Source organism: Lissotriton helveticus, chromosome 1_2 (assembly GCF_964261635.1).
Source record: "Lissotriton helveticus chromosome 1_2, aLisHel1.1, whole genome shotgun sequence".
Lineage (NCBI taxonomy): Eukaryota > Metazoa > Chordata > Amphibia > Caudata > Salamandridae > Lissotriton > Lissotriton helveticus.
In genome coordinates, this window is record NC_136058.1 from 56,497,835 (window position 1) to 56,642,013 (window position 144,179).

Genomic DNA, 144,179 nt, shown 5'->3' on the forward strand with positions numbered 1-144,179 from the left:
CAAATGCAAGAACATAAACATAAATTTGCAATAATCGAGTCAAACACCAGGGTAAAATTCAGCGAGGGTGATTTCAAAGTGAAAACCTTGCAAACTACGTTCATCTCTTTAATTTGCCATTTTACTACAATATCTTAATCTATAATAAGTAGGAAAGAATTTGTGTGTAATAAACCAAATGTACAATTATACCTATGGTAACATTACTGCCCAAGTCTGAGTTTTTGAAGTCAGAATCAAGTATAACATGCAGGATTTAATTTCCAGGTCCAAGTTTATGGTAATTTTCTGGGCATTTTCCTCTTTCTGACACCGGTCATTCGAATTGAAGAGGGCAATCATGGGTGTTGGTATTTCTGTAAAACTAATATTTCATTTTAAAAACATAAGGCCTTAATCACAAAGGTAAACTTCACTTTTGTGTCAGTTTACGATGTTTAGCAATACTGAAGTGTAGTTCTCTGCTTGCATAATCTTCCATGCTTCATTATACATTACATAGATACCGGCGTATATAAAACATTTATGACGCGTTTTTGTAGGTCCTTGTAAGAAGTGCCTCAGGTCAGTGACATCTTTAAATACAGATAAGTGGTGTTTTACTTCCTTCAGTGTAGACTTGTGTAGCCACCCAAGGCACAGTTTCCCTACACTAAATGATGTTACTATCCCTGGATGCTGTCTTTGAACATATCTTGGATCTGGCCTAGTGTATGTGAACTCTTGTGTCTTATTCAGGAATCTATCTTGACAGTTTTTTGTGTCTGTGGGCCAGATTAACCATTTTTTCCAATCAGGATCTGTTCTGTTGTGAAGCAAAATAGTATGTACGTCGACCACCTGAGGTACTGGGTTTTTAAGAACCGGCACAGAACCGGTAACCCAGCGGTGCCAGGGGATCAACACCCAGAGACCTCGGGTTCTCCTGAGTCAGACCTACAGAAACTCGGAGTCTTCTAGGTGAAGTCAAAGATTAGTTTATTGGCTGCAACCAAGGTGACAGGGTCCTCGAAGTACAATTCGAGTATATTCAGGAGACTGCACACTTTCACGAAGTTAGGCTTCTCTTCTTATACACAATATTCAGCCTTGGGCAAAACATTCCTTGGATTCGTGGTATTTCATTTATGGTTACTGATTACAAAAAGAAAAGCAGAGTCATGATGACATGTACATATTTCACGTCGTGCGGCCCATAACAAATCATCCGGCAAGGCCCAACATTTCATCAGATATCGCTGGACCCCTAATAAAAACGGTCACCTCCCCATCATAAAGCAAGTGAAGAAAAGGAGTGGAGAAAGATGTGAGCGAGATATGGCAGGTGTGCGTGCTGAAATGGTTTTATGGCTGGTTGGGCCTAGATGCTATCTTGCTCGGCCACTGGGAGGGAACTGACCTAACGAGTCCGGCCTGGGGCAATGGTTCTAACTTGTACTGGGGTCAGGAAGAAGTCGATTAAGGAGTATGTGTCCTTGTGGAATCAAATTCAACTGGATTAAGGCCTATGTAAGGGGCAACATGCAGCTAAGGGTTTAGAAGGTAAATGACGATTTCGAGGTGAAATCGTCACTCGAATATGCCGAAAATACATGTACTTGATGTACTCGTCATTCTCGGTCTTTTGATACCAAATTCGTCCTATTTCGACGAAGTTTTTATTCTCGGGTCCAGAACTATTAAGAATCTAGATTTTTCAGAACCACAGACCCTCCTTTTGCCCTAACATAGGCAATTAATCTATCCTTATGTTAATCTGAGTCCAGATCTATATTCCTAAAGTCATTGAGATGTTGCTGCAACATCATTCTAGTGCTGAGCTCATGTCTTGACACAGGCTTCCTTACACATGATGTAACACAGAGGCCACATATTGCAGGAGCACACTGTATGCATAGACAGAACAGGAAAAGAATGGCTAAGACCATCCCAATGACCATCAGAATTTTCCATCCCCAGGCAGATATTAGTTCCCAGAACCATCCCATTAACGACCAATCTCCTTTATCCACATGAATAGATTCGGAAATCTTATGTAGTTTGGAGATGGCCCTGTACACTGTCGGAGCATTATCTGGAAAAAATGCAACAACTGGACTGGATCAATTTGCATACTCCACCTCGGTCCGCAAGTATTACATCCAAAGCGACCCGGTTCTGAAGGGTCATCAGTCGATCCGACTGGAGCTCAGCAGTCAGGTTACTAAGGGCACCAGCAGTTTCAATCATGGTGGATTCAACTACCCTTGTCAATTGCCTTATGTTTCTGCTGTTAGCCATGGCTCCCCAGAACGGCAGAACACCCATTGCAAAGTCACCAAATTCTTGACCTGCAGTGTCTTCTTTACTCAAAACACCTCTAACTACCCTTGTCCGATGGTAATCCGCCGCTGCTGTGTAGGTGGGAGGTAACAGGAATGAAACAAAACATGAGCCCGAGAAGTCAGGGGGCAACCATGTATAGGCTCTATCATGGCAGATGAAATAAGTACCCTTAGCGGCTAAAAAGGCAGGGGAAGTCTGAGATCCAAAAACATACGTTTCTGTACAGACACTCTTCCCTAGCTGAGCTCTGGGATTCCTGCCAATACCTTGCAGACACAGGTGACCTTGATGGGGTACGATCCAGATAGGGGACGATCTTTTGGCTTGCTGTTTCTCACTTAATGTAGTGCCATATCCGGTCACATTCCAACCTACATATGCAAGTATCTCATCGTCCGGGGTATCTTCGTAAGAAGTTACTTCCTTGATCATGTCAACTATACCCTTGACTAGGGCGCTAGTCTTGAGGTTGTCTTTTACAGAACGTAGGGGTTGGATTTCTCGTGCATATATGAACATTGTCCTATATGCCCATACTGACCCATTGCGACTAAATGGCAGGACCAAATAGGGGATACCTCTATCCGCGGTGTGGGGCATGAGACCACACACCCAACAGTTGGTTGTGTTCATTACAAGTTGGTGTTGGTGTAATAACTGAACGAAGGAGTTATTAATGAACTCTAATCTCCTATTTGATTCGTGGTCAGGCAAAGGGTGGAAAGAATGAGAGGAAACAGTAGGGGGAGGTATGGGTGATGTAGTGGGCGCAAATGTCACGTGAAAAGAGAATAAAACATAGCTTATCAAAAAGACCATTACGCTAAATAGCATAAAAATACACATTATTACAAAAATTCTCTTCCTTATTGTTTTCAAAAGTCTCTGCTTAAAGTTCATTTGTTTGGCAGTTCTCTCCACATCAGGAAACTCCATCCTCTCTAAGGTGCTGCCCGTGGCGGTAGGTTGTTTCTGCTAAAGGATGCTTCCGTCAGTCTAGGGTGGCTCCCTTGGACCAACTGGAACCAGCGACCTATCGTCGTCAGCTGCACCCAAAAGTCTTTAATCAACCGCAACCCTAGCAGCGGAACCCGGATGGCGGTTCAAGAAAAACAAAAATAAGCAAGTTACCTAGATGGGAGAATCTGCACTTTCAAAAATAGTATTTGGGGAAAAACACATAACTTTTTATTAGTCCACAGGTTTTTCTCTCGGATCATAAAATAAATCACTTTTACTTTAGTCTGTTTTTCTTGGTCGCAAATTGTAGCGTCTTTTCCCGGGTACTGTCTGGTCCAGAAATAGTAGTTCAGGTTCCACAGAGTTCAATTGTTCTGGTGGTGGCACAGTTTCTTGGAAAATGTTCTCACTCTTACAATCACGTTTAGCTTCTTTTACACGTTCATCAGTTGTGCGCTCTGAGTCAGTGCCTCCTTTCCGGACCCATTGGTCATGTGGCAGAGGGAAGGGTATCTTCTTACAATGGATCCCGTGGACCCAATTGGTCTTCCCCTCCACCCTAACGGTCGACCTTGTAGACAGGAGGACGAGATGAGGCCCGGTCCATCTGGGCTGGTCGTTTCTTGTCCTCTGGAAGTTTCGGACAAGCACCCAGGAACCGGGGTCAATGGAGTGACCCGGTGTCTCAGAGACCGGAGGCAAGGTGTTGTGAACCTGTTGATATAAAACACGCAATTTAGCCGTCAATTCATACAAATAGTCAAGCAAAATGGGGTGTTGCAGCTCGCTAAACTTCGTGGGCCTAGGCACTCCCCATATGTTGGCTGGCCGACCAAAGATTACTTCATAGGGGCTGAGTTTCATTCGCGAATGCACAGTCATTCTGGTGGATAGGAGTGCCAAGGGTAGAGCGTCAGGCCATTTAAGACCTGTGCTCGCTTGGATTTTGGCCAATTTAAGTTTAAGCGTGCCATTGTAACATTCCACTAATCCAGCTGATTGGGGGTGATTTGCAGCGTGGAACTTCTGCCTAATGCCTAGCCCTTCACACACTCTTTTCATCACACAACCCACAAATTCACTTCCGTTGTCGGACCAAACCATTCTAGGCATTCCGAACCTGGGGAAGAACTCTTTCACAAGGGCTTTCGCTGTGGACAAGGCAGTATTGTCCCTTAGGGGATAGGCTTCTACCCATCTTGAGAAGGCACAAACAACCACGAGCACGTATTTTAAGTTGTTGCACCTCTCCGTATGTATGAAATCTAGCTGCAAAACCTCGAACGGATACGTAGGAGGTGCAAAATGACCAGCTGGAGTTGGGGTTCCCCTACCAGGATTGTGCTTCAGACATACCATGCAATTCTTGACAACATTCTCTGCACACTTGGGAATCCCTGAATTCTTCCACACTGGGGCCAACAACTCGCAAATCCCTTTCGCGCTGATATGGGCCATCCCATGAGCCATTGTAACCACTGCAAGCACGTACGCATCGGGTAACAACCATCTCTGTTGTTCTGTCGATTCAATCCAACACCCATTTGCATCCATTCTCCCTGTACTTTCTCTCCACATGCTTAACTCTTTCTCCGTGGCCTCAGTTTGGATGGACTTCACACTTTCTATCGTGTCTTCACATATTCCAACATTACCAGTCCATCTTTCTGGGCTCGCAACATACATTCGGCTCATCATATTCTTTGCAGTGTCCTTAGCAGTTTCATCAGCGAATGCATTTCCACGACCAACATCATCAGTTACTTTCTTGTGTGCACTACATTTCACAATCGCTACTTTCAGGGGCAACGTTAGTGATTCGAGAAGCTCATTCACCAACTGACCATGCTGAATCTTGGCTCCATGCGAAGTCAGGAACCCACGTTCTCTCCACAATCGTCCAAAACTGTGAGCCACTCCAAAAGCATACTGGCTGTCGGTATAGACAGTCACTTTCATTCCTTTAGATAACACACATGCTCTCGTCAGTGCCACGAGTTCAGCGGCTTGAGCTGAACCATGTGGTATTCGCGCAGTTTCAATGATTGTGTGCAAAGTTGTGACAGCATATGCTGTAGTCACGTTACCATTTGGGAGTTTAAAGCAGGAACCATCCACCCACAATGTACCATCACATTCAGCAAGAGGAGTGTCGAATAAATCAACTCTCCCTTTCGTCTCTTCCTCTGTTCTGAGGAAACAATCGTGCTGTTCTGAAGCATCCGATTCCTCTGTAATTGGTAACAATGTGGCTATGTTCAAGGTACTGCACCTTTTTATGTGCACGTAGCTTGCTAGTAGCGTCAATTCATAACTGGACAGTCGAGCACTAGTTAAGTGCTGTGTCTTGGTCCTATTTAACAATGTGTCTACTGCATGCGGGACCATCACGATTAGTGTATTATTCATTACTAGACCTGCAGACTGTCGAATAGAAACAGCTGCTGCTGCTGTGGCTCTTAAACAACTTGGCAATGCTCGTGCTACCGGATCCAAAGTTGACGAAAAATAGGCGCATGGCCGCTGTCTATCTCCGTATAACTGAGTCAGCACAGACAATGCACAGCCCTCCTTCTCGTGGACATATAATGTGAAAGGCTTACTGTAGTTGGGGTTGCCTAACACAGGGGCCGAACATAATGCTGTGCGTAATTCGAGAAAACTTTTCTGACACTCATCAGACCAAGGAATGGGATTGGGTGTATTTGTACACGTTAGTGCCAATAAGGGTTTGGCTAATAACGAAAAATTTGGAATCCACTGTCTACAGTACGATGTAATGCCCAAGAAAGCGCGTACTTCCCTCTGCGTTCTTGGCACATTCAATTTCGCTATTGCCTGAATTCTTTCATGGGTCAGTTTCCTTCCCTCCTTCGATAAGAGATGACCTAAGTAGGTCACTTCTTGTCGGCAATATTGAAGCTTGGAAAGTGACACCTTGTGATGCAGATCACATAGATGACGCAGTAATGTCAACGTGGCCATTTTACATATTTTCTCAGTATCCGCAGCGATGAGCAAATCGTCCACGTACTGTACGAGAGTGGCACCTTTGGGCAAAACCATTGTGTCAAGCTGACTTTTCAGAGCTTGACTGTATATTGAGGGGCTTTCACAGTAGCCTTGAGGAGCGCGTTTAAAGCGGAAGCTGCGACCTCCTAAACTAAAGGAAAAAATATCCCTGCTTTCCTCAGCAATCGGGATACTGAAGAAAGCATTCTTCAGATCAATCACCGAAAACCAGGATGCAGATGCTGGAATCATAGTCAATAATGTTGTAATGTCGGGGACAACTGGGAATTGTGGCACCACTATCTTATTTACTTCCCTAAGATCAATCACGAATCTATACACAGGTGGCTGAGAAGGGTCCATTCGTTTTAAAACAGGCAGAACAGGACTATTGCAAACATTGCCTCGTGTTTCTTCAATTACGTCTTTTTCAATCAACTCGTAAACAATCGCTAGCAAAGCTTTTTCGCCCTCATTGGATATCCTGTATTGGGGAATTCGTGGCATTTTGACATTCGGCTTCAATGTTACAACATACGGTGGAATTTCTAAAAGACCTACATCATTCGGACCAGTAGCCCAAAGAATATCTGGTAGAAGTGCCAATTCTGCTGGAAGTGTATTTCTCGACAAATACATGGGAGAAACCACTTTCTTACCTAAAGTAAGTTGTACTCCTGAGGGAGAACAGTACAAAGTCGCATACAATCTTTTTAGCAAATCTAATCCTAGCAAATTTTCACCACAACCTGTTGTCAAAATAAGGGGTGCTTCGAATTCACAAGGACCAACAGAAAGAGATAAAGGGTCAGAAATTGGATTTCTAACCGGGGCGCCAGAAAAACCTACGGAAACGTTCATTTCGCCAGACAAAGGTGCGCCAGGGAGTTTGGAGTGCATAATAGAACTCTTTGTAGCACCAGTATCCAACAGAAAAGGTTCTGACACACCCGATGTGATCACCTCAACGTAAGGTCCACTCTGATCTACTGGAACTGAAACAACTCCCTCTCCTTGTCTTAGGCTGTCCTAGCAATCATTACTCTCCCACTGCTCATTTTCTGTGTAATACTCGTCAACGTAGTATTGAGCTGTCCTGTCAGATACGTTATTTTGCTGGTCAAACCTGTTCATAGAGTTTTGTGGTGGGAGGGGACGTGTGTCCTGAGGGGCGTTTCCACGCCCTCTACCTCTAGGCGCTTGCTGACTACCACGACCTCTTACGCCAGAAATTCCATTTGCACGTTGTGGTAGGGCAGGACAGTCATATTTGTAATGACCCTCTTGTTTGCAGTATAAACACTGATTGGGACCTACGCGGTTTTGATTGTAATCGAATCTTTGCAAGTTTCTCTGAGGCTGCTGAAAAGTGTTCTGGTAGTGATTCGGACCATTATTATTTTTATTACCACCACCACGTGGCGGATAGGCTTGCTGTAGCAAAACCTTCGTTTTGAGTTCTCTAGTTTTCTTCTCTACTTTATCTTTCTCATCTTTGTCTCTATTCTCGTAGTACTGGGCGGTAGCTAATATCTGGGCTGAAGATGAGACTGCCCAAGAACTTTCCGAATCTTTTAATTTCCTACACAAATCTGGAAGTAGATTGTGCACAAATTTATCGACAAACAATCTCTGCCCACCTTCTGTGGTCATATCTTGACCGCTGTGGTCAATGAATGTTTCTTCAAATCTGGTGAAGAAATCTGAAACAGTTTCTTCTTTCTTTTGCTTGCATGCAGATAACTTATCCCAATTTACGCGTATTGCAGGCATTATCGTTTTCATGTAATCTACTATTCTACCAGGTAGTTCCGCTATCAAAGGCTCAGGCTTGGCACCACCAACTTGTCGTGCGTCTGCAGTAGTAATATTAGCCCACGTGTCACCTAATTCCTGGTCATGATCTACATGACGAATTTTTCCCCATAACGGCTGTGGAACAACGTTCCCGAATAACATATCGATATCGGCCAAATTCATTATACATGACCCAGCAGTTTGCGACAATTCTTTATAGTACCCTGCAGGATTTTTACGCGGATCTGGTAGTGTTTGTTTGAGTGCTAAAACTTCAGCTCGCTTCCATGGGACATGTACCCATACGCGGTGAAAGTGCGGCAGGACAGGTGGGACAGCTGTCGCGTCACCCTCTCTCCATTGTGGGGGAACTTCTCTCATAGGGTATTGTCGTGCCTTTTTCCTACTAGATGCACTAGATTCCGGTGGTGACCCAGAACTGCTTCCCTTACTTCGATATGAAAATAGCATCTCAACTGCTTTTTCCACATCGGGACCTACAATCATACCCTCTCCAAATTTAAATCGTACACGACACATCTCTTGTGGGATGCATTCTTGATCATTGTCTTCTAAATCTTCGCCAAGAAAGACGCACATCTGTTCGAACACATATCTCTGTGTCGCTGCTTCCCATTGGTGGAAGACTTCCATGACAGACTGTACATCATATTTTGCAGTGTCCAGGACCCATTTCCGAGCTAAACTATTCAGGGAATCTCTCTCTTGATAATCAGGCAGTTGACTTCGCAACTGTCTTCTTCCTATGTTAGGGGTCGTAGCAGGCGACCCGAAAGGAGGTAAAAGAAGATTAGTAACAGTGCTGGCCATTTTCTGCCGAAGGGAAGGTGAAACTGAAGGACAAGCAGATGAAAAAACGGGGTGAGGTAAGGCGGGGGTAGAGATGGCAGAAGAGGTATCAGGAATAAAGGATGTGGTACTAGGCAAAATCATAGAGGGGGCATTAGGAGATGTAGAAAACACTGTAGGCAAAATCGTAGAAAACACAGGTGAAACAGAAGTGGTCGGTGGGCCTGGAGGAGGCTGCACCGAAGAAGTAGGAGCCGGCTGAAGAGCAGCTGGTGGGTGCTGTGGAAGAGCCGGAGGCGCAGCTTGTGCAACTAAAGGTTGCGGGGGTGCTGTGGCATTCTGCGCATAGGGGGGTGGCGAAGTTAATAATTGCGACATTAATTGGTCTTTTTCACGCTCTTTTGCTGTCCCTTGCTGAAGAGACGGCAAAACTGGATAACATTTATCTATTGCCATTTTACGTTGCCTGTGCAACTGCTCATTTATCTGCTCTTCCTCATTATCTTTAAACTGCACGGCAGCTTGCATTACTGAAAGTCCCCCTTCTTTCTTATTTTTCTTAGCTAATTTGATTTCTTTTTGTTTGGCTTCTTTGCGCCATAAGCGGAAAGAGTCAAACATCGCCGGCCGGGCTTTCTTTTTGAAGAGTTTAACTTCAAGGTTGTCTAAGATTTCAGAATCAAAGCTACCATATTGGGGCCATTTTAAAACACCATCTTTCCTAGTGTATTTAATCCATACCTCGTTGTAAACGATGGGGCCTACCCCATGTTTAGCGTATAGTTCGTAAGTCGGAGTTCCAACTGGAGGAACCGGACATGAGTCCTCCAATCGGGAGTCCCTATTGTTACTACCAAGACAAAACCAATTCCCGAGTCTAAGACTAGGCATCCTCGCTCTCTAGTCTAGTTCCAAAACTTCAAAGGATTTATCGATTACGATATTTCTCGTGAAAACACGAGTCCTTCGGTTATGGTGCTTGCAAGAACCAATAAAAACCTTATGTATCTCCAAGATACCACAAAGTAAGTCCAACTAAGGACTGGGAGACGCTCCACTTATACTTAACTGAAAATATCGATGGCTTCACCAGAAGACTCGTCTCAGCGTTTCGCTCTACCGAAAATTTCAAGGGTCCAACATCAGGGCGATAGCCAGGGCAGCAGTCCTTGTAGCCGTCGGGAAGCGGGGAACCTCGCAGTAAAGACCTTCGGACCACGTCGACATGCAGGGGTCGATGAGGTGGTGGGCCCTCCTCCGGAATTTTCACACGAAGCTCCTCACGATCTTCAGGCTGATTGGTACCACTGGAATCGCCCCAAACGCTGGGCGCCAACTGAGGTACTGGGTTTTTAAGAACCGGCACAGAACCGGTAACCCAGCGGTGCCAGGGGATCAACACCCAGAGACCTCGGGTTCTCCTGAGTCAGACCTACAGAAACTCGGAGTCTTCTAGGTGAAGTCAAAGATTAGTTTATTGGCTGCAACCAAGGTGACAGGGTCCTCGAAGTACAATTCGAGTATATTCAGGAGACTGCACACTTTCACGAAGTTAGGCTTCTCTTCTTATACACAATATTCAGCCTTGGGCAAAACATTCCTTGGATTCGTGGTATTTCATTTATGGTTACTGATTACAAAAAGAAAAGCAGAGTCATGATGACATGTACATATTTCACGTCGTGCGGCCCATAACAAATCATCCGGCAAGGCCCAACATTTCATCAGATATCGCTGGACCCCTAATAAAAACGGTCACCACCTCCCCATCATAAAGCAAGTGAAGAAAAGGAGTGGAGAAAGATGTGAGCGAGATATGGCAGGTGTGCGTGCTGAAATGGTTTTATGGCTGGTTGGGCCTAGATGCTATCTTGCTCGGCCACTGGGAGGGAACTGACCTAACGAGTTCGGCCTGGGGCAATGGTTCTAACTTGTACTGGGGTCAGGAAGAAGTTGATTAAGGAGTATGTGTCCTTGTGGAATCAAATTCAACTGGATTAAGGCCTATGTAAGGGGCAACATGCAGCTAAGGGTTTAGAAGGTAAATGACGATTTCAAGGTTAAATCGTCACTCGAATATGCCGAAAATACATGTACTTGATGTACTCGTCATTCTCGGTCTTTTGATACCAAATTCGTCCTATTTCGACAAAGTTTTTATTCTCGGGTCCAGAACTATTAAGAATCTAGATTTTTCAGAACCACACACCCCCTCTGAAGTGTTATTACTATCAGGTGTAGGTATAGGTATGGACGGTTTGCTTAAATCCTTTATCTTGGCTAAGCCAAACAATATGTCTGCTGGACAGTGTCATTCAAAAACATTATTTGCTCTGGGATGATGCAGGCTCTAAATAAAGGTTCTAATCCCTGCACCTGCCAGTCATTTGTGCCCCAGACAGTTTTTGTCTCAATGGTGTCTCTCCAAAAGTCAAAACCTAATGTGGACAACTGAGCATAAAAGGCCGCAAAATAAATGTGCTTTGTATTTGTCAACATACTTTTCATTCCAGTACTATTAACATTTTTTAAGTAAAATGATTCTGGATTTGAAACATTATACCCTGAAAAGTATGGAAATTAGCCATAAAATGTTTTTGCGCTACCCTTTAGTGGCATAGGACAATGTTCCCATTGGTTATAAGTTAATACATTTCTAGGATTAGCAGATTTATGCAAGAAATGATGACCATAGTGATTAAAACAATACATTTGTTCATAATCTGATGAACCTTCTAAGTATTCATGATCTGTAAACTTTGCAGACATTTCTAAGTCTGACATCATATTATTAACAGTCTTGGAGTTCCAATCATTAAAAAAGGTACTAGATGAAACAAAGTCACTCAAGGAAATCTTGAATTGGTGTAGAATCTTCAACAGCTCTGCCGGACCAAGAATATCATATTCAGTTCTGTCCCAAGCTATACCACCTGGTATAGGAACGGCTGTGATGTTCACTGATGAGAAGTCTCTTTGTTCACGATGAGATGATTTTGTGGCTTGAAGAGTAGGTTGATGTTCTTACTTGCTGTGTCCTTTTTAACATATCTTCCATTTATCAGTATACCCAAAGTAAATACAAGAGTCAACCAAAGTAGAAGAAAAAGTACAACCAACACAATCCAAAGTTCAATCCATGGTGAAACCAGATAAGTCTTTTCCAGTTGATGAAAAAGTTCTGTTGCTTGTTCTTTGAAAGTTCTTTTTATTGGCGTTGTTTCAGGTTCGCTGGGATCCTCAGAAAATGTATCAAAGTTAATTAAATAGCCAGAGGCAGTTCTGTCAATTGTAGCGATTGCATCAGGATTTTTGGGTCTCAAGAGGTACAAGTTCCATGGCTTTATTGCATAGTCCTTCTTTTCGCACTGCAGATTCTACAAAGGTGATGAGTCTCTCAGTTTGAACCATTAGGATAGTTGCCAGATTCGGGCGTCTGATACATCTTTGGAGTCCACTTGGCCTACTACTTATGATCGGCCACATGATGTGGTTTGACCAGGTCGATGGACACAAACCTGTTCTCTTTTTTACCAGCAAGGGGCAGCAGTAATACTGTTCTTGATCCGTGGATGGCTAGGACAGGTACTGGTTGTCTGTAAGAAGGCACAAATTCCTTCTTATCCGCGATCTTTTCTCTGACTAGATCCCCAATCTTTGGAATTCAGACAGGCCCTGCTGGGATGGATGGTTTCTCTTCAGTGGTTGTTGGCTTCAGGAGTACGTTAGTTTGTCTGGATCTTATTTCATTTAAGTCCTGCAAAACAGCCAAACGATCTTTGATATCAAAGGTTTTTTTTTCCACCACTGAAGTGAAACAATCGAGGTCCTGCACAATCTTTCTAGTTCCAAAAAGGATTTCATATGGAGTGATACCGCATAGAGAACTTCTTGGCAGGTTGTTAAGACTACGTTGGACACTTATTAGATGTTTGACCCACCCGTCACCCAAGCCTAGTACCCTAGCTGTTATAAATTGCTTTATGTCACGCTTTTTTCTCTCCACTGCTGAATTTCCCTCAGGACGGAATGAAATAGAATACCGCAAGACAACGCCCATGTTGGCCATGGCCCCTTTGTAAGCTCGAGAGCTAAACGCAGGACCCTGGTCAGAATGTAGTGTGCCGACAGCATATGTGTCTATAAAGACTCGCAAATCTTTCATAACAGTTTGAGCGTCAGCCGAGCGCTGAGGCCACATCCAAATGAATCTTGAGCATGAATCCACTGCGACCATGATATATTTATAGTTACCATCGCTCTTTAAGGGACCGCAGGGATCCAGGTAAACACCAGCTAATGGTTTGTCTGAAATCAATAGGGGCGTCTGAGCAGGATGTTTCACTGTAGACACTTTCATCTTTTGGCAGATTTCACATTCCAAACCATGGTTTCTGGTTTGCTTTCTCATGCGCGGCCACCAGTATCCCTGTTTTTATAACGATACTGAAGCGGAAACACCTGCATGTGCAGATGCGAGCCCTTCATGCACTGCTAAGATCAGTCCTAATCTATGTTCGATGTTTGGAATTACTCTATCCCCCACTCCAGGGATTCGAGCAAACGTAACATTATTTGCATCAGTTATGTATGAGTATTTGAGTGGAAAGTATCTTGGTAATGTTTTACCACTGCCTTTGCTTGAAGCATTGACAGCTTGCATTATTTCGCAATCTATTTTAATTTTTGAATGAGTGATTGCAGCTACGGAAGCCGTTTTCACAGTTGCCTTCGGGGCTTCATCAGTCAATGAATTCCCTGCAACTTGAACGCCATCACGTTGATGACTCAGTGTATGTATCATGTGAGCCTTTTGTAGTTCTTGTCGTAACTGAACTACTCGTTCCCAAAGCAACTGATGCTTGATTGTGCCACCTTTTGCATCTTTGTAACCGTTTTTAATCCAGTTCTGCAAGTATTCATTGTAAAATTGAATGTAATAATATGAACCTCACACTATTAGTGTGGGGAATTCGCGATCAGTATTTTCAAGCGCCATCTTGAATGCTTGTAGTTCAGCTCGCTGAGCTGTACAATCTCCTAAAGCAGTGTTTCCCAAACTGGGGTCCGACCCCCAGGGGTCCCTGACACATTCCCAGGGGGTCCTCAGGCAGTCCTCAGGCAGCAGTTTGATGTAAAGTGCTCTGACATCCTACAATAGTATGAGAGATGCTAACTCGTAACTGTCGTAACTGAACTACTTGTTCCCAAAGCAACTGATGCTTTGCTTGATTGTGCCACCTTTTGCATCTTTGTAACCATTTTCAATCCAGTTCTGCAAGTATTCATTGTAAGATTGAACGCAATACTATGAATCACACACTATTAGTGTGGGGAATTCGCGATCAGTATTTTCAAGCACCATCTTGAATGCTTGTAGTTCAGCTCGCTGAGCTTTACAATCTCCTAGAGCAGTGTTTCCTAAACTGGGGTCTGACCCTCAGGGGTCCCTGACACATTCCCAGGGGGTCCTCAGGCAGCAGTTTTAAAAGCACTCCAAAATTCGTTGTCGAATTAGCTGTTTTTGAGTAACAATAAAAGTGTCAAGTTAACACTAGTGATTAGTGTACCTGCTGGAGAGAGATGAGAGTTTTGTCCAGTGGCAGGTTTGACTTATCTAATGTAGCACAGAGGGTTAATATGCCTGCTCCAAAGAACGTGTACCATGCATTCTAAAAAACTGTATTTTATGTGCATAGGTCAGTGCATTACTTCTTTTGTCACCTAGATTCTTTTGTTACTCTTCAGCTCATAAGAGACAATCATAATCTAGCACAGTGACCTATAAACTGCCATCAAAGAGCTACTTACACACTGCATGATACAACTTAGTAACCTATGTTTTTCCCAGTCTTTCTTTATCCTGATGCAGCTAAAGGGGTTTATTTGGGTGGAAATACATTTTTATTGTTAAAGTCAATGCTAACCACTGTGTTAGGTTTCGAATCCTGAGTTTGTGGTCTTCCAGACCCAGCACTCTTGCCTACCAGTATGAATCACATGTGAATCCTACACCTTGAAGTCCCCTTTGCCTTATGTAAAATTTTCGCTACATTGATTTACAAGTAAGATTCATTGTCTCTATATGTGTTTGATGTAAAGTGCTCTGACATCCTACAATTGTATGAGAGATGCTATAAAACAAATGAAATACATGTGACAGATGTGCTATGGACAAATGAGAGGCACTGTTGAAGGGTGATAACAAGGGAATCATTGAAAAACCCCAACAAAGATTGTTGTATCCTGGTGCATAGTAAGGTCATCATTTACTATTCTTTAACCGATTGGCCGCGGCGGTAATTCCGCCACGGCGCTGGGGGGAGGGGGGCAGCGCAGCGCCGACATTCTGGTGATGGAACGACTCCGGAGTGGTTCCGTCACGTCATAAGCACAGCCCACCCGTGGCTGGTGACGTAGTGGTTCCGTCACCAGCATAGAAGGGGTTAAAAGCTAACACAATTCAATATATAATGATAAATGTGTTGGAGAATGCACCATTGTATCCTAATTTGTCTTGGCGGGAGATCCTCCCAAAGCCCCCTTTGTAGTGGTCAGCCTCACTCACTACACTTGGTGTGCACTGTATGGAGACTGGTCTGAAAACATTTACCAGGGCTGCTTTGGGTTTCCACTCTGGCCCTGGCAGTAGTAGGAGCCTTGGAAAGCGAAATAAAAGTAACCATTTAAAAGGTATTCACAGAGCTGCAGCACCAACCTTCCCATTAAAAATTTCAGTTTTTTGCTAACTCTTTCAATATAAAATACTAAAATCCCTAGTAATTTGTTTTGTGTGCACGTGTGTTTAGTTTTTTCAAATTACTCTTTTAATGTTTGAAATTTAAATCATACAAATTGCTGGGGGGTCCCCGGCTTCCACTGGTGAGTCAATGGGGGTCCTCAGGAGTCAAAAGTTTGGGAACCACTGTCCTAGAGATTGAGTTTTAGTGACCATTGGTCGTAATTTGCCATCTCTCCAGCGACTTTTAACAATAGCGCACGCAGCACTATAAGTTTGTTTACCCCCAATAGCGGGCTGTGCTTATCCATCAGTTTAAATGATAGATTCATACTGTTCTAGAGCAGAATTTCAGTAGGCAGCGAACATTTTTGTTCATATTGTAAAAATTCTTGTGTTTTCAAATAAGGGTCAATAACGTATTCAACATCTGTTGCAGCAAGAGAATTAACCCATTGTATCCATCTCGAATATAAAGCTTTTGTATTTGGAATGCTCGCTTTCGTCACTGCCTCTAAAGCAGGAACAGGATTAACGACCATTATGTGCTTACCCTGTGCGAGGGCTCTCTCTTTTGCTACTGCAGTTTGAACTGCTGTCAGAATTTTTGCTGTAGAAGTGAATTTCATTTCTGCTTCTGTGTACAAGTGTGATTTGTAAGCTATTGGTACTTTTTTTTTCTCCTTCATTAAAGGTTAAGTACGTGAATCAGCATCTTTCTGGGATGATTCAGATCACTAAGTTGCGCACGTTTAAGCGTGTTTGCAATTGTTGTGTTGCCAACATGTCCGTTTGGCCTGAATGCAAAATTTCTGTGTGTTTTTGAGTCCAATTAACTGGTTTGAAATCTGGTTTGATTATTTCATAGAGAGGTTTAACCCTTTCTGCGTAATTTAGAATGTAAGTTCTTCTGAAATTTAGGAAACCTAGAATCACTGTAAGTTTTTCAGCGTTTTTGGAGGTTGGAGCAGCGCACATTTCTCTAGAAAGTTTGCTGCCAGGCTTTTGCCTTCACTTGATAACTCATATCCTAAGAAAAGGACGTTTAAATGGGCAATTCTCATTTTCTTGAAATTGAATTTATACCCTTCAGAGGCGAACCCCAATACAATGGTGTTCACTCTGTTCAAGTGCCTATTCAAGTCATCGTCTGTTAGATAGATGTCATCGACATATGATAATGCCCCATCATCATATGTTTGTACTAACTCTGTTACTGTCGCTGAAAATAACCCTGGACTATTCTTGAATCCCTGGGGGAGACAACAGAATTGACGCTGTGTCCCCATGATTGAGAAAGCGGTCAAATACCTACTTTCATGTGCAATGTTTTGGCAGAAGAAACCGTTAGAAATATCTAATGTTGTTTTATATTTTTTACGCACAATGTTATTCATTAGTGCTGCACCGTGTGCATTTTGTACTGCAAAGGTTTTGCAGCAAGAGTTTAAATGTCTGTAATCTGAAACTAGACGATTTGTATTGTCTGGTTTGGAGACAGGAAACAAAGGATTGTTCATGGATGAGGTGCATGTTTCAATCACCCCTTGATATTCAAGTTGATCTAATATCTCCCTGACTTGTTTTTTAGCTTCTTGCTTAACTGGGTACTGCCTTTGCGAAGTTGGTTGAGTTTTTAACTGGATTTTATGTTGAGGAGAATTCTCATCCCATCCTACATGATTTTTATATAATGCAGGAGCCTGGGCTACTGCCTATTCCCTGGCATAGGTATTTTTTTTATGAATTGGAATATGATTGGAGAAAGCTGGCATACTTATATTTTCACCATGTGGGCACTCCCTGACAATTTCAGGTGGCCAGTCTTGTTCAGCTAAAAGAATGTCATAACCCTGAGAGAGCTTCTCCCGAAAGAGTGCTCTTATTTTTCTAGTTATGTCCCCCTCCATCCGGAGTTTTACTTCATATAATTTATGTAGGACACTAACCCTGGTATCTGCAGTTTCAACTTGGATGTACTCATTCAAGTCCACTGTCTCCAGATGATCCTTCAAGTTCTTGCGAGCTATGGTGACTTCTGCTGCGCTGTCCAACATCGTTTGAGCCCATTCCCCGTTCTTGAGTTGTGTCCTCAAGATCCTCGGCATGTCTGATTTTTAGACCTGCTACCTTCTTTTTGGTGAATTGAGTTTTCTTATTTTTTGGATCGTGTTGATCGTCTTTGGACTTTAGGCGTTCTTCTTTTTGTTCTGATCGTCCTCTTCTTTCCAATTTCTGTGAGGAAGTCTGAAAGGTACAAGAGGAACGTGTATCTGTATCTTGATATCTATCAGGTTTTCTCAAATTATCCCTATTCCTCAGGTTGTACCTCCTTTCAGAGGGTTCCTTTTGAGGAGACCTACCTCGTGATTGAGAACGCTTCTCTTTAGAAGTTTGTTTAGTGTTCTCCCACTTCTTTTTGGGAGGATTAGGAGTGTTTTTAATAAAGACCTTTTCAGGACTTTCAGTCAGGTGGGGTTTCACTGGTTTACCACCCAAACTGTCTCTTCCTAGTTCTTCATAGGACTTTTCAATTATTCTGGCCAGTTCATATGGTTTCTCAGTTACCTCAAATTCTCTTAAATTTTGGCGGATCACTATGGATGCTACTTCACCTTTAATATTAGCTAATATTATTGGTGATACCTGTTTGAAATCTTTCAGTAATTTCATATCTAATTCTAAAACAGGCTCTGTCCCGTATTCATTTTGAATCTGTTTCAGGACGTCTGGTATTACCGCCATAGACGGAACACCATCTGTTTTAGTGTAGATTGCAGCAAAGACTGTACCTCAAGTGTCGCAGTCCTCCAGGTGTGGTGCGATTCCCATTGGTAAACAGATTGTTAGAATCCTGTGTTTCTCATGAGGGGTAGTATCAGGAAATACTGCCTCCATTTGAGTCATTTTTAAGCTATCCAGAATGGAATGTGTTCCCGTTTTGCAGGTAATTTACTAATGATTGATTATATAGTCTGTGGTGTAATTTTATTTGTGTTCCCCTGGTAAGGGGTGTGTTGTGGAATCCGTATTGCTGTTTGGACAGTAAAGGTCCGCATAACATATTGAACCAATTTTCTGTGGATTTTAATTAGCTCTTTTATTTGAACTAATAGTTCTGCATCTGTCATATTTTCATATAAGATTACATACATAAAGAACATTGACTAAAAATACTCAACTGGTGCTTCTAAATACGCCTTCCCCAATGTACCTAACCTAAGTCTAGTACACGGGAAGAAGTAAGTATTGTGTAGCATAGGTTTAGTTGTTTTTTGCCAAGAATCTACAAAAGGTTTCTCTACGTTCTATTCAGCTCTATACATTTGTTTAGAATGAAGGAGGTCAGGTATCTCTGTCTCAGGACTCGATTTCCCAACACCCGGCAAGGGGAGCTTGGAAACACTGGAGCTGGTTTCTCGGCGAGGGAGAGGCAGTCTCTTGATCAGTGCGTCAGCTGGAGGGTCGGCTTCCTTCGGCACTTGCTGTAGCGAACTGTGTCGGGCAAGTAGATAGTCGAACTGCTCCGAACCGCCGTAGTTTGCCATAGCAAGTAAAGGTATATTTATACCTTGAAGGTGTTTAGGAATGTCATCGTTTGACGTAAAGTCGGGCATAATGACGTCAGGAAAGAACTCCTAGGGAATAGTTGTTCTTTTCAAAGTACATGAGTTCTTGGACAAATCAATATTCAAGCATGGGGAAATTCCTTAATTGCTTAAGCCGATTTTCCAAGAAATCGTTGTGAAGTTTGGTACGGGTGGAAGTAGCCATGCCTGTATTTGGTCTGCATGGGCTATGTCTAAATAAGGGATTGATTTTTGTGCCTATATAAGGGCATGAATCGGGAAAATTCACTCGGAGCTCTAAACGCCACACAACAATACACAAGGCAATTTTTTCAAGTAGTACCTTTACAACTGCCTATCTTTTTAAATGCAGAATCTCCACCCCAAGCGCGATGACTCCACAGTCGTAAAGATACTATTCATAAAATTGCTTTGTGAATTGAAAAACAATATATTTTCTCGTATCTGTAAGGTCTAGTTTTGTCCCTTGTGAGACTGGTTGTTTCTGTTTAGAGTTTGAATTGAACAAGTTATGTCTCTGAAGTGAAATACGCAGAAAGGTCTGCCAGAGCAGATTATGGAGCTAAAAAATGTTGCACCATCAAGGCAAAATATGGGGAGCGGGGGACAAAGTCTCATGCCAAGCTTTAATGCCAGGAAAAAATAGATTCACTTTGTTCCTAAAGATGCCTCCGTTAGAGGGTGCTCCCGCGACCCACTGCTCGCCGGCCGCCGTGTTTTCCTAAATTATTATCCAATACTGTGAGAAAAAGTTCTTTTCGCATCATGTATTACCCCTGAATGTAACATGGTGCCATAGAAATGAGTCTTTCTGCATCCCATACTCTGATTCTTGTGGCTCAAAATGCCACCATAATTTTCACGCATCTGAATGCAAAGTGTGGTGTTACTGACATACATGTTTGTGTTTTTAGGTTGGTTCGTGTTGTCATAACATTTGTGCAGCAGACTACACTGGTGAATGAAATCACTTCCTCGCATAAATCATTATTAAACAGAATCTTTAGTGTATTACAGCAGTTTGTTTGTTTTTCCAGGGTTCAAGCATAAATTATAAAAAATCCTAAACGCGTTAAACATTATTATGTGTGAATACTGGGGCATATTATTAAATAACGGCGTTAACATTATCGCCGCTTTAGCGGAAGAAAAACTGCTGCTAAACCGTTGATGGGCTTGATAATATGCCCTTGTGAATTCCCATAGAAGCCCATGTTCTGGTGTGAACATGGGCTTCTATGGGAATTCTCTGCGGCGTATTATCAAGTCCATTATCGCCACTTTAGTGGCAGTTTTCTGATGCTAAAGCAGCAATAATGTTAATGCTGTTTCTCGATAATATGCCCCATTGTCTTTTCATATCTATAACAGAATAAATATAAACACTCAAAGGAAGGGCCAAAAGGTTGTCTGGGCAAGCTATTATGGAAGTTACATTTGTGAGTTTTTTTGGCTACACGTGCCTCAAAAATATAATAAATAAAATATGCCATCACCTAAACTTGACAGCCATATGATTGCCAAACAATGATTAAATTCAGATACATATCCATCGCCCATACCTTCAATAGAACTGTTTACACACGTTCTAGAAGGCAGGTGCACTTACAAAATAAATAGAAACTCTTTTTGATGCACATTAAAGGAAAATATAATTATTATTACTATTATTACTTTTGTCCTGTGTATATGGGACTGTATTTCCACTCGGGACACCCTGCATTTTTCTTTTATTTTATTTTCCTTTGCTGGCTAGCAAACATTTTAAACAAGCATGATCTGCTGTTTTATTTACAGTCACTGTCTGATGTGAACATCTGTTTTTATCTGGCTTGTGTTTTTTTTATATATATAAGAATTATGTTGGTTTTTTTTACCACATGATTTTTGCGAGACAGTCAAATCTGCCTATAAGCCAGACCTATAATTGTCAACATATTTCATACTAGAGACAAAACATGATGATTTGATGTGATTGGTAGCGGCTTTCATCAGAATAATACTGTGTTATATGATAGTACGCCATATTTTTCTCTTGCTTTCCAAAGAAGACATTTCACAAAAATACCTGGAAATTGATGCAGCCATTCTTTTCAGGATGCAAGGCCATCACGGTGTACTGGATAAAATGTGCCACTGAGGACACGCGAAAGGTGAGTCTCAGCGTCATGGATGAGTTAGAAGTCTGATTACAGGTTGTCCCTTTGAAGGTCGGAAAGCGAACCGTACAAGATATGTTTTCTAAAATGAAGTTAATCTTTTTCTTATCCCGGATAAAGAACAAAACAGCGAGTCTTTGACCTTGCAATGCTCACATTCTTTGTTTTAAAGGGCGAGCTTCAATTCATCAATCTGAGCCAAATGTATAATAATTTGGTTATTATTGTAAACATATTAAATCAGCCAAAACTCTGTTTTGAATACAAACGCATCTGTTCCAGCTGAAAGTACATATGAAACTGAAGCTTACACACAGATTATGGCAAAATGATGCACTGGATTAATGTTCCTTTATTGGCATGTTTTTATTGTCAACAATTGCAAAACAAGCCGTCAAACAGGTCAGATTGTGCAATGGAATCTTGTTGACGTTTAGTCATGACATGTGTAAAGACTCATACGTTTATACTGTATTACTTGCCATATTTCACTCTAAGTTTTCTCTAAGAGGTAGGAGCCGATACTGCATTGTGCAACGTGGCAGGCAAGACGCAATTATAGCAATACTTGCCTGCGCGTTTATCTCAAACCGTCCAAGGCAAAATAGTTTGTTTGAAATATTATCTACTTGAATGTACGTGATATTCTGAGTTCGAGGTTTTTCAATGCACTCTTTAAGGACCTGGTTACTAAGGCTGGTTCGTTAAGTTGTAAACGGTCCATTCTTTCGCATCTTCTAGCAGCCTAGGGGACGTTTACAGAGAAGCAGGAGGGAACATGCTTTTGGTGATTCTGATTATATTGAGGCCAGAAGCCACCATAGCAGCTTTAAGGCAGATTTTAGAACACTTTTTCTTAAAAGAACAGTGTATTTTATTATTTATCGAGAGGCTGAAAACATACTAAAACCGATCTATCTGGGGATCGGCTTATCCCCTGGATCTCTCCCACCGAGGGTGTCAGTCACAGAGATTCGAGGTGAGGGCTAACATATCCATCCCCTGCAAGTGACAGCCAGCTGCTTCAGGGATCAGTGCATGTGTAGTGGTCCAAGCTGCCAACCAGAGATTTACTAGTTCAGATTGATGGGGCCAGAACTAGGAATCACTTAGTAGGCCTCATCTGCCTGTGCTGTTCACTTTTACCCCTGCCCATCACACTTCTTTTGCATACCCCAAGGTCACGCCCAACACACATGCAAATACAGTGCGGCTGGCAGTGAAAGGCCTACATTATTTCACCAACCGCCATGTGGCTTATCTTCAAAGCATTATACTGCATGGCTCTAGTTTATAAGCACGGGGAATGAAAAGGAGATGTCAGAATGCAACACGCTCTTGATACCTGTGAACACGCCAACTCATGGTGCCCACTGGGAATGTGGTACTCAGATTGAGATATGGTCATGCTGCTAGCAGGCTTGTCTCTGTTCTGGGGGTGAGTGAATATGAATATGTGCGTATGTTAGTATGCGCAGGTGTCTGTGTATGTGAGTGTCTGTACCTGCACAAGTGTGCGTTGAATATGAGCTTCTGTGTGTGCCTGTGCCTGGGAATATGTGCGTCTGTTTGTGTGTGTTTGTGTGTGTGTGCGCGCACAGGTGTGTGTGTGTGTGTGCTTAGAACAGTTTTGTTTAATGCCAAGGTCAAAAAGGGGTCAACTAGTGTTTTCTAACAAATAACTGGCCGTACTTCACAAAGAAAATTCTCACTTAGTGTCAGTGTCAAGAGGTTGTATCTACTTTAAATATATTTGAAACACTCCCAAGCTAGAATCTTTGTCTAACAGTTGGGAAAGTATTGGACTTCAGAAGGGTAAAATGTTCCATTCCCACTCAAGTTTATGCAACAGTAGGAAAAGTGTTGGACTTCAAAGGGGTAAAATATACTATTCCCATTCCAGTCTGTGCAACTGTAGGAAAACTGTTGGACTTTTGAGGGGTAAAATTTACTATTCCCACCCTAATCTATGCTACAGTAGGGAAAGTGTTGGCCTCTAGAGAGGTAAGCTTTTCTATTCCCACTCCAATTTCTGCAACAGTTTGCAGAGCGTTGGACTTCAGAGGGATTCATTTTACTAATCCCCCTCTAATCTGTGCAATAGTAGGGAAAGTGATGGACTTCAGGGGAGTAAATTTACTATTCCCACTCCAGTCTGTGCAACAGTAGGGAAAAGGTTGGACTTTGGAGAGGTAACATTTAGTTTTCCCACTTCAGCGTAAGCAACAGTAGGGACAGTACTTCATTTCAAACACATAATATATATGTAGCACAGCCCTATTAATTTATAATAAATAAAGGTCACTTAATAATTATCAAAAAAAGATATATATAAAAATAAAAACCAATTACAATTATTATAATAATTAACTATCAATTAAACAAATTGCCCATTATTTATTACTTAATTAACTTACCACACTATACCCCCACACACCTCACAAACCACATTTAAAATATATTTAAAATGAATAAATGTAACAGAATTAACACCATTAATTACATATTAATTATTGCATTTATAATAACATATTAACAGCTACTTAATAATTAGTTAATATATAACACAAACAATATAATTATTATGCATTTTACATAATTAATAATCAATTAAATAATTATTAAAACATAGGTAATTAATTGTTAATTATGTCAATCAATACAAACTTTATTGAGTAGATTACTTAAAACCAAGACAATATAACACATTAAAAAGGCATATTAGGCTTAGAAAAAAGAAGAATTATGGGTCCGTGCAGTGGCTATCACTTAGTGCCCAAATGTAACATTCAAGGTGTGAGACAGTTTAAATTTAAGATGTTTGAATATTTAAAAACTGTTATAAGAAATCTAGTTTCAATTTTTTAAACAAGAAGTAAAAAAGATTTTTTTTTGTTAAATCAACCGCAAAGTAAAGTAAATGCATGACAGATGTTAAAACTCAAAGGAAAGGAGGTCAAACATTACTATGCTTAATGTCCAAAATGCAAAAACTAAAATGTGTCAATTCACAAGCATCTCTTTGCTTAGTTGTGTGTTTTTAAGAAGGTCCTGCACGGCTTTAAAAAATGTGCCTATTCTTGCCAATTCCAGGGGAACCATGGTACTAAAAATCCAGTTCATCGCGTTTTTGCATGTTCTTATACCATGGGTTAAAAAGAGTGGCTTTAATAATGTTCGCCGGGGATCGAGCAACATCGGACAACTGCAGAGTAGGCTGTAAAAAGGTTTCAGATTTGTAGCCACAAAGTCTGCACTTCACTATCTTGGAAAGCATAGGCCAGTTGGGGTTGAAGTCTTTAATGTGTAAAAAAAAGTCCAATTGGTCGCACACTGCTTGTCCTATCAGCGTGTTGCCCCAAAGCATTGTGGTCCATGAAGTAAGCATCAGCGGGTGTGCCTCTGCCAGGGTCTTGAGCACAAAATCACTGTCACGTTGGCCATCCCTGGACACGTGTTTCGAGGTTGTTACCTCTCGTCAGCTGGGAATAGGCATATATGTAGGGGTGCTGCGTAGGCTGCCAAAAAATATCCTCAGGTCCGGTACCACTCGTGGCACGCAGGTGCGAAACCCGGGCTCGTCAGCCCAACCAGCTCAAGGGAACTTGAATACAAAAAAAGTCCAATTGGTCGCACACTGCTTGTCCTATCAGCGTGTTGCCTCAAAGCATTGTGGTCCATGAAGTAAGCATCAGCGGGTGCGCCTCTGCCAGGGTCTTGAGCAAAAAATCACTATCGCGTTGGCCATCCCTGGACACGTGTTTCGAGGTTGTTACCTCTCGTCAGCAGGGAATAGGCATATATGTAGGGGTGCTGCGTAGGCTGCCAAAAAATATCCTCAGGTCCGGTACCACTCGTGGCACGCAGGTGCGTAACCCGGGCTCGTCAGCCCCACCAGCTAAAGGGAGCTTGAATACAAAAAAATAGTCCAATTGGTCACACACTGCTTGTCCTATCAGTGTGTTGCCCCAAAGCATTGTGGTCCATGAAGTAAGCCTCAGCGGGTGCGCCTCTGCCAAGGTCTTGAGCAAAAAATCACTGTTGCGTTGGCCATCCCTGGACACGTGTTTCGAGGTTGTTACCTCTCGTCAGCAGGGAATAGGCATATATGTAGGGGTGCTGCTTAGGCTGCCAAAAACTATCCTCAGGTCCGGTACCACTCGTGGCACGCAGGTGCATAACCCGGGCTCGTCAGCCCCACTAGCTCAAGGGAGCTTGAATACAAAAATAAATAGTCTAATTGGTCGCACACTGCTTATCCTATCAGCGTGTTGCCCCAAAGCATTGTGGTCCATGAAGTAAGCATCAGCGGGTGCCCCTCTCCCAGGGTCTTGAGCAAAAAATCACTGTCGCGTTGGCCATCCCTGGACACGTGTTTCGAGGTTGTTACCTCTCGTCAGCAGGGAATAGGCATATATGTAGGGGTGCTCCGTAGGCTGCCAAAAAATATCCTCATGCCGGGTACCACTCGTGGCACGCAGGTGCGTAACCCGGGCTCGTCAGCCCCACTAGCTCAAGGGAGCTTGAATACAAAAAAAAAGTCCAATTGGTCGCACACTGCTTGACCTATCAGCGTGTTGCCCCAAAGCATTGTGGTCCATGAAGTAAGCATCAGCGGGTGCGCCTCTGCCAGGGTCTTGAGCAAAAAATCACTGTCGCGTTGGCCATCCCTGGACATGTGTTTCGAGGTTGTTACCTCTCGCCAGCTGGGAATAGGCATATATGTAGGGGTGCTGCGTAGGCTGCCAAAAAATATCCTCAGGTCCGGTACCACTCGTGGCACGCAGGAGCATAACCCGGGCTCGTCAGCCCCACCAGCTCAAGGGAGCTTGAATACAAAAAAAAGTCCAATTGGTCGCACACTGCTTGTCCTATCAACTTGTTGCCCCAAAGCATTGTGATCCATGAGATAAGCATCAGCGGGTGCGCCTCTGCCAGGGTCTTGAGCAAAAAATCACTGTCGCGTTGGCCATCCCTGGACACGTGTTTCGAGGTTGTTACCTCTCGTCAGCAGGGAATAGGCATATATGTAGGGGTGCTGCGTAGGCTGCCAAAAAACTATCCTCAGGTCCGGTACCACTCGTGGCACGCAGGTGCGTAACCCGGCTCGTCAGCCCCACCTGCTCAAGGGAGCTTGAAGACAAAAAAAAGTCCAATTGGTCGCACACTGCTTGTCCTATCAGCGTGTTGCCCCAAAGCATTGTGGTCCATGAAGTAAGCATCAGCGGGTGCGCCTCTGCCAGGGTCTTGAGCAAAAAATCACTGTCGCGTTGGCCATCCCTGGACACGTGTTTCGAGGTTTTTACCTCTCGTCAGCAGGGAATAGGCATATATGTAGGGGTGCTGCATAGGCTGCCAAAAAATATCCTCAGGTCCGGTACCACTCATGGCACGCAGGTGCGTAACCCGGGCTCGTCAGCCCCACCAGCTCAAGGGAGCTTGAATACAAAAAAAAGTCCAATTGGACGCACACTGCTTGTCCTATCAGCGTGTTGCCCCAAAGCATTGTGGTCCATGAAGTATGCATCAGTGGGCGCGCCTCTGCCAGGGTCTTGAGCAAAAAATCACTGTCGCGTTGGCCATCCCTGGACACGTGTTTCGAGGTTTTTACCTCTCGTCAGCAGGGAATAGGCATATATGTAGGGGTGCTGCGTAGGCTGCCAAAAAATATCCTCAGGTCCGGTACCACTCGTGGCACGCAGGTGCGTAACCCAGGCTCGTCAGCCCGACCAGCTCAAGGGAGCTTGAATACTAAAAAAAAAAGTCCAATTGGTCGCACACTGCTTGTCCTATCAGCGTGTTGCCCCAAAGCATTGTGGTCCATGAAGTAAGCATCAGCGGGTGCGCCTCTGCCAGGGTATTGAGCAAAAAATCACTGTCGCGTTGGCCATCCCTGGACACGTGTTTCTAGGTTGTTACCTCTCGTCAGCAGGGAATAGGCATATATGTAGGTGTGCTACGTAGGCTGCCAAAAAATATCCTCAGATCCGGTACCACTGGTGGCACGCAGGTGCGTAACCCGGGCTTGTCAGCCTCACCAGCTCAAGGGAGCTTGAATACAAAAAAAAGTCCAATTGGTCGCACACTGCTTATCCTATCAGCGTGTTGCCCCAAAGCATTGTGGTCCATGAAGTAAGCATCAGCGGGTGCGCCTCTGCCAGGGTCTTGAGCAAAAAATCACTGTCGCGTTGGCCATCCCTGGACACGTGTTTCTAGGTTGTTACCTCTCGTCAGCAGGGAATAGGCATATATGTAGGTGTGCTGCGTAGGCTGCCAAAAAATATCCTCAGGTCCAGTACCACTCGTGGCACGTAGGTGCGTAACCCGGGCTCGTCAGCCCCACTTGCTCAAGAGAGCTTAAATACAAAAAAAAAAGTCCAATTGGTCGCACACTGCTTGTCCTATCAGCGTGTTGCCCCAAAGCATTGTGGTCCATGATGTAAGCATCATCGGGTGCTCCTCTGCCAGGGTCTTGAGCAAAAAATCACTGTCAAGCTCCCTTGAACTGGTGGGGCTGACGAGCCCGGGTTACGCACCTGCGTGCCACGAGTGGTACCGGACATGAGGATATTGTTTGGCAGCCTACGCAGGACCCCAACATATATTTTACCTCTTTTTTATTTTTATATTTTATTCCCTGCTGATGAGAGGTAACAACCTCGAAACACGTGTCCAGGGATGGCCAACGCGACAGTGATTTTTTTGCTCAAGACCCTGGCAGAGGCGCACCCGCTGATGCTTACTTCGTGGACCACAATGCTTTGGGGCAACACGCTGATAGGACAAGCAGTGTGCGCCCAATTGGATTTTCTTTTATATTCAAGCTCCCTTGAGCTGGTGGGGCTGACGAGCCCGGGTTACGCACCTGCGTGCCACAAGTAGTACTGGACCTGGGGATATTTTTTGGCAGCCTACACAGCACCCCTACATATATGCCTATTCCCTGCTGACGAGAGGTAACAACCTCGAAACACGTGTCCAGGGATGGCCAACGCGACAGTGATTTTTTGCTCAAGAACCTGGCAGAGGCGCACCCGCTGATGCTTACTTCATGGACCACAATGCTTTGGGGCAACACGCTGATAGCACAAGCAGTGTGCGACCAATTGGATTTTCTTTTATATTCAAGCTCCCTTGAGCTGGTGGGGCTGATGAGCCCGGGTTACGCACCTGCGTGCCACGAGTGGTACCGGACCTGAGGATATTTTTTGGCAGCCTACGGAGCACCCCTACATATATGCCTATTCCCTGCTGACGAGAGGTAAAAACCTCAAAACACATGTCCAGGGATGGCCAACGCGACAGTGATTTTTTGCTCAAGACCCTGGCAGAGGCGCACCCGCTGATGCTTCATTCATGGACCACAATGCTTTGGGGCAACACGCTGATAGGACAAGCAGTGTGGGACCAATTGGATTTTCTTTTATATTCAAGCTCCCTTGAGCTGGTGGGGCTGACGAGCCCGGGTTACGCACCTGCGTGCCACGAGTGGTACCGGACCTGAGGATATTTTTGTGCAGCCTACGCAGCACCCCTACATATATGCCTATTCCCTGCTGATGAGAGGTAACAACCTCGAAACACGTGTCCAGGGATGGCCAATGTGACAGTGATTTTTTGCTCAAGACCCTGGCAGAGGCGCACCCGCTGATGCTTACTTCATGACCACAATACTTTGGGGCAACACGCTGATAGGACAACCAGTGTGTGACCAATTGGATTTTCTTTAATGTGTAACGCCAACATCCTTACTGCCAGAATTTTGGTCAGGCAAGCTTTTCCAATTGTGCAATTGAGATATGATTGGGCCTGAAGGCCAACTTGATGTCGTTATTGTATGAAAGTGCCAGTGCCCTTTGTGTCGAGGTGGACCTAATGTTTTTTAAGTCCGCAGACTTCGAGAAGAATTTGATCTGTTTTTTCCATATGCTTTTGACTGCAGTATGCGTAAGTAGTGGGGTGTTCAAGACGGTCTAGTCGATGAGAAGAGTGTCTGCCGCCGTTGTTAGGTAAGTGGACCACGGGTTAATATTGATCTTGAACATGTTTTGCAGAGTAAATTTCAGAGTGCCTGGCATCGCCCTGATTCATCTGTGGAAGTACTTTAGAAAAGACCCCATACTGGACAATGCGATACCCTCCAGGCCAAATTCAAGTCTCACCAAGGATCCTCTAATATAATACTGCAATTTGAACACTCTTTTATAGACTTTTAGGTGTAGTTTTTAGATGGTTTTAGTGAGTTGGCCTGGGAAGGCCACACTGCCATAGGTAAGTGCAGATGGTAATACGGCCCTAAGCACTTTTCTTATTGGGGCTGAGGTGGGACTTTCAAGGGCTGTATGTAATTGGCAGAGTCTAGTTGTTATCAGTGCCGCCTTATCCTTTAGGTGGCACTTGTATGCTGCAGGTGCGCAGCTTGCTGAGGCCAATGTACCCAAGTAGTTGTAAGATTTGGCTCCTGAGATTTTTAGATGGCTCAAAGACCAGTTGCTACTTGAGTGTTTTTTCTTCCTTCCAAAGGATAACCCCTTTGTTTTGGAGGTGTTTACTATCATGTTGTTTGCTTTGTTATATTGGTGCAGAGAAGTTAATGCTCTCACCTATTTTTGAATTGTCTAATGCAACTATGTCGTCCGCATACTGCAATATTGTGTTCTTAGTTTTGCCAATTTTTGGAGGGATTAGGTTTGCATTGTTGAGAGCCCTGGAAATGTCCGCCGTGTATAGATTAAACAACATGGGTGCAAGGACACTCCCTTGCTTTAGCCCTTGGTTGGTGGGGATCTTCCTGGTCAACACAGTATCTTATAGCTTGACTCTCACCCAATTTGATGAATATAATGAAATAATGGCGTTAAGCAGACTGCTTGGAATTCCCCACACCTGGAGTTTTCTCCATAAGTTACCTCTGTCCACCTGGTCAAATGCTGACGAATAGTCCACACAGCATGCATAAAGGACTGAGGATTTCTATCTGATTGCCTGGTGGGCAAGATAAGATAGGGTAATTATGTTGTCCAGTGTGGAGGAGTTGGGTCGAAAGCCTGTATGGCAGAAAGGAATCATTTCATTTGTTCTTGCCCAAGTCTCCAACTCATTTAGAAGTGTTGCTGCGTAGATATTGACCTTAATATCCAATAGGGCTATTAGATGGTAGTTAATAGGATTCTGTCTCTCCCCCTTTTTAAGTATTGGGTGCAATATTGAACCTCTCCAACTGTCGGACACTTGATGAAACTTGGCATGGGTGGTGAACAATGGGGAGAGTTTTGCAGGCCATAGAGCTAAATCTTCTTGAAATAGTTGAGCCGGGAGACCATTTGGGCCAGGTGCACCTGATGCTCTTATTTTACGTAGTGCTTTTTGAATGCTGTTGTTTGTATATATGGAGACACAGTGTTTTGTGTCATCAGTGGAGTCTGGACGTTCAAACGGGAAGATTATAGGATGATCGACTACGTATAGTTTTTTTACGTGCGAGGACCACATGGCTTCATTGATGGGGTTGCTCCTTGCAACTTCCTGTTGTGTTTTTACTTTGATATGTCTCCATAAATCGATGTGGTTATGCTTGCTAATTGTTCATTATTTATTACTCAAATGACTTCCTGCCCTTAACCTTACAAAACCAGCAGCCCACACATAATAGACACCACAAAAATATAATTGTTACACAATTCACATAATTAATAATCAAGTACATATTTAATAATAAAGTAATCATTAATTAATAAATATTATACTTAATCAACTTCCCACCCCACACCCCTACAAACACAGAACCCTGCTACTACAATATAAATTACTATTAGCAATTAATAAAAATGTATATATCACTTAAAATTGCAAACTACATTTAATAATATTAATAACAATTATGCATACAATAATAACACATGCAATTAATGTACAAACTGACACACATAAAGGTGATTAAAAGACGATAATGATATTAACAAGAATGACATTCGCGAAAATGATACTACTAACCCCAAAAATTGATATTCTTGACAACAATATTTCTTGATCACGATATTGTGTTATAAAAATAATTTTTTCCGATATTTCTGCAACTCGATATTTCAAACTCAATATTTTGTCCAAATACCAGGGTTTCTGTCATATATAAGCTAGACTAGAAAGCAGATCATTCTCTAATGATTTCATGTGGAAATCTAAGTAGGATATTATGCTCTTAGTGGATTACCAGTGTTATTGATTTAGATTTGCTTTGTTTCAGTTGATTGGAAGACAAAAAGTCAGCTGGCATTTTCTCTCTGCTCACATTGTTGCATTTTTCAATGAAGGGCTTTTTCAGCCTGGTGTGTGAGTATGGTATTTAGGAAAAAAACGATTTGCAGGTAACATTTTCAAGTTTGAAGCCATGAAGATAGAGCCTACGGAAGCAAGAAGTTTCTGATTCTAGTGACATCCTCCTCTCCAGTAACTTTTTTTACGTGCAAAGGCAGCATCTCCCATGAGTAGGCCCCACTAGCTCCCTAGAGGGTTTCTGAATAGGGTACTGATTCCACGCTGAAATCCAGGTAATCTCTAAGGTTACTTAATATTTGATTTATTCCAGTAGCTTATATTTGAAAGTATCCATCCTCCAAGTTCTGTTCCTCAGACCAGGAGTCACAACTCCAGCTACAGATTAATCAGGGTATGATCTAATATACACATCTAATCCCAATCATACAGCTATGGATTGTAGCCAGTCAAAAACAGAACTTTAGCTTTATATTTTGTAAGACACAGGTATATCAAAACATCATTTAACACTGGTACCAAAAATTAGCTATCTGACTAGTTGACTGAGCGGACATGATGTGCTTGATACCCAACTTCACCCAAATTCAGCATTGCAACCGGGATGTGAAACACTTATAAAATGTTGAGCTTCGTTAGGTATGGCTTTAGCCAAGTCCTTTTGATTTCTAAAAAATCTATGTACAATATACTTTTTTAAAGAGGCTTTCAGCCAGCTTTCTTCATCTATTGGTCTGTTGGTGTGTTATTCACTGTTTGCTTCCACCATCTACAGCGTACAGCATTGGGCAAGGGATCAGCTCACTCCAGCCACTTTCCTTCAGAAAGGTTTTAAAAACGCACTTGTATGCAAAAACGTGCTGATCTACCCGGTGCCCGCCATAAAAAAATCAGTCTAAAGCGCTGCGAGGCCTCCGGGTAGTTACGCGCTATATAAGTGCAATTTTCATTTCATTTCATTCCATAGCTTCATTTTGAGTGACTGCATTTTGCTCTTTTCACAAGGAGCACATGTGCACACAAGCTAGCAAAACAAACAATTCCAGCTGGCAAAGAGAGAGAGACTCGGCAGCACGATATCAGGCTGCTTTCATTTCATAGCCTGCCGCCTTTTTAACGTTGAAGCCAAACAGCAGCACGTTTTCGCCCCAAATGGCTGTGCACCTCGAGCCAAACAAAAAATAAAACAAAAGGAGAGCCAGCAGGAAAGGCAGCGAAATCTCCGGCTGCTGTGAAAATTACTAGGGAAGGAACGCGTTCTTCATCCAGAAGCGCGACCTCTCTCTGAGTTCAGAAAGGGTTACGTTTCAGGCAGCGGCCTTCATGGTATACCTAGGGTATATGTTTTTTGATCATTAGGAGGCAACTACGGCTGATGGTTCCTGCTTTACCTGACTACCTGACTCAAGGTGTGCGTAAATATATTGATTTACATACAAAAAAGGTATAAGTACAATTAAAATAGCCCTATGCTTTCAGTATGTATTTGATTTGCCACTGTTATTGTGGTCTGCACTGCACCTTCTCCCCCTCCAATGACGATACTGGTAGCACAGCATCAGGAAGCCCTTGTTTGTGCTGCCACTGAGAAGGAGGGAGCGGGACCAGGACTGTGAGTCCCAGGCTCCCTTTCGTCATCACCACCAACGCCAGCATCCCATGCCTGGAGGTGCTACAAGATCTCCGGTGGGCTCCCACAGCGCGGGAAGCCCTTGTTTGTGCCGCAACTGCCGCAACTGAGAAGGAGGGAGCAGAGACCAGGATTGCAGATCCCAGTATCCCTTGTGCTATCACTGATTCCAGCATTACTCACCTGGAGGCGCTACAATATCTCCAGTGGGCTCCTGCAGCGCGGGAAGCCCTTGTTTGTGCCTCCACTGCCACCACTGAGAAGGATGGAGCGGGACCAGGACTGCGAGTCTCAGGCTCCCTCGTGCCATCACCAACGCCAGCATCCCACTCCTGGAGGCACTGCAAGATATCCGGTGGACTCCTGCAGCGCAGAATGTGCACGGGCATGCCCGTCTGCGCCCGTCTGAGACCGGATGAGGCTGGGCTGAGCTACCCCTCTTTAAAGTGGCTTCGGAAACTGGTGACAATACTGGTGAGTGATTTATCTACCCCCTGATAAAACCTACAGGTATCCCCTGCAATTGACATTATTTCAGTCCATTCCTGAGTTGCCATTATGGGAAAACGCACCATGGTACCACCAGCATGCTCAATAACTGTGAGCATTAACAGCATACTTGAGAGGGCTGTTAAGATTATCTGGTGCAAAATTGAACTCACAGAATTGTTTTGTCCCTGGGCATTGAGAGGCAGGCGGACATTTCAAAATTTTGAGGCACACTAACTGATCATACCCAAGATCACCCTCGCCTCATCCCCAGGGAACTGGAACTTATAAATCCCCAATTGCAAGCAGGAGCACAAGCGGGCCAGACATAATTGAGCTGAGTCACAACCTGAAATTGATACTGCTATACCTGTGGCAACCCCTGTTGCTAAACGGAAGAGGAAGATCGGGAAATCTATTTGTACCAAAAGGAAGCAGCCCACCCGTACCGCCCCCGCCTCCACCCGAACCTGCCTCACCGCTTGGATTCAACCATTGTTAAGTACTGGCACTCCCAAAATCCCTGACTTTCCAGTTATAACACAGAACACGAAACTGAGTTTCTCAATCAGCACACAGACTGAGGTAACACTATATCTAGAGAATCTTGGGGACATTGTTGCCAATATTGCTGCTACGTTGGTGACTAAACAAATTAACAAACTCCTAGACAAAAAGTTTGCTTCATTACAGGACTGTATAGATAATTTGGCTTTACTCATAGGGGGTTGGTCAACCAGCGGGGAATGCACAAATGTCAGTCACTGAAGGGGGAGGAGTTAGTGAAAGTGCAACAACGAGCATACCAAACCATGAAACCCAACCCCCAACTGTCAGAGCCATTGCCCCTGTAAGTAATATACGCATGACACACAGTCAAACTAGGTGTTATTCCCAATTGCCTTCTAACAGGTATGGCATTGCACCCATTGCTGAATCTGTCACTACTTCACACACTCATTCCATTTGGGTATAGTGCTAATGGATCAAACAGATCCAATGGAGCAGACCAGAACTTATTGCCAGGCAGTGTGAGAAGTAATGCCTTAGCTGGAACCCCCGATAGCAAATCAAGATGTCTTGAGCTTGTCACCTGCTGCCTGCCCTTATGTGCTGGTGCTGGCAGGGTTAACAACCCTAAAGTGGGATCAGCATGAGTCATGGGTCCATTTAGGCAATAAATGTGCATATTGGCAATCGAGGCATAGGAGGTTTCATGTATCTGAAATGAAGGACATTATCATGGCACGTAGAGTTGGGTGGGTTGGCGCATCTACAAAGAACATTGAAGGGGACTGTATTGTAATCAATTTTCGTAGACCATCTTTGGTGAGACATCTATTAAGGGCATGCAAGCCCACAACATCTAATAGCACTAATATATGTGCACTACTTTTTGGTTACTTTTACAAACCAAACCACGGGCCTGCTTCAATGAGACCCTCCTAACCCCCCACCTCTAATGGGTTCCAGGCCTTGTCTGGATTGGATATTCAAGACTGACTATTGCCCCTTGTGGAAGCCCCTGACCTCCCTGATGGAGTACCCCACCCCACCCCTGCAACTAAGGTCACTAGCCCTCACACACCAATGAAGGGTTTAGCCAGCCCAGATCTAAGCGTCCTAAGCAGGAATATAGTGGGGTTGCAATCTAAGATTCATCAACCCGACTGGTTACAATTTATCAGAGAGCAGGATATTCTTCTATTTCAAGAAACATGGGCTACCCAAGACTTATTTATCGAGGGGTTTGAATGTCATAATATCCTAGCAATATCCCCCAAGTATGGTCAACCATTTGGGGGATTATCAATTTGGGTTAACATCACTGCAGGTGGCAGCATCAAAACCATATGTACAAACAATAACAATAAGCTATATTGTTTAACAGGGGGGTTTCCTTTTTCCTAATTAATTTCTATAATAATGATTTTCATTCCTTACCAAATAGGAACTGTATAAATGTACTCAATTTTATTGCGTCCATCCAAAAACCCAAAGACTGTTTTAAGTTAACTGGACTCTGCCTAGGGGGTGATTTTAACGCCAAGCTACCCCAACCAAGGCCAAGTAAACAGCTACATAGCAGGGGACAAATATGCAACAGGGGTACAGAGTTAATGGATCATTTGAACAAAAAAAAATTTTAAAAATATATTTTATTGAGTTTTTTATACATATAAACATACATTTTCGTACTTGCCGTACATTGTAAAAGTGATGCATTGACATTACAATGAGCATAATTTTAGATGTTTCCATCATTGAAACTAAGCATTGCGTACAGTAATGGCATGTACACCCTGATATAAATACAGGCAATTGCATTCTTGGTCTCTGTGTGTTTACCGTCACCTCTGTATGCAAATAACAATCATATCCGATATATGCTTACAGTTATCAACTATTGTGGTTGTTCAAGTGTATCGACTGTCTTGTATGTGCTCTTTATTTGAATGTTCTGTGTCGGAGCATTACGTGGTGTAGTCTCCCACTTGTTATCTATAAGTAGCTTTGATACTAGAAGATATTATATAATTTTTCGTTAAAAACCATTAACTAGAAAGAGAAAAGGAAAAAATAATAATAAAAAGAACACAAAGTAAAAATGGAGATGTTGCGGAGAGTGCCATTTATGACTAGCCTCTGCTAAGCTATATTTCACACACTTTGTTTTGCTGCGTTCTATGGTATGTATTTGCCAGGGTGGGAGTTGGAGTGAATGTTGTTGAGGCCTGTGTTGCAGAGTAGTTCATAGATGAGTAGTTGCTGTTGATATACTAATGGGTGAGCTGCTTTATGTTGACATGTATGGGAGAGAGGGTTGCACTATGTAAGAACGTCAGCAGTATCACCCGTTGGCTGTGAGGGCATTGTATGTGTTGCCTCAGCAGGGTGTGTGAGTATGGTGAGAATTGCGTCCCAAGATTGCGCTATTGGGTATTTGCGGAGCCCCACTGCCTCCTCCCTGTGTAAATTGGTGCTCTCTGCTTGTGCCCATATTGCTAAGGATTTTGTCCAGCTGGTTACCGTTGAGGGATCACTGTGTTTCCACCTTCTTGTAATTAGTCGTTTTGCTGTTATTACGCCTAAGTCTCTAAACCGAGAGACCACTTTATTGTTCTTGCTATGCTGATATACCCATAGGATACAGATCTCCCAGGTGCAGGGTGTTTGGGTTTTAGTGCATCTTGTGAGTGTCTCCACAACTGTACCCCAGTATGGTTGAAGAAGGGCACAGGACCACAGCATGTGTAGGAGGTCAGTGTTGTGTAATTTACACCACCGGCGTGTGGAAGTGTTAATATTGAAGTATTTATTTATTTATTTTATCCGGTGCGAGATATGCTCTGTGTACTATGTACGTTTGTATGAGTTTGAATTTGGAACTCTGTGGTATATACGTGGAGCTAGCAAGTATGTAATCCCATTCCTTGTCCATCCAGGGTTTCCCCTGTCTTCCGTCCATCACGCTCGAAGGCTCGACAGTGGCTTCAATGTATATAGAAGCATGGCTTCTACCAGCCAGTGTATCACATGTGAGCCTTCCCCCATTACATGCAAATATTAGATTAATAGGTGCATTGGTGGTTCGGTTGCTATATCTCCCCATGCTAATGTCAAATTCCATGTTATGGCTGTATGTAGGAGGAATTGACCTGCTGGGATGCCACTGTCTGCTGTCAAAGTATCAAAAGTTAGGAGAATGCATCACTTGAACAATCATAACCTAACTAATGTCATAGAAATTGCTGCTATTATAAAAGATAATGCTCCCCCAGAACCGACATTTAGAGGGAGGGGCTGTTCATCCACAATTGATTATGTTTATATCTCTCCTGTTTAAGAAATCAGCCTGCTGAAAGCTGAAACTATGGCCACAACTGTTGGGGACCACAATCCAATTCAATTAGTATTAGGATTATCCCCAGCCCCAATATGTAACATAGAATGTGGTGCCAGGAATTTATCAGCATCAACAGATAGCCTTAGATTGGTATGGCGGGGCATTAATAATACTGACCTATTTATCACAGTGGTCAGGGAAGACCTGAGCCTCATTAATCTCTGTTTGGAGGCCCAGGATCCACACCCGAGGCAATTATTGACTTCATTAAACTTCGTGGAGCTATTAAATCCCTGTTGTCCCAACCTATTGGCAAAGTACAACGAGAACCTAGATGGTTAAATTTTTCGTGCTCAGCTGCCAACAGGCAGCTACATAAGGCCTTGTTATACAGCCCAAGGAGCAACTCATTTGTCAAGTCTTCAAGGCTGACGTACATGTGGACCATCGCTAATAGGAAGGAAGAATTATTAAGTGAGCACTGGGATGCGCTTGTTAATGCTGCCAGCTTAAAAAATCTGAATATATTCTGGACTGCTGTTAAAGATCTAAGAACAATGGGGCAGTCATTAAACTCCATGAGCTGCAACATAACGAGTGCAACCTGGGAAAGTCAGGTTTCCGTAAATGTACTCAGTGCCTGCAGCAGAACGTGACCCTTTTAACCATAGGGCACCATCTGGGGTTCCAATATCGATACCAGAGGTCGAGGAGGCCATACGTCAGAGTGTGGGCAATAAAGTCCCTGGCCCTGATGGGCTGCCATTGACCAAATATTGATCAAACATAAACCCGACTTTTGGGCTTCACTGCTGCTAAATGTTTTCAACAATTTAAATAACGCCCCACTGCCAAATTTCATGGACCACCAGCATCATTGTCCTAACTTTTAAAAAGGGTGATTGCTCGTAACGTAGCTGTTATGGGTCGATCTCCTTAATAGAAAACTCCCATTACATTTTAGGCAGAGTTTTACATAATACAATTTACATTTTGACAGAGGATATTCACATTTTAGAACAATGCCAACTAGCTTTTAGGAGTAAAATTGGCACAAATGAGCAGTGCTCAAACCTTAATCTGATTATTGGGAAGTATACTATTGCACAGCACTCGCCACTTTATCTAGCTTTTATGGACCTGACTTCAGCCTTTGACTTTGTTAACAGGTCTCGCCTATGGTCCATTCTCCTAGCTTACGGCTTGGATGAGGCCCTTGTTCACTTTCTGGCGTACCTGAAAGCGTGGGTCAGAATCGGTGGTGGGGGTGAGGTGTCCAATGATATCAGTGTTGGTAGAGGGGTTAGGCAAGGTTCCTAGCTCCCCTCCTTTTCATAATTTATAGAGATAACTTGCATAAATCACTGATCACACTCACCAATGACGTCCCCAGAATTAAAGGTAAAATCCTCCCGGTGTTTTTATACGCAGATGATGCTGTTTTAATTGCTCATACACCAAATGCTTTCTCACTGCTCCATCAGGATTCAAGCAAGCCGGGCCGAAGAGGCTGAAATGCCAGAAACCGGTCCCCGGTAGCTTGTCTCCTTTCTGGTGAAGAATTGGCTTGGTAGTTTGGTCTGCCCTGTTCCCATGATGCACTGGGCCAGGGACAGACTAATTTGCATATAGCCAGGTTCTGAGCTGGGATGGGGCAGTGAGATAAATAACGGTGATGGATCAAGCCCTGATCTTTGGACTGGGTAAGAGTGGTCTGCTTAATTCAGACACTCTGTTCATCACCACCCCCTTTTCTGTATCGTTTTTGGCCACTATAGGTGTGGCAGGGTATACTCAGACATGAGTCCCTTTCTCACTGCTCCATCAGGATTCAAGCAAGCCGGGCCGAAGAGGCTGAAATGCCAGAAACCGGTCCACGGTAGCTTGTCTCCTTTCTGGTGAATAATTGGCTCTGTAGTTTGGTCTGCCCTGTTCCCATGATGCACTGGGCCAGGGACAGACTAATTTGCATATAGCCAGGTTCTGAGCTGGGATGGGGCAGTGAGATAAATAACGGTGATGGATCAAGCCCTGATCTTTGGACTGGGTAAGAGTGGTCTGCTTAATTCAGACACTCTGTTCATCACCACCCCCTTTTCTGTATCGTTTTTGGCCACTATAGGTGTGGCAGGGTATACTCAGACATGAGTCCCTTTCTCACTGCTCCATCAGGATTCAAGCAAGCCGGGCCGAAGAGGCTGAAATGCCAGAAACCGGTCCCCCGGTAGCTTGTCTCCTTTCTGGTGAAGAATTGGCTTGGTAGTTTGGTCTGCCCTGTTCCCATGATGCACTGGGCCAGGGACAGACTAATTTGCATATAGCCAGGTTCTGAGTTGGGATGGGGCAGTGAGATAAATAACGGTGATGGATCAAGCCCTGATCTTTGGACTGGGTAAGAGTGGTCTGCTTAATTCAGACACTCTGTTCATCACCACCCCCTTTTCTGTATCGTTTTTGGCCACTATAGGTGTGGCAGGGTATACTCAGACATGAGTCCCTTTCTCACTGCTCCATCAGGATTCAAGCAAGCCGGGCCGAAGAGGCTGAAATGCCAGAAACCGGTCCCCGGTAGCTTGTCTCCTTTCTGGTGAAGAATTGGCTTGGTAGTTTGGTCTGCCCTGTTCCCATGATGCACTGGGCCAGGGACAGACTAATTTGCATATAGCCAGGTTCTGAGCTGGGATGGGGCAGTGAGATAAATAACGGTGATGGATCAAGCCCTGATCTTTGGACTGGGTAAGAGTGGTCTGCTTAATTCAGACACTCTGTTCATCACCACCCCCTTTTCTGTATCGTTTTTGGCCACTATAGGTGTGGCAGGGTATACTCAGACATAAGTCCCTTTCTCACTGCTCCATCAGGATTCAAGCAAGCCGGGCCGAAGAGGCTGAAATGCCAGAAACCGGTCCCCGGTAGCTTGTCTCCTTTCTGGTGAAGAATTGGCTTGGTAGTTTGGTCTGCCCTGTTCCCATGATGCACTGGGCCAGGGACAGACTAATTTGCATATAGCCAGGTTCTGAGCTGGGATGGGGCAGTGAGATAAATAACGGTGATGGATCAAGCCCTGATCTTTGGACTGGGTAAGAGTGGTCTGCTTAATTCAGACAATCTGTTCATCACCACCCCCTTTTCTCTATCGTTTTTGGCCACTATAGGTGTGGCAGGGTATACTCAGACATGAGTCCCTTTCTCACTGCTCCATCAGGATTCAAGCAAGCCGGGCCGAAGAGGCTGAAATGCCAGAAACCGGTCCCCGGTAGCTTGTCTCCTTTCTGGTGAAGAATTGGCTTGGTAGTTTGGTCTGCCCTGTTCCCATGATGCACTGGGCCAGGGACAGACTAATTTGCATATAGCCAGGTTCTGAGCTGGGATGGGGCAGTGAGATAAATAACGGTGATGGATCAAGCCCTGATCTTTGGACTGGGTAAGAGTGGTCTGCTTAATTCAGACACTCTGTTCATCACCACCCCCTTTTCTGTATCGTTTTTGGCCACTATAGGTGTGGCAGGGTATAATCAGACATGAGTCCCTTTCTCACTGCTCCATCAGGATTCAAGCAAGCCGGGCCGAAGAGGCTGAAATGCCAGAAACCGGTCCCCGGTAGCTTGTCTCCTTTCTGGTGAAGAATTGGCTTGGTAGTTTGGTCTGCCCTGTTCCCATGATGCACTGGGCCAGGGACAGACTAATTTGCATATAGCCAGGTTCTGAGCTGGGATGGGGCAGTGAGATAAATAACGGTGATGGATCAAGCCCTGATCTTTGGACTGGGTAAGAGTGGTCTGCTTAATTCAGACACTCTGTTCATCACCACCCCCTTTTCTGAATCGTTTTTGGACACTATAGGTGTGGCAGGGTATACTCAGACATGAGTCCCTTTCTCACTGCTCCATCAGGATTCAAGCAAGCCGGGCCGAAGAGGCTGAAATGCCAGAAACCGGTCCCCGGTAGCTTGTCTCCTTTCTGGTGAAGAATTGGCTTGGTAGTTTGGTCTGCCCTGTTCCCATGATGCACTGGGCCAGGGACAGACTAATTTGCATATAGCCAGGTTCTGAGCTGGGATGGGGCAGTGAGATAAATAACGGTGATGGATCAAGCCCTGATCTTTGGACTGGGTAAGAGTGGTCTGCTTAATTCAGACACTCTGTTCATCACCACCCCCTTTTCTGAATCGTTTTTGGCCACTATAGGTGTGGCAGGGTATACTCAGACATGAGTCCCTTGCTCACTGCTCCATCAGGATTCAAGCAAGCCGGGCCGAAGAGGCTGAAATGCCAGAAACCGGTCCCCGGTAGCTTGTATCCTTTCTGGTGAAGAATTGGCTTGGTAGTTTGGTCTGCCCTGTTCCCATGATGCACTGGGCCAGGGACAGACTAATTTGCATATAGCCAGGTTCTGAGCTGGGATGGGGCAGTGAGCTAAATAACGGTGATGGATCAAGCCCTGATCTTTGGACTGGGTAAGAGTGGTCTGCTTAATTCAGACACTCTGTCCATCACCACCCCCTTTTCTGAATCGTTTTTGGCCACTATATGTGTGGCAGGGTATACTCAGACATGAGTCCCTTGCTCACTGCTCCATCAGGATTCAAGCAAGCCGGGCCGAAGAGGCTGAAATGCCAGAAACCGGTCCCCGGTAGCTTGTCTCCTTTCTGGTGAAGAATTGGCTTGGTAGTTTGGTCTGCCCTGTTCCCATGATGCACTGGGCCAGGGACAGACTAATTTGCATATAGCCAGGTTCTGAGCTGGGATGGGGCAGTGAGATAAATAACGGTGATGGATCAAGCCCTGATCTTTGGACTGGGTAAGAGTGGTCTGCTTAATTCAGACACTCTGTTCATCACCACCCCCTTTTCTGTGACGTACATGTGGACCATCGCTAATAGGAAGGAAGAATTATTAAGTGAGCACTGGGATGCGCTTGTTAATGCTGCCAGCTTAAAAAATCTGAATATATTCTGGACTGCTGTTAAAGATCTAAGAACAATGGGGCAGTCATTAAACTCCATGAGCTGCAACATAACGAGTGCAACCTGGGAAAGTCAGGTTTCCGTAAATGTACTCAGTGCCTGCAGCAGAACGTGACCCTTTTAACCATAGGGCACCATCTGGGGTTCCAATATCGATACCAGAGGTCGAGGAGGCCATACGTCAGAGTGTGGGCAATAAAGTCCCTGGCCCTGATGGGCTGCCATTGACCAAATATTGATCAAACATAAACCCGACTTTTGGGCTTCACTGCTGCTAAATGTTTTCAACAATTTAAATAACGCCCCACTGCCAAATTTCATGGACCACCAGCATCATTGTCCTAACTTTTAAAAAGGGTGATTGCTCGTAACGTAGCTGTTATGGGTCGATCTCCTTAATAGAAAACTCCCATTACATTTTAGGCAGAGTTTTACATAATACAATTTACATTTTGACAGAGGATATTCACATTTTAGAACAATGCCAACTAGCTTTTAGGAGTAAAATTGGCACAAATGATCAGTACTCAAACCTTAATCTGATTATTGGGAAGTATACTATTGCACAGCACTCGCCACTTTATCTAGCTTTTATGGACCTGACTTCAGCCTTTGACTTTGTTAACAGGTCTCGCCTATGGTCCATTCTCCTAGCTTACGGCTTGGATGAGGCCCTTGTTCACTTTCTGGCGTACCTGAAAGCGTGGGTCAGAATCGGTGGTGGGGGTGAGGTGTCCAATGATATCAGTGTTGGTAGAGGGGTTAGGCAAGGTTCCTAGCTCCCCTCCTTTTCATAATTTATAGAGATAACTTGCATAAATCACTGATCACACTCACCAATGACGTCCCCAGAATTAAAGGTAAAATCCTCCCGGTGTTTTTATACGCAGATGATGCTGTTTTAATTGCTCATACACCAAATGCACTACGCACTTTAGTACGAGGAGTCACAGATTTATGACTGGTTTAGACTGATGCACTAATTATGGTAAATCATTTATAATGTCTTGTGGGCCAAGGAAATAGCCCCTAAACTCTATTTCTGTGGGAGACCAAAAATGAACTTGCACTGCCACTTTTCCCTACCTAGGGATGGTCTTCTCTGTGAATTGTACCTGGTCTGAACACATTGTCTATTGTAAATACAAGTTCTCGAAAGCCTCTAACTCAGTCCTTAGCCTCCCCTGTCCTAAAATATATGGGGCACTTCCAGCAATTTTAAAGATTTTTCGGTCACAGTGCATACCAGTAGCCACTTATGGTGCAGAGGTTTGAGGTATTGCTAAAAGTTTTAGTGTCCAATTAGAGGAAAATAGATTTTGTAGAAAACTCTTCACTCTTCAGTACATATGTCACAGTGAACTAAAATTATGATATATTGAAGATTTTATAAGGTACTCCCAGCATTGTTTTGGCTAGCCATAATGAAAAACCCTGAAGCATCCCTCAGGAGGAACATAATAGATGATTGTATTTGCGAAGAGAAAGGGATGGACATTCTATGGCTTGCTGGGGTCATTATGAGTTTGGAAAGTGTTAATTTTAGAGGATTGTTTTCTAACCCAAACACAGTTGCATCAGTCGATAAAAAAGCCCTATGGTCAGCACTGTACTCGCTTTATAGTGTGGAAAAGTTAGAGAGGGAATCAAAGAAACAAACTGTTTCTAAATGTATACCCATTTAGTAAAACAAATTTTTTTTACCTAGCTACATCGTATTACCAATGTTGCATTGGGAGAGAGCTCTTCTCTTTCATCTAAGAGCTGGGAATATAAAATATTAGCTCTGTTTCCCCCTTGTATATAACGCAAAACTTGATTCCGTCCCATGTCCATGTGATGGACATAGCGGACAAACACTTTTACATTTTCTATTCTTCTGTAAATAATACATGAAATATGCACAATGGCTGCTAATACCATTTAAAAAAAATTGTCACCTATCAAGTTAACTGATGCCCTCAGCTGCATACTCAAATTGGAAAATTATTAATTGATCCTGCGCGTTGGTACTTTCATAGGTCCCCTCAAATCTATGTGTGACCCGTGAAGTATACTTGTATTTTGCTATTTATAATATGTATTTTGATCACATCACTGTAATTGTTTTTATTACATAGCTCATCTGTTTACTGCTTGCTATATTATGAATTTAATATGTTATTTAACCGTTCTATTGTGATCTTATTCCTTGTATATACCCTACTTTTATAGATACGTTGTTATCCGAATAAAGGGGTCGATTAGGATGGCGGACGGAAATGGGTACTGTCCGCCATGGTGGGGGAAATTTTACTCCCGCCTGCGCCGCGGAGATTCCGCGGTTGGGATTAGGATAATCATGTCACGAAACTCCGACCGCGGCGGACGGATCATAACCAACACCGTCCGCGGTGGACGGAACACATCCAACTCCGTCCGCGGCGGACGGAGTCCAATGAACAACCACTGCCGCGGACGGAAATGACCGCGGAAAATAACACATGTACCGCCATACCTGTGAATACTCCGTGGCCGCAATTAGGATAAATCCGCCCGTACCACGGAAGGCACAGCCATCCACGTCCGCGGCGGAAAGAATGCAATGATAACCACAGCATCACTGCGGAAGGCCAACACGCACAACATCCCTAGCGGCAAACAAATGTTAGAAAGTGTACCGCAAGTCCAAAGCAAACATACGAACATTGTCAACGCCCCCCCCAACACCAAGCACAAGCCACCATGACACGTCCCAATTATCTAATAATGCACACTAGTCAACACGCCCACCTACCACCTGACTGCCAACAACCATTGAGACACGACTATAAAATGACACCCACACGCTATCACAATCCTTTGCATCACAGCATTGCTGCCAGCAAGAGGCCCAATTAGAGATACTGCAAACTCACATAGAAGACACACAACCACCACCCTACCACACCCACCACACAAACACCCACCACACAAATCCTACACATCACACACCACACACCTGCACCCCCCAACTCACTCAACTCACACACTGAGCACCACACACCATGGCACCCAAAAAAAAAAACAAATTCACGGAGACAGAGTTGAGGGTAATGGTAGATGAAATAATCCGTGTTGAGCCCCACATCTTCGGGGCCCAAGTCCAGCAGACGTCCGTGGCGCAAAAGAACCACATGTGGGACAGGATCGTCACTCGGGTGAATGCGTCGGGGACTGTGCCGAGGATGAAGCATGACATTCAGAGGCGGTGGCATGACCTGAAGACCAGGGTCAAGGGCATCCAAGCTAAAAACTTTGCTAGAGCCAATCATACTGGCGGTGGCACACCCCCGGAGCCCATACCCTACACCAATTGGGAGGAGAAGGTGCTGGTGATACTACACCCAGAGAGCCTAGACGGACTTGACGAAGGAGAAGAGACTGGTGAGTACAAACCAAGCACCACGATCAGCACGACATGGTCAGGCTCACACAACTGAGAAGAAACATCTCCTACGCCCCAACCCATGCACGTTTGACACCAACTCACTAACATGTCCATGGCTCCCAACAGGCCCCCATGTTCACGGGGAGGGTCGTGGTGGTGGAGGGTGTGTGGGGCATGTGAGAGGCCCAAACTACAACTCCCAACAGGCCCCCATGTTCACGGGGAGGGTGGTGGTGGTGGAGGGTGTGTGGGGCGTGTGAGAGGCCCAAACTACAACTCCCAACAGGCCCCCATGTTCACGGGGAGGGTGGTGGTGGTGGAGGGTGTGTGGGGCGTGTGAGAGGCCCAAACTACAACTCCCAACAGGCCCCCATGTTCACGGGGAGGGTGGTGGTGGTGGTGGTGGAGGGTGTGTGGGGCGTGTGAGAGGCCCAAACTACAACTCCCAACAGGCCCCCAGGTTCACGGGGAGGGTGGTGGTGGTGGAGGGTGTGTGGGGCGTGTGAGAGGCCCAAACTACAACTCCCAACAGGCCCCCATGTTCACGGGGAGGGTGGTGGTGGTGGAGGGTGTGTGGGGCGTGTGAGAGGCCCAAACTACAACTCCCAACAGGCCCCCATGTTCACGGGGAGGGTGGTGGTGGTGGTGGTGGAGGGTGTGTGGGGCGTGTGAGAGGCCCAAACTACAACTCCCAACAGGCCCCCATGTTCACGGGGAGGGTGGTGGTGGTGGTGGTGGAGGGTGTGTGGGGCGTGTGAGAGGCCCAAACTACAACTCCCAACAGGCCCCCATGTTCACGGGGAGGGTGGTGGTGGTGGTGGTGGAGGGTGTGTGGGGCGTGTGAGAGGCCCAAACTACAACTCCCAACAGGCCCCCATGTTCACGGGGAGGGTGGTGGTGGTGGTGGTGGAGGGTGTGTGGGGCGTGTGAGAGGCCCAAACTACAACTCCCAACAGGCCCCCATGTTCACGGGGAGGGTGGTGGTGGTGGTGGTGGAGGGTGTGTGGGGCGTGTGAGAGGCCCAAACTACAACTCCCAACAGGCCCCCATGTTCACAGGGAGGGTGGTGGAGGGTGGGGTGTGTGCGACAGGAAACAGAAATGTCTACAAATCTATATAACCATGTAATGTCCACATTACTGACCAGCTCCATCTTGTCCCTCAGGTGATCGTCAACTGACTGGGGAAACCAGTACCCGGCCGCCAGCCTCGCCTCCCACACCTACAGGACTCTCTGGTGACGAGGACACAGGCAGCTCCGGTGCGGAGGATGGAGCGGGACCAAGCACGCAGCCAGGGCCATCTGGCTCACAGGGACTCCCGGGACTGACCAACGTCGCATGTGTGACTCCAGCGACACCTGTCTCTGTGATCTGCACAGTCCCCACCACCACCAGTACCACCAGTACCACCAGTACCACCAGTACCACCACTACCACCAGCACCACGACTCCTGCCGGTGCCACCAAGCATAACCCAGCGCACGACGCTGGTCCATCGGCCTCACACACAGGCAGGGTGAGTGGGCCACAAACACAGGCAACGGGACATCAGCCAATCAGGCGAGCCACACAACGCCGTGCAGAGGAAGGACAGCTACCCCATCCAGTGGCACAGTCCCTACAAGCCCTTGCCAGGTGCCAGGCGTCATACGACCTGTCCCAGGCAAACGCAGATCGTGCACACCAGGACTCAGTGGACAACACCAACGTCCAGCGCGAAATCTGTGGCATCCTTGGCCAGATGTTGCAGATCATGGGCCAGCAGGCAACGATGTGGAGGGAATGGGTTGGCCGGAACAACCCCCCCCCCTCCACCAAGTGTCGTAGCGCCACCGCCACCGTCGCCTCCACCGCCACCTCCTCCTCCCCCGCCACCGTCACCTCCGCCTCCACCGCCGCCACCACCACCTGTGCCCCTGGCGACGGATGTGGCCCATCAACAACCTGCCCTCCCAGCTGACTCTGTTCCACCTCAGAGACGGAGGGGCCGGCCGAGGCAGGAAGTGGCTGAGAGCAGTGTTGGAGCGCCATCCACACGCTCCAAGAGGGGACGACCATGACAATGTCACTGCCTGTGCCAGACATTCACCCAGCTAAGTATCCTGTCCCACAGACAATCATTCCCACTGGTCTGCTGGGCTACCCTGACACCCCCCAATGTGGTGTCAGCACGGACATTTCATCTGCCATTACCTTCAACTCCAACTCCCTCCACCCCACTTACTTGTAAATATTCACCAGCACAGAAGCACAACCTGTAAATAAATTGCTCTTACTCACACAATGATGTTTTGCCTCCATGTTTATTCACATGATTGCCTTCAGAAACAGACGTAAACAGGTTCAGGGATCACAGTCGTACATGATCATGGCGCTGCGGGAGTGACCTAGAGAAAATCAGAGACAGCAAACACACGTCAGGAAACAGATTCACACACATCACAACACAATGCACAGCAACATTACACAAACGACAACCATCACAAAAGCATGGGATGAGAGCACACACATCATGGAGACTTGTATGTCCAAAGACATGAAGACACACATATGCAACCATCACAAACAACACACAGCTGATTAACCCCACATCCACACAACACCAGCAAACATACATGAGGCATTGTCAACCGCCACTAGAGGTAGTTACTCACATTCAAGGGAAGTAGCGATCTATGAGCTGGCGCCTCTGGTCCACACCTTCCTCCTCACCACTATCCTCATCAGTCGACATGGGTGGGATGGGAGGCCGAGGAACTCCTTCGTCTTCAGGGTCCAACAGCAGTTCAATGTCATTGCGTACTGCCAGGTTGTGGAGCATGCAGCAGGCAATCACGATCCTGCATACTTTTCCTGGTGAGTAAGGGAGGGCCCCTCCGGTCTTATCGAGGCACCTAAACCTAGACTTTAGCAGTCCAAAAGTACGTTCGATGACTCTCCGTGTCCTTCCATGTGCTTCATTGTACCGCATTTCACCCGCTGTTCTCGGATTACGTAGGGGACTGAGGAGCCAGGGCCGGTTTGGGTAAGCCGAGTCGCCTATGTAGGGGGATGACAGAGACAAACATCACAACAAGATATGGTGGGTACCCCATGCAACACAGAGATCACAAGAGTCCCCACTGCACACTCACCAACAAGCCACGCTTGACCGGGTCGCAGATTAGCCATGAGTCGTGGGACATTGCTGCTCCGCATGATGTGGGCGTCATGTGCGGATCCAGGAAATCTTGCACACACATGGGAGATGATGTTGTTTGCCAGGCACACCACCTGCACGTTCAGCGAATGGAAGTGTTTGCGATTCCTGAACACTTGTTCCCGTGCCCGTGGTGGAATGATAGCGATGTGTGTGCCATCAATTGAGCCCACAACGTGAGGTATGTGGCCCAGTGCATAGAAATCAGCTTTGACAGCTGCCAACTCTTTCGGCCGTGGGAAATGTATGTAGTCATTCTTGTACAGCATCATAGCTGTCAAGACATCCCGAAGAACCGTGCTGAACATGGCCTGTGACATCCCCCCGGCATGTCCAACTGTGTACTGAAATGTGCCAGTAGCGAAGAAATGTAGTACCGCCATGACCTTTGCAGTGGGTGTAATCGACCCAGGATACGTCCTACGTGGCTGCAGATGAGGAGACAATTGAGCCACAAGCTCCAGCAACCGACGTCGATCCAGCCGGAATTTCCGAATCACCTCCTCGTCAACCATATCCTCCAGCACAGTGTATGGCCGATGCACATTTGGAGCCCTCCTGTGTGGGAGAGAGATGTAACTTAGGTCAACTTACAAACGACGCATACGTGTACAACTCCATCACATGTGAACCTTACTGACACAACTTCAGTCTTCACCCTAATGTTTAGTAGCCACATCACAGACACACATGCAACTGCATGCACACAAACGTATATTATACACACGCCATGTCATCAAGCACAAATGCCAACACCAATAATGATGTGCATACGGTAATTACATGCATGGTGACACAACGTACAAAACACATACACAGAATGCATGTGTACCACCACCACTGTAGTCACCTCGCCAGAACAAGACACTGACAACAGATGCATAATTTGGCCACACAGCCGTGATGTACTGTGTAGTTGTGAAGATGTAAGAACGTCTGTAGGGTCACACCCGACGTCAACACGTACAAATGCACATCTGTTGCCCATTGTGTGCCGACCGATGGGCATTGTATGGACACACATGCTATATTGTATGACATAGGACCTTTCCCCATCACTCTCACATCCCTCATGACGCAACTGCACACAACACATCACGGTGCAGCGTCTGACAAGATAACATAATTGGCGCCGCCATGGCGGTGCTCAACTTCCGCTACTTCCCAAGGGCCATACGCGGCCAGTGCCCCTCTTCCCATTGGCTGCATGTGCAGGGACCGTCACGGGCACACATCGGCAACCGCACGTGCAAGCCTCAGGCACGGATGCTTCAGTTGCAACAATGTTCTATCACTGGCGCCTCCATGGCGGTGCACGTACTCAGCGGGGGAGGTGCAGGCCTATACACCCCGTAGATGTACTCAATGGACATGCCAGTTCATGACCCCCCTTACAGTCACCTTGCATCATCCACCGTACACCGGCAGGAGCGGCCGGGACTAGGACGGCCGTGCCCGGCCATGAACACAACCGCCGTGCCCGGCCATGAACACAACCGCCGTGCCCGGCCATGAACACAGCCGCCGTGCCCGGCCATGAACACAACCGCCGTGCCAGGCCATGAACACAACCGCCGTGCCCGGCCATGAACACAACCGCCGTGCCAGGCCATGAACACAACCGCCGTGCCCGGCCATGAACACAACCGCCGTGCCAGGCCATGAACACAACCGCCGTGCCCGGCCATGAACACAGCCACCGTGCCCGGCCATGAACACAACCGCCGTGCCAGGCCATGAACACAACCGCCGTGCCCGGCCATGAACACAGCCGCCGTGCCCGGCCATGAACACAGCCGCCGTGCCCGGCCATGAGCACAACCGCCGTGCCAGGCCATGAACACAACCGCCGTGCCCGGCCATGAACACAACCGCCGTGCCAGGCCATGAACACAACCGCCGTGCCCGGCCATGAGGCTGTGTTCATGGCCTGGCACCATCGTCCTCCTCGTCGGACACTCTTGGTGAGCCTGCACTGTTGTCACAGACTGGGAGTGGGCACTCATCACCTTCTGTCGGAAGACAGCACACAGGGCCCACACTTCCGCCAACTGCACCATGTACTGTTCGTGGCCGGAGGAGTAGGGGGAGCAGAGTGGCGTTCGGTGCAGGCACCGCTGCCCCTGCCACGGTGAGCCAAAATGCACTGTGTGCTGAGGCCGTTGATCTGCTGCGACAGCTGTGTGTGGGGCAGACCAATATGACAAATGCTTTCCAGGACCATGATAGGAAGTTGGGGCAGGTGGTGGCATTCATGGAAGGGATGCATGGCGATCTTGCAGGTCTACACAGGACAGTGCAGTCATTGGCAAGCAGTGTGTCGTCTGCAATAGTACAGTCGCATGAACAGGGTGCTACTTCTGTTTCCCCATCTACACCACTGGATGTCTCAGGAGGTAGTGATTATTCTGCGCAGGACTCAAATACAGGTTATTGCACTAGAAGCAGCGTCAGACAGCAAGTCAGGGCACGCAGGGCACAGACCCCATCCCCTAGATCAGCTAAATCTGTTCACGTACACGACGTCAGATACACTGGAGTACACACACAGGATCCACAAGTGTTGTTGGGGGACATGCCTTCAGGAGCTACACTGGCATTCAACACAAAAGGTACTCCCAAGGCAAGGGATACTCACATGTCCATGGACTGTACCTTGGACAAGGCCAGTGAGAAGACAAAGGCACCTAATAAGAGCAGGGAGACTCCCAAGGGCAGGCCCACAGCAGAGGAAGGGGACACTCCCAAGGACAGGGACAAGACAAAGGCACCTACTAAGAGCAGGGAGACTCCCAAGGGCAGGCCCACAGCAGAGGAAGGGGACACTCCCAAGGACAGGGACAAGACAAAGGCACCTACTAAGAGCAGGGAGACTCCCAAGGGCAGGCCCACAGCAGAGGAAGGGGACACTCCCAAGGACAGGGACAAGACAAAGGCACCTACTAAGAGCAGGGAGACTCCCAAGGGCAGGCCCACAGCAGAGGAAGGGGACACTCCCAAGGACAGGGACAAGACAAAGGCACCCACTAAGAGCAGGGAGACGCCCAAGGGCAGGCCCACAGCAGAGGAAGGGGACACTCCCAAGGACAGGGACAAGACAAAGGCACCTACTAAGAGCAGGGAGACTCCCAAGGGCAGGCCCACAGCAGAGGAAAGGGACACTCCCAAGGGCAGGGACAAGACAAAGGCACCTACTAAGAGCTGGGAGACTCCCAAGGGCAGGCCCACAGCAGAGCAAGGTCCATCTCCCAAGGGCAGGGACACACACAGAGAGCAGGTGTCTACTGGAGACAGGTGCACCACAGACGACAAGTCTGCTGGCAGGAACAGGGCGGCGACCAGGGCACAGGCTACATCCAGAGACAACACTCCACCTAAGGATAAGGCACATCCTACGGACAAGGCATCTAGCATGGACAATGGCGCTATCAAGGACAGGCATACTTCACCCCTGGCTGCACTGAGGCTGATGTTTTCTACTAAACGCCAAACTGATGTCTCCGCGGCGGAGTTCCCCCATACCTCCACTCCCATCCAGGCCAGTCAGAAGCAGAGGAGGGTGTCCCCTGTAGTTGCATCCCCCATTACACATGATTCCGAGTCCAGGCGGCAGGCACAGAGCAAACGACAAGCAGGCTCCAGCACGTCCCCAGAAACCAGATCCCCGCCAGCAGATGCTCCACCTATGGTGGGTGGTGATTCTTTGGAGTCCACACCACTTGGCAGTCCTGTCCTGTCCAGGGTGCACTCACACATCCCTAAGAAACGCAGACAGACACCATTGACACCTGCCAACCCCGATTTGGCTCAAGGTCAGCTATCCCCAGCTCCCAGGCCCACCCTGCCTCCTGGCCCATACAGCCCTGTGGCTCATCATTTCAGTTGTCCCAGTGGCGCTGGTGCAGTTGACTCTCATGTATCAGATGGTGGCACAGTGTCAGTTGTGCCCTCTCCTGTTGCAGGTCCTGGCAGTGTATCTGGGTCTATGGCTCACGTGTCAGTTAGAAGATCTGTGGCTGTGCTGCACACTCCTGTTTCTGGTGCTGGCAGTCTGTCTGGGTCAGTGGCTCACGTGTCAGTGACTACATCTGTGGCTGTGTCTCACACTCCTGTTGCTGGTGCTGCCAGTGTGTCTGGGTCCGTGGCCCATGTGTGTGTCACTCGGGCTGTGGCTGTGTCTCACACTCCTGTAGCTGGTGCTGCCAGTGTGTCTGGGTCCGTGGCCCATGTGTGTGTCACTCGGGCTGTGGCTGTGTCTCACACTCCTGTTGCTGGTGCTGCCAGTGTGTCTGGGTCCGTGGCCCATGTGTGTGTCACTCGGGCTGTGGCTGTGTCTCACACTCCTGTTGCTGGTGCTGCCAGTGTGTCTGGGTCCGTGGCCCATGTGTGTGTCACTCGGGCTGTGGCTGTCTCACACTCCTGTTGCTGGTGCTGCCAGTGTGTCTGAGGCAGGTAGTTCACGCAGTCCCCCTGATTCTGTGATGTGAGGTGCTGAACACTTCACTAAAATGTTATTTCACATGGTGTGTCCATTGAGAACTGCGTGGCACTCTTGTGGTTCCTGTGACGGGTTGGTAGGGACACGTACTTGTGCAACCTATGATGTACCTGCTCTGTACTGCACAATGCCCTGTTGAAGCTCTGATACTGCATTCTGCCCTCTCGTTACCTGCCTATGATGTACCTGCTCTGTACTGCACAATGCCCTGTTGATGCTCTGATACTGCATTCTGCCCTCTCATGTGCTGCCAATGATGTACCTGCTCTGTACTGCACAATGCCCTGTTGATGCTCTGATACTGCATTCTGCACTCTCATGTGCTGCCTCTGATCAACCTGTTTTGTGCAATGGACTGTTGATGCACTTAGCCCCTCTCACGTGCTGCCCCTGATGGACCTGTTCTGTGCAATGGACTGTTGATGCACTTAGCCCCTCTCACGTGCTGCCCCTGATGGACCTGTTCTGTGCAATGGACTGTTGATGCACTTAGCCCCTCTCACATGCTGCCTCTGATGGACCTGCTCTGTACTGCACAATGCCCTGTTGATGCTCTGATACTGCATTCTGCCCTCTCGTTACCTGCCTATGATGTACCTGCTCTGTACTGCACAATGCCCTGTTGATGCTCTGATACTGCATTCTGCCCTCTCATGTGCTGCCAATGATGTACCTGCTCTGTACTGCACAATGCCCTGTTGAAGCTCTGATACTGCATTCTGCCCTCTCGTTACCTGCCTATGATGTACCTGCTCTGTACTCTACAATGCCCTGTTGATGCTCTGATACTGCATTCTGCCCTCTCGTTACCTGCCTATGATGTACCTGCTCTGTACTGCACAATGCCCTGTTGAAGCTCTGATACTGCATTCTGCCCTCTCGTTACCTGCCTATGATGTACCTGCTCTGTACTGCATAATGCCCTGTTGATGCTCTGATACTGCATTCTGCCCTCTCATGTGCTGCCAATGATGTACCTGCTCTGTACTGCACAATGCCCTGTTGATGCTCTGATACTGCATTCTGCACTCTCATGTGCTGCCTCTGATCAACCTGTTTTGTGCAATGGACTGTTGATGCACTTAGCCCCTCTCACGTGCTGCCCCTGATGGACCTGTTCTGTGCAATGGACTGTTGATGCACTTAGCCCCTCTCACGTACTGCCCCTGATGGACCTGTTCTGTGCAATGGACTGTTGATGCACTTAGCCCCTCTCACGTGCTGCCTCTGATGGACCTGCTCTGTACTGCACAATGCCCTGTTGATGCTCTGATACTGCATTCTGCCCTCTCGTTACCTGCCTATGATGTACCTGCTCTGTACTGCACAATGCCCTGTTGATGCTCTGATACTGCATTCTGCCCTCTCGTTCACTGCCAATGATGTGGCTGCTCTGGTGCCCACTTTGCCCATGCTCACGCATACACTGTGATTATACCCCTATTTTGTACAATAAAGGTAGTCTATCAAGTCTCGTGGTCTGTCGTTGTCATTCCTGCTTGCGTACTACAAATGTGTATTCGTATATGCTTCTCATCAGTGGTTTAGGTAACATGACACTCCCCCTCCCTACGTCACGTCCCTTGCTGGTATTCCTCTCCAGACAGCCAATGGTTTGTGCCTTAACTTGGTCGTCGTCCATAGTGGGCCATGACTGGGACGTGGTGGATCGCGAAGAGCATCGGGAAAGCGTGTAGCGCTGGGTCCATGGTGGTGGTCAGCTTGCGGTGGGTATCTCTGCTATGTCACCTATGTTCGCTGTGGGGATTCCGCCGTGTTCAGACAGGTTGTTTTTCCGCTGCGGTTTTATGTGTGTTTTCCGCCATCTTGATTTGGGGGACGGTCTTAGACGTCAGTACGTACGGCGGGGCCTCCGGATGTGTTCCGTCCGCCACGTGGTCGTGTGTAGTTGGGCGGCGGTGCGTGCTTTTCCGTCACGGAGGGAAATTGGACACGTTTTCCTATCCTGATATGGCGGACGGAGTATCCGCGGCAGACGGACTCGGAAAAGGGTTTTTCCGCCTACTCCAGGGCCGCGGTGGCTCTTCCGTCCGCCATCCTAATGAGCCCCAAAGTCTTTTGAATTGGATTGGATTGGATTGGATTGGATACTGGCAGCACAGCATCGGTGTTTCGCTGTCCTGAAATTGGGTTCACTTTTGCTTGTCGCAGTACTATTGCTCTGATTGAAGACTTGCAGAAATTATAGTTATGCGCAGTTCTCAGTGCCTACACACTAGAATAATTTCTATTTGTCTGACACTTTCATGACAACAAAATTGCTTTGATCGTTCAAGCTTGCTTTTAATGGGAAAATACTGTTTTAGCAGTACAATACATCTAATTTTTTTCTTTTCATAGTTAGTGGCAGCAACTCTTAACTCAGTAGATATTCTTTGCCTTATGGAAATGAAACTGTTTATTTGCCCCAGTATCCAAAACACATTTAGCCTGTGTATCAATCATCACTCATATGTTGGATCAACTTTTATGATTCCATAGTGACACTTGATTTTCCCTGCATCTCTTCCCTGAACATGCAACTTTCCTGATTGGACAGCGGCCAGGTGTAGCATGCAACCTGACAGGAGTTGCAGCCAATCACTCAGGGGTAGCAGTTGTTACCAATGAAGTGCTTGCAGGAGGGACTGAAAGAGTCCTTGTCCTTTTACATAAATGCCAGTGGGATCTACTGACACCAACCAGCACAAATTAACTACTGAGTTGACTCCTAGCAGAAACGTCTCATGACACTGAATGGGGTAGTCTGAATAGGGTAGTCTGTATCCTTAGGTTTCTTCTTTGATGATATACTGCATGGTAATATGATACATAATATCAGCTAAAGATGATTTATGTCATTTTTAATTTCATCTATCATGCTAGGTATGAGGTCGTGAAAACTGCATTTTGGTGTATTAAGAATCTTCACAGACGTAAGAGGTGCAGCCTATAACTACTACAGTGAGAAGGAAACCAGGTGTAGCAGAGATAGACCAAAGGCAATGCTTAGTGGGGCTTGTGGATGGTTAGTGACAGGTTATAGTTATTATGGTTTGCATGGCTCTTGTGCAAGTTAGGAATTGCACAGCTAACAATAGCCTGAACATTTCTTTGGTATTTCAACATTAATTCATAACCAAAACAGTACTTTGGCTTTGTATTTTTAAGTGTGTTTCATTGTTTGTTTTAATTTGATAGTCCTGAAGCTAATCATACCTTAACTTCAACCTTGCTTTTGTCAGTGACACTTTTTTATCATATACCACATCCATCAATAAAGTTTGAAGCCTGTCCTTTAGCTGTGTGCGATGTTTGATAAGACCAGACACTGAAACCTGTAATGCTTGGCCTACTCTTGCTGCTCCCGGCCTTTGTCAATGTGCAGTGGGCCGGGCCACAGGGCCTGGACACATGCCCAATTAGCTATGGAACTCTACTTCAGCTGCACATGGCATTTGACTAACCGAGCGGCACCTGCCCATTTTCTTTTTATTTTGCATTATTTTTTTAATCCATTTCAATGATTTGTGACTTTGCGAGAGGATTTGAAAACTCTTGCAGACTTCTAGGCCTTTTTTCGAACTTTTGTGTGATTCCTGGATCTGGTACTGGGACTGTGAATACCGCAAGAGGTACAGCATGGGTCCATGAAACCTCGGGGTGACTTGCTGAGATCGACAAATCCTACCCTGTGGTTGACAAACTTTTTTTTTTTTGAAAGACCTTTATTGTGCACAATATCGTTATCATACAGTGTACATTTCGTGGCGTTAAAGGGCGAGTCGAGCTATAAATAGTCAAGCAGATCCTTAATTGTATGACACAGCCATTTAGTCGGTAACCCGGGGGTCCGGCGGCGAAACCCATAAACATGTATGTACAATAATCTGGTGTATAGTTGTATAAATGTTAGGTCTACATTTTATCTTTTATTATCAACTTGAACAGTGCAGGTTTAGTCAAGCATTAGTGCTGTTGTGATCAGCGCTTAAGTCCCCACTGAGGATCTGGGAATCCGTTGTGGTTAAGCAATAGTGGGTGAGCTGTCGATAGGTGGTATATCAGATGTGTGTATATAATGCTGACGCGGGTGTGGCAAAACGTGTAGTGGTATAGCTCACTGAGGCATAGAAGCAAACAGTTAAGTTCGGCGTAGCTTGTCTGCAGCCATTGTGTGTGGAGACCAGGATATCCGGTGGTGTGGTGCATATGCATTTCTCCAGTGTTGTGATTAGGAGGTGATGGTAGGTGTGCGGCATATCCTGGCTGTGGCTAATGTGGGTGGGGTTTCGGTGCGAGCCCACATCCTGCTGCAGTCCTTGAGCGCTGTCGCAGCTCAGCGGTTGACAAGCGTTGTGTGTTTAGTAAGGGGATCGTTGCTTGCTAGGTATTTAATGCGTCTGTCGTCTTCGTCTGCAATAAGGGAGGGGGTCTGGTCGGGAAACATGACCAGTGAACTAACTGTTCCCTATGCCTATGCAACAGTGGGAAAAGGCCCCGTGAGTGGGGAGGCAAGTGAGGTCAGGGGAGGGGGGGGTGGAGATCAGCGTGGGTTCCTGTGGGGGGTCAGCTGGTGCGAGGCGAGGTGCAGCAGGGTGTACCGTATTGCAAGAAAAGTGGGGGGGAGCGGGGGGGAGAGGGCTGTCAGCGTGTGCTTGGGTAGGCCGAGGTGAGGGTAATGGTGGGTGCGCTGCGTGGAGTAAGCGTCAGGCGTATGGCGGAGAGGTGTATTGATCAGTAACCGTGAGGGTGGGGCTTAAGGCCTAGGGAGGCAAGGGAGATGGGGGGAAGGGAAACAGAGCCGTGGTCACTGTGGTCATTGGTTGACGTTGTAGTGGCGGCGGAGCCTGTTGCTTTAAGTTATCCCTTGCTCCTGGCAGGTTCGCTGAAATGTCTTAAGGAGGTCATCCCAGAGCTGTGCAATGGGGAATTTTCAAAGTCCTGCGGTTTCCTCCCGGAGGAGGACCGTGCTTTCCGCCCGCGCCCAGTTGGTAAAGGAGGTGTACTAGTGTTGAATGTCTGCGGGGGTTGTGGCTTTCCAGTGTTTAGTAAGTAGGCACTTTGCCGTTATGAGACCCATGTCCCAGAAGCGCGCCTGTACTTTATTGAGTTTTGTGCGCTTGTACAGTCCCAAGATGCACGCCTCCCACGTGTGGGGCATCTGTTTGTCAGCGTTGCGTGTGAGTAGCGCTGTGACATCGTCCCAGTATGTTCGTATGTCAGGGCAGTGCCATAGCATGTGCAAGAGGTCTGCCCCATGTAGGGTTCAAAAGGGGGTGGTGATGGACAGAGTATCTGAATTAAGCAGAACACTCCTACCCAGTCAAAAGATCGGGGCTTGATCCATCACCGTTTTTTTAGCTCACTGCACCATCCCAGTTCAGAACCTGGCTACATGCAAATTAGTCTGACCCTGGCCCAGTGCATCATGGGAACAGGGCAGACCAAACTACCAAGCCAATTCTTTACTGGAAAGGAAACAAGCTTCCGGGGACCGGTTTCTGGCATTACAGCCGTCTTCGGCCCGGCTTGCTTGAATCCTGATGGTGCAGTGAGCAAGGGACTCACATCTGAGCATACCCTTCCACACTTGTGGTGGCCAAAACGATTCAAAAGGGGGTGGTGATGGACAGAGTATCTGAATTAAGCAGAACACTCCTACCCAGTCAAAAGATCGGGGCTTGATCCATCACCGTTTTTTAGCTCACTGCACCATCCCAGTTCAGAACCTGGCTACATGCAAATTAGTCTGACCCTGGGCCAGTGCATCATGGGAACAGGGCAGACCAAACTACCAAGCCAATTCTTTACTGGAAAGGAAACAAGCTTCCGGGGACCGGTTTCTGGCATTACAGCCGTCTTCGGCCCGGCTTGCTTGAATCCTGATGGTGCAGTGAGCAAGGGACTCACATCTGAGCATACCCTTCCACACTTGTGGTGGCCAAAACGATTCAAAAGGGGGTGGTGATGGACAGAGTATCTGAATTAAGCAGAACACTCCTACCCAGTCAAAAGATCGGGGCTTGATCCATCACCGTTTTTTAGCTCACTGCACCATCCCAGTTCAGAACCTGGCTACATGCAAATTAGTCTGACTCTGTTCATCACCACCCCCTTTTCTGAATCGTTTTTGGCCTTTCTGGTGAAGAATTGGCTTGGTAGTTTGGTCTGCCCTGTTCCCATGATGCACTGGGCCAGGGACAGACTAATTTGCATATAGCCAGGTTCTGAGCTGGGACGGGGCAGTGAGCTAAATAACGGTGATGGATCAAGCCCTGATCTTTGGACTGGGTAAGAGTGGTCTGCTTAATTCAGACACTCTGTTCATCACCACCCCCTTTTCTGAATCGTTTTTGGCCACTATAGGTGTGGCAGGGTATACTCAGACATGAGTCCCTTGCTCACTGCTCCATCAGGATTCAAGCAAGCCGGGCCGAAGAGGCTGAAATGCCAGAAACCGGTCCCCGGTAGCTTGTATCCTTTCTGGTGAAGAATTGGCTTGGTAGTTTGGTCTGCCCTGTTCCCATGATGCACTGGGCCAGGGACAGACTAATTTGCATATAGCCAGGTTCTGAGCTGGGATGGGGCAGTGAGCTAAATAACGGTGATGGATCAAGCCCTGATCTTTGGACTGGGTAAGAGTGGTCTGCTTAATTCAGACACTCTGTCCATCACCACCCCCTTTTCTGAATCGTTTTTGGCCACTATATGTGTGGCAGGGTATACTCAGACATGAGTCCCTTGCTCACTGCTCCATCAGGATTCAAGCAAGCCGGGCCGAAGAGGCTGAAATGCCAGAAACCGGTCCCCGGTAGCTTGTATCCTTTCTGGTGAAGAATTGGCTTGGTAGTTTGGTCTGCCCTCTTCCCATGATGCACTGGGCCAGGGACAGACTAATTTGCATATAGCCAGGTTCTGAGCTGGGATGGGGCAGTGAGCTAAATAACGGTGATGGATCAAGCCCTGATCTTTGGACTGGGTAAGAGTGGTCTGCTTAATTCAGACACTCTGTTCATCACCACCCCCTTTTCTGAATCGTTTTTGGCCACTATAGGTGTGGCAGGGTATACTCAGACATGAGTCCCTTGCTCACTGCTCCATCAGGATTCAAGCAAGCCGGGCCGAAGAGGCTGAAATGCCAGAAACCGGTCCCCGGTAGCTTGTATCCTTTCTGGTGAAGAATTGGCTTGGTAGTTTGGTCTGCCCTGTTCCCATGATGCACTGGGCCAGGGACAGACTAATTTGCATATAGCCAGGTTCTGAGCTGGGATGGGGCAGTGAGGTAAATAACGGTAATGGATCAAGCCCTGATCTTTGGACTGGGTAAGAGTGGTCTGCTTAATTCAGACACTCTGTTCATCACCACCCCCTTTTCTGAATCGTTTTTGGCCACTATAGGTGTGGCAGGGTATACTCAGACATGAGTCCCTTGCTCACTGCTCCATCAGGATTCAAGCAAGCCGGGCCGAAGAGGCTGAAATGCCAGAAACCGGTCCCCGGTAGCTTGTATCCTTTCTGGTGAAGAATTGGCTTGGTAGTTTGGTCTGCCCTGTTCCCATGATGCACTGGGCCAGGGACAGACTAATTTGCATATAGCCAGGTTCTGAGCTGGGATGGGGCAGTGAGCTAAATAACGGTGATGGATCAAGCCCTGATCTTTAGACTGGGTAAGAGTGGTCTGCTTAATTCAGACACTCTGTTCATCACCACCCCCTTTTCTGAATCGTTGCCCCATGTAGGGAGCAGCGTTGACAAGCGGTATTTGTAGTTGCAAAGTATCTGTTAATTTTGTCGGGCGTGAGATAAGCTCGGTGTAAAATGTAGAATTGAATAATTTTAAAGCGGGGGTTGCGTGGAATGTTCGTCGGTCCGGCCAAGATCATCTCCCATTCCTTTTCAGTCCAGTCCCGTCCCCTGTCTGCTGCCCACTTTTCCCGCAGCGGCATCGTGGACGGTTGCGAGTGTGTCTGTAGTGCTTGCGCTAGCCAGTGTATGATGTGTGAGCCATTGCCCATAACGTGCAGATATTGCATAAAGGTGTGCATCGGTGGTTCCTCTGTCATGTCGCCCCAGGAGGCAGTAAGCGTACGCAAGAGGGACGCATGTAACAGGAACTGGCCAGCTGGAAGGTCTGTGCCAGCCGCTAGATCCGCAAAAGTAAGCAGCTCTCCATCTGCATACAGATCACTCAGCGTGTCCACGCCTGCTTGCGTCCAGCTGGTCAAGCGAGTCTCAGTTAGCACTCCTGTCAGGCCGGGAGTACCCAGTAGGGGTAATATCGGGGCGTATGGCGTCGTTGCCCGGGTGAGTCGCAGACATCTCAGAAAGCACTTGCGCGCTACTGCGAGGTGCAATTGGGAGGGGCAGGGGGCCCGGGTTAGCGGGTGGAATAGCGTGCAAATTTGGGTTTGCGTCCAGGCAGCAGTGTCCGAGGTAGTGTCCTCCAGATGGTTGCCGCTCAGCCACCCCGTCACCCATTGCAGTTGTGCCGAAAGGTACTACAACTCCATGTTGGGAACCGCTAGGCCTCCCGAATCAGTGGGAATGTACAGCTTGGTCAGTGCCACTCGGGGCGGTCCGCGTTCCAGATGAGGCTGCGCAGTAGGACCTCCAGGTCGCAAAATATTTTATTGGGCACATACGTGGGAATATTGGTGAAATAGTACAGCAATCTAGGCAGCACGATCATTTTGGTCAGTGCTATTCGGCTAGGTACATTGAGGGGTAAGGTGTTCCAGAAGCTGATTTGTGCTCGAATTGAGGCGATCGTCCGCAGGAGATTCCCCTCCAGGACGTCTATTGGGTCCCGATAGATTCGTATCCCTAGATATCGAAATGTGGTGGGGTGCCATTGTAATCTCCCTCCGCCCAGATGGATGTCGCATTCAGGCATGTCCGGGCTGAAGGGATAAGGCCCTGATTTAGCCCAGTTAACTCGCAGACCCGACATCTCCTCAAATGTCCGGAAGACGCCAGTTAGGGAGGCGGGGACATCAGTTATGTCTCTACCGTACAGTAACAAGTCATCTGCGTAGAGTGACACTGCGTGTAGGCTGTCCGCCAGCAGTATCCCCCATTCAGGTCCCTGGGTCCTGAGAATTGTGGCTAGGGGTTCCATGGCCAATGAAAACAGTATGGGTGATAGAGGGCAACCTTGTCTAGTGCCTCTTCGCACTCGGATAACGTCCGAGAGCAGTGAGCCCGTGCGGACTCAAACCATTGGTTTGTCATATAGAAGGCCCACCATAGCTTCGTAGCCCCCCCCTAGCTGGTACTTCTCAGTAACTGCTCTCAGGTACGGCCACACAACCGAGTCAAAGGCCTTTTCCAGGTCTAATATCAGGCATCCTGCTCTGGGCCATTGCTGGACAGCATACTTCTGTATCCGGTAGAGGCGGCGGATATTGTTGGAGGTGTGTCGCGTCGGGACAAAACCGTTCTGGTCCTGGTGTACCAGTCGGGGTATATAAGGGGCCAGTCTACGGGCCAACATGGAGGCCAGTATTTTGTAGTCCGTGTTTAGTAGCTCTAAGGGACGGTAAGAGCCCATCTGTGTGCCGTCTTTGTCAGGTTTAAGGATAGAGATCAGAGTGGCCTCATTTAACGTTGGGGGTAAGGCCGCATCTTCCGCAGCTGTGGCGTACATTTTCAGAAGTTCTGGAACGAGGATATCAGAACTAGCCTTGTAGAATTCGGCAGGGAGCCCGTCTGGTCCCGGGGATTTGCCGTTGGACAAGTTAAATATAGCTTCGCGGATTTCATCTGGTTCGAGCGTGGCTCCCAGTTCGTCCTGCTGGGCAGTGGTGAGCTGTGGCATCTGTAGAGGGAAAAGGTAGTCAGTAATGTCAGGGCAGGGGCTAGGTAGCCGGGAGCGATATAGTGTTTCATAGTGGGTGGTGAATGCTTCGTGTATATGGCGCTGCGTGTATAGTAAGCCCCTCCCTTCCACATGTATCGCCGTTACTGGGGTCGAGCGATTCTCTTGCGATATCAGCCAGGCCAGGAGTTTGCCAGGCCTGTCACTCAGGTGGTGCGTCCTCGCCGAGTGCGCTGTGTAGTTGATGTTGCGTAGTCGTTCCTGTAGGCGCGCATGTTCTGCTTGCGCTCCCTGTAACGAGTCAGCACCACCCCCAATAGCTTCCTCCTCTCTGTCGAGCAAGTCAGATTCTAGTCTTGTCAGATCGCCCTCCAATTGGTGCCTCATGTGTCCCTGCGTCCTCAAGCAGTGGCCTCGGATCACTACCTTGAAAGCGTCCCATTCTACCTGAGGGGAGGACGCCGTGTCTGTGTTGTCCTCGAAGTATTGGGCAGTGTGTGTGAGGAGGGAGTCGCGGAAGGCCGCATCGAGCAGTAGTGTGGGCTGTAGCCGCCAGGTGGGTCACGGGGGGAGTGGGTGTTCCCAAGCTATGGATAGGAAGTGTGGGTTATGGTCCGAGCGCGTGCGGCCCATGTATCGCGCATCTGTTACTAGAGGTAGGAGTTCAGTGGATGCCATGAACCTGTCAAGGCGAACATGTAGATTCAGAAAAGGGGGTGGTGATGAACAGAGTGCCTGAATTAAGCAGACCACTCTTACCCAGTCCAAAGATCAGGGCTTGATCCATCACCGTTTTTTAGCTCACTGCACCATCCCAGCTCAGAACTTGGCTATATGCAAATTAGTCTGTTCCTGTCCCAGTGCATGATGGGAACAGGGCAAACCAAACTACCAAGCCAATTCTTGTACTGGGAAGGAAACAAGCTTCCGGGGACCGGTTTCTGCCATTTCAGGCGTCGTCGGCCCGGCTTGCTTGAATCCTGATGGTGCAATGAGCAAGGGACTCACATCTGAGTATACCCTTCCACGCTTATGGTGGACAAAATGATTCAGAAAAGGGGATGGTGATGAACAGAGTGCCTGAATTAATCAGACCACTCTTACCCAGTCCAAAGATCAGGGCTTGATCCATCACCGTTTTTTAGCTCACTGCACCATCCCAGCTCAGAACTTGGCTATATGCAAATTAGTCTGTTCCTGTCCCGGTGCATGATGGGAACAGGGCAAACCAAACTACCAAGCCAATTCTTGTACTGGGAAGGAAACAAGCTTCCGGGGACCGGTTTCTGCCATTTCAGGCGTCGTCGGCCCGGCTTGCTTGAATCCTGATGGTGCAATGAGCAAGGGACTCACATCTGAGTATACCCTTCCACGCTTATGGTGGACAAAATGATTCAGAAAAGGGGGTGGTGATGAACAGAGTGCCTGAATTAAGCAGACCACTGTTACCCAGTCCAAAGATCAGGGCTTGATCCATCACCGTTTTTTAGCTCACTGCACCATCCCAGCGCAGAACTTGGCTATATGCAAATTAGTCTGTTCCTGTCCCGGTGCATGATGGGAACAGGGCAAACCAAACTACCAAGCCAATTCTTGTACTGGGAAGGTAACAAGCTTCCGGGGACCGGTTTCTGCCATTTCAGGCGTCGTCGGCCCGGCTTGCTTGAATCCTGATGGTGCAATGAGCAAGGGACTCACATCTGAGTATACCCTTCCACGCTTATGGTGGACAAAATGATTTAGAAAAGGGGGTGGTGATGAACAGAGTGCCTGAATTAAGCAGACCACTCTTACCCAGTCCAAAGATCAGGGCTTGATCCATCACCGTTTTTTAGCTCACTGCACCATCCCAGCTCAGAACTTGGCTATATGCAAATTAGTCTGTTCCTGTCCCAGTGCATGATGGGAACAGGGAAAACCAATTTACCAAGCCAATTCTTGTACTGGGAAGGAAACAAGCTTCCGGGGACCGGTTTCTGCCATTTCAGGCGTCGTCGGCCCGGCTTGCTTGAATCCTGATGGTGCAATGAGCAAGGGACTCACATCTGAGTATACCCTTCCACGCTTATGGTGGACAAAATGATTCAGAAAAAGGGGTGGTGATGAACAGAGTGCCTGAATTAAGCAGACCACTCTTACCCAGTCCAAAGATCAGGGCTTGATCCATCACCGTTTTTTAGCTCACTGCACCATCCCAGCTCAGAACTTGGCTATATGCAAATTAATCTGTTCCTGTCCCAGTGCATGATGGGAACAGGGCAAACCAATTTACCAAGCCAATTCTTGTACTGGGAAGGAAACAAGCTTCCGGGGACCGGTTTCTGCCATTTCAGGCGTCGTCGGCCCGGCTTGCTTGAATCCTGATGGTGCAATGAGCAAGGGACTCACATCTGAGTATACCCTTCCACGCTTATGGTGGACAAAATGATTCAGAAAAGGGGGTGGTGATGAACAGAGTGCCTGAATTAAGCAGACCACTCTTACCCAGTCCAAAGATCAGGGCTTGATCCATCACCGTTTTTTAGCTCACTGCACCATCCCAGCTCAGAACTTGGCTATATGCAAATTAGTCTGTTCCTGTCCCAGTGCATGATGGGAACAGGGCAAACCAAACTACCAAGCCAATTCTTGTACTGGGAAGGAAACAAGCTTCCGGGGACCGGTTTCTGCCATTTCAGGCATCGTCGGCCCGGCTTGCTTGAATCCTGATGGTGCAATGAGCAAGGGACTCACATCTGAGTATACCCTTCCATGCTTATGGTGGACAAAATGATTCAGAAAAGGGGGTGGTGATGAACAGAGTGCATGAATTAAGCAGACCACTCTTACCCAGTCCAAAGATCAGGGCTTGATCCATCACCGTTTTTTAGCTCACTGCACCATCCCAGCTCAGTACTTGGCTATATGCAAATTAGTCTGTTCCTGTCCCAGTGCATGATGGGAACAGGGCAAACCAAACTACCAAGCCAATTCTTGTACTGGGAAGGAAACAAGCTTCCGGGGACCGGTTTCTGCCATTTCAGGTGTCGTCGGCCCGGCTTGCTTGAATCCTGATGGTGCAATGAGCAAGGGACTCACATCTGAGTATACCCTTCCACGCTTATGGTGGACAAAATGATTCAGAAAAGGGGGTGGTGATGAACAGAGTGCCTGAATTAAGCAGACCACTCTTACCCAGTCCAAAGATCAGGGCTTGATCCATCACCGTTTTTTAGCTCACTGCACCATCCCAGCTCAGAACTTGGCTATATGCAAATTAGTCTGTTCCTGTCCCAGTGCATGATGGGAACAGGGCAAACCAAACTACCAAGCCAATTCTTGTACTGGGAAGGAAACAAGCTTCCGGGGACCGGTTTCTGCCATTTCAGGCGTCGTCGGCCCGGCTTGCTTGAATCCTGATGGTGCAATGAGCAAGGGACTCACATCTGAGTATACCCTTCCACGCTTATGGTGGACAAAATGATTCAGAAAAGGGGGTGGTGATGAACAGAGTGCCTGAATTAAGCAGACCACTCTTACCCAGTCCAAAGATCAGGGCTTGATCCATCACCGTTTTTTAGCTCACTGCACCATCCCAGCTCAGAACTTGGCTATATGCAAATTAGTCCTGTCCCAGTGCATGATGGGAACAGGGCAAACCAAACTACCAAGCCAATTCTTGTACTGGGAAGGATTTGCCGTTGGACAAGTTAAATATAGCTTCGCGGATTTCATCTGGTTCGAGCATGGCTCCCAGTTCGTCCTGCTGGGCAGTGGTGAGCTGTGGCATCTGTAGAGGGGAAAGGTAGTCAGTAATGTCAGGGCAGGGGCTAGGTAGCCGGGAGCGATATAGTGTTTCATAGTGGGTGGTGAATGCTTCGTGTATATGGCGCTGCGTGTATAGTAAGCCCCTCCCTTCCACATGTATCGCCGTTACTGGGGTCGAGCGATTCTCTTGCGATATCAGCCAGGTCAGGAGTTTGCCAGGCCTGTCACTCAGGTGGTGCGTCCTCGCCGAGTGCGCTGCGTAGTTGATGTTGCGTAGTCGTTCCAGTAGGCGCTAGAGGTAGGAGTTCAGTGGATGCCATGAACCTGTCAAGGCGAACATGTAGGTCGTGAGCGCCAGAGTAATAGGAGTAGACCCGTGTTCCAGGATTGCGCGATCTCCAGACATCATGGAGGTCCCACTGCGCAGCCCACACAAGCAATGCTTTTGTGGCGCCCCGCGTGGGTGCATTAAGTGCGGGTGGGGAAGAGCGGTCTAGTGTTGTGTCAAGTGTGCAGTTGTAGTCCCCGCCCAGTATCCATGGATCTGCGTGCCAGGTCGCCAATATTGTGGGGAGGCGCGTCAGGAAGCCTCCCTGATCGATGTTTGGGGAGTATAGGGACACTAGAACCACCTGTTGCCCATCTAGTCTGCCTTGCACAACAACGAATCTGCCCTCCTAGTCTATGGTGGTATCAGTGGCTGTCCAGGGGGTTCCAGGACGGATCCATATAAGTGTGCCGCGAGCAAATGAGGAGTAGCCTGTGGCATAGAGTTGGCCACGCCATCTGCGGTGTAATGCGAGTACCTCTGTCTTATTCAGGTGTGATTCTTGGAACAGTGCTATGTTTATCTTGTGCCTTTTTAGGTATGAATAGATCTGGTAGCGCCTAGCCGGTGTGCGCATTCCCCTGACGTTCCAGGTGCATATTCGTATTTCAGCCATATCTACCATTTGTGTAACATCCTCCAGTCCCCTCGCATGTCAAAGCCCCGCTCGCAATTCCCCACCAAGTCCAGTGTACCATCCGCAACGCAAAAAGGCTGCCAGTCTTAAACACAATGTGGAATGATCTCCAGTGGTGTAGAGGAGTAAGGAAGAGAGGGAAAACATGTAGCCTCAACATGGCAACATAATCGAAAATACCAAAAGGTCGGCTGCACAACATGTCGCCGTCCAAACGCTCGAATGAGCTCGTAAACTATACAGTTCTAGGGGGTATCATGTGACTTATTCGTGTGAGAGTAGTAATTACAGTGTAGTTCGTGGGGAGTGCAGCATCCCTCCCGGGTGGGTAAAGAGGCCGTTGATGTCTGGCGGGTGCCCAGGCCCCGCTGCTCGGTATAGCGTCAGTGGCTACCCCAAGTGTCAGTGGTGGGGGTAGGGCCCCCAGGGGAGTACACCCTCTTCGAACGGCCAAGGCAGTGGCGGCAAGTATGTGCAACGCTTCAGTCTTGTCGCTCGTTCCTTGTCAGTGGGTGGTTGAGTCGAGTATATAAAGCAAATGGTTACTCACAGTGTCTGGTTCGTTCCTGATCCCCTGGCTGGGGAGTCTGCGTCCATTAATAGGCGCATAGGTTGCCTGTGAGGAGGCGAGTCAGGTAGGCGGTTGCCCAGCTGAGTCTGCGCTGTATTTCGGAGGTGTAGTGAGTTCCGGCCCTGGTTAGCCGAAAAGTTCCGCTGTCTGCGGCGTGACTTCCGGAAGTTCCTCAGAGCGTTGGGTGTCCGGTAGGCCGTAAACCGCTTCATCATCCGTTAGGGATGCGGTCGGGCTAGCGTTTGGGTGTGGCGATTGGGATGGAGAGCTGCTAATTTCCACCACCCTGCGTAGGGCATCTCGTTGGTCCTGCAGGATTTGATCCATGGACGGAGAGTGTGTTGCCGCTTCTCGATTCTGTGGGTATGAGGGCGTCCTGCGGCGGCGTTGTCTTCTCGGTCCCCGAGGTCGTTCCGTGGTGGTGGTTCCTCGTGCTTTCCTAGGTGCGTCTGGCATCCCTTCATCTAGCCAAGCCTCCGCTTACTCTGGGCTGGTGAAGAAGTGCGTCTTGTCTTGCGCAACCACTCTTAGCTTGGCTGGGAAGAGCAGTGAGTACTTGAGAGCTGCTTGGCGCAGTCGCCTCTTCACTGCCAGGAATGAGTGTCTCTGCCTTTGTACTTGCACGGTGTAGTCAGGGAAGAACATCACTGTGGCATTGTCTATGTTGACTTCCCCTAGCTTCCTGGACTCGCGTAGTATTGTATCGCGGTACCTGTAGTTCAGGACCCGGAGGAGAAATGGCCTGGGGTTCGAGCCAGGGGGTAGAGGTCTCGTGGGCACTCGATGGGCCCGTTCCACCACGAAATGGGGTGAGAGCGCGCCTTCTGGCAGCAGGTCACGTAGCCAGTCCTCTACGCGGCTAGCAGGGTCCGTCCCTTCCCATTTCTCCGGAATGCCCACTAAGCGGATGTTATTTCTTCGCGCCGGTCCTTCCACATCTTCAGCACGGTCTTCTAGAAACTCCACTCTGTTTAGGAGGTCTTGTATGTGTTTGTCTGCCTGGGTCACCTTCGGCTCGACGGCTGTCACCGCGCTCTCCAGCGTCGTGGTGCGCTCTTGGAGTTTTTTGTGGTCGGCTCTAAGGTGGGTCAGGTCTATTGCCACACCATCTATCCTGGTCTCTGGGGAAGTGCGCGTCTGTTGGAGGGATTCTTCCATCCTCTCCATGGCCGCCAGCACACTGTCTAGTTTCGACGCCACTTGCTCCGCGTCCATCTTGGGCGCCACTTTCGTATGCTTCCCCTTCGTTGACGCGGTTCCTGATCCAGTACGTGTCATCACCCCGCCAGACATGGGCCAGGCAGGGCGTGCAAGCGGTACCTGCTATCAAGTGGAGGGGAGGCTGCGGTGTGCTGTGCGCAGTTGTCGAGGGAGGGGTATCTCTGCAGGCCTCAAGCTCCCTCCGTGATGAGGGGTGCGTTCTGTGCAAGTGTCCGTGGGTCGTGGACGCGGGCCTCCGGGCGGTGTGCGGCGAGCGCAGCCCGTCGCAGCGTCAGCAGCTCCAGGCCCCAGGGGGCGAGTGTCGAGCAAGCGGGTTGTGGGCTTGCACGCAGCTCCGCAAGGGCGCCTGGTCCGTGCGTGTCGGTTCTGTGCAGTCCGTGGCGCCCAGGTGCGCAGGCCCAGCTCGGTGGCGGGCAGCAGGAATGGATCGGCGGTTCGCCTCAGGAGGGGCGAGAGGGCTCCCCAGTCCGTCCCCGGTGCTTCCTAGGTTTCACGCCGTCTGGCACCAGCGCGGGGGGGAGCGCGGGCATCCCCAGCAGCCGCAGCGCTCCTCCAGCGTCTCCTCCCGTGTCCGGGTGTCGCCCCCTGCAGTTCGCGGCCCCCGACAAGTGGTGCTCTTCAGGGGGGGGGAGGGGGAGCTCCCAGATCCGGCTGTCCCCCAGGTCCAGGGGGGGGAGGGGGGTATGCAGTCAACCTCAGGTGTCCCCCGGCCTTAGCGTCTCCAAGTGCAGGTCCCTCCTCCTGGGTGTGCATGGTGGGGGCAGCGTGCAGCGGGGGCGGCGAAGGGTGTTGTCCTCCCCCCGGCGCCGCACCCCTGGTTCCAGGCCCCAGCTCACCTTCGTGTCTGCGGAGCTCCCCAGGCCCGTCACCGGGCAGAGGCACGGCCGTCCACGGTTCCCCGCCGCCCCCGGAGGCCTCAGGCGTCACCGCCGAAGGTTGGGTAGGGCGTAGGGTTGAGTCCGGCACCGACAGGGGCCGCCCAGCTATCCCCGCGGGCCCGCGCCAGTTCCAGCGGCGCCCGCCACAGGCCGCACTTCAGGGCCCAGCAGCCCGCTAAAAGCCTCGGACTCGCGCTGTGAGGCATCCCAGCCGGGTCGCGGTCAAGTCGGCTTCAGCGCCACTGATGTCCTCGGAGCGGGGTCTCACCACCGATGCCCTCCAAAGTCAGTCAGCAGACGGGGAGCGGGTGCGGGCAGGTCCGCCAGCAGTTTCCGGCCGAAAGGATGATTATAGTCGGAGAAATGACCCGGGGTAGGGGAGCTTAGGCTGGAGCTCTACCCGGGTGCGTCCATCTCCATTGCGTGTTAAGCCACGCCCCTCCTGTGGTCGACAAACATGCCGCACATTCTAAATATTTTTTTACATTTTAATTACAGAGTTGTGCCTTTTTGGCCTTCCTACCTGTGTCAGGGGATGCTCTACATGCCACTTATAGCTTCAAATGACTCTTTACAGTCCCAAATTTTTAAAATGCAAACATTTTCTTTTCAATGGAAAATGGGACCTACAGATGCACTATCAACACCTCTGTAACTTATATACAATGTAACCAATATACGTACTGTAGGGAATCTGCCTTTACTGATTAGTCACCCTTGATTTTTTGCATTTGCTGGACCTTATGTTTGTTGCTGACTTTAGAAATCTCTGCACTTTACCCTTGCTAACCTGCAGTAAAGTGCCTGTGTTCCCCTTTAAACATGGCTGGATTGGCATACTCATAATTGGTATTCAACTTGCCTTTCAGTCCCAAGTATGTGGAACAATGGTACCCAGGACCTGATAGTATCTATCACTGTTTGGACTGCATCACCTGTTGTGCCACGCACTTCAGTGGTGGAGCAAACATGTATACCTTTAATGTTAACATTTCCTGAGAGTGACTATCACCCAAAAATATTTTCACTATATGAATAATGGCTGACCCATCAAGAAACAGTGGGAAGCAATATGAAATATTGATTTTCCTATCACTTGGGAGCAGCTAGAAAAATGGTTCAACAACTCTTTTATGTATTTATCAAAAGCTCAATGCAATAGTGAAGTAATTTTTTTAATAAATATTAAGGAAAAGTACTGTTTAGAAATTTAAATTTTTACTGCCTGAATCCTCGCAAACTGCCAAAATAGGCCTTCAAACTGTCATTCGGCAGGTGAATGTCCCTCAGTGAAGTGTGAAAACTGCTCCCTGAGCAGAGACAAAGGCCTGGATGTGGGTAACTATTTTGGTTCCTCTGGCAGGATGACCATGTGTGCTGCACCCAGGAAATTATTGTACTTGAAAGGGGCCTCCCCTCTCACAAGCAGTGGTCAGATAATACCTGGACAAGCTCTTTCTTTTGTTTTCCCAGTTAGGCAGACAGCAAACCTAGTGGATGAAGCATACACTCCATAAATGGATTGCAGTGACCACAGAGGAGGGGCTTCTCACTACTCTTGCCACATTTCAGGTTGGGCACACAGGCTTTGCAGAAAGGGAGAAGGGTTGTACCATTTTGCATTTTACGAGTGTCAGGAACTGAGGCAAGAATTTGCAGGATTATACGTGGAAACCTTTACCCAGTGGTAAGGTAGGTGTGAGGGAACACTCCACCCACAAGCTACTCCAATGCAAAATATGTGGTATACCCTGGCACACTCCTCAGTTCATCTTCTGGACCTCAGGGAGATTACAAGAGGACTGAGCATGTTGTCTTTGACCTGAGAGGAGCCCTCTAGAACTGGACATGCTCCCTCCTATATCCAGGGCAAAGAAGCGGACTCCAACGGTCATAAAGCTGACCTCTTGTGCAAGCTGCTGGGACACAAAAAGTGACAAGAGACCTTGTTCTGCAACTGCCCAGCTGAACAGTTTCAACCTGACCTGCCCTGGACCCTGCTGTTTCCCTCTGCTGGAGTGAGTCCTGACCCCCAACTGCTGTTCCTGAGGTCCTGAAAGTGTCGGCTGTGACTAGTGGGACTTCTCCTACCTCTAAGTGTGAATGTAGAAATCATGACTGGGCTAGCCCACCAAACATTTCTGTATAGTGAGAGGACTTCCATGGTTGTGAAATGGGAATTTTTCCCACTTACAGCCTTTCATGCTAAAACCAGCAGATTCACCAGGTTTGCATTGAAAGCTCTCTGACGTCATGGAGCCCTCTTAGGCTACGGCCTCCTGCCTTGTCCCACTTAAGATTTTTGACTTCAATTTTTAGGCTACGTCCCAAGATAAAACCTATGAACAGGTCAAACCCGTCTTCTGTTTTCAACCCATGCTCCATCAGGGTTGGCCTCAAATCATGCTTAGATCCTGGCCTACCATGACCAGTTAACTGTGGATGGCCCTATTTGTATTTAAACTTAGGAATTCATATTTCTGGTTCCCATTATTGCATTTTTGTTATTTTTGTGTCATTTATTTATTAAAATGTTATCTATTCATCTAATTTGTTTTGTGATTTTGTTTGTGATTTTTTTTACTTTATTTTTCTACTGCATAATTGGTTTACACACTGCCCTATGTTAAGCCTAATTGCTCTGTGCCGCAGCAACCAGTTGGCTGAGATCAGGTTAATTTAGTGATTGTTAGGGATCACCTAGACAAGGATTGTGATTGTTACTCAAAAGATGGGTAGTCACCACCTTGACTAATAACTCAATTTTTTACATACCCATTCACACATATATAACTACAATTAATACAATTTACAATTATATTTATGATACAGTGCAGTGACATAAGAAAAACACAACTGCCTCACATATTGCATGTTACAATGACGTTAGACAGGAAAAGACCTCTGCTGATTGTCACAAGGGCTCTTTTAGGTAATATGCATGTGCGTGCATGTAACATTACAGTTATGAGTTGTAATAATATGAAAACTTTAAAACCAAAAAAATGAAATTCATCAGTGATACTTTCCTGAGCTAACAAAACTTATACCTATGCCATGCACCGCTTATGGTCTCACATATTACGATACCCATGACATGTTAAGTGACTTGATTTTGTTTTCCTCGTTAGCCACTATATATGATGGGATGCAACCTGTATGGAGCCCATTAGCCAAATGAGGAGGTTACTATCACATTGAGGAGCACAGGGAGCCCTTGATGCTCAAATTGTGTCGGCCATCTCGACTTGATCATCAGATTAGGAACCTGGATTTCGTTCTAGCCATGCAATGTAGTTAGACCACATTGCTTCTGGATCCCTACCATTATTACTATCCACCTTAAGTTTACACACTCTATCTGCAGCCTTTGTCCAGCTACTCAGTATGGGAGAAGTTGACAACAGAATCAGGAAGAAAAGGAGCATTTTCTGCTTATGAGGCAGGTCCAAATTAGGGGTGGGTGAGAAATTATGTTCTGCTGGTGAAGGTTGAGGAGTTTTGCCAACTCTGTGCTCTGCTTGGAGTATGAAGATCTGGAAAAACTCTGCCAACCATCACATGGTAGAGTTTTTCCTTGGGCATGGCTTGCCAAAATTAGGTTGGTGGGCAAGAATTGTCATCCCCTAGCACGATATTGAGTGCTAAATGCCTCCCGTGAGAGTTCTCATCACGGGAGGCATTTAGGGAGGCAACTATTCACATTCATGTTGAGAAAGCTGCGGCTCAAGACAAAATTCTACTTGAGTGACAGAAAGAAGCAGCACCCTCATTTACGCCGAATGGTGCCGTTCACACTGATTTTTCGGCGCGGAACAACCTCTGACACTAGAAATCAGCACAAGCAACATAACATAACAAATTCCACCCGCTCACAGAATCTCGCTGAGTTTTTAGGTAACTCTGCGGAATTCCTCAGAGTGAAACTCCATGAGTTCCACACACCCCTAGTCTCAATCTGGCTGGGAGTGTGTCCCAAGCAGGATCAAAAGGAGGCCTATCGTAATTTTACAGCCAAAAATTCCAGATATTACCCTGCTTACGCTTTCCCAAAAGCTGCACAACCTAGAACAAGCTACAAAAATATGTATATATTCAAATGTCTCCTCCCCACACCTTGTACAACATGGGGCATCATCTTTGACAACATTTTCCAATTTCCTAGATGTCAAATAAATTCAGCCTCCCATTTGAAGTTGCCCCCAATAAATAATACCCACTTTGATCAATGGCATACTTAACTTTTCAGACAAGAATGGGGGAGTGCCTGGAGAGTTCCAGATGGGAGCAAACTCAGAGTAGTAATGTATACCAATAGTTTTCCTAAAGCTACACAATTCTTCAAGAAACAAACGAGCAGGACCGTCAGCCGCACTTTCTTAAAGAATCAGGCACAATATAGTCCAATAAAGCAGCATAGATTGTACCCTGCAGGAATTATCAGGGCTTGTTCAAAGCTATAATGCAATTCCTGAATTGAAAGGAGAGGCAATACAATAAAATAACAGGAAGAGCTACCACACTTTTCTTAAACTTCCTTCTTAAATTCTTCAAACTGCTTGATCACTTGAAAGCCCAGATGAAACTCCCTAACTTCCCTTGTATTTTAGCCAGACACTCTTAGGGTTTGAAAGCGGAATATTATCAAATAGGAAGGTCAACTTAGGAAGAATCATCATCTTAACTAAGTGTGTCCTGCCATAATGGAAGGTGCCCCCATTTTCACAACAAAGATTCAATCTCCTGCATCATCCTTAATAAGTACCTCTTTAGCACCTTGTCCAGTTTATGAGTAACTTCTATTCCTATAATGGATCTTTGTGGCATAACATTCCTCAGGGCTGTCTAAATTCCAGACCATTACCTCAGTTTTATCTTTATTTAGACCCCAAATATATTGGTGATTTCTTCCATAAGTGTCACTGTTTTCCCGAGAATTTTGCCATATAAAATGATGTAATCACTATAGAGAGCTATCTTACTCACCTAATTCTGGGAAAAAAAGGAGCTATCTCGATGTCACCCTAAATGCCTGCATCCATGGCTTGATGTACAAATTGAAAACCAAAGGAGTGAGCAGGCATCCCTGTTGTGTCTCATTCCCATTAACCAGAATCTGTGCTGATGGTGCTGGATATAATGCTTCAATTGTAGCAAAAACCCCATCTGGGAGACCAAAGAGATCTAAAGCCTCCCATAGGTAAGCCCAACACACCCTATCAAATGCTTTATCTGTGTTGATAGTTACTATTGTCAAGGGGTCAACATTGGCAGTGAAAAGACCAGCCAATGAGTATGATCGTAAAACTGCCCACCTGGCACAAAGCCTGCCTAGATTACAGATTAACTCTAGGTGGACAGCGAATAGGGTGCTGCTGTCGGATCCGGAAGAACTGCAGGTATTAAGGGAAGAGAGTGGACATTATTTTTTAGATAATCTTGGGTCGGCTCACCTAGAAATTGTGTGGGGTACATTCAAGGCTGTAGTCTGGGGGATTCCTTGTAAGCAGGGGTCCATGAAAAAGAGAAAACAGCATGAGGATAGGAGGTTGAGGAAGTAACTGGGGCAATGGGAAGTGAGATACAGGGTTTTACTTCAGAGGAGGTGTTGGAGGCATTTAAACAGGTTATCCAAAAGTGTGAGAGCTTCACTCAGACAATTTAGAAAAAGAATAGAGCAAATGGGACAATTAGTAAGCTTAACCACACAAAGAACTACTGGGGGGTCTTAGGGATGATTTAAAGACCTGCAGGGTGAATATCCCCTATTCACATATAGTCAACTACAGAACACCCTGGGTCTACACAAAGAAATGAAAGAAAAGGGAGTCAGCTGAACGGAGCAAGCACTCGAGTGCCAGTGTTCCGAGTGGGAGCGAGATATCCTGCTGCCAAGAACCATCAATCACCCAATGTCATTCATCATCTGGGTTTTGGTACAATCTTAGTCAAGGAAAACCGATCTTGTGAATTGATCGGAAAAAACCTTGACATAAAGAAGGACTGCGGGCTGACTAGTCACCCTACATAGTCCTTGCTATCGTCCAGAGACTCACTTGAGAAGGTGAGAGGATCAAAGGGATATAGGCAAAAAGGAGTGAAAAAGTGCAACGCAACGAAAAAATAAGAAAGTGGTGTTCTAAAAATGACTAAGGAGTACTCATAATAACTTTATTCCTCAAGTCCCCTTGTCATCGTTTAAAAAGCAGAGTGTCGACGCTTGGAATTTTCCAGACGTCAACTTAGTAAGCTAGCATATTTTGATTATGGAGAATAGGGGGGTAAAGCTTTTAGACTGGGAAGCGAGAGCAGACAGAGGGTGGAACCTGATTAAGAGTATAATTGTTGATAAAGATGGTACTCTATCCGAAGATCCAGAAAGGATAGAAGAGTGGTTCCTTAAGTTGTTTGAGGTCTTGTATTCCGAGTTCAGCAGCTTAGAAAAACAGTTGTGAGGGAGTGGCTAGAGGATAAACAACTCCCCACAATGTCTAGTGAGGAAAAACAGGTACTTCTGAGTGACATTACCAAAAAAGAAATTCTTGCACAAATAGACAGAACCCATAGCGGGAAGGCTTCTGGCAGGGTGCTCTTCTGCAAGAATTTTATAAGGCCCTGAAGGAGATCATTGCCCCAATGTGGAAGGATCTGTTTAAACTATCAGCTATGTAAACAAACAGCTTATGCTATTCTTTGAGGAGCATGCAATCCTAGACCCCTCCCAAACAGGTTTTAGAGTGTCACACAGCACTGACACTGCATTTGTTGCTGTTACATATTCCATCTGCCACTCGCTAGATGCAGGTATGCCTGCTATGCTTGTCTCTGCGGCCTTTGACACCATTTCCTATGCGATACTAATTAGCAGACTGCATGAGATCAGTGTCAAAGACACTGTCCTACAATGGCTGGCCAATTTCTTAAAAGATCAGTCTCAAATTACTACTCTAGGTCCCTTAAAATTCCATACAGTTTCTATCACCAAAGGAGTGCTGCAGGGCTCATCTTTGAGCACAACGCTGTTCAATATCTTTGTTGCTCCCCTGGCCCAGACTGTCAAAGCATCAGGTTTTTAAGTAACTTCTTATGCTCAGCTAAGTATTTCTCTGGGACAGGACACTGACAATGCCAGGTGTCATTTTCAAGCTTCAGTGACAAACATTGCAGTCTGGATGTCCCAAAACTGTCTTCAGCTGAACACTGAGAAGGCGGAGGTTCTGTTATTTGACAAATCCCAACATCTCTGGTCTCCAGACTGGTAACATTATGAACTGGGACCTGCCTCCTGTCCAAGTAAATTAGCAAAATGTCTGGGTATCAAACTTGATCATTAATTATGCATGAAAAGTCATGTTGACACCCTAGTGGGGTCTTGTTTTGCGACCTTGCAGGCTCCTGAGGAATGTATTTCCCTGGCTTCCTTCCTCAGCCAGAAAACTGTTGATCATGAGTTTAGACTACAGTAACACTCTGCTGATGGCAGCCAACGATACCCTTCTCACTAAATTGCAGGTGGTGCAAAATACGGCTTCTTGGATGGTTTATAATATCCCTGTAGGCTCTCCTTCTGTCCCCATACTCTGTTCTCTGTATTGTCTTTAAGATCTGTTGTCTTGCCCATAAAGCCTCGTTTACCAAGTCCCTTCTGTATCTCAAAAACAGACTACAATTCTACTGTCCCTCTCGCATAATAAGTTCCAGCGATATGGCGCTGTTGTCTATTCTCCATGTCCGAGCCTCAAGATATGGGAGCAGATCCTTTTGTTACACTGCTCCAACAACCTGGAATCAGCTTCCTAGCCACCTTTTTGACTGTTCAGATTTTGCTCAATTAAAACATTTCTAAAAACCTGGTTGTTTTAAATTACTAGGTGAATTTTATCATGAAGGCCAAGTGCCTAGATACACCTCCGGGTGTGATTTGTTGTGCTTTACTAAATAGATAAAACATAACATAACAATGAGTTGTTGGCAGGTATATCTGCTATTCCCCTACTTGCAAAGATGCAATAATCACCCTCAGTAAACAATTCATACAAATCCGAGAGTGGCAGATTAATTTAGGCCTATCCCCTTATTAAATAAGGTTTATAAAGATGTTACTGGAATTCTATTATCTAGAAGACTTTCAATAGTAATAAGTAATATTGTCCACTAAGACCAAAAAGAATTTAAATGACGATTGATGATATCACTGATAACATCACTGCCCCATTTTAACTGACTTTTTCTCTGTTGGTGGAGCAGCACAAAGTTGAATTCACATTCACACAAATAAGTTAAATGTGCTAAATCTCTGTCAAATTTCATGCACATTCGTTAAATGTTCAAAGCTATTAGTAAATCAAAAATGTTTACCTCCACTTACCTTTTATCACCATTGGACAGGCACGAAACCTGAAATATATTGACAGGGTCTAATATGATGCAGAATATTCAACAAGTTCCTAAGTTATAAACAATTTACTTGCTGTACAATCTCTTACTTTTTGAATCTCCTAACTCCCCCCCTCCCACCTCTCCTGTTCTCTACCAACACCTACTCACCCCCTACGTACCCATTCTCACCTCTTGCGTCCCCCTCCTTTTACCTCCCTCCTAACACTTTGCCACCCGTCCTTTTCCACACTCGCCCACCCCTTCCTTATTGACAAAAATGAATCTATCACCTTTTTGCTGTTTAATAATTTGTAATTATTTCATTCATATGTTTTTCATCCTTTCACGTTGTATCATAATCAAGATATGTTACTCATTTTGTTCTTTAAGTCTACCATATCTTAATGTTTCATTTTGTTACTATTTGTTTTGTAATCCATGTACTATCGTCATTCCAATGTAAAACAAACTGATATCTCAGGGTGAAGCCAGCGCTATAGAAAACCTCTTAAATAAATAAATAAAATAAAATAAATTTAAAATGTTATTGAACAAGACCTTTAGTTTTTTTCCACCCTCTTGATGGATTGTCACAAAATGTAATATACTAATAGAAAATGAACTGTTCCACGCTCCTGAAACATTTTCGGCAACCAGTGCAAAACATGTTTGCAAGTTAATTCTTTTTTGGCCCTTTTCTTTTTAACTGCACAACCTTTATGGATCTGCACAAATTTGAAAGTACCAAGAGTAATTTCAACATTAATTTTAGGTCAAAATTGCAATTCTCATATTACCATGACTAGAGAATCTGTATTGCATTAAAGACACAGAGGCTGACATTATGCATATTTCTTTTAATGCAGTCCAACCAGCCGTACACATCACAATATTAAAAGGTTCCAGAACAGAACATTAGAAACATTAAAAGGCATGAGCCATCAACAATCTGCCTCTTTTAAATGTGGAGAAGAGAATAAGTCCATGAATTTTAAAACTTCTAAACTTCTAAGCTTCTAAACGATCCTCAGGTGGTCCTCTCGAAGGAGAAAGAGAAACAAAGGAGGAACCAGGGGCCAGACGCCTCGCAGTTATGAAAGGTTACCTGAAAAGAGAGAGAAGTAAATACCTTCTGAACGTAACACATAGTATTAAACTTAACAATTTGGCGGGGCTTGGCCAAGCCGCAGGCAGAGATGGCTGCGTTGCTTTGAAGCTCCGCCGGCCATAGAGGCAAATATCCTGACACCCGTAGGCTGGAGCGACCTCAGGGCTCTAAAAAATGCTGCCGACAGTTGCGGGCTGAACCCTACACATCGGGAGCCCTTCATCACATGAAATCGTAGTCTGGAGCTTAAGATTTGACTCGAGCGGCAGCGCTGCCCATAACCACAAGACGGTGGCGCAAGACAGTGAAAAACAGTCCGGGCACAGCAAAGTGGCAACGGAGTGATCGGCGGACCTCTGTTTACACGCAGAGAGGTGAGCAGGCGGGGTCGAACTGGTGCACGAAGTGTGGAAACACAGGCAAGCGCTGCAGACCATTAGCGGGAGGTCCGTAGGCCACCGTTAGGCATACGGTCCTGAGCGGCACGCTGACTCAGGCATCGGGACGCGCTGGAAAACAGCCCGCATGTAAGTCAATAATTGAAGCCAAAACAGCGCTGGGAACATGCAGTATGCATGCGCAGGGACGCGCTAAATCAATATGAACTTGCTGCCAGTTTCAACCACTGCCAATCTCTCCACCCCTCCCCACTCCAATGTTGAGGATGCCTGAATCGTAATGCTGGAGTGGGATTCAACCTGTAAAGTTCTACTGCCACACAGTGAGCAATCCTGATCTCTGCTACCATATGAGGTGGATGCCCCTTCAGCGACCTGTTTTCCTACTGCAATGTGCAAGTTATCGATCAAGGGCATTATAGCCTGGCCCTGGCAATCCGGGATCCTGGGACCATGAGAACTGGCGCAGCACAACCCCGTACACACTATCCTGGGCCTATATAGAAAGGCAAATCGAGACATGGGACTCAAATACCCGAAACAATGCCTGCTGCAGTTTGAAAAAGTATCAGACACTGATCAAGATCAGCCCAGCAAGATGGCGGAGGGTGGGCGGAAGACGACGGCCCCTGAGGAATCTGGAGCACAGATAGGGGCCGTCCTGCAGGAGATGCGAGCTGGCTTGAAGGTGCTGGATGTTCGTTTTGACGCCTTTGGATAAGAATATTGCGGATAAGGGTGTCGAAATCCAGGCACCTGATAGGCACCTTGATGTAGTGGAGTCACAAACCTCTAATCTTGAAGATGGCACGGCGCAAACCCTCAAGCGGCTAGAGCGGGTTGAAAAAATCCTCAAGGACGTAGCAATCAAGAACGAGGATTTGGAATCACGCAGACGCCCCAACAATGTACAAATTCTCGGTGTGCCCAAATCGACGGCTACTGGCCGCATGTACACCTTCGTAGAAATGGTCCTAATAGACTAATTTGGTAGGGAGACGTTCAAGGCGGGCTTTGTGGTGGAAGGGGCACACCAGTCTCTTGGACCTCGGCCAAATCCTGATGCCCTCCCTGACCGATAATAGCTCGCATCATGAACTTTAGAGACCGAGAGACTGCACTACATATGGCGCATGAGTGTGGTGAAACAATATGGCTGGGCTCTAAAATTTCACTATTCCCAGACTTCACCATTATGGTACAGGAAGCCAGGAGGAAATATAATGGAGTAAAGGCCACCCTGAGAAACCTTGGACTGAAATATGGCATGTTATACCCCGCCAGGCTCAGAGTGAACGCTAATGGGAGGACCCGCATCTTTGATAACCCTACAGAAGTGCAAGAATTCTGCCACAAGTAGAAGGCTAACAACGCTTGCACAAATGAAGAACACAGAAGCTCCCCACCGCTGAGTGGGTCAGACGCCAGTATTGAACTCTTCTCCGGAACGGCCATGGATGAACTATATAACAGTTTCTATTCAGAACGACGGGTTAAACATGTATACTTCTATGCAGGTTACAGTGCCTAATGGCGTACGGGGCGTTGTCACCCCCCTCGGTGATCACCGTAAATTAGGTATATGTTATGTTAATGCACATTTTACGGAAGACTTTTTTAGTAATAGTGTTGTTCCATACGTGCAGTTTTTGTTCAGCAAAGGGGGGTTTGTGTGAGTTGCGGTGAATGTTTGAGTGAGAATAGAGTCGGAGTGTGAAACAGAATCTGAATGTATGCATGGTATGAAGTGAATGAAAAATGTGATGATCCAAATAATGTGTTTTACCTAAAGAAAGTAATTTTGTGGTGCATTGTATAAATATTTGAAAACGTTGATTTCTTTAATGTAAGAAACATTAAAATAAAGATAAAAGATTTGTTCTAGACAGAATAAGGGGTCTAAAGGTTGATGCTATTGGATTTTCAACATGGCCTCTTGAAAGAGAAAGAAATAAGGTATCAGTATTGGCAATTGTTTTGCATTATTTGATCCGACAAGGGATCCTAATCGCTTTGCTTCTAGCTGGGGAACACACAGATATTTCGCAAATGTTAGTAATTATGCTAGGGGTACCGCCATTCTTAGCCATACAAAAGTCCCTTTCTGCTTCCACTCAGCATCAGCGGACAATGAATGCAGATATATGGTGGTACTGGGCATGGTAATGGGGCACAGGATTGCGTTGGTTTCTGTTTACGGCCCTAATGTAGACTCTCCTGATTTTTATTACTCCTTACTCTCCCTCCTACTAACGTTGGGCCAGGTCTCCATTTTAATTGGAGGAGATTTCAATGTAACACCAGATCCAACATTAGATAGTAACTCTAACGCACCAGACCCAAAACCCCGAGCATGCACAGCCTTAACTTCCCTTATGAATCAATTTTCCCTCATAGATGTCAGTCGTATTCACAATCCTAAATGCACGGATTACACCCTCTAAACCGGTCCTCATTATACATGGACACGGACAGATTACTGGTTGGCTTCCCCAGACATATTCAGCTGGTGCAACCACACCCAAACACTCCCACGTACATACTCTGATCATTGACCAGTAGTGCTGACCCTGAATATTCCACGCCCAGAGGGCTTTGAGAGACAATGGCGGTTTCCGAATCGCACATTAGAGGATGAAGTCTTTCAAAATGAATTTCGAGAAGCGATAGAAGAATATTTTGAAATAAAAACAGGTTCTGTGGATTCCACAGAAATGTTATGGGAGGGATTTAAAGCTTATATGAGAGGAGTATGTATATCTAAACACGCAGGGGTACTACGAGACTTACGTAGAACACTGACATGAATAGAAAAAGAACTTGTTTCGCTGAAAGCCGGACAACTCCTAATGCCCAACCCTGAAACTAACAAGCAGAGACTGTCACTTCTAACTGACTATAGGATCCCGGCTGACGAAAAAATACTACATATGGGGAAATATCAAAGTGCCTTGAGATATGGAGAGGGTGAACGTCCAGGAAAGGTATTGGCCCAGGTGATCAAACCTCCTTATCAAAATGCATGCATAGCACAATTACAAACTGACTCCGGAGTTAGGATTACAGACCCAAAAGATATTCAGGTGGAATTTTCAACACATTTTAAGAAATTATACGCCTCTAAGGTGGGATCAGTCCGGACAGGGCAGGAAGCATACATCTCAGAAGTGGCACTTGTATACCTTGAAAAATACATGCAGGACTTCCTTGCGGAGCCAATAGCAGCAACTGATATTGATGAAGCCATTACAGATTTAAAACCCTCATCAGCTCCTGGCTTGGATGGCTTCACAGGTGCCTTCTATAAAGCCTACAAAGATTTACTGATTCCGCAACTCTTAGAGGTATACGCCGAAGCGCTAGAAAGGCAAATCGTAACCCCTACCTTGCGTGAAGCAGTGATTATCCTACTTCCCAAACCTGGGAAAGATCCACTATTATGTGGGTCATATCGCCCGCTCTCTCTCCTAAACCTAGATTACAAAATACTAGCTAAAGTCCTCTCCACTAGACTGTCCCTACTAATGGAATCCATAATATCACCAGCACAGTCTGGTTTTATATCCCACTGCTCGACTGCCTTCAACTTGCGTACCTTATTCAATACCCTACACAGGATAAACCCTGAGATTCCAGCAGCTGCAATACTTCTAGACACCGAAAAGGCATTCGACTCTTTGGAATGCCCTTTCATTATATCTATTATGCACCGTATGGGTATGCCGGCTGGGTTTGTGGCCACAACAGCAGTATTATATAGCCAGCCCACTCCCCATTTGAGACTAAACGGCATGTTGACTGCTCCCTTCACCCTTTCTCGAGGAACAAGACAGAGATACCCACTGTGCCCCCTGTTATTCATTCTAGCTATGGACCCACTAATGCGCCATTTCCAAGAAAAACACTGCAACGGTGATTCCAATTCAATACAGACCCGCTGCTGGTATCATTATACGCGGATGATACAATACTGTATGTTCGAGACCCACAAAACAACATTGACCCTCTTCTTAGGGAAATTCTGCGCTTTGGCACATTATCTGGCTTGGACATAAATTGGCATAAGTCTGTGGTTTTTCCTCTCACGGCAAGTACCGCTAGATGGGATCTGGAGTTCCCATTTGAACGGTGCATGGACTCAGTGAAGTATTTGGGAATACATATACATCTAGACACTGAGAAAATTATCAGAATGAACAACGGACATGCAGTGTCTGCTCTTGAGACACAAATAGATAAATGGCTCAAACTCCTCTTTGTCATTGGCAGGCAGAGTGGCCCTTATCAAAATGGTTGTACTCCCTAAGTTTTTATATGTATTTAATATTATTCTGATTCCCCTGCCTAACACATTCTTTTCAACACTAAATTCTCATCTAACACAACTGGTCTGGGGTAACAGGAGTGCAAGGGTTAGGTGGCAGATTATAACGTTGCCCTGTGACAGGGGGGATACGGTGTACCAGACATTAAACTATATTATTTTGGTCTGCCCAGACCCATTGGCATCTGTTTTACCACCAGGATTTCCCAGGGATCCCAGGGATTTCCAACCAGTATCTACGACAAGCTGGGCATTGGAAAAACTATGTTGTATTACCTGCACAGCAACACTATATTCCCCAGGGCTGCCTCTTCCAAATGCTAGGTGGCTACCTATTACGAGGGAATCACTCATACAACGCACATGTGCCAAATTTAGTATTACAAAAATAGGAGATCTGTTCCTGTACGGCCATGTTTTTGATCCAAGTGATGAATCCAGATTTCCTGAACCCACATTCATGGATAGGTTTGTACTCATGAGACTACGTTCTGCACTGTGCTCTATCGCTCCCACTTTCCCATTAGAGCCTCTGTCATTTTCTCCACTAACCATGGTAATAGAGAGTAAGAGAGAAATACACTTGATATCCAAACTCTATAAAACATGTGCAGCAATTATCCCAGTGGCGGATGATAAAATTTGACACGCAAGGGAAGAAGAGTTGGGATCCCTGATCTCAGATGAGCAACGGTCTTTTTGTTGCTCAGTCACCAAAAAAGTCTTCATCAACAGTCGCCATAAATTAATACATTTTAAGTTTCTATTGAGAGCATACATGACTCCGGCTAAAGTCCACAGAATTAATCCATATAAATCCCATCGCTGCCCAAAATGCAATACCCCTGGTGCAGATTTTGCCCATCTGGCATGGACCTGCCCGCAAATATCCGCATTCTGGGTGCTAGTACATAACGTTATCAGCGAAATGTTAAACGTACACATGACACTCCTACCTAAAATTGAGCTGTTGGGTTACGTAGCGCAATTTCCTCAAAACATCCGCAGATTTGTCGCAATTAGCTTATTGTTAGCTAAAAGAGAAGTGGCCATACATTGGAGTGGGAGGAAGCCCCTACAGAAAAAGGATGGCTGAATAGTCTAGCCACTTGTTCCATGAACAGCGAGTTGTATGCGGCCACGACTCCTCATACCTCCCGTCCTAAAGATATATGGACCCCGTTTAGACACTACCTGCATGCGCAACAGGATGACCCTGCCACGCAACAAGCACAGGGTATTGTACCTACAAGTATTGGGTAAACAGTGAAGGCATACATGATGACCCCCCTCTTGTTTGCATTGAACTTGTTATCCTATCAGGTCCTTGATTGTGTATTGAAATACATGGTTGCATGAAATGGGAAATGTTGCTACTAAAGAACCGAATGTGAGGCAGCTATCACAATGATAATAATGTAATTTACTCTACGAGTCCTTCTTGAAATGATTGTGCTATACTGACAGTCCAGACAAAATGTGTGTGAAAGTTTTTTTGGTGTGGTTGACTGACTACTCATGTTACACAACTTGGTTTGATGTAATGAAGAAATTGCTAAATAAAGTTAAAAAAAACGTAACAAGTTAATAAGTGATATATGAGAAATGACTAGCACTGTTAATTAAATGAACCTTTATTCAATGTAAGCCCAGTCATCCAAGGGGTGGAATGGGTGGAATAATGTCGGACTCTGTGTCTTTAATGAAATCCAAATTCTCTAATCATGGTAACGGGGGAATCACAATTTCATTACAAGAACGGAGGCTACATTATGCATGTTGGTAGCTTTGTAAGACTACATCAGACATATGTTCAATAGGTTTGCAATAGTGTTGTGCATACGTGCCATCATTCGACCAGTCGGCCGCTTTGAGTATGTCATCCAACTTACCTCCAGATCAGAGAGATTTACTGGCCATAGCACCTCTAAGAATGTGAGCTTGAAATTTCTTTAAATCAATACCTGCTAAGCTCATGATGGTTTTAACCCATCTAGCAATAGATGTCAAGGTTATACCTTTATGGGGTTTAACAAAGGATATAAGTAATTGGTTCACACCCTGGGCATGAAGACCAAACATTCTGCAATCATAGTCTCTCATACAGTCCACTACATAAAGTTTGGGTTATAAATCAAAACGTGGATAAAAGATTAAGTCAGATCTTGTTTTTTTTATCAATCTCGCGAATTTAACACTGAACATGTTATAGGATCTATCTATGTGAAACCTCCAGGGCTTTGACATCAAAGACCCTTCTGCAGGAAATTAGGCATAGCAGAGTAGAAAGCTTAATCAAAAGATTTTTCCTATTTAGGAGAGAATTATCCGACCAGTTATTAAAAAGATCTAGAATTAGCTTAACATCCCAGAGACTTTCCTATTGGGTTTAGGAGGCCTTCTTAAACTAATACTTTTCATCACTCTGCAGACAAAGACATTTTTACCTACTATTTTACCATTGACGAGGACATGGCCAGCAGAGATAGCCGATCTATAGTAATTGATAGATCTATAGCTGAGACCCCTTTCAAACTGTTCAACAAGGAAGTTTACTCTGTCAACAATAGGTGCCTCCAAGGAATCCAAGTACCTTTCCATCCACCAACAAACCCAGCTTTCCCAAATGTTGTTATATCTGTAGTGAGTGCCTGGGGCCCAAGACTCACTGAGGAGAGTTGCAGCTGTTAACGAAAGCCCTGAGATTTCATTGGATCTCCTGACCCTCTCCAAGCAAGAAGGTTCAAACTACCTGTCTGAATTAGGGGGTAACCTCCTCCATCTACGTCTGTTAGATTTTCTTGGGTAGGAATTAAGAAGGGGGTTGTAAACTAGTTCCAGAGTGGTGCGGAACCAGGCCTGAGATGGCCAGAAGGGAGTTATTAGGACAAGGTAGCACTGGTCCTGTCTCACTTTCTGTACAACTCTTTGGATCATGGCAAAGGAAGGAAAGGCGTAGGTTTTGACTCCTTTCCAAGACTGGAGAAACGCGTTCACTGCCAGAGCACCCGGGTCGGGCATCCAGCTGAAATATTTTTTTAATTGAAACGTTAGTCTGCTCGTAAAAAGGTCTATCTCTAGGGGACCTCAAATCATGTTCAGGGTCCGGAACACGGAAGCATTGAGTTTCCAATTGCTGTGATCTAACAGGAATCTGGAGTTCCAGTCCGCACAGATGTTAACATTCCCTAGGTGGTATTCCGCTTTGAGAGCGATCTTGTGCTCCAGACAGAACATCCAGAGTTTCTTGGCTAAGTTCAAAAGTTCCGCAGATTTGGTACCTCCCAGGCAATTTATATAGGCTACCGGGGACATGTTGTCCATCTGTAAGATGACCGGCCTGCCCTGGAGAGAGTGTTTGTAGCTCATCAAGGTGTAAAAAACAGCTGTTAGCTCGAAGTAATTTATGTGGTGAGAGGATTCCTCTTGCGACCAGATACCACCCTTGTTCTGGTTGAGAAGGCAAGCTCCCCAGCCATGGAGGCTCGAAATCTAACTCTAAAATAATTCTGGTTTTGACCCAAAGATCGCTTTGCCATTCCACACGTCTAGGTTCTCGAGTCACCAGGCTAGTTCTGATTGGGTTTCTTGATCCAGAGTAAACTGATCTCTGTACTAGAGGCCAGATCTTAGGGCTCTCACTTTTACCCTTTGGAGGTCCCGATAGTTGGGCCAGGAAAGATGGCTTGGATAGAGGAGGAGAAGATACCCACTAATCTGGCTAGCTCCCTCAGAGATAAATCCTGTTGTTTCAGGACATATCTTATTTCCTTCCTGATTTTGGCTATTTTCTTGGAAGGGAGTAGAAGGAGACATCTTGATGTTTATACGGTGAAACCTAGAAACTCCAGAGTTCTTGAAGGAGTCAAGATTGATTTTTCTTTGTTTATGATGAAACCTAAGCCTTCTAGGAGATCCATAACAGTCTTCAGATCTTGGACTATTTGTGAAAGGTCTTGCGACATAAGAATGTTGTCTAGGTATAAGATTAGACAAATGCCCAAAGGGGATTGCCCGAAATTGGTATAGGTGGTTTTTCCACACAAATTGAAGAAAGGGTTGGTGGATTTCGGCCATAGGAATGGTGAAGTAAGCATCTTTTAGGTCAGTTTGACTAGCCAGTCTCCATCTAATAGTAGATCCCTCAGGAGGTGGATGCCATCCATTTTGAAATGTCTGTAGACCAAATATTTGTTCAGTTCTCTTAAGTGTATGACAGGTCTCCAACCTTTGTCCTTTTTTTCCACAAGAAAGAGTGTGCCTTTCTGATGCATGGAGGTGATCTCCGCCTCTGCTATTTTTTGTTGATCAAGAGAGAGAGAGGCATATCTCTTGAGAAAGAGGTTTGCGTAGGTGGTTTTGGTCAAATCTATCATAAATTCCCTGACGATGTTTAGAACCCAAGGGTCTTGAGTGATCAGTCTCCAATTTGATAAAAGTATTTGAGTCTGCCTTCCACATTTAGGGGGAAAAAACGGGGAGGGGGAGAGGGAGTGGGAGAGTACTCACTTGGTGAGTTGCTTCTGTTGGATGGTCCGCGAGATCTAAATCCTCTGTTACGGGGTGCTCTCCCTCTCTGGGGGTAGAATTGGGGGGTGTTATACTGCTGGAAACCCCTGCGGTAGCCACGGGATTGTGCATAAGGCCTTTGATTGAAGCTGCCGGAAGAGAGGCCCTTTCTTCCGGCTTGGCCAAAAATGTTGGGGTTAAACACTTTTTGCATATTTTGTTGGGTCTTGTCCAAGACCGTAAATGTCGATACATATTTTCTCAATGATTTAATAAGATTCTCCACGAAAAGTAACCCTTTGGTGTTTTGTGAAGGCTCTCTTTCCGCCATATCGCTGAGTTTGGGATTGACTTTTGCAAGTACTAATCTTTGTCTCTTGGCATCGAGGCTTGCATTGGCATTACCTAGTAGAGTTAGAGCTCTCTGACTCCAGCCCCTGATTAGCTCAGTATTAAGTGGTGAGCCATTGATGTGGCTTTCCTCAGCAGAGGCCATGATTCTCACTAGGGGTCTCAGGATGTTGAGAAGACTGTCTTGGCACCCCTTGAGGGATCTTTCCATCCCTTTCCTTGGATCCTGTCTGAGCTTCAAAAGGAATTTAATCAGCTCCGGGTCCAGGTTGGGAGTGTGGCAGGTTTTGTCCTCAATAGATGGTTTTGAGCACTCAGCTCTAAGAAAGTCCTGTATGTTCTTCTCCAGGAGGTTCCTTATCCATTTTCCGATGAACTTGGCAACATGGTCTTGTGGGCACCACTCAGAGCTTCTGGGGTGTCTGAGGTTTAATGGCAAAAATATTTCCTCCCCCAAGGGGTCAAGGATATTGTCTTTTGAGGATGACGGGAGTTCTTCCTCATGACTGTAGAATTCTTGATAGTCCTCATCTAAATCAAGGATGTATTTGACAGGTATATCTGATGAGTTGTCCTCATTGAACTTGTTATAACCCATGTTGTAGTGAGCACTGTGATATTTTGTGCCGCTAGGGACACCCAGATGTTTTGTGCCACTAAGGACACCCAAATAAGTTGTGCTGCCAGGGACACCCAGGGAGAGCTAGGTGCTAGGACCTCCTAAAGTGCCCTTAGGGTTAATTTCATCATTGTTCTTCATTTTCCTTATTCTTTTACCCCTTATTTTGATGGTATCATTGTTGATGAATTCAGTAAGCTCATCCTCCTCGGTGGGCAGTGACCTTTTGGATCACATGACCTGACTCAAGGTCTCCATCATGCAGGACCTCATTTATCGGTGTAGGATTTTTTTAAACACTTCGTTGTCTGAATTGGGGCGGTAGCGTCATCTTATTCAGAGTCAGACATGGCACAAGTAGGGACCTTAAGATGAGGAATTGGACAATTTCACACTGTATAAATAAAGTTATTAGTATTCAAATCTGAGCGTTAGAAGGAGAAAGGCAAGCCACAGAAAGGGGGCAGTGCAGGGTGTACCTGCTTAGGGGTAGAGAAGATAAGCGAAGTCCCCTTTATAATTAATAGAGATGCTGAGTTAAAATGGGCTATAAATGAGCCTTTTTATTTTGATGCAGCAGTAATTAGTACTCAAAAACGGACTTGCGGTAAACTCACAATGGTAGTAGCTAATTGCGTTTTGTAGATCGAGCAACTGATGCCCGTGTGCAATCCCCTGTTACTATGGAGACTTGAGGCCCGAAGCTGATCGTCTAAGCGATCAGCTGGAGGCCGATTCCGAGAGTGGGGAAGAAAGGCTCCTGGCAACGGGAGGACACAATACCCCCATTGTCAAGGAGCCTCCCTCTAATCCCTCACAGCATGCAGGGCCAGGTGAGCGACCTGCATCGGAAGAGGAGAGGCAGTTCCCCACATTGAAATCGAGTGAAAAAGTACTCGATGGTGGGGGTCGGGCGAAACTGGGTTCATGATGACGAAAGAGGTATGCGCAAAAGGTACCTTTAAACAATGTAATAAATACAATAGAACCATAAATTGATAAGACAGCAAAAACTTACGTTGATATCAGGGAAAGAGAGTGACATGGTAAAAAGCGTAAAACAATGCAAGTTAACAGAAGGAAGGATGGGGGTGCCCACATTAGGGAAAGAACATGAAGGAGATCCCCATAAATTGGAGATCGGTATTGAGGCAGGAGGGGGGGTGAGGTTAACCCAGATAAAAAGGTACCAAGAAAGGGTAGCATAAGGAACAGTATATTGAAGTAAAAATAAAGTCAACTAATCTGCTCGGAGCCACATTTAAAAGAGGCAGTCCGTTGATGGCGCATACCTATTATGTGTTTTTAATGTTCTGGAACCTTTTAATATTGTGATGTATGCAGCTGCTTGGACTGCATTAAAATAAATATGCATAATGTAGCCTACTTTCTTGTAATGAAATCCATGCATGTTCATCAAATCGTGCACAAATTATAAACAAATAAACAAATGACTTTTCAAATGACATATAATATAAACATGTTAACCCTTTCACAGAACCTTTTCAAGCACTAATATCTCAAAACTACTGAAAGGATTCACACCAAATAACAAAAAAGCACATTTTCAGAGTCAATTTTACATTTGTGACAAGTTCGACATAAATCTGTTCGGCAGTATTTTCCCAAAGTTTTGAGCAAAATTTCCTATTTTGGATAGAACAGGAAAGCACATATTTTGCGAGAAGGTATTTAACATTTTTCCCCTGCAGAGAACTGCAAACAAATGTCAATAATGGACTAGACCTGCATATTCCACTAAAGTGCTGAACTTGCCACTGATTCAACCATGGAGACCAAAATTATCGGTAAATGTTTGTAATATATAAAGCGCCACCTAAACATAGACAGTGCATCATCAATTTTGAACAATGTGTTCTATATCTGGGTTTACTGTGTCTTCTTCATAAAACCCCTGGATATCCATATTTTGGAATCCATATAATTTCATCGCAAGAACCCAGTTCACCATTTAGGATACATGTTGCACGCTGCTTCTTTCTGCATACTGTGACCCTGATAGAGCGCTCGCTGCTTTTATAAATTTGTAGGGATGCATTATACTCGTGAATACCTTGCACTCACATATATCCTGTTGTTTTGTTGTAATTCATGTGATTAGAATTAATCTGTATTGCTATATATGGATGTTAGAATGAAATCTGTAATACTGTATACAAGAATGATTAGGATTTTGTTCATGTTTAGAGAAATAATGTAGTCATGCATGCATTTTACAAATATGATGTAATATAGAATGTATTCACTTCTGAGTAAGCGATTCATATAAAGACGCGTTAAATGTGTGTGTATTAATGAATGTTCTTAGGTTAGCCGATCTTGTAGGCCTAACTTTCGTTTCTTTAAGTTTTGGTTCTCCTTATTTGCTCTCAAGTTAAAAGTTTAATTAGGATTTGTGTGCTTGTAGAGGTGCAGTAATTCGGCCAAGCTATTAAGATTCAAGAAGATATATAGGGAGGGAATGAATGTCTTTGAAGAGTCTGAACAGATAGAAGGGAGAACACCTTTTGTGCTTGCTGAAACCTAGGAACCAAAGTTGTTGGACAAAATCTGAATTAATTGGAGTTCTGTGGAAAATTACCTAAAGGAGGTGTTCACGGAGCATGTTACCATGTGATTTGTTAGGGGTGTAACTTTGTCTTTTTGTGTTAGAGAAAGGGACAGGTTCGCGGGACTTCTGCTTTGGACTGAGGAAAGGAGCATCTTAGAACGAGCTCCGTAGCTTTACACTACTTGATCCATTTTTATGTGAGTGTGCTTCTCAGGAAGTGTTCACGTGCTGACACCTTTGAGGGGAATCAACTGTGAAATAAATATAAGTAGGGATGTCACTTTAGAAGTAGAGTAGGGACAGATTATTCTTCTAATTCCAAAATATAAAAGAAGAAGTACTTGGACGCAGTTTCTATTCTAAGTTGTGTTCTTATTTTGGAATTCATTATTCTGTGCCCACTGTGCCGTATGAATTATATTTGCAGGCTTGGTTCTGTATTAGTGTTCATGTATCTCTATACTCTGATATAGAGGTGTACATATTTTGCTCTTTTTGGCTTTATAATAAATTTACTGAATTCAAATCCAGAGTCTGTGCTCCTTTGAGGCACAAGAAAAGGAAACACATAATCTGTCTGAAATGTGTTGTCAAAATGCCCCAAACCAGAAACAATAGAGAAGATATTTTGGGGGGAAGCAGCCTATTGTCTGAACAGACCCAACACAGTCCTAGAGTTTACAGTACAGACGAAAGAGTGGGTATCTCACTTTGGGGATCTATATGCTCTAGAGAAAATGGAGGAAGAGGAGTTTGTAGGCATGAGAGAGAAAGTTCCATCGCGCACAGTGGAAGCCATAGAAATATCTCTCAAAGAAACCTAAACAGCCATTAGCTCCTGCATCCCAGCCAGGGCTTCTGAACCGAATGAATCCCCTATTACCAACAAATGAAAGATTTAGAAGCCAGAGCCCCATATATTAATATGCTTATCAAAGCCATTCTCTCAGGTATGGAAATCCCTACTTTTTGGAACTCATCAGAGATCCTACCTATCTATAAGAAAGGAGATAGAACAAACCTGGCCAGCTACAGATCTATCAGTGTAATTGACTATTTGCAGTACATTTTCAGTAAGTAGCTATTGGCCCATATTCAGGATAAGATCTTAGAGAAAAGCATTCTTTCTGATTACCAGGTGGGTTTTTGCACCAATATTGGTACCTCGGACCTGGTCCTCCACTTTCTCTGCATTTATTGGAAAGAAGTTGTCATTAAAAGGGGGGAAGCATTATGTAGCCTTTGTGGATCTGCGCATGGCTTAATACCTGGCCCCTCAAGTTAAATTCTGGAAGGTGGTGGCAAAGCTGGGACTCCCTCAAAGTCTACTAGATATTCTTATTAGTTTGCACCCAGCAAATATAGCCCAAGTTAGTTGGGGGGGAGGATGGACAATTAACGGAGCCCTTTCAGATAAATCGTGGAGTGAGAAAGGGATGCATCCTAGTGCATACCCTGCTCTCGTTATTAATTAATGGGGTAGTATGCTTCCTCGACATGGATGGGCGTAATGCCCCAAAAGTTGGGAAGAGAAGAGTTCCCGCTCTTCTCTTTGCTGACGATAAGTTATTAATATCAAAGTCCCCACAAGGGCTCCAACAGGACTAAATGATTATAAACTCTTCTGTGATGAGTGTGGCCTGGAATTAAATGAGGCACAAACAAAGTACATGATATTTACTGAGGGTACTTCAAAGCCATCTAAGAGATGTATGTTTGTAGGGAACCGTACTATAGAACTAGTCTCTGCCTTTCATTATTTGGGGATTTGTCTAACACCAAACCAATGTTGTATATCCCATATAGAGAAAGCGCAGCTGTCCTTAATCCAGCAGACTGCCCACATAAACAAAATCCATAGAAAAATGGTGTCTAGAAAAGTGGCAACAGTATTAGAAATATATAATACCAAAGTCTTAGGAGCAGTCTTGTATGGAGCAGAATTGTGGGGTAGTGGGAGCACCATTTGCCTTACTGCTATTAGACATCGTTTCGTAAGATCTCTCCTCAATTTACCAACAACCCCTGACACCTACCTTCTTTGATTTGGCCCAAAGAAAATTGGCTCATCAGCTGGACTGTAAGCATTTAACGTTTTGGCATCACCTATGGACAATTAAGGAGCTTGCCCCCTATCGAGTGGCTAGTAGGGATCTTTTGATACAGCGTAAGAGAATTACAATTCCCTGATTTAGTACCCTGAGAGAACTGTTGAGGAAATTGGGGATGGAGACCTATTGGGCAAGACCGGAGGAGCTGTGTTTGATTCCTGAGAGTAGGGTTAAAACCACTTATTGGGAATCTACCCTGGTGAATGACGTGACAAATTCTTTGGGCTCCCTAACCTATTAGCTTCCGAATTTTAAACCCTCCCGCTCTTTGAGGAAATGACCGATGAATTAGTTCCTCCTCTTGCACGTAAACGTTTCCTCCCATTCAGATGCAAGACCCTTCCTACTAAATTGTTTTGTGGTAAGTGACAAACCTATGTGCCTCTGATGATTAATATCTAGCTTGTAAAGGAAGCGCCGAATCCTTAGTCCATTTGCAATTTTTCTGCCCACATTACAAGAACTTGAGGGCCAATCGGATAATCCCTCTGTGTAGGCTTATTGTTCCTGGCCACTATCTCAACATGCTGAGAATTCTCTCTACAGACACCCGTAGAGTACTAGTCTTTGGCCTAACAACATTTATGTTAGCTCTAGGGATGATAAAACATTCCAACTGTATTGTATAGTAACTTTTATTGCATTTCTTAATTGTATATACAGAAGAGATGTTGTTTTATATGGTTCTTAACTCTTTTATGATATTTTTAAATTGCTGTCTTTTATCATCTTTTGGCCCATACATAAACACCCAGGTATTTGTAATTCATGCTCAAATGTATATGGTTGTAATGCAATTTTTAAGATCTTTGTGATTTAAATCATGTTATGATGCATGAATGAAGTGGGGCGTGGCTAACATCCTAAGATGGCGGACGCAATCTGGTGAGGCTCTGGACCCCAAGGAGAATCATCCTGCTGATCACCGAACCAGGGGTGCACACCGTCGCCTTAAGCACTGGGTTACTGCCATTGCGGCCCTCAGAAGAGCTCCGGCAGTTTCAGTGTGTCTGGGTTGCGACTGTGCGATAGATCTCTGCACCTACCTGAGTCCATGGAAATTGCATCCTATACACGATGTATGCCGGAGCTGGAGGGCCGCGCCTTTGACCTGCGCTCCGCGACCTGGGGCTCTGTGCCTATCATCGCAAACCCCGGCTGGCCCTACCTGAACGGCGAATTGTACTGGCATGCTGGAACTGCCGGTTTGTGGACTGCCACGACGGGACTTGATCGACGGAGCGACCCGACCTGGGGAGAGCTGCGGGCAGAGAGTGGGGGGCGATGGGTGCCAGAGTTCCCGCCTGCACCCGGTGGCCTGAGGTTCTCTAATTATCGCAGCGCAACACGGCTGGCTTCGCTTGTATGGCAGATGTAGCCAACACTGAAGTCCCTGCAGGGCTGAGGACTGCTGAGATGAGGCCCAGGCAGAGGAGGGAAGGAGCCGACAATGAGGAGGGCTGCAACCAGATGGTGAGAGGGGGCGCCGGGTGCTGTAACACTGATCTACCTGGGGGTCTGTCTCTCCCCCGCCATGCTAATGCTTATGCACAGCGGAGTGTGGAACAGCGGTGCCCCCCCCCCTGGAAGCTGTTCTCGTACCTCGTGAAGAGGTTTAGGAGGCCTTGTTGGACCGGCTACTGCCATTTTGTACCTGCTATCTCTCCCTGCATGGTGCCCTGCGCATTGCCCTGCTACTGTTGAATTGAATTGAATTGAATAAAATTTATACTGCGCAAAACCATAACCCGAAGGTATCAAGGCGCCTAACAAAACGTATCATAAGCATAGGCATATCACCATTACAAATAGGCCTGCACAAAGAGATGGGTTTTCAGGGCACTTCTGAAAGCCTGGAGAGTGGGTAAAGATCTTAAATCCAGAGGGAGGGAGTTCCACCATTTAGGCGCCAAGGTGGAGAAAGCCCTACCTCGCCACTTCGCTCTCCTAAAACGGGGGGCTGACAGAAGAAGTTTACTCGAAGAGCGCAAGTTCCTAACAGGAGTATGGCGGGACAAGATGGATCCTACACCAGTGGCACTGTTTTTAGCCAATGCCCTATAGGTCATACATAGGGTTTTAAAATGTATACGGTACTTCCAGTGTGTGGCGCTATTGTGGTAGCGTGTGTGTAGTGGCAGCTCTGCTGTTTTTAAACTTCCCGTTTTGGCTATATAATTTAAAGTTTATTTTAGGCACTTTCCCCTTGTTTTTAAAAGCCTGGCCCTCATACCCACACCTCTGCCATCCTTTACTTGCACTCTAATAGGTGTACTCACCGCGTTTTGCGGGTCCTTCGCCCTGTCTCGAGGCGGCCATCTTTGGTGAGTGGGAGCAGTGGGTTAGTTGTCCTTTGTTTATTCTGCTCGCTGACTACTTAAGCAGGCAAGTTTGGCAGCGCGTTCTTTCCAGTGTGTGGCGCTATTGTGGTAGCGTGTGTGTAGTGGCAGCTCTGCTGTTTTTAAACTTCCCGTTTTGGCTATATAATTTAAAGTTTATTTTAGGCACTTTCCCCTTGTTTTTAAAAGCCTGGCCCTCATACCCACACCTCTGCCATCCTTTACTTGCACTCCAATAGGTGTACTCACCGCGTTTTGCGGGTCCTTCGCCCTGTCTCGAGGCGGCCATCTTTGGTGAGTGGGAGCAGTGGGTTAGTTGTCCTTTGTTTATTCTGCTCGCTGACTACTTAAGCAGGCAAGTTTGGCAGCGCGTTCTTTCCAGTGTGTGGCGCTATTGTGGTAGCGTGTGTGTAGTGGCAGCTCAGCTGTTTTTAAACTTCCCGTTTTGGCTATATAATTTAAAGTTTATTTTAGGCACTTTCCCCTTGTTTTTAAAAGCCTGGCCCTCATACCCACACCTCTGCCATCCTTTACTTGCACTCTAATAGGTGTACTCACCGCGTTTTGCGGGTCCTTCGCCCTGTCTCGAGGCGGCCATCTTTGGTGAGTGGGAGCAGTGGGTTAGTTGTCCTTTGTTTATTCTGCTCGCTGACTACTTAAGCAGCCATGCTGACGCGCAGCGGTTACGCGCAGCGGGGACGCCGTAGTGACGCCGGAGTTACGCCTGAGTTCAGCCCGTCTGTGCCCGTCCGGGCCCAGACGGGCGTAGGGCTTGTCACCATGCCCGACTCTTCGGCGTCATCTACTATCAGGTTCCAATATGGGAGGGATGCCCTCCTTGCCTTATGTCCGCCCCACCCTATTATTTGCAGCTTTGCACAGATGGGAACCATTCCATTCTTACCGTGCAGAGCCTGTCCTTCCGGCCATAATTCAGTGGCGGTGAAATCTGCTCTTTCCATGGCTTTATTAAATTGCCGATCCTTGCCGAGCCATGCCATTGAAATTAATTCACTTATCCTGGACCATGAGCTCGACGTGCTGTTTCTTACTGAGACCTGGCTCTCCCCTAGCTCTGGCCCTGATATGGTCAGAGCACTTCCTCCGAGCTTCCATATACTTCACCTCGATAGACCGAAAGGAAGAGGAGGGGGAATTGCTGTTCTGTATAGAGACACGCTCGCTTGTAAGATCCAGAATGGAGGGGTGACTGATTGTGAGAGCTTACAGTTCTCTCTTCGGTTGTCACCTACAGTATCTTTGGTAGGCTTGTTGATTTACCGCCCTCCTGGACCCCTGGGTAGCTTCTCTAACTCTCTCTTAGAAACCACTGCTCTTCTTGCTTCTTCAACTGCCAACTTTGCCATTCTCGGGGATTTTAATATCCATCTTGATGATCCTATCAATGTGGCGGGAGTCGACTTGCTTGAAGATCTTAAATCGTTTGGAATTAACTTGGTTAACTCGGGCGTGACCCATGAGAAGGGCCACTTGCTCGATCCTATACTTTCCAACTTGGACCATCTTATTCCATCTCCGGCTCTTGCCCTGCCTTGGACAGACCATTTTTTGGTGTCCGCGACATGGCAATTCGACAGTCCTGCTGCGGTGGTCCCAAGGGTTTACACCCTGGAGAGAGCTTGGTCGAGGCTCCCAGTCGAGACTTGGGCGGCACATCTGGAGGCTACGCAGCCCCCTCAGGGAGTTGACCCGATAGTCGCAGATGCGAATTTACATACTTGGCTCGTAGACTCTCTGGACACTCTCCTACCTAAAAAGAAACAACTTACGAGAGGGAAGAGAGTGGGCTCCGCACCTTGGTACTCGTTGGAATTGAGAACCCTGAGGAAGGGATGCAAGAGGCTGGAGCGGTCCTGGAGGAGAGATTGGAGTGAGGCGAGTCGCAAAGAATATCGTGCGGCTCTGAGCAGGTATAAATCCGCTATTCGGGTGGCAAAAGCAGGATTCTTTGAAGAGCGTATAGGCTCGGCGGCCAACTCTTCTAAAGAGTCTTTCAGGGTCATTAAGGAGCTACTGCATGCCCCTGTACCTCAGGTTCTCCACGAGGACCCACGCAAAAAATGCGCAGAACTGGCCTCTTTTTTCAAAAGCAAAGTTGACAACATATTGGCTTCCCTTCCCCGGCTAGGTGAGGTCCCCTCTCTGGTTGATTATTCCAGCTCTCAACTTAAGATGCAATCGGTGGAGCTGGTCTCCCTAGGTCCGGTCACGATGGAGGAAGTCCTGGTGGTTCTGAGGTCTATGAAGAGTGGCTCCCCGAAAGACCCAGCACCCATCAAATATCTCAAACAGGTGTCTTCTATAATTGGTGGCCCAGTGACGGACTTGATAAACCTGTCCCTCGCCCAAGGGGTAGTCCCCCCCAGTTGGAAAGGGGCGGTGGTTAAGGCCCTTCTGAAAAAGCCTAATCTCGATCCCGCCGACCTTACCAACTTTCGGCCCATCTCCTTGCTGCCGGGTATCAGTAAGGTGGCTGAGAAGCTGGTGAATAGCCGCCTCTCGAATTTCTTGGAAGCCAATTCCCTCCTGGGTGACTCCCAAACGGGTTTTCGTCCCGGTCAGGGGACTGACACCGCCCTGCTGGCGGTCGTGGAGAATGCAAGGAGCATGCTGGATTCGGGGGGATCAGTGGCAGTGATCCTCCTGGATCTCAGTGCTGCTTTTGACACCGTGGACCATCAGGTGCTTCTCCAACGGCTGTCGGGGGTGGGGGTCACGGGTCTGGCCCTCAAATGGTTCGCTTCCTTTTTGGAAGGTCGTACATTTGAGGTGTGGGAAGGCCATGAAAAATCATCTTCTACCCCTCTCCAGTGTGGTGTGCCACAGGGCTCTTCATTGAGCCCTACCTTATTTAACGTTTACATGGCCCCACTGGAGAGTGTGGTACTACCGCTGGGTATTAAAATCATCAGTTATGCTGATGATACTCAGCTGGTGGTAGGCCTTTCCCAGTCGGCGCACCATCCCGACAGGCTGCACACGTGTCTTGAGAAGATCTACTCGTGGATGTGCAGCTCAGCCCTAAAGCTAAATGGCTCCAAGACTGAGTTGATGCTGCTGGGGAACTCTTCTCCATCTTTGTCCCCCAGCAGCTGGCCAGACTGTCTGGGACCGGTACCTCCCCCCAAGCAGGAGATCAAGAGCCTGGGGGTGTGGTTGGAGCAGGACCTATCGTTTAAAACTCATGCCAAAAAGACTGCTGGCGTGTGTTTTGGCCTGCTCCGCTCAGCTCAGAAGATTCTGCCTCTGCTCCCAGTGGCTACTCGAAGGCTTCTCATCCAGGGACTTATCATCTCGCGGCTGGATTTCAGCAACGCGTTATTCCTGGGCGCGCCCGAATCCACCCTGAATAAACTGCAGCAAGTGCAGAACGCGGCTGCCAGGCTTTTGACGGGTCTCCCCAGGCGTCAATCTGCTCGCCCGGCGTTGAGGGCATTGCACTGGCTCCCTGTGAGGGACAGGGTGAGATTTAAGTCTCTTTGTATTGCCCACAAAGTTCTGCACGGGGTAGGCCCTCCTATTCTTGAGGAGATGGTCCAGCCTTACAAGGCCTCTCGTTCTCTTCGCTCTGATCATCAACATCTCCTCCAGGTGGGCAGGGCGAAAAAGGCTAGAACGGGTGGCAGAAGGTTCTCAATAAATGTGGCCTCCTTGTGGAACTCACTGCCCCTTCAACTGCGCTCGGAAGCTAGTCTTCTTCGGTTCCGTAAACTTTTTAAAACTTTTTTGTTCTCTGTTTAATCTCTCCTATCTTTCAGTAGTGTTATGTTCTGGTAAGCGCTGGGATGCCTATAGGTAACCAGGCGCTATACAAAACTCAGAATAATAATAATAATACTCCACGGGAAGCCAATGTAGCAGCTTTCTAGCCGCTGTAGCTGAGGCACGTTTGGGAAGATCAAGAACAAACCTGACAGCAGCGTTCTGGACTACTTGCAGGCGCTGCAGTAGACTTTTATTCAGTCCCACATACAGCGCATTGCAGTAGTCCAGTCGTGAGCCAATAAGGGCCACTGCTAGCTGTTTTCTTGCCTGTAATGACAGGTAGTGCCTGATCCTCCTAAGGATATGAACAATGCCCCAGCAAGTAGAGATGGTTCTGTTAACCAGTTTGTCCAGATTTAGGGAGGGATCAATCATAACCCCTAGATTTTTTGCAGAGGAGGTGGGGATGGGACAGGCTCCTAATGAGTCTGGCCACCAAACAGATGACCATACATCCTCTTTCCCTCCAAACACCATCACCTCCGTCTTCTCTCCATTCAGTTTCAATGAGTTGTAAATCATCCATTGCCCGACTGCCTCCATACAAAATCTAAAGTTAGAGGCAGTCGGGATACCTGTCTGAGAGAGAGAGACGAGGATCTGGGTGTCATCTGCATAGGATACTATCTAGATCCCGTAAGATCTAATTAGCCTGGCAAGTGGGGTCACATAGATGTTGAATAGGGTCGGACTCAAAGCCGACCCCTGGGGGACCCCACATTGCACAGGGAGGGATGGAGATAGATACTCCCCCAACTTCACTCTTTGCACTCGATGGTTGAGGAAAGAAGTGAGTAGATCTAAGGCTGCCCCCAGGATCCCAACCTCCCTCAGCCGAGCTGTTAATACTGAGGGAGAAAGGGTATCGAAGGCCGCCGTCAGATCCAGAAGGATCAAGAGGGTGGTCTGGCCCCCATCAACACGTGTGCGGATGTTATCCAACACGATGGTGAGGGCCGACTCTGTGCTGTGTTCCCTCCTGAATCTGTGTTGGGAAGAGTTGAGGCAACCCGAGTTCTCTATGAATGCGGCAAGATGCTTATTAAGATGTATTTCTAGCATCTTTGCAGGGGCTGGAAGGAGTGAAACGGGCCGAAATTTTTTTAGGACTGCTGGATCCAAGGAGGCCTTTTTAAGTAGAGGTTTTACCACCGCATTTTTCCATTGGGTGGGAAAAAGGCCATCCCTAATGGCTCTATTCATAATATCAACCAGCGGGGGCAGAAAAATATCTCTGCACTGTTTGAGGATCCTGAGAGGACATATATCCAAGGGGGAGCCAGATTTAATTTTATCAAGAAGGCTGTCCAAGTCCTCCAAAGAGAGAGGGGGGAAAAAATCTAAGGTGTTTAAAGGAGGTATTTCTGCCGGGGCATTGTCCATAGCTCCCAGGGCAGGGGGCCCAGTAGTAAGAGATCTTTGTATCTCCAAGGCAGAGTAGATGTCTAAAATTTTCGCCTGAAAGAAAGAGGCAATGTTGTTACAAAGCTCTTGGGATGCTACTACTGGATCTGGTAATTGCAAACACAACAGTGATGGACAGAATGTGGATCAATGTCACACATTCACCCCAGTCCAAAGATCTGGGCCCAAATCCATCGTTTTTCCACTCCACACCACCCTGGGTTAGACAATGGCGATATGCAAATCAGCGCTGACCCTGTGCCCCATGGGAACAGTCCAGTCTGAACTACAAAAGCCATGTCCTTCCCAGAACGGAAACAAGCATCCGAGGACCGGACCGGTTTCGAGGTAACACCTCTCATCAGCCCGGCTAGCTTGCCTCCAGTGGTGTGGAGTGCCTGGGACTCACGTCTGAGCATCCCCAGTACACTTAGAGCGGTAATTGCAAACACAACAGTGATGGACAGAATGTGGATCAATGTCACACATTCACCCCAGTCCAAAGATCTGGGCCCAAATCCATCGTTTTTCCACTCCACACCACCCTGGGTTAGACAATGGCGATATGCAAATCAGCGCTGACCCTGTGCCCCATGGGAACAGTCCAGTCCGAACTACAAAAGCCATGTCCTTCCCAGAACGGAAACAAGCATCCGAGGACCGGACCGGTTTCGAGGTAACACCTCTCATCAGCCCGGCTAGCTTGCCTCCAGTGGTGTGGACTGCCTGGGACTCACGTCTGAGCATCCCCAGTACACTTAGAGCGGTAATTGCAAACACAACAGTGATGGACAGAATGTGGATCAATGTCACACATTCACCCCAGTCCAAAGATCTGGGCCCAAATCCATCGTTTTTCCACTCCACACCACCCTGGGTTAGACAATGGCGATATGCAAATCAGCGCTGACCCTGTGCCCCATGGGAACAGTCCAGTCCGAACTACAAAAGCCATGTCCTTCCCAGAACGGAAACAAGCATCCGAGGACCGGACCGGTTTCGAGGTAACACCTCTCATCAGCCCGGCTAGCTTGCCTCCAGTGGTGTGGAGTGCCTGGGACTCACGTCTGAGCATCCCCAGTACACTTAGAGCGGTAATTGCAAACACAACAGTGATGGACAGAATGTGGATCAATGTCACACATTCACCCCAGTCCAAAGATCTGGGCCCAAATCCATAGTTTTTCCACTCCACACCACCCTAGGTTAGACAATGGCGATATGCAAATCAGCGCTGACCCTGTGCCCCATGGGAACAGTCCAGTCCGAACTACAAAAGCCATGTCCTTCCCAGAACGGAAACAAGCATCCGAGGACCGGACCGGTTTCGAGGTAACACCTCTCATCAGCCCGGCTAGCTTGCCTCCAGTGGTGTGGAGTGCCTGGGACTCACGTCTGAGCATCCCCAGTACACTTAGAGCGGTAATTGCAAACACAACAGTGATGGACAGAATGTGGATCAATGTCACACATTCACCCCAGTCCAAAGATCTGGGCCCAAATCCATCATTTTTCCACTCCACACCACCCTGGGTTAGACAATGGCGATATGCAAATCAGCACTGACCCTGTGCCCCATGGGAACAGTCCAGTCTGAACTACAAAAGCCATGTCCTTCCCAGAACGGAAACAAGCATTCGAGGACCGGACCGGTTTCGAGGTAACACCTCTCATCAGCCCGGCTAGCTTGCCTCCAGTGGTGTGGAGTGCCTGGGACTCACGTCTGAGCATCCCCAGTACACTTAGAGCGGTAATTGCAAACACAACAGTGATGGAAAGAATGTGGATCAATGTCACACATTCACCCCAGTCCAAAGATCTGGGCCCAAATCCATCGTTTTTCCACTCCACACCACCCTGGGTTAGACAATGGCGATATGCAAATCAGCGCTGACCCTGTGCCCCATGGGAACAGTCCAGTCCGAACTACAAAAGCCATGTCCTTCCCAGAACGGAAATAAGCATCCGAGGACCGGACCGGTTTCGAGGTAACACCTCTCATTAGCCCGGCTAGCTTGCCTCCAGTGGTGTGGAGTGCCTGGGACTCACGTCTGAGCATCCCCAGTACACTTAGAGCGGTAATTGCAAACACAACAGTGATGGACAGAATGTGGATCAATGTCACACATTCACCCCAGTCAAAAGATCTGGGCCCAAATCCATCGTTTTTCCACTCCACACCACCCTGGGTTAGACAATGGCGATATGCAAATCAGCGCTGACCCTGTGCCCCATGGGAACAGTCCAGTCCGAACTACAAAAGCCATGTCCTTCCCAGAACGGAAACAAGCATCCGAGGACCAGACCGGTTTCGAGGTAACACCTCTCATCAGCCCGGCTAGCTTGCCTCCAGTGGTGTGGAGTGCCTGGGACTCACGTCTGAGCATCCCCAGTACACTTAGAGCGGTAATTGCAAACACAACAGTGATGGACAGAATGTGGATCAATGTCACACATTCACCCCAGTCCAAAGATCTGGGCCCAAATCCATCGTTTTTCCACTCCACACCACCCTGGGTTAGACAATGGCGATATGCAAATCAGCGCTGACCCTGTGCCCCATGGGAACAGTCCAGTCCGAACTACAAAAGCCATGTCCTTCCCAGAACGGAAACAAGCATCCGAGGACCGGACCAGTTTCGAGGTAACACCTCTCATCAGCCCGGCTAGCTTGCCTCCAGTGGTGTGGAGTGCCTGGGACTCACGTCTGAGCATCCCCAGTACACTTAGAGCGGTAATTGCAAACACAACAGTGATGGACAGAATGTGGATCAATGTCACACATTCACCCCAGTCCAAAGATCTGGGCCCAAATCCATCGTTTTTCCACTCCACACCACCCTGGGTTAGACAATGGCGATATGCAAATCAGCGCTGACCCTGTGCCCCATGGGAACAGTCCAGTCCGAACTACAAAAGCCATGTCCTTCCCAGAACGGAAACAAGCATCCGAGGACCGGACCGGTTTCGAGGTAACACCTCTCATCAGCCCGGCTAGCTTGCCTCCAGTGGTGTGGAGTGCCTGGGACTCACGTCTGAGCATCCCCAGTACACTTAGAGCGGTAATTGCAAACACAACAGTGATGGACAGAATGTGGATCAATGTCACACATTCACCCCAGTCCAAAGATCAGGGCCCAATCTGGGCCCGATCTGGATCTGGAGTTTGGAGCGTTATGAGGGAGTCCACTACCCTGAAGTGCTCTTTAGGGGAAGTCAGTGAGGTTGTCAAGGCCGTAAAATGTTCTTGTTTGGCCTTTATGATTTCCCTTTTGTAATTCCTCAACAGCGTCTTATGGGCTTCTCTATCTTTAAGATCCCAACCAGAATGCCATAGGCGCTCCCGCCTCCTTACTCCTTGTCTAAGGAGTCTAAGCTGTTCAGAGAACCAGGGGGCTGAGGGCCTTTTCCTGGCTCGATGGCGTAATTTAATGGGGGCTAGTTCGTCCAGTGCCTTAGTCACGGTCCTTTCAAACTGTGAAACTGCCATAGAGACATTTTCCCCTTGGGGAGAAAACATCTTGGGTGCCCACGGGATAAGAGAGCTATTTGTAATATTCTTGAAATTCCTGCGAGGTTCCTTATGACTTAAGGTATTTTTGAGCATATGAGAAGATGGACATGATAGCTCAAATGGAACTGCCAAGTGGTCGGACCATGATAGAGCGATAAAGTCCTTAATTGTCAGCCTCTCGTCAGTAGAGAAGATTCCATCAAGGGTATGACCTGCTCTATGAGTAGCCCCTCTAACCAGTTGGACAAATCCACAAGCTGACATGGCATCAAGCAGGGAAGCCGTCTCCTTAGCATCCTGCCTCTCCAAATGGAAATTAAAATCCCCCATGACCGCGAAGTCTTTCCGACCAAAATAGGGTTCTAAAACATGAAGAAACCGTTGTCCAAAATCGGAACGAGAACCCGGAGGGCGATAGACCAAGATTCCACTGAAGAGGGCTCTATGGCCACTTTTATGATAAAAAATAGTACTTGAAAACTGTCCATTGGATCGGAAATAGAGACAGTGTGGCAGTGAAAATGATCCTTATAAAGGATTGCTAGCCCTCCTCCCACCCGGTTCAATCTATCTTGACGGGCTAAACAGTATCCCTGAGGGACAGCTTCAATGAGATCAGGACTAGATGAGTCCTTTGCCCACGTTTCAGGAATAAAAACCAGGGAGGGCTTCATATCTAATACAAGGTCCCTAAACATGATATTGTTCTTAATGAGCGAGCGGGCATTTAGGAGAAGACATTCTTCTTTCAACATCATAAGGCTTGGGCGAGCGGGTTGGCTAGGCATATGACTAGAAGGAAGGGAAGTGGAATTTACCGTGCCAAAAATCTGGCACCTACACGGCATCGGGCATATAATATCGTCAGGCGGAAAAGAGTAAAAACATGGGAGCCCGGGTGGTTTAAGCGCCAGCAAGGTATGAATAGGGTTTCTGAAGTGAGGGGGGTCAGGAGCGTCAGAGCCGGATGTCCAGCCGTCCAGCCCGTCCTTAGCACGGACGGGCACAGACGGGCACAGACGGGCTGGACTCTGGTTGATCATCGAGGACACTGTGGGCAGTGGAGCGGGGGCCTCTGGGTCCTCGGAGGGTGGCGGAGGGGTCGACGCATAGATTCCAGTATTGCTGAGTGATGCGATTGCTTCCAGGAGCTGTAGTTGGCCCCAGGATCTGGTCTTCTGTGGGAAACCGGGGTGCAGGAGCGCGGAGCAATAGTGGGCCACAGAGAGCACTGGACATTGTTGCAGCGAACCGACCGCAACATGGACACAGTCAAGTATACTGGGCCATCCTTCAGACGCCACTGAGGATTACCATCAATCGGTGGAGCTATTGGGTGAGTGACACGAGTCAGACCCCGCTCCCTGGGAGAATGAGACCGCCTGACTGGCATGTGGGGCAATACCAACTATACTAAAGGTCATCTAGGGCAGTAGTGCGTGGTTGGGTCTGGGTAGGCAGGCCTGGGAGTATCAGTGGCTGTGTCCTCATACCATCTGAGATTGACCAATTAGACCCCATCACCATCGGGACACATACCCTTCAGGACAGCGCCGCTGGTTTGGTGCTGCGTTGGGCGGCATCTTCTCTGCCGCTACCACCCCACACTCACTAGCTGTACCCACCAGCCACGGGCAGCCATCATGGGAAGACTTAAGGAGAAGGCTCTGGACTGCACCACAATCACGGGGGGCCCTCTGGGGTGCCTGAGGGTAAATCCAGACTCCCATTACCTGGCGCCTCCTCCTCGGAGTTGGGCGAGTTACCCCTGACAAACTCGACCTGATTCTAAAGGAGGTCAGAGATTTGCGCAAAGCAATAGAGCTGCAAATTGGGACCCTCACAACTGGCCTCACCCTCCTTCAAGCAGATCATGGAAACTCGCTGACACAGTCCACGAGCAGGGGAAGCACTATCCAGCATGGAACCTAAGCTTGCGGAACACAATACTCAAATAAAGCAGCTGCAGCAGCAAGTCACCGGCCTCCAGGACAGAGTTGAATATACGGAGGGCAGAAATCGTCGATATAACATACGCATCATTGGACTTCCAGAACGTAGCGAAGGCACCAAGCCGGCAGATTTTATGGAAAAATGGTTCAGACTCTGAGAATATGTGGCTCAAGATGGCTTATCTCCACATTTCTGTGTGGAGAGGGCACAGAGAATTCCTACTGGAGCGCCAAAGTCTGGAGGGCCTCCACGACCGTTGATTGTTAAAAGACTTAATTACAGGGACCGCAATGTTCTCCTCCAAAAAGCCAGAGAAAAACAGCTGATCAAGTTCGAGAACCAGAAGATCTCACTCTACCCTGATTACACCATAATGGTGCAGTGCCAACGGGTCTCTTTTCAAGTAGTTAAGAAGAAACTATGTGCAGACCAACTCACATACGCACTTTTATTCACACTCACAAAAATTTAGAGGAGAAGCAGCGCGCTGATCCAGCGCCCCTAAGGAAAAACTGTCTCACTAACGCTACCCAACACCACAATACTTACCATTAATCATAAATCACTTACATAGGCCCATATACCAACAAGACAATTTTTGGGCGACTGAATCATGTGACTTAATTAAACAGAACTATTCACAAACTATTTACACTTTTATATACAACTGCAGTTTATCTTTTCTCACCATGGTTTTAATCATATATCTTATTAAGTCACTTAGGTAAATGGATCAACTAATGGTAACTAGACCATGAATAAACAAGACCAGCTTGTCGTTTCAAATTCTAATTTTATTTTAACTTTATTATTCAAGTAAGAGTATTTTATTAAGAATCTTTATTTATTAGCAATAAAAGCAGCATTTTTAAAGGAAATGATTTATTAGACTGATATCATCAAAGTAAATCAGTAAGCATGAATTTAGGCAAAATAACAATTTCCTTTCCCTCAAAACTATTTCCCTGACTATTCTTGCTCCACCTGAAAAGGAAAAATCATATTAAGTCTGCTATCCTTACGTGAGTCAAAAGTCCGACAGCATGTCACGTCAATCAGGAATCGGAAAGCGAGAGGGCACCCTCCTGCTCATGGGGCCCGGTTTTATACCTTTCTAACTAGCTAATCTTCGCTAAATTGTACACTTTTCTTTGCCATCCAGTGTTCTCATTGGCTGTCTTATGTCAGTTCATATTGTGTCATCACCGTTCTCCAAGCCTAGATCGGGCTTTTCTTTAGCCCTTTTGTCCTTTACTTTCGAGTCACGCAGCTTCCTCGAAAATGTTTCTTTACACTCGAGTTACAGTTCATGACTTCCTTGGCTTGACTATCTTGCCGCTTCCTGTCCTTGAATCTTTCTCTCCAAGAGCACGTTTAGCACAATTCATTAAATTTGCTTTCTCTGACAAAACTTGTCAATGTGGAAAAAGTTTCCACTTCTGTGCAAGGCTCTTTCTGGACAGGATTCGAAAACGCCATCTTCTCACAGGCCTTAAGCCTCTTTCAGAAACTATTATTCAAACAAACACAAAACATTAATTAATTAAACAATTGAGACCCATTCTGTTACCCACCCCCTTTGCTAATTATTAACCCATTAATTTATGTTACCTAGTTGTGCACATAAAGCTGCATTTTATATCTACCTTCTTCTTTTAGGCCGCAGGATCCTCCACGGGCTTATGCCAGAGAAAAGACATAACATGAGCACACAAATAAGCACATGCCATTAGTTAAACAGCCGCATTTAATACTGACAAAAAAAATAGACAAGGTTAGTTTATTATTTTCTACACACTTGCATTTGCAACATAGAACACATACGTTAGTCCCTCGTGTTTCTTGTGTATATGCATTTTAAAACTAAGTTGGTTAATAATTCATCACATACTCGTTAATACTGTTATAATTATTATGGAAGTTTAACTTTGCTAGTTTGAACAAAATATCATTCAGTATCTCGCTCCATCAACTCCCTCTTCTGGTGATTTCAAAATCACCAAACTACACACCCAAAATTTTAAACAAAATATTCAACCCTTTGAACATGTTTTGGACATACACAGTATTAGTGTTTCTAAACCTTTGATTCAGCTGTTTGTTTGTAACTCTCATATTGTGACCTACGAAAAACTCTTCTAATTCTATTTCTTTTTCTTGTTCTTTTCTGAGTTTGTAAATTCTTTTCTTTTCCCTTAGATATTTCTTTCTCTTGTGTAACATGCAACTCATTTTTAACAAAAATATCACTATGACTATGACTATAAGAGGACACAGTATTTTACCTAAGTTTGAACTACCTATCTCTAAAAACCAGTTTCTGATTGCTGCAAATCTTTTGCTCAAGCGTTCTGAAAAATCTTCATCTTCCAAAGGTACAACTTCAGCATGTAATTCGGTAATATTTTTAATATACATCTCGATGTTTTGACTCTTGTCAGGAATATATGTGCAGCAATGCTGGATATGTAATGTTCCACAGACTCCTCCCTCTTTAGCTAATAGTATGTCTAATGCAAGACGGTTCTGCATAACTATCGTTCTCATAGCAATAAGTTCAGTATTTACTAATTGGAATCCACTAGCAGTATCAGTAGACAATCTGTCAACAATTGTAGACATTTTTCTGATTTTAACTGCATTCAGGGTTATACCCACCAAAGGTATTACTGCACCAAAAATATCTCCCAAAATTTCTGAAAAACTTTCCCTTTTGAATCTATTCAAATGATTGCTTATTTCAAATGAACTCTTCACATTTCTGTCTACATGAAAAATATTTGGGAAAACTAAACCAACATAACAGGTCCTATACCAGTGGTCTGGGAGATTGTAGTAGGCTTTGTTCCCACCCACCAAATATATTCCAGGAAAAATTGGATCTTTACCTCCTTTAAATCCCCAACCCCCTCGGATTTGATAAGTATCTTCACATTGACTCGCACCTAAAAAATAATTATCAAATAGAGTATTATCTCTTCTAATACAAAGCTTTCCACTAACAGGTTTATCTATATGAATTGCTACATTCTCAGTTCTACCATTGAGCTTTTCATCCTCAATCTGCCAAAACTTAGATTTGGTTTGTTTCAGCATCTCATTTCACTTATAGATTGCCCTTCTCTCTTCAACCATGTTTAAGAAAGATTTTTCTTCCGTTCTCAACTTACATGTTAAATTGTTTCTAAAAGCATACTCATAAGTAAGTTCATTTGTTAAATGAAAAATTCCCTCATCTGTTTAGCATGTTTATGTTTATTCAAGCTTTTATCAACTTTTAAATTTGCAAAAATGTCATCATAATTAGAGTAATAGTACTCTAAATGACCTGTCTGATAAAATAAACTAGCTATTACGCTACAAGTAATTCCATAAGTAAGAGGAAGCATATTATAAGTCACCCCCTCAGAAACGGAAGCGGGTAATTTCACACAAATGTAACAATCTTTCACATCCATTACTTTAACATATTCAGGTAAAAGTCTTGAAAAAGTATTACTAGAAAAATCTCCAACAGATCTATCTTGGTGAATCTCTGGTTTGTGCTCAATACCTTTATTAGTCTTGCCTACTATATTATAGTTGTCTTGATTAACCACAACTTTACTAGTCATATTAGTCTTGTACATATTATCAATTCCAAAAGGAAAAATGACAGCTAAAATTAACCACACCAAAATTATTAGAATCACACATATAGAAGACATTTTACAACATCTTCTTAAAATAGAACATCTTGAATTATTATTAGTAGAAGGCATCTTTCCTCTGAAACAAGAGCCTTACAAAATAAATCAAAAAATTAAAAATTAATATACCCCCCCCCAGTTTTTACTTTTTTTTTTTAAAAGAAAAAGAAAACCCAACTTTCTAACAGCTTTTCTTCGACCTTGCGTCTTACATCAATGTGTTTTTCCAGCTAACACAATTTCTTCGACCTTGTGTCACCTAACACAATTTCTTCAGCCTGATGCCAAATACAAATTTCAACATTGTATGGAAACAAAATCAATCATTTTCACTTGTGTCATCTAATTCCTCCTGACTACTGCTATTCACTTCCACTACTGGTGGGATAATTATATACGTCCATTCAGCTAACTTGTACTTTTGATTAGGCTTAATCTCCCTCTTTGCTCTATTGCTAATCACTTCTATTTTCTTTCCTGCTTGATTTTTCTTATTTGAGTCTCCTTTCTGACTTGAGACTTCATTAACCTGCTCTTTTGATCTGTTTACTAATTTGAATTTTAGGCACTCATTTTCATTTGGCCAATTATCTCCTTTTCTAAATAATTTCTTCTTTGGTTCAGTCAGGTTACACTCTGCTCTCCAAGCTCTTTTCTTTCAACTTTTCACTTTGGATTCATCATCACTTTCATCCGTTTCGCTTTCTGTGATGTCAATTCTAGATCCAGGTACTTCTTTACTCGGCAGTTTCACTCTGTTTGGAACATCATTCTTACAGCTGGTACTCGGAATTTCGTCTTCTTCTTCTTCTTCAATTACTTCCAACTTCCCAGTTTCAGAACGTCCGTTCCTGCCTTCAGAGCTTCCAATCTGCTTTTCAATACTCTCCTGATCTTGAATCACCTCTTGATCAGACTCTTTTTCTGCTTCTTGATCTAGCAGATCTTCATCATTTTCAGAGTCTTGTATCACAATTACTTCAGTATCTTCATTCAATGCCTCATTCGTAATTGAATTTTCCAGATGTCGACCTTCTTGTCGATCTTCAGAATCTGGATCTCTTTCAGGTTCTTCTTCAGAATCTGAATCAGCTGTAGTGTCACCTTCGTCAGGATTATCAGTGGTGGTACACGAATGGTGTGACTAGCATGAATCCATCTCTTCAATCCTCTGCACTTTACTGCATTTGTTGTGACAAGTATCACCTGTCTTGCCTTCTGCCACCTGGGTGCTAGGTAAGCATGGGCGGATTTTGCGAATTGGCAATTCGCGAAATTGCGTATTTACGGATTCGCAATCCGCAAAATCGGCGAACTCTCGCGAATTTTGCGGATTCCTTTTTTTTTTTGTGTTCGCAAGCGTTTCTGCCATTTCGCAAGAGTTTTTTACCAGTTTGCAAACGCGAACTTACTTGTCGGGTAGCAACGGTCGCGACCATGTTGTTTCTACATCTTTTTCATCACAGCACCCTCTGTTTCACTACTGCCACCCTCTGTTTCACCACTGCCACCATCTGGCTCACCCATGCCACCCTCTGGCTCACCCATGCCACGCTCTAGTTCATCACTGTAGATTATGGGGGGAAAAGCACACCTGCCCTGCCTCAACTGACATGAGAGAATTAGGGGCTGATTAATGTGTCACTGAATTTAAACTTCCAGGCTGGCACCTGCTTCCTTATCTGTAATTGCTTTCTGTTGCAGTGTAATTTTTTTAACAGGACCTTTGTTGTATACTTGTAGCTATTCTATGAGCCTGCTGTGAGGGTCAGAGCAGGGTCATAGAATAGTTGCAAGTAGGCAACTGAACTCTGAAGGGGCCCCTCAGGAAGCACTACAGGGAATGGTTACTAATGATAAGATTGAACTTTTGCACCTGCTGAGTGCTTTCAGTTTTGCAAAAATCCAATTATCCAGCAGCATCCACAAAAAGTAATCCTTCCAGGCACTACAGGGAATGGTTACTAATGATAAGATTGAACTTTTGCACCTGCTGAGTGCTTTCAGTTTTGCAAAAGTCCAAATATCCAGCAGCATCCACAAAAAGTAATCCTTCCAGGTCAAGATCCAAATCTAAGTGACCAGCACATGAAGAAAGCACTGGGAGGAGCCTGCTGGACAGGAATAGGAAGTAGGAGACTGTGGGGCACTTCCTTCCTCCCACCCCTCCACCCCAAAATGGACTCCTTGCAAAAACAAGTGCAGGCAAATGTCAACCTGAGGTGTTATTCTGATAAAAATCATAATTTTCAAGGTTTATGCTGCCTGTTGGTGGATTTCTTGTGCGAAATTGTAAATTTTGCAATCTCGCAATTGCGAGATTGTCGCTGCCCGCCGCATCTACGTGTTCGCAAGTGTTTACTCCCGCAAAATTGTATAGTATTCTAATTGGCAAGTGCGACCAAGCAAAAAATCCGCCTCGCACGGATTTACGAATTTTCGGCAAGTTCGCGAGAGTTCGCGGATTGCGAATTTGCCGAAAATCCGCAAAATCCGCGAGCGGAACGGATTTTACGCCCATGCTTAGTACTAGGCAATTTCTTCTTCGGTGAACTTTTGTTCTCACCCAGTCTCCTGGTAACAAATCATGAGCTTGTTCCTTCTCTTTGGTAATCACTTCAGTTCCCACCTGATGGAACACAGAAGTCACCACGTCAGATAGGTTCTTGCAGTACTCCAATATGGCGCTATCATTAATGCTCATAAGTTTACCAACTGGTACAAATGCTTGTCTCATGAATCTGCCCATGACAATTTCATGGGGGCTCAAACCTGTTTTTCTATCTGGAGTACTTCTCAAAGACATCAAAACGAATGGAAGTGCATCAGTCTACTTCATTCCTGAACCTAAACACATTTTTGCTATTCTGTTTTTGATAGTACCATTCACTTTCTCAACAACACCTGATGCTTCTGGTCTGTAAGCACAGTGCAGCTTCTGCTTTATGTTCAGTGCTTCACAAATCAATTTTAGCAATCTGTTTTCACAATGTGTTCCACGATCAGTCTCGACAGTCACCAGAAATCCATACCTTGGTATGATTTCTCTTAAAAACAATTTTGCCACAGTAACTGAATCATTGTGACGAGTTGGGAATGCTTCCACCCATCTTGAAAACTGACAGATTATCACCAAGACGTATCTTAACTTGTTATGAGGTGGCATGTCAATGAAATCCATCTGTAGTCTGGTAAAAGGACCACCCTACCGTCCTATGGTTCCCATGCTCACAACTGTTTTTCTGTTTGGGTTGATCTGCTGGCAGATCAAGCATCTCTGACAAAAGATTCTGCAATTAGTCTGAACTTTGGATTGTACCATGTCTGCCTAAACAATCTAATCATTGAATCTCTTCCAATATGTCCTGGACTATGATACATTCGAGCTATGTCAGCAATCATGCTATCTGGCATAACTGGTCTGTCATCTTTGTAAACCCGAATCTCATCTTCTTCTCTCTGTCTGCAACCTGCTTTTAACCATGTGTCTTTTTCCTCATCATTTGCCAGACCTTGTAAATCTTTTACTCCTTGCCATGTCTCAACTACAGATGTTAGCATAAGTGAGTTACATGTTCATTGACTTTTTCCCAATTAATTGACATATTGTTCTTTGTGCAGAATTTTGCGATTTCATCAGCATATGCATTTCCTTTTGTCATGTAATCGTCACCTTTCTTGTGAGCTGTGCATTTTACCACAGCAATTTTCTCTGGAAGCTGAATACCATCGATCAGCCTTTTTATCAATTTTGCGTTCCTGATGGGAGTCCCAGCAGAAGTTAAATAACCTCTTTTAGACCAGAGCTGGCCATAGTCATGGACTACGCCATATCCATACTGACTATCAGTCACTATGGTAACCTTTAACTCTTTTGCTCTTTCACATGCACGAATCAAAGCAATCAATTCTGCTACTTGAGCTGAACGAATTCCTTTGAGACAGGAGGCTTTGATTACATCTGCAACTGTGCAGACAGAATATGCTGCACTTAGAACACCTTCATCTGTTCTTAAGCATGAACCATCGACAAAATAAACATAATCTGATTCAGTTAACGGGACATCTTTTATGTCCTGTCTTGGTTTGGTGCAATATTCCAATACATGCAAGCATTCATGATCAATATCATTTTCATTTCTGATTTCTGTTACAGTACCATCAGGCAATAATGTGGAAGGATTTAAATTCACACATCTTGCAATCGATACGTTATCTGATCCAAGGATTACCTTTTCATATTTTGTTAACCTGTTACTTGTCAAATGCTGTGTTTTACTTCTAGTAAGGAGAATTTCAACTGAATGGGGTACATATACTTTTACAGGGAATCCCATTATTATCCCCTCACTCTGTTCTAAGCTTACGCTTGTTGCAGCCACTGCTTTTAAGCAACATGGTAATGCTTTTGCAACAGGATCAAGAACAGCTGAGAAATATGCTATTGGCTTTCTCAGTCTTCCATGTCTTTGAATCAGAACTGATAATGCACATCCTTCCCTTTCACTGCAATACAGCTCAAAGTACTTCTCATAGTCTGGCATAACCAATGCTGGTGCTTCACACAAACTTTTCTTTAATTGCTCAAACGCTTCTAACTCAGTTTCTGTTAGGGTAATCGGATCTTTTATATCTGCTTTTGTCAATCTCTGCAGTGGTTTTGCAATTACTGAAAAACCACTAATCCATTGGCGACAATAACCTACCATTCCTAGAAACATTATGACCTGTCTCTGTGTTTTTGGAAGTTGCATTGCCTGAATCATTTTTATTCTCTCAGTTGTCACTTGCCTGATTCCTTTTGCAATTCTGTGACCAAGATATTTTACTTCTTGTTTGCAAAACTGTAATTTTGCAGGAGACACTTTATGTCCCTCATCTGCTAAATGATTTAAAAGAGTAATGGTATCTGTTACACAGTTATCTCGTGTTTTTGCAGCCACAAGGAGATCATCAATATACTGCACTAACGTTGATTTTCCAGGTACATCTAGATTTTCCAAGGATTTCTTTAGCAACTGATTAAAAATAGATGGACTTTCTGTATACCCTTGAGGGATACGACACCATGCTAGGATACGGTCTTGGAACCTGAACGCAAAAATTTGTTGGCTTTCTGGATGCAATGGAACAGTAAAGAATGCGTTACAAAGGTCTATTACTGTATACCATTCTGCATCATGCGGAATCTGATAAAGAATTACCTCTGGGTTTGGTACAACCGGACAACATGGAACAACTATTTGATTAACCTTTCTCAGGTCTTGAACTATTCTGAAACATCCGTTTGGCTTTTTAATTCCCATAATCGGTGAATTACATGGACTACTCTTAATTTCTTTTAGAACACCTTGTTTTATGAATTTATCAATTACAGGTATAACACCTTCAATAACTTCTGCCTTCATTTTATACTGAGGAATGTTTGGATAATCTACTCCTTGTTTTACTGATATTTTTACTGGGTCTACATTTTTCATCAAACCCATTTAATTTCCAGTGAAATCCCAAATTTCATCATTGACTGTCTCTTTTAAGTCTTCAGGAAGATTATTTTTATCAAATACAGGAAACAATTTATTTTCCTCTGCGTCAACCATTAACATTGTTAACTTATAAAGCCCATCTTCTTACTTAGTTTGGAGCTCAATACCATCCGGTGAGCAATATATTTTACAATTCATCTTACAAAGTATGTCCCTTCCTAACAGGTTTAAAGGACTGCTGATACAAACTACAAATCTATGCTTGTCCTTAAACTTACCAATTTCAACTTCAACTGGTTCTGTTAAATCTGTTTTAATTTGTTGATTAGCTACTCCAACTACTTGGATCTTGTCCCCGGAGAGAGGTAGGTTTTCTATTTCCACTGATCTAACAGTAGAACGAGTAGCACCAGTGTCCACTAGAAAAGTGATTTCTACATCATTCACTTTACCATTTACAAATGGACCAGCCTGATCTACCTCAAGAGTGGCTCCAAGCACACACTCTTCCTCCTCTCTCGGGCACCGTCATAAGTAATCCTCAGAATCACTCCCTCCATTTTCTTTCAACCAATACTGTTGAAAAACATTTGACACATTCACTCTTGGCGATCTGTTTACCTGTTCACCTCTGCAGAATCCCGTTTCTGTATTGTACCTCTGCACATTTACACAATTTGGAAGAGGCGGTTGTGGAATCTGACTCTGCTGATTCACTACCTGTCGCTGTAGCTGTTGCTGCAGATTTATCTCATTCTGCATCTGTGGATTTAATGATGCATATTTAAAATTTCTGGGCGGATTCTTGCATTTGCGCTTCCAGTGTCCAATTTCACCGCAATTAAAACGTGGGAGTTTTTGCTTTAATTCTTCAATATTTCCCATCAATCTTGGCTTATTAAAATTACCTTTAAATTTCCCTTGATTCTGATAAACATTTTTGTTTTCTAGAGTTGCTATTTGATGTTCAGCTACCTTCACCTGTGCCCACATAGCTTTTTTCTTTTAGCTTCTTCTGTTTAGCATCTATTTCATCACTACAGTATTTTGCTTTTCTCAAAATGTCATCTACTGAGAGTGATTGCCAGCCAACTATTCCAGACCTTATCATTTCACCAATTTCAGGTCTTTTTTTTATTTTTATTTTATTGAAAGTTCATAACAATATGATATACACCAAACATGGCAATGTACATAAATATAGGAATAAATATACGTAAGGTAAAGGCAAGGGCACTTAAAATATCAGAAGGAGAGAGTGTTATATATACAAAACAGAGGTTAAAAGAGTAATGCTCGTGACAGGCTCACTGAAATAGAGGACATTATAAGGCCCCGCATCTTGACAACCTCCATGTAGCCACTGGCGCCCAGATCCGTGTCCCCATTTCCCTAGATTTAAATCCCTTTAAGGCGTACAGTTCTGACTCGATGTTATGAATCCCTAGCATCCTACATATCCACATTTGGAAAGTTGGGGCCTCAACATCCTTCCAAGCAGCAGCAATTAATATTCTAAAAACAGCTACTGATATAAAGATGAGCGCCTCACCCTCTGTACTTAAATCTAATTTAGCATCACAACCAATTATTAAAAGTGTCGGGGATAGATCTATTCTGACATCTAGCAGCCCCTCTAAAAAAGCTTCAATTTCCTTTTTGATGGGGCCTAATTTTCCACAGCTAGAAAACATATGTATAACATTGGCTGGCCCGTTCCCACACCTAGGGCAATTGTTATCCACCCTCTTACCCCAATCGAATAGTTTCGCCGGTGTGTAGTATAAATTAAAAAGGGTCTTAAAATGCTGTGCTCTTAAATTTGAGGATCGCAGGAACCTTTTATCCATTAGAATGGCTTTGTCCAGATCAATATCTGGATCCCCTAGTTTTGAAGCCCAGGCTGTCTCCGTCTTAACCATATCATCAGGAAGTACTTCCAAAAATAACCTATATATTTCCCTGATTTTACAGCCACCCCGCTTCAAGTAATCTAGTAATGCGCAGCTTTTGGATATATTTATACAGGGTCTTTTTGATTTTATTATATTGACCACCTGCATATACTTGAACTCTTGGCACCCTTGGAGTGAGTAACGTAATCTCAGAAGTTCTAGGGGCCTACATACATCTTTTATCATTACATGGCCTAATGTAGTGATTCCCTGTTTTTCCCAATGTCTCCAGGGACCATCACTGCTTAGATGCGGGAATAATCCTGAATTCCAAAGTAGAGTATATTGGTTATACCTTGGAATGCCCTGGTTTTTCTGTACAGCAGACCATAGCCCCCAGGCATCTTCCAATATTTTATAGCCTGATGCCTTAAAATAGCGTTTATCGTATTTCCTCAACAGTACCCCATATGCTTCCCTCCCAAGGGCCAGCTGAAAGATGGAGGGGATACCTCCCTGAGAATGCGTAGAATCGTCGGGGAAGAAAAGTATAGCTATATTTGTGAGCAAACAAGACCAGTTATACAACCTGAGATTTGGTATTCCCAGCCCAGCCCTTTCCTGGGAAAGAGACATGAGTTTGCTTGATCTCCTCACTTTACCATATTGCCAAACAAAATTCATGAATATTGCCTCCATTTCCTTGATCAATGTATCGTCTATCTTAAATGGAATAGACTTAAATTTATATAAAATTTTCGGGAACATTGTCATTTAGATAACGTTGGCCCTGCCTATTATTGACAAGCGGAGCGTATCTATCCTTTTTAGATCTTGTTTCATCTTTACCAATAGTGATGCAAAGTTATCTTTAATAATGTCTCTTGGCTGAGCATTAATTATTATACCTAGGTAGACTACTGTGTCCACATATCTATCATCATGTTTGACTATATTTCTGGAACATAGTACCTGTGTCTTTGCTACATTTAAACGATATCCAGATAATTTCCCAAAGTTAGAAGTAATACTGACTATTTCCCTCATGGCACTGTCAGGGTCCGTGGTGGTTATAGCTAGATCGTCCGCATATGCAAGGACTTTAGTGTGAAATCCATTAATAGTGATTGGCTTGATTCTGTTATTGTTTATTCTGAGGGTTATTAGAGGATCTATATATAACGCGATGAGAATAGGTGAGCATGGACACCCTTGTCTCGTGCCCCTTGTTATATGGATCTGTCCTGAACTCTCACCCATTAGCTGAATATTTGCAGTAGGATTAAGATACATGGCCTGAATTGCTTGTAGGAATCTGGGACCTAATCCTCTCTCTTCCATCACTCTCCACAAAAAACTCCACCTGACACGGTCGAAGGCCTTTTCCGCGTCGAGGAGGACCATTGCGCCCCCCCCCTCCCCGGCAGCATGGATGTCAAACACTGTGATGGCTCTTCTTATATGATCAGTCGTACCCCTGCCTGGGACAAAACCATGCTGCCAGGGAGAAACCAGAGTCCCAATGATCCTCCCCAATCGTGTCGCCATGATTTTTGCATATAATTTATTATCGCTATTTATTAACGATATTGGCCTGTAAGAGCCTGGGCATTCCTCCGGCTTGCCTTTCTTGTGGAATACCACAATATTGGTTTTGGTCCAAGATTCCGGTATAACTCCGGTGTTCATAACCCCGTTAAACAGATCCAAAAGAAGAGGTGACGTTTCCTCTTTCAGGTACTTATATACCTCCAGGGGTATAGCATCGGGCCCTGCTGCCTTGCCAGCTGCTAAGTCTTGTAATGCCTCCAACAATTCGTCCATAGTGATACCCTGTTCCAGGGTTTCCCTTTCAATGGATGTGAGCTTGATGCCGGTTTCCGGCCAATTTACGCCCGGGTCATCAATACCCAACCCTTCCTTATACAAGTCTTGATAAAATCTTCTAAAGACATCAAGGATTTCAACTGGTTTTTTAAAGGTTTGGTCCCCCTCTTTAATTTCAGTGATGATGTTCTTAGATGTAGCCTGCCTTATACGTAAAGCCAATTCCCTACCCGCCTTTTCCCCAGTTTCATACACCCTTGTTCTCTGGGTTTGGTATTCTGCAGCAGCTTTCTTAGCCAATTGCCTCTGAATTTCAGCCTTCAGACTATTCAACCGATCCCAACTCTGGGTGCCCTGATTCCCCTGAGAAACATCCCTCCTATGTTGTTCCTCTGCCTCTGCCAGATTTCCCAGCAGGCGTTTCCTCTCTTTCTTCACCTCTTTCCACTTGCGGGCAGTATAGCTGATAGTCTCCCCCCTTAAACCTGCTTTGAAACTATCCCAAACAACGACACAGGAGGCACTATATCTATTCGCATCAAAGAATGACTGAGACCAATCTTTTACGTGCGCTATATAGTTGCTATCAACTAGTAGCTTTCTGTCGAACGTCCAGGGTCTGACTTTTTTCGTTTGTTTATTGATGGCAATTGTTAAGACTAGAGGGTTATGGTCTGATATTAACCTAGGGAGCATTTCTATTTCCACATTAGGAAGATAAGTAGACAATATCATAAAATAATCCAACTTTGTGTGCTTGTTGAATGGATGTGAGAAATATGTGTGCCCTGGATCATCTTTCTTTAGGCTTCCCCACACATCCCTCAGTCCATGAGATTGAATTACAGAGGACACTGCTCTAAATACCTGGGGCTTGCGACCTGTGTAAGGAGTAACAAAATTTGCTGAAATATTAAAATCACCAGATATTACTATAGGGGGTGTCCAGTTGGTTAGTTCCCTCTCTATATGGTCCATCACCCCCGGATCATCCTGGTTAGAACCGTATATTGAACATATAGTTACGCCTAGATTCAGTTCACATATTGCCCATCTTCCAAATACATCGGACTTACAACTTTTTACCCCCCCAAACCTACCCTGCCAATGATTGCTACCCCTTTTATCATTGATGTCTGTGAAGAGCAGGACAAAATTTCAAACCCCCTTAAATTTAGCCAGTGTTTCTTTTTCCAAGGTAGGTGGGTTTCTTGTAGGCATACAATGTCAGCACCTATTATTTTAATGTACTCCTCAAACCTGCCCCTCTTTTTCCAATTGTTCAAACCCCCTATATTCAAGCTTACTACCCTAAGCCTAGACATAGCCCTGCAGGAAGCTTAGCCAACATGCTAACCAATTGAGTGCCCTCCTGAGTATATCATGGATATTCTGGTTTTCTTCCAACATTTCAAATGTATTAATATACATATTTATTGCCTGAACTTTCTTTTCTTTTGCTTTTTCCCCCCTACACCCCCCTCCCACTCCAAGCGTGCCCCCCGCCTGAGCCCAACCCAAACCCCCACCCTAGTGGAGCTCGCAGACTAAGTCTGTGCGTGTGATGGATGCAGCAAAGCAGTGGACTCACTACATACAATTAATAAACCCCACCTCATAATCAAACCATAGAACAACACGTTGTCACCCCTGAAAGTCAAAATAAACCTGACCACAGAGGTCATGCATTACCCCTAGTGCCCAATATTCTGCCTCTCATGGATTTCATCATTCTTTTTAGACGGAGCATTAAGAGTCTAGTTAGGGGGACAATAGAGGCTGTCATATTAAACTCAGTCTAATTCTATACTGAGTCCAGATACTCTTGAGCTTTAATTTCAGAGGAGAAGTATATTGTCTTGCCCGAATGGACTACCTTGAGCTGGGCTGGATTAATAAGATACACCTGTATTCTTTTGTCCTGGAAAGGCTTAATTAATTGTCTTAATCTCCAACGCCGTTCGACGGTGGTGTGACAGAAATCGGGCCTTACGAAAAAAAAGCCCCCCTCAAAGGCTCTTTTGGCATCCGGTCTTGCCTTCTCTGCTATGGATTGTCTTAGCAAAAAGTTCCCTATGTAGATCAGAATTGCTCTGGGCTTGTCTTCTGCTCTAGCATTCTGCCTCAGTTTGAACGGTGTCCGATGCGCCCTCTGGATTTCGGTAGTCCAGTTCCACCCGGCGACGTCTGGAAAAGCTTTCTCGAAGACTTTGACAATAAAGGCTTTAACGTCTTGCCCTTCACATCCTTCCGGAATTCCGAGAACTCTGAGGTTGTTCCTCCTTAGCCTATTTTCTAAGTCTTCCAGCTTCCACTGGACATCCTGTGCTTGTACTCCAAAAGATTCCACTCTGGACGTGGCAGCTGCCGCCTCCGCTTCATTAGCGACTATTCTCTCCTCCAAGTTTGAAACCCTATCTCCTACGTTCACGCAGGCTTTATAGAGTTTTCTGACCACTCCTTTAATTTTTTTCATTGCTGCTTGGGCCTTGAGACTATCTGATCTTGTCTCTTCCCGGTGTGCTGTGATCCCTTGATGAATTGATTCCATCATTGTCATCATTTGCACCATTGAGATTTGTGTGGTCCCCTGATTCTGTGCCTGGCTCGACCCCTGGTTTGAGTCTCCTTGTAGCAATGTTGTTGGGGAATGATCCCATGTTAATACTGCTTGATTTTTTTTTTGATGGACTGCAGCTTTAATGGCCGTTGATGGTAGGCCTGACTCTAAGTCACTCTCTGTTTCTGGGTTACTTGCATCGATATCCGAGCTTTGCAGGTCATCATCCTCTGACCAATCAGCCTCCTCTGCTACGGAGAAGAAACATTCACTGGGGGTCTTCTCCTTCTCTTTCTCGGTCGTGTCCCTCTGATTAGCATTTGTTATTAATCGTCCTTGTTCACCTGAAGTCGCAATGGCCATAGCTGGCTCTTTCGTTAGATCGCATGAAACCGAGAGACTAGGGCCGTCTTTGAATCCACCTGCGGTCTCCCCTCCTTGACCAACTTGATGACTTTCGCAGTTGACATTTGCAGTGGAGGGACCAGCGGGATGCACTGCCTCACCTTCTGGAGATGTTGCCACTATTTCGTTAGCCGGCGTAGGGGCTTGATCCTCCTTACTAGCATCTTTCTCAACACCCATCGCCTCTGTAGTTGACAGCACCATCTTAGCCTGTACATCATTTGAGATAGAGACCTCATCTCCAGATTCCGGGTTTGGCTGTGTCTGTGGCTGCGGCTGTAGTTGTGAATCCGGCTCTTGTTCCAACTCTGACTCCGGAGCGGGCTCCTCAGTTTCTTCAGTAATCGGTAGCGAAGTGGTTGCTACTACTGGGGCCATACTTGTTTTAAGTTTTTTTTCCTTGCGGTTCAACATTTCAACAATACTTATAGTGGCAGTAGCAGTGGCTGAGGCGGCGGCTTGTCTAGTTCTAACAGATGGAGGCCTCCTCTCTTTGGGGGTACCCTGCCCTTGTGCTGGTAACCTTGTCCGACCCCCTGACTCGACTTCAGGCAGCACTGCCTCGATGCTAACACTGTCCATGACCGCACTCTCAACATTTACAGGGTCGCTGTCTGCACCAGCATTTTCGGCCACATTCCTCCTCTTTACAGGCGGCTTACCTCCGATGTTGATTTTTGGAGCCATCCGTGAGAGAGGTTGCCACTTCCCGCTGTTCTGCCTCCTGTCCCCGCAGCCCTTGAACAGCGCTCTCTCCCCTCCTCTGACTCCGTAGCCTCTGCCAGGCTCCGTCCGAGCCTCTGCAATGCTCCGCCCCCTGACTCCGCGAACTCCGCGAGCTGCACCGGAAGGCCTGCCGGCCAACCCGAACCTCAGGAGTAGCGTGGCGGCTGCCCTCAATAGCCCTAGATGGAGTATTTTGCGGTAAGAGGCGTTCAGAGGCATCCGAACCGCATCCGAACCGCCGTGTATTGAATCTCAGCTTTTTTTTTTTATTTCACGATTTTTCGTTCCCTTTTCGTCTTAATCACAGTCTCTCCGTTGAGCTCCAAGTCAGGAGAGTGCATTCAGCGGTATAATCCCAGCATTTAGGCAGCCAAAGGTTCGGGATGAGGTGCTGCCATGTCCACACTGCTTGCGCTGCTTCTCAGCCGTATCTCACGGCCGCCATCTTGCTCACCAATTTCAGGTCTTAAGCCATAAACAAATCTGTATATGAAATGGCTCATATCTTTCTCACTCAATTTTTCATAACCACTGTATTGTTTAAATACTAGCAGTAATCTTTCATAAAATGAGTGTAATGATTCTTTTGGCTCCTGATTTGTTCTATCTATTTTAACCCAATCTACTTCTTTTGGGGGAATCTTGTTTTTCAACCAAACAATTACCTTATCGTACAGATTCATAACATCTGATGAAGGAGCACCTGTTACCTTATCTCTAGCAGGTTCTTATTTAGGCCAATCTATAGAAATTTTACATTCTGTCCATAGATCCGATGGGACAACTATGTCAAAGAATCCATCAAGATCAATCCACAGAACTTTTGAAACCTTAACAAATCTATCTACCTGTCGATACCATTCCACAGGGTTTTCTCTCAGCAGAGTAAAATCATTTGTTAACAGTAAAATGTCCTGCCTTGTCCAAGGAACATGCACATACACTCCTCCTGGTATTTCTCTCATTGGAAACTCATTAGCTACTTCTCCTCTTTCTCTTTTTTCTTCCTCTCTTTTCTTTGTCCATTTTACTCTCCACTCACTTAATTCACCCAATCTTTTTAGAAACACAATTAAATCTTTTATATGAATAATTCTTCCTGTAGTATTCATATTTTCAATGTCTTTTTCAGAGAAATCCACTGTATAATGTTTCTGCAAAATTTTCTGCCTGCTTAAATCTATTTCTAATTCAGAAGCCATTTCCTCTAATTGATCATACTTGGTTTTCGTTTTCCATTGTATGCTTTTGCAAATAAATAATAATTCATCATCCTGATCTAGCTTCAAATTGTCAGTCCCAATTGTACCAATAATCAATTCCTCCAAATCTGCCTTCAATTTAGCAACAACAAGTAATTTAACTTCTGGGCTTTGTGCGGTATTCGTTAAATCTATTTTATTTATGCTCTTTTCCGGAGTTCCTGAATCAGATTCTGCACCAGATGGAGTTTTATTCGACAAAATTTGATTAAAAGTTAAGTCAGGCATCATTGTTTTCTCTCAGTGTATTTCTGATAAATCTGAATAAAATTTTTCAGCCACTTTCTGAATTTCTGCATTTAATGGAACAGCCAACGCTGAATGTCTAACTTCTCTTTGATCAAATACTGGAAGAACAGGTCCAATCATTACTGGTACTGTTACTGCTTCCATGCTTTTAGTTAACTGCTGTATTAATTCATTTGATCGAAAATATTCTGAAGTGTTTGTTAATTCCTCACATCTTTCTGTCCTCAATACATTTCTTGGAGTTTCATTTCTCTGAACTGGAGTATTAGCATAATTTCTGTTTTCCCCTGATATACTAGAATTAGATCTTATTTCTACTCTTTCAGGAGTTTTTTCACTATTCTGAATTAATCTGGGTGATATCTCATCAATAATTTCTCTAGGAGGAGCACTTGGGGAAGTTCCTGGAGGAACTCTTGGGGAAGACTATGAACAAACTGGTTGAAAAGGTGGCGGTTTTGGTTTTGTAACATAAATTTCTTCCAAAACTGCATCTTCTAATTCACTGTCTTCAGCATTATTATTTTTCTTTTGGGCACCCTTTTGATCAGTTGCCTCACCAAATCTCGCTGGATACAGACCATTAAACATGCGACGTCTCCATCGATGCGTTCTATCCTCATGAGTTTCCCTATTAATGTCTAATCTAGTACCTCTTGTTATACCTCTATTCTCTCGTTTCAAATCAAACATTTCATCCTCCCATTCAGCTAGAGCTTCAAATTGTGTAGGTCTAGGCTTTGGTTCCAGAGTCATCATTTTTTCTCTTAGGTTTTTCAAAACCTTAATATTAAATGATCCATCTTCCGGCCATGCTAAAACACCATCATTCTTGGTATAATCCATCCAATTCTCAATGCAAAGACAAGTATGATAACCATATTCACCTAACATATAAGCTGCAGGTGTTTTGTACTTATGAAGTAACCTTCCACCTCGCATTTCAATTTTCTTGTCAGGTTTCAATTTATTTTTCAATTTCTGAAACCAAGAAAGCTTCTTTTTCTCTTTTATGTAATAATAATCCATATTTTTAAACAATTCCGCTTACTTCGGAATGGATCGTAAATATTTCTTTGTTGTTCCGTAAAACCAACCAATCCCTGCGCGAAACTCACCAACCAGCCAATCAGGTTAAGCTGCGTCACTGCTTTGCTTAACCCATAGAATTACTGCTTTACAGAATAAGCCAATCAGCTGCAAGCCTGCCTAGTCACATGAGCCAATCAGTGCGCGGTTACTGTGACGTATGCTAGCCAATCACAGCGCGACACTACTAACGTATACTGCCGCTGCAGTTTCTCTGTCCTCGCTCCGCTGTGACACTGACACCTCCTTTACAAAATATTTTCACAGCGCCATTTTTAACAAAACTTTTCAATTGAACTCAGTTAGTAACTCCACAAAAACAAACCATTTGTCTGTTTTGCTAAATAAAGTGATAGCTTTCTCAGTCATTCAGGTATTCTTTTGCCTGAAATAGACGACGCTATTCTCACAGAATATTTAAATTCGTTGATAAAGTAAGGCTACTCTACCCTTCTAACAAGTAATAACAAACGTGTTACTCTCTGAATGCACATATAGTAACAATTCAAAGTTTCACTCGATTGTATATTACAAAATCATTTACACACGTTCAAACGGAAAAAATCCCTAACCATACATACATGAATCTTAGTAGGACTTTAACCTACGCTAGAAAATCCTCACTCGCCAGTAAGATAGATGACGCTTCCTTACCTTTCACTCAAGCTTGGATAAACTCTACTACATTTTTCACAGTGAGTTTTAAAACAGGCTCCAAGTCCCTATACTCGAAAGCTACAATTTCATAGACAATCCTCACTATACATTTTACCTTACACACCTAGAATCCCTAAACTTGAGCTGTACGTCCACAACACTAGTGATATATGACAAATACCACTATTTGAAACAGAACAAATGCACTGTGCAACTTCACCTGTTACACTACTCTTGTCGGCACAACTAGGAATTTTCATACTGCTGGAAAAAACCTTTCGACTACATATAACAACTGAACAGACTCAACATATGTTAAACATCGATCCTATGTAATTACCATGTAGCATGACAGTTACCATAGTAACCGTAACTCTGCTACCAAGGAATTGATCCAGCGCCCCTAAGGAAAAACTGTCTCACTAACGCTACCCAACACCACAATACTTACCATTAAACATAAATCACTTACATAGGCCCATATACCATTGAGACAATTTTTGGGCGACTGAATCATGTGACTTAATTAAACAGAACTATTCACAAACTATTTACACTTTTATATACAACTGCAGTTTATCTTTTCTCACCATGGTTTTAATCATATATCTTATTGTGTCACTTAGATAAATGGATCAACTAATGGTAACTAGACCATGAATAAACAAGACCAGCTTGTCGTTTCAAAATCTAATTTTATTTTAACTTCATTATTCAAGTAAGAGCATTTTATTAAGAATCTTTATTTATTAGCAATAAAAGCAGCATTTTTAAAGGAAATGATTTATTAGACTGACATCATCAAAGTAAATCAGTAAGCATGAGTTTAAGCAAAATAACAGTTTCCTTTCCCTCAAAACTATTTCCCTGACTATTCTTGCTCCACCTGAAAAGAAAAAATCATATTAAGTCTGCTATCCTTACGTGAGTCAAAAGTCCGACAGCATGTCACGTCAATCAGGAATCGGAAAGCGAGAGGGCACCCTCCTGCTCATGGGGCCAGGTTTTATACCTCTCTAACTAGCTAATCTTCTCTAAATTGTACACTTTTCTTTGCCATCCAGTGTTCTCATTGGCTGTCTTATGTCAGTTCATATTGTGTCATCACCGTTCTCCAAGCCTAGATCGGGCTTTTCTTTAGCCCTTTTGTCCTTTACTTTCGAGTCACGCAGCTTCCTCGAAAATGTTACTTTACACTCGAGTTACAGTTCATGACTTCCTTGGCTTGACTATCTTGCCGCTTCCTGTCCTTGAATCTTTCTCTCCAAGAGCACGTTTAGCACAATTTATTAAATTTGCTTTTTCTGACAAAACTTGTCAACGTGGTAAAAGTTTCCACTTCTGTGCAAGGCTCTTTCTGGACAGGATTCGAAAACGCCATCTTTTCACAGGCCTTAAGCCTCTTTCAGAAACTATTATTCAAACAAACACAAAACATTAATTAATTAAAGAATTGAGACCCATTCTGTTACCCACCCCCTTTGCTAATTATTAACCCATTAATTTATGTTACCTAGTTGTGCACACAAAGCTGCATTTTATATCTACCTTCTTCTTTTAGGCCGCAGGATCCTCCACGGGCTTATGCCACAGAAAAGACATAACATGAGCACACAAATAAGCACATGCCATTAGTTAAACAGCCACATTTAATACTAACAAAGACAATAGACAAGGTTATTTTATTATTTTCTACACACTTGCATTTGCAACATAGAACACATAAGTGGAGAAGTGTGGCTCACTGGTTAGAGGAGGCAGACCCTGAAGCAGAGGTCAGACCCGGGACCAGGGTTCAATTCCTGACGCGGCAGGGTCTTGAACCCAAAATATCCACGGACTCGATAATTCTCGTTTCGGTGCCTATTCGAATCATGGGTTCACACTCTGCAGCTCTGGGCATTAGCCTGCTTAATCTCCACTACGGCCCCCCCGTGGCGGGATGCCTGGCTTTCACCTTGGGGGAAGCCAGGACGGGTTCCCAAGGCAAGCGCCGAGATGCCTACGGGTAATCGAGCGCTATATAAGAACGCATAATAATAATAATAATAATAAGTTAGTCCCTCGTGTTTCTTGTGTATATGCATTTTAAAACTATGTTAGTTAATAATTCATCAAATACTCGTTAATACTGTTATAATTATTATGGAAGTTTACCTTTGCGAGTTTGAACAAAATATCATTCAGTACCTCGCTCCATCAGCGCCGTAACCCCAGAGGGAGGGTGCAGTGGGGACAGAGAACAGAGTGAGAAACACTTCCCATGCAGCTAGCCGGGCCCCTCACCAACCCTGGTGGAACAGACATGGCCCAGTGCAACTGGTTCTGAGATGGGAAATGACAGGGGCGCCCGGCTGAGATTGTGAGACCCCATACCGAGCACAACTGCAGCCCCAGAGAAAAGTGGTGCTGGGGCACCCCCAGAAGTACACATGGTGGACGGGTGCCCCGGAGCGATAACAGGAGAGACCTACCCAGCAGCAAAGAAGGTGGCGCAAGGGCCTAGGGCGGTGTTGAGCGGCTAAGCAGACGGAGACGGCAGGACTCCCTGCCGGAGGGAGTTACTGTGGTTCTGGGTGCGGGCCACACCATGGCCGGGTGAGAGCACACAGAGGCCAGAACAGACTTTAAAGTATTCTTTAAAATAATAATTAAAATGGACACTATTGCTTTCTGATTGTTTTTATTTTACTAATATAACAGTGTATGTATGCGTGTGTATATGTATATATATATATATATATATACATATATATATATATATATATATTACCTACTGGCGGTCGCCAGTAGGTATATATAGTTAGGATTTTTTCTCTATGGGATTTTTGAAACTTCTATGTCTAATAACTTTGGCGTTTGTGGACGGAATTGGTTGATATTTTCAGGAAAATTGAACATTTTGTTTCTGAGCAGCCCCTGAAACTTTGGGGGGGGTTCGTCAAGGGGGGGCCGAGAAAAAAGGGGGGTCCCAAAACGCGTTTTTCCCATGTTAATTTCCATAGGGCGGTTGGCCTCACTTTTAGCCCGAACGGCTGAATGGATTTGCACGAAACTTGGCAAAATTGTAGGGACTGGTAGCCCGATGTGCCTTTGCTAGGTCTCAATATATGTGCTCCAGTGTATTTTGAGAAATTAACGTTCAAAAAAAGATATATATCTGTAAGCGCGCTCCGGGCAGCGCTCCGGTTCGCGTACTTGACGCGTAACGGAACTTCGCGTAGCGAAGCTGATTGGCTCTCCGGTGTCTGTAAACATTCCAAACAGTCCGTAGCGGCCGCCATCTTGTCTCTCGGTAGGATCGAGAGAGAAGAGGAGGCCAAAGCGAAGGGGCAAATGACCATAAGGGGGCATAGTAGATCCTCCCTGACCCCCTAGGTTTGATGTAGAGGCTTTAAAAGGGCCCCGCAGGGCAAAAAAACCAAAACATTTTTTTTGTTTTTTTGCGTGGGGAGCGCCCGGTCCGCGAACCGGGAAGCGTTCTGGGAAGCGTACTAAAAGGAAAAAAGAATGATAGACTTTTCTAATATTGTATGTTAATTGATTGTTTGTTTTGTTGATTATTTTTTAATTTCTTTATTTTTTAAGCAATTATTTATTATTGTGATTGTGTTTCAAAATTTAATAAAATGTCTAACATTTCACTGTCTGAAATGTCGTTATTTTCATTGAACATAGCTTGTAATGTTTGAGTGTGTAAAATGTCCTCATTTTGAAGGAGGACATCTACTGCTTGCACACATTGCAGTAGTTCTTGGTCCCAAGTTTCATCCATAAATTCTATGTAATTTGGATCATTTATTTCTTGGTTGCTCTCTTGCAGGACAATTTGAAATGAAACTTTCTGTTCGCCTTCCATTTTGCCTGAAATTTGGATAAAAAAAAAATATATTAGTACAGATAGGGCACTGTTGGGATTAATTTTAGATAGGCAGTTTTTAACAGTGAATTTATCTTTGGGCAGTGTATAGTATCAGAGTGGAAGTAGGAATATAAAAAAGTGTATGTGATTTAACGTAAGTAAATTCATAATTATACAAGAGAAACCTAACTCCATCCATAACTATAACAGAGAAGTCTATCTAAATCTATAACTACTACAGAGGGATGGTATATAACTATCAGAAAAAGTTTACCATATTAACTTATAGTGCACAATATACTTCAGTTTTTAAAATAACAACTTACCTTTACAAAGAAGTTGAAGTGATTAGTGAAAATCCAATTGAAATGTACACCAGGAAGTAGTAGTCAAAATGGCTGTGTTTCCTTCTCTTCCTTTATATATATTCAGGTACATAACCAATCAAATGTCAGGTAAAAAAAAAATAGAAAATGAAAGTAACATTTTAATTGGTTGTCAATTCCAACACTTCAGATGTGTTTTGTGAAGTAATTTACCTCAGGGTATTTAGAGAGGTCTACAGGCTAAATGGCTAAATGGAATTCCAACCAAATTTGTGAAAATGGTAGGGATTGGTATGTAGTATGAGCAAATCTATATTTGGTGAAAGTGTCTCCAGGGTTTCTTCTGTAAATTACTTTCCCACCTTTTTTAATGGAGCGCTTCCCGGTGAGCGCCCCGGTACGCGAACCTTAAGCGTTACGGGAGTCCACCATTTTGTGTTTCGGTCGAATTAAGATACAAGATGGAGGGCACATAATGTTCAGAATGGGTAGAAGGGGACACGGTAGACGTATTTTGAGCCCCTAGGTTTTCTGAGGATGGCTGAGGAGGCCCATATGTGCGAAAAAAATACATTTTTTTAAAAAATTTCACGCGGTTACCTTCCGGTTCGCGTACCGGGTAGCGCTCCGGGGAGTGTACTTTGTTGAAAATTAGTAAAAAAAGTTAGAGTAAAATAATAATTGTGAGTGATCAGATGTAGGGTAGCTCTGAGAAGAGCTTTCGGGTTTATGGTACATTTAGGTACTTATAAGTAGTTACCAATGCACATTTTTAAATTCAGAATGAAAACTCTGTTCCCTTCATCTGAGAAGTGAACTCCATCTCCTCTGTAGATATCTTGCATGTAGTAACGCAAGTTATTGTTGTACACGGAGCCCATTCCATGGTCTCTCATGTAAGCTGAAACAGATTTGTTTACATGCTTCCTCGACTTCGCAATTTGTGGACAAAATTGGTTTGACCACCTCCATTTCTGTCTTTGGCATATATTTGAATATACCAAGGCAGTTTGAGGAAAAAGTGCCATTAATTGCTCAAAGGTGTCCTTTAAAAGCATTTCCAGACCTACTCCAGTCAAAGTGCCCAAATCATTACCTCCACAGTGCACAATTAACAGGTCAGGTTTTGGCAAATGCATAAAGGTTTTCACCAATGGTATCAATTGGTGACATTTTAATCCTCTGTGGCCAAACCACTTAATTTCCACATCTTGTAAATTGAGGTTAGGTAAATTTCTGTTCTCAGCATACCTCTGGGCCCAATAGATGTAACTATGTCCAACAATCCAGACAGAAAACATGGTGAGAGAAGGTTCTGCTGCAGTCAGATGAAGTGTGGTAATGAAATGGCAGTTGAAAAAATAAGAGTTTAAAATGAAAAAAACGGTGGAGTTTCTGTGTTAATGAAGCAGTAACAGTGATTGGTGGATTTTGATTGCTGAAAACAGAAAGTTAGGGTGCATGGATGAGTTCTTTGAAAGATGTAATTTGAATGGTCAAAAAAAATCATTTAATGAAAGATTGCACTGGATACGCAGGTGCACTGAGAGTTCAGAGTTGAATTGAAACATTGTTGTGTGAACTTGCAAACACCAGAGGTCTTCCAGGAGGTGGTTGCTATGTAAAAAAGGCAGCAAGGGCAGAGGGGGGAAGGGTTTTGATTTGAAAAAAGTGAAAAAGTGAGGGAAGAGTTTTGATTGGGTGACATGAGAGTTATGTGTGATGAATTACAGCATTTCTGTGCTTTCTATAGCTGCAGCCTCTGGAGTGCATACCCTTTGTTCTGCTGAAGACAAATTGGTGTATTTCTGAGACTGTTTTGAAACTCATAAAGTATTTGCTAAGGTGAGAAAAGATTTATTTAATTTAGATAGAGAATAGTGTGTTTTAAGGAGAAAATTATGAAGAAAGTTGTGTTTTTAAAATGTTGCTTTGTCTCAAGTGTTTTACAAATAGATTATGTTTCTTTGAGAAATTGTAATTGGAGAAAATGTGAAGTATTAGTACTGACAGGGTGTTTTTGTGCATAGGAGCTGTGCAGTGTTTTCAAATTATGACTTGAAAATCGTTTTTGAGGAAAAGGAATGCTTTTAAAATTTATGACAAGGAAATAATGGTGTCTGCTTATTTATAAGGCATTTGTGTGTCTCTGTTGTTATTTTTCCCATTTTAATTTAAGACCTTTCTCCGTGGGGCAAGTTCCTTGGAAATATGCTCCCACCTGTGCTTGGCAAATTTAGATTTTGAGTCTTTAAGTTACATAGCCATGTTAAAAGTGACCCAAAAATGCTGCAAAGGCAATCAAAAAACGCTTTCATGTGTCTTAAGGACATTTTCAGTCATTTCCCCATGTGCAGTGTTTTCAAATTATGACTTGAAAATCGTTTTTGAGGAAAAGGAATGCTTTTAAAATTTATGACAAGGAAATAATGGTGTCTGCTTCTTTATAAGGCATTTGAGTGTCTCTGATGTTATTTTTCCCATTTTAATTTAAGACCTTTCCCCGTGGTGCAAATTCCTTGTAAATATGCTCGCACCTGTGCTTGGCAAATTTAGATTTTGAGTCTTTGAGTTACATAGCCATGTTAAAAGTGACCCAAAAATGCTGCAAAGGCAATCAAAAAACGCTTTCATGTGTCTTAAGGACATTTTAAGTCATTTCCCCATGTGCAGTGTTTTCAAATTATGACTTGAAAATCGTTTTTGAGGAAAAGGAATGCTTTTAAAATTTATGACAAGGAAATAATGGTGTGTGCTTCTTTATAAGGCATTTGAGTGTCTCTGATGTTATTTTTCCCATTTTAATTTAAGACCTTTCTCCGTGGGGCAAATTCCTTGTAAATATGCTCGCAGCTGTGCTTGGCAAATTTAGATTTTGAGTCTTTGAGTTACATAGCCATGTTAAAAGTGACCCAAAAATGCTGCAAAGGCAATCAAAAAACGCTTTCATGTGTCTTAAGGACATTTTCAGTCATTTCCCCATGTGCAGTGTTTTCAAATTATGACTTGAAAATCGGTTTTGAGGAAAAGGAATGCTTTTAAAATTTATGACAAGGACATAATGGTGTATGCTTCTTTATAAGGCATTTGAGTGTCTCTGATGTTATTTTTCCCATTTTAATTTAAGACCCTTCTCCGTGGGGCAAGTTCCTTGTAAATATGCTCCCACCTGTGCTTGGAAAATTTAGATTTTGAGTCTTTGAGTTACATAGCCATGTTAAAAGTGACCCAAAAATGCTGCAAAGGCAATCAAAAAACGCTTTCATGTGTCTTAAGGACATTTTAAGTCATTTCCCCATGTGCAGTGTTTTCAAATTATGACTTGAAAATCGTGTTTGAGGAAAAGGAATGCTTTTAAAATTTATGACAAGGACATAATGGTGTCTCCTTCTTTATAAGGCATTTGAGTGTCTCTGATGTTATTTTTCCCATTTTAATTTAAGACCTTTCCCCGTGGTGCAAATTCCTTGTAAATATGCTCGCACCTGTGCTTGGCAAATTTAGATTTTGAGTCTTTGAGTTACATAGCCATGTTAAAAGTGACCCAAAAATGCTGCAAAGGCAATCAAAAAACGGTTTCATGTGTCTTAAGGACATTTTTAGTCATTTCCCCATGTGCAGTGTTTTCAAATTATGACTTGAAAATCGTTTTTGAGGAAAAGGAATGCTTTTAAAATTTATGACAAGGAAATAATGGTGTCTGCTTCTTTATAAGGCATTTGAGTGTCTCTGATGTTATTTTTCCCATTTTAATTTAAGACCTTTCTCCGTGGGGCAAGTTCCTTGGAAATATGCTCCCACCTGTGCTTGGCAAATTTAGATTTTGAGTCTTTGAGTTACATAGCCATGTTAAAAGTGACCCAAAAATGCTGCAAAGGCAATCAAAAAACGCTTTCATGTGTCTTAAGGACATTTTCAGTCATTTCCCCATGTGCAGTGTTTTCAAATTATGACTTGAAAATCGTTTTTGAGGAAAAGGAATGCTTTTAAAATTTATGACAAGGATATAATGGTGTCTGCTTCTTTATAAGGCATTTGAGTGTCTCTGATGTTATTTTTCCCATTTTAATTTAAGACCTTTCTCCGTGGGGCAAGTTCCTTGTAAATATGCTCCCACCTGTGCTTGGCAAATTTAGATTTTGATTATTTGACTTACATAGCCATGTTCCATACAGTTCTAACCTTCTGCGTAGTCTTTGATATGCTAGACTCCATCTGCACTATGAGATACCTAAGCAAAGGAAACATAGGTGATGTGATTGTGAAATGAGGAAAAGAAACTCCACATTTTTCAATTACATCACCTGTGTTTCTTAAGTTTATGAATGACATTGTGCAGATGAAGTTAAGGTCTGTCCACGGACACAAAAGAGGTCTGGCCTTTGTTCAAGAGTGAAGTGCACATGACTTACTTCATTAGTAGGCCTTCACATGTATTATCTCCTCTGTATTCTTCAACAAGCGTAAATTTGATCTGCAACCCTGAGTAGGCCTCACCTTAAACAAACCTCTGGATAGGCCACAACTTATCGTCATCCTGAATCAATCATTTAAAATGTTAGGGACAGATTTATGATAGCCGTGTGCCTCTTTTGCGCCGCTGTGCGTCACTTTTGTGACGCAGCGGCGGTGCAAAAGATTTGCTATGTTGCGACATATTTACAACTTGATGCATCTAGGCAGATGTGTCATGCTGTAAAGTCCTGTGCCACATGAAACCTGCGTCAGATTTCATGTGAGCGTTTTGTTGTAGGGTGGGCAGTCATTTGCATGAAAGCCCTGTAAAACTAACACAGTAAAATTAAGAAGATTTCACTGAGTCACATTTATGGCATTGCTGAATCAAATCCTTACACCTGTTTGAAACAGGCATAAGGAATGATGCACCATGCAATGTGTGGCTTGCCCCTGTGCATTGCAGTAGACATGTCGCGCTTACGACGTGATTCGTGCAATGCGCCATTTTTGTGGAACAGATGCGTGACGCATCTGTGCTATTTTTGCTCAATGGTGCTCTGCATTGTAAATGCTGCACATCATGGGTGGCAGAGCAGCGGCGCACGTTAACTGGTGCATCCCTGGGGATGTGCCAGTTAACATAAATCTGCCCCTTTACATTTAAGTATTAGCAGGGGACACAGAGTTGGTGAGGCTTATCCAAGGTTAAGAAGAGATGAGTCCTGTTCACTGAAAACTTGGACATAGGCCTCACCTCCTCAGCATCGCTGGACATGGCTAAATAATAGCTGCAAAATGTTACTCTTGTTAAACAATTTAACAATTATAGTCTCTGAGATTTGTCTCTTAGTCTGCAACATCTCATTGCTGTTATCTTTCTTTAAAGATAACGACAACATCAACATGAGCGACAATCAGCAATCAGTTGATCTTGACCTCATCATTGAACTCGTAATTGAAACGTCAGTGGAAGTAGATCCCTTGGATGATTTAAATCCTGAGGATGAAGAAGAACATGATGAGGATGCAGATTTGTCAGAATTGTATGACATAGGGTGGGAAGCTGACCTGCTTGAGCCTATGGAACTATAAACATTTATTTTTAAAATTTACAATAAATGAAAAGTAAAAATGTAAACTGTTTAATTTTAAATTAAACACACCTTCAAAAACAGGTTATGTGTAGTGTCTTAAATAAAATATTAAAATATGCTCATAAAATTAGATCAGATTCACATATAAAACAGCACAGGTAAAATGAATATGAATTCCATTTCTTTTCTGCTATTTCTGTATTCTAAATTTGCCAAGCACTAAAAAATATTCTATGTAAAAATGTGAAGTAGTGTGTTAAGTTTTTGATGACTGTTATTGATTTACTGTTTGGTAATAGTGGTTAATAACATTTTTTATTATATTTTACAACAGATTCAACTGCAGATCATTTCAAGATTTCAGCATGCCAACCAAGGATAGACTTAGAAAGGCGCTGCAAAACGTCAAAGACAGCAGGTCCATGAAATAATGCAGCAGTCCTCTACCAAAAAAACTTGTCAAGTCACCAAGAAAGCACCGGGTAAGACCACAAAAACATTCATAAGAAATATTTGTAGTAAAAAAAGTATTACTACAGAAAATGTTTCAGTCCAGAAAAAGAGAAGCAATTTAAACGGAAAGGAAAGGCCAATCAAAAATGTTACTGCTAGAGCAAGAGATAACTCTGTGCATGATAGTAGAAGGAAACAACAGTTTAGGGACATTCGTAAACGAATGTTCCGCAACAGGATAATTGGCAATTTGTTAAAAAATATTAAGAAAGGTCAACAGAAAGTGGTTTTTTATAAGAGAAAAAAAAAAGTTGAGAAAGTTATTGATCAGGCATTTGAAATTAAACGTAAGTTATTTATTTTGATAATCAATAGAATTAGGAAGCTAAACAAGGCAATTTATGATTTCAAAAGAAATAGTAGATGGAAGAGAATAGTTAATCGTAGTAATTTTTGTGAAGTTTTTTCCGGAGAATGGATGCATAGTTCAAGTTGTGAGGCATTTTTTAATGAGGAGAGTTATTTCAAGGATAATGATTTGGTGCATGCAGTTGACACCAGTGGTCGAGCTTATGAAGTGAAAGATGGTTGTCCAGTTGAAAAAGAAAAACTTGTGACAACAGAGACAGAAGAGGTGTTAGGTAATGAGGTTTTAGGAAGACGTCCTAAGGGTCCTGTGTACACCTGGAAGTGTAGTAGTATTTGCAGTGTGCGACAGGATTCCATCAATTTGCTTTGTGATTTTGTACGGACATTTAATAAGAAAAGTTTGAAGCAGAAAATGAAGTTGTTGCAAGAATTAGATCCTTGCAGAGTGAGAGAAGTGACAGGTTTGCATGGTCATTCACTGGCTTGTCTTTCCAGGAGAGTATGCCAGAGTGTTTTTCATCATTTCAGGATGCTAGCAGTGCATCATAATAAAGTGAGGAAATTAGTTAGAATGTTGTATTATGCTAAGAGTCCAGCAGTTATGCTTAAACAATTATGCGCTGCTCTTTTGCATGGTTCTGAAATAGATGTGAAGAATATTTGTGAAGAAATTGAGTTTTGTTACTTTGGAAGTAAAGAGGAGAATGTTGAAATTGACCAAGAAGAAGAGGGTAATGTGGAAGATAGTGTACAGGTTTCCAGTACAGATAATTTTCAGAGGGAAATTGCGACGTTTCAGGTGAAATCAAGTGAGAGGCCTAATTTCACTTGTGTGTGTTGTCGACGCACTTATTATAAGAATCAGACTAAGTTAGTGGATTTATATGCAAAAAGTGAAAGGGAAAATAATAGTGAATGGAAGGATTTCACAACATACTTGATGGTAGAAAATTGTTTTGATTTGGGATCGGATCAACGTGTGTGTACTTATTGTTGTAGCAAATTAAATCAAAACCAGATGCCTGCTAGAGCAGTTCATAATAATCTGGAATTGGTTGAGATTCCTTCTGAATTGAAGGATTTAAATACTTATGAATCTATTTTGATTCAAAGAATCCATCCCTTTCAGGCTATTGTAAGAATGGAGCCAAAGACAGGGAAATTGCCTCCATCAGATTTACAGAGAGGATTAAAGGGAAGAGTTGTTTGTTTGCCTCTAGATTTGAAGAAAAACATTAACACAATTGGAGTAGAAAAAGTGGAAGAGGACCCTCTGGTTATCTTAGTTAATGGGGTTCCGACAAAGAATAAGAAAATATGGCAAGATTTAGTGGATGTTAGGAAAGTCAAAAAGGCAACATTGTATTTGAAAAAAAATAATAAGTACTATAAGAATATATATGTTGCAGAAGAGGAAGTAAGTGAGGAAGAGGATAGCGATTTGTGTGCTGGTCAAATTGAGAAAGTAGAACCCTCTACTAGTGAAGAAATATATGAACATTATAGTGTTCATCCTTTGCATTCCAAGGAAGTCATGGGGAATGCTATTGAGTTGTTTCAAATGAAACAAGCCAAAGGGAGTCCCATTAGTGTTTGGGAGGAAAGTTTGGAAGCTCGGTGTTTCCCACAGCTTTTTCCAACAGGTCAGGGAGGAAGATATGATGAGCGACCTCATCAAAATCCTGCTTCTGAATACCGGACTTTGCGATTGTATGCAGGAGATGCTAGGTTTCGACAATGTATTCCCTATTTGTTTCATCTCCTGTTTGAAAGCGATCTGTGTGGACTGTCATATGCAGTGAACCACATCTTGAAAAGTGGTATACACATGCAAAACATCTCGGCAAGTGACTTTATGGATAAAGTCAATGTCCAAGACAGTATTTTGGATTCTCACCTGATTAATCTCATGGCGTGTCAGCGTGGTACTAATGAGTACTGGTACCGTCGTCATGGTGATTTAAAATGTATGCTGAGGAACTTAGGAACTCCCACATGGTTCCTCACTCTGAGCTGTGCCGAGTATGGCTGGGAAGACTTACTTGAATTTCTACGAGAGGCAAATGGAAACATCGAAAACATCGAATTCAAGACACCCGGAGAACTGTGCTCTTTGGATCCAGTCAATGTATGCCGGTACTTCAATCATAGATTTGAAGCTATGATGTCTTTCATCATGAATAAGAAGAATCCACCTCTTGGAGAGGTGTTGGATTTCTTCTGGAGAAAGGAGTACCAAGCAAGAGGTGCTCCTCACATACATATGCTGTTGTGGATCAAGGATGCACCTAAATTTGGAACAGATCCAGAAGACTCAGTGATGAGTTTCATACAACAGTATTCTACGTGTGCTGTTCCAAACGCAAAGGAGAAGAAAAGCCTAAGAGAAAAAGTTCTACGTTTCCAAAGCCATCGTTGTGGAAAGTACTGTCGTCGTAAATTCCGAAACAAGGACAAGTTCTACACCAAATGTCGTTTCGGCTTTCCACGACCGGTGATTTCTAAAGGAAGAGTAAACAGTTTGATGTCTTCGCTGCGACATAATGTGATGAAGAAATCACCTAAAAACACATACAATTTGAAGAGGAAGGAAGAGTCCAAGTACATCAACGACTACAACCCAGTGATTTTGTCCATGTGGAATGCTAACATGGATATACAGTTTGTGGCTGATAACTGTATGGCTGTGGCTCGGTATGTGACATCTTACATCACCAAAAAAGAAAAGACAGAATTGAAGGATATGTGGGAGGTCATTTGCCATGAAAAGAGCCTCAGTAAGAAGTTGTACAGTTTCAGTCTGAAGATGTTGTCGCATCGAGAAATCGGAGCTTACGAATGTTCTGACCGGTTGCCTTCAGCAAGTCTCTATGCCAAATCTAGGAGTATCGTTTGGGCGAGTCTTGGTCTTGCTGCAACACGTAATCGAGTTCTGAAACCTGTGCGGGAAATTGAGTATTTGGCGGAAAAGGAGCCAAACAGTACCGACATTTTGAAGAGCAACATGTTGGATACATATTATCCAAATCGAAGCAGTCACCTCGAGAATGTTTGTCTGTATGAGGTTCTACAAAATTACATATTCAAGAGGAACATCAAAGAAGATACTGAGAAAGGAGTGTATGCTGTAATTGGAAGTGAGGGATGTCTGGTCAAGCAAAGAAAATGCCACTTGGTAAACCATCGAAAATTGAGTGGCGAATCTCCTGAAAAAAAGGAGTTTTTCTATTTAGCACTTTTGCAACTTTTCAAGCCTTGGCGTGCAGAAGAGGAACTGCTTGGAGATTTTCTCTGTTACGAAGACTCTTTCACTGCCGCCAAGGAGACCATAGAATGTCCTGCTTTTCCTAAATATGTAGAAATGTTGAATGCGGAAATCGAGCAGGAAGCAACGATTGCAGCCGAGATTGCCAGAGACAGTTCTCAGGACAGTCAGAGTTCTGCTTCATTGAGTCAGGATCCACTAGGAGGACCTGTTATCGAAAATGAAGCTGCCACTGCCATGAATGAAGTGGAAAGAGCCATGGCACATGCTCAGGAGGATGCAGTTAACTTAGAAGACTTGGAAAGACAACTCAACGTTGAGCAGAGGAAAATATATGACGAAGTTACCAAGCAAATTGATCATGGATTAAGTCATGAGAAGAAAGAGTGCTCATGTACGTCGTTGAAGCCTGTCCGACTGTACGTGAGTGGAGAAGCGGGAACTGGAAAAAGTTTCCTCATTAAAGCAATTTCATGTTATTTGCAGGAAAGGACTGAGTCATCGCTGTCTTGTGTTGTCACCGCTCCAACTGGACTGGCAGCACATAACATTAAAGGGATTACTTTACATCGTTTACTGATGCTGCCAGTGGAGCATGACAACAAATTACAATATCACAAGCTATCTGGAGATGCTTGTTGTGAAGTTTCAAGAATCTTGAGGAAAATGAAACTTCTTATCATTGACGAAGTAAGCATGGTTTCCAATGTCATGCTTGCCTTTGTACATTTGAGAATGCAAGAAGTTCTCAAAACAGAGTATGATGTGTTATTTGGTGGCAAACACATCATTGTTTTCGGAGATCTTCTGCAGCTGACACCAGTGAAAGGACAACCTGTGTTCAAAATGCTCACGCATGAAGATACCAGGAAGTGCCTAGGGAGCATTGGCAACGTCAATATATGGTTAAACTTCAATTATGCTGAACTGCATGAAAATATGCGTCAGGCGAAGGATGAAGTTTACAAGAATATTCTACAAGATGTTAGAATTGGAAAAGTGACCGAGCATGGGAAAGAAGCTTTACATGCACGATTACTGTCAAATTTATATCCAGAACAAGATGTTGTGCCTGAGAATATTTTTCAGAAAATTACTGAGAAGAAATCTGGAATATGTTTGATGCCAACTCTTGCAGAATGTGCCATCTTCAACAACAAAATGTTGCATTTAGAAAAGCAAGAGATTGTGAAACTGGAAGCTATTGACAGAGTAGAGCATATGGGATCAACAATTATTTTGTCTGAGAATTTGCAAACAAAATTGGATTCATTAGAGAAGACTATATCTAAAACTGCAGGTTTTGAAAAGACTCTGAATGTGTGCTTAAACTGCCGTATAATTTTAAGAAGGAATTTACATGTTGAAAGAGGTCTGGTAAATGGATCAATGGGTAATGTTGTTGATTTTGTGAAATACAGAAATAGAGATGGAATTGAATTTTTAAAAATTAAATTTGATGGCATTGAGGAAGTACAGCTAATTGGTCGTTGTTCTGCTAGATTTTTGCTTGTAAAAGACTTATATGTTCGCCGTAAGCAGTTTCCTGTTTGCTTGGCATATGCGGTGACAATCCATAAATCGCAAGGTTTAAGTGTAGACAGTGCATTGGTGAATATTGGCAGTTCTGTGTTCAAGGAGGGTATGGCATATGTGGCATTGTCACGAGTTAGAACTTTATCGGGATTGTACTTGATTGAGTGTGATGTCACAAACATTTGTGCGGATCTAGATTGTGTTAAGGAATACAATAGGTTAAGAAGAGAGTATGCGCCACATTTGCCTCAATATCCTTTGTTTGAGAAACGTGTGGTAGGCCGGAAACGAAGAAATGTGACCAATACTAGGGAGGTTGTAGCAAAAAGACGAAAAGTCGATGAACCTGAAATTATAAGCAGAAACAAAAAGGATTCTGTTGAAGATGTTGTTGGTTTTCAATTTGAAAACAGTTCTGGTGTCAACTGCTATGCTAATGTAGTGGTTAATGTTTTGTTTTCTCTAGAAAATGTAAAAGAAGAGATTGTGGTCAATTCTGATCAAAGATTTTGCAGTTTGCTAAATTCTGTGTTAGAGAAATGTAGCACTGATAGAACAAAAATAGAAAGTGTGTCTGAAATTCGAAATCTGTTAGACAGATGTTCAGGTCAAACACAATTCTCTCAAAATATTCAGCAAGATTGTCAGGAGTTTTTAATGTATATACTTGATGTATTGCATGCTGAAGGTGTAGATGT